Below are 126,626 nucleotides of genomic sequence, written 5' to 3'. Positions count from 1 at the left end.
ATCTCTATTTGGTACTTCCTTCAAGCATGGTGAAGCATGCTTCCCATCCATCAGGACTTGCTTCAACCATCAGTACACCCAGACCCAGTCATGGCCCACCACCAATCCATCCATATCAGGGCCTCTCAGTTCACTCCCAGAGAACACCATATTATTTCTTTGATGTTTTAAGACAATTATAATATAATATAATTTATTTCTAGGGTTTGGGTGATGAATTTTGAACAGATGGGGAGGCTTCTATTCTCGTTTAGTGTTTTGGGTTACAAGCAATCCCCCTTGATCCTTGCTGTTTTGCTCTCTTCTCCAAGTGTACATTTTGGAATAAAATAATAACATATTAAATATAAAATAATAGTAAAATATGGAAATAATAAATATGTATAGTTTAATGGGTAAGTTTCTATTCTCGATTCTCGAATGCTTATTAGCTCATTCAAGGGAAAAAAGTGGCTGCCAGTCTCCATTCCTCTCCTGAAGCTCAGCAATTGGCTCTATATGGACTGAAATGACTAAAATACCCACCACGAAATTTTGGTCTTTGTGCAAGTTTCTCGGCAGCTAATTTCTCGTATATATTAAATCATTCTGGTGCTTGAATCTTGATTCATTTGGTCTCCTGCCTAACAACCCATATTAAATATCAACACAAGGGCCCGTTTGGATGTCAAATGGAATGAACATCAAAATGGACAGAAGTGGGAGGAAAAAAAATGGCAAAAGCATGCATCTTCCTTCATTAATTTCTTTTTCAATAATACAAAGCAAATAATTAGGACCCCTTTTTTCAATGTACTATTTTGTCAAACATTCAATATACAAGATATGTGAAGCTTGCATATATCACAGATACATTTGCTTTAAAGAGTTGGGGCAAAATCAAATCCATATTGTTATTAATACTAATGAACAGATGAAGATAAGAAAATAAGCCAAGCAAACAGGTCGCAATCACCAAACTATTGCCACACCTAGCGGCTTAAAAAGCTCAGTTCAAGACCTGATGGCTCTAGTCTAGGCAAATTATTGGAAAATAGTATTAACTTAACTATGTTTTTTTGGATGAATTTGGTTCCAGTGTCAATGGAAAATGACGAAATAACAAACACTGAACCCTAATTTTTGTTGTTTCTTTTCATCAATGTATATATGAATATATAAAAACTGAGTTATATAACTATTTTAGTGGTGATAGAGTTATTATTCGCCATATAATTCAGCAATTCTATATTTAGGTCATACAATGGCAATTCAATGAATTGTTATTTGTTAAAGTGATAGTTAAATTGGGGGCCCAACTGGGTCCATGTAATCCATCACGTTCCCCTTCTTCATGCATTTAAAATGGTTTAGGGCCTTAACCCCTTAAGATGATTATGACGTCTTTATCTGTAGAGACTGTTGCTTTATTTCCTCCTAATTTAGTTTAGTGCTTAACCACTGTGGTCAGAAGGTTTTGAGAAAACTATTGTTGACAACTGCAGTCATCAGCATTTATTTAATATGATTTCATTGATTTTAAAACATTTATTGAGATTAATAAAGCTATTAGATATTAAGTCCTTGTCAACTAAATTTGTTTAATTAGTATTATTCAAGTAATACGCAAACAACTTTTGATTTTAAAAGTCATATCAAATACAAAAGACCTGGAGATACTAACAACATCTAATAAAAAAAAAAATTATGATGAAGATAAGGCCAGTCACCCTTGTTTAGTTCCCTCCACTCTTCAACTAACTTATCAATCAATGTCAGATAAAATTGTTGCCTAACCAACTACCCTCGAAAGATCATAAAGAAAAAAGCTCAGTTTAGGATCTGGGGTTCTTGATTCAGAGGAAAAGCTTCTTCAAGTTAGAACATTTATTTAGGGTTGTTTGGAAAGGCTTTTGGGAGCGAAGGGTCCATGTAGGAGTACTGGGACACATTCAGTTTATTTGATCTATCTCATTTTTAGGGATTTGAAAAGGTGGGTCCCATCCTCTCACACGTGCAACATCAATTAATTAAAGAGGGTTTTTTTTTTATATCTTCGAGGACAATAAACAGCTCTTAGGGTATCCTAAGCAAGGCTTACATATGTAGCTCGATATTTTGAAAAAAAGTTTTAGATGAAAGGATGTATCATCAAAGGGTAATTTTTGTCAATGCACAGCCATTTGATCTGGCTTTAAAGGCAAGGAGTTGTCGTGAATAGTGACTCTTTCCTAAACCAAAATTCAACCCGAAGGATCATCAGGAACCAGATCCATTTATTATTTACTCCCCAAGACAAAAAAATCACAGATGAGATTTACTGAGATAACCCTAGAAAGGACTACTCCCCATTCATTGTTAAATGAAGAGCAGTTCAGTCATTAAGTGCACAAAAGGTAGGTCTTGATTGAAGCTTACAAGTCTCCTACTCTTTGCTGCCAAGTGTGTCCGTTGCTGCTTTTTTATTTATTTACTTATTCTTTATGTCTTAACGGGTAAGGTAAGTTTATTTCCTCTCTCTCTCTCTCTAGTTTCAAGGGTTGGTATGTGGTTCTGGGAAGATCAAGTTCCTACCTACCACTGAGATTCTAGAGAAAATGTTATATATTTATGTATGGTACAGCTGGGCAGGTGGGTTGACGGGTCAGATTGGGTCAAGAATTTTCATTTCTAAGAATAGAGGCCAGACCTAAGAGATGGATTCCTCATTCCTATGTGTGTTGATGTATTTATATTCCTTAGCCTAGTAAGATAGAAAGATAAAAGCAAATCTGCCCAGATAAGATGTCTTCACTGGTGGTTAACTAATCTAAATTTAGATTTGATTTATTTAGGATCTGGGGTTCTATTAACTGATATAAAAAACTGGTGGTTAATCGAGTCGACCGGTGTATATATATATATATTTATATATATTTTTTATATATTTTATATTATCTATATATTATAAATGAATATATATGCATTATATATAAATATATATTTATAACATAATATTACATATATATATATTTATAGTTTTTTATTAAATATAAATATATATATATATGTATTTATTTATTTATAATATAGACAATAAAAGTAAAACACCAAAAAAATTGACAAACCAAACTAATCAACCGGTTAATCGATCTGCTTCAGCTTGGTTTTCGATTACTGATTTTTAAAAACTGGTACTACCAGTACAGTTTGGAAAATAGACCCACAGTTCAGTTAACCAACCATGAAAACCCCTAATGTGGACAGTTAGAGATGGTTCATACCCATCCCATTAAACCAACCACATCCACCTATTTAACAACTATTTTTTTAGTGGGTTGGAAACGGGTTGAAACACTTACCTGTTGGGTGATTTGGGTCAACCTAAATGAGTTGGGTTGAGTTGGGTTGTGAATACATGGATTAACCTCTAATAATACAAGTGTAAGTTGCCTACCTATTTTTTAACTAATTCCAATTGTCCCTTTTGTTTAAATTCAAATAACTCATTGAGTTAATTCATGATTATTGTAATAAATTCTCAATTCATAAAATTAATGCATTAATTTTTGTTAATTACTAGAAATAATTATTAACTGAAACCATTAATGCCTAGCATTAGTCCAACCTGTAATCAATTGCCGTAATAAATTCCAAGTGGAGTTTAACACAAACACAGATCAACCCATATTCGATCCGAATTAGCCTGAACCTGAACACAATCAAATGGTTCAGTGGTCCAATTCAGTTCAGTCCGGTTTCAAACAACCGTGTTATAAGTCTTTATAGAATCAACCGGTCTGGTCTAGTCATTTTTTGAACCTCTAACAAATCTGATTGTTTGGTTCAACAATTAACAGTTCTGGTTGGCTGGTTCAACCACGGGTTGAATTCCCATTGTCCTTCCACCTTAAATTCATTAGCTATTCCATTAACTTTATTTGGTTAAGGCAGCATTCTTTATTTTTTAAGGACTTATTTTCTTTTTGCAGCTAAAATGCCTATATGAACACTGAGTTTTTAATTGTAAAAAAAGAAAAAAGTATTTAAAATAAGAAATGCCAAATGCAGCCTAATTTTACTTAAATTCTCCAAGACATTTTTACTATTAAGCTATGTCCAACTAATTAAGTTGTTAAAACTTAGTCATTTTTATGAAACTGAAGTTGTTACAAGGTTAATGGGTTAAGGTGGAATCTGGTTGAATCCAACACATTCTACTTTAGTTAAATGGTTTTTTTTTTTTTCGCTCCAAGGGGCTACACAACCGGGGGGTAGCCCATCCCCCAACCCTGGGTTTTCTCAGTTTGGCCCAATTAGAAGGGGTAAAAGACAGAGTGACCTTAGACTTTCTACTCTACAATGAAGCTTGAAAGTTTAGAGGCATATATTTGATTTGTCATTTAAGCGCTCAAGTAAAGATTTATTAATACGGGAAGGTATGCGAGATCCTGTAAAGGGCCCCTTGTTAAGGGTGTTGTTTAGCCATTGAATTGGTGTCAGATTTTGCAGTCCCTATACAAGGTGGACATGGGTATGTAAAAAGCACATACATACATTCAATTCTGACGACAGAATAGAAATTTTAAAGGGAAACCCCATTGAGAGTAGGGCTGTTCATAATAAGACCCAACCCGATTAAACCGATCAATCCGGTCCAATCCAACTCGAATCAGCCGGGTTTTCTTCAGCCTCGTTTCGGGTTATAAAAAATAATAAATTGATGATTTAGTTCGATTTCGGTTTTCATGTGTGAAAATCGAAATTAACCCGACCCAAACCGACTTAGTAATTAGTTCCTAATTAGTAGTTACAACCTACTTAGTTTTTCACTACCAAGTTCATTAGGAGGTATGTTGTAAACATTAAAGATGACCCAAGGCCCATCACTCTATCAGTGAATAAATATTTGCCTTAAATTTCAGTATTTCACCACTACTTATCTACAGTAGCAGAGAACATCTTCTTAGTTTTTGTTGGATCCGATCGGCTTTGATAGTTTGATCCATTCATTATATAGTTTCCTACAGATTGAAATCTTATTCCAGCAAATAGTATTCTTAAACTCTGCTCCCTCCACAAATTCTGGATTCATAGATGGGCCACAAAACATTAAGGAAATGTCGGTTTCCTTTGGGAATGTAGAGACAGAAATGAACAGAAACTGAGTCACCACTACGTAGAGCTGAAACCGACCCAAACCGATCAGGTCAGTTTGGCTTAACACAAGGTCGGTTTTGGTTTCAATTTTAGGTAACCCGACCAAATCGGGTCAGTTGGAAAAATATTAATAAACCGACTCAACCTGACCCGTGAACAGCCCTAATTGAGAGGCCTTACACAGTTGATCAAGTAAACAACTGCATCTTTTTTGATTGATTGGTCCAACACAAATCAGGTGTTGGATTAGTTCCAGGGGTAGGGATATGCTTGCTACCAACGAAACGCTCGCAATACTGTCCCAACTCATCTACTAGTTGGGTAACTTGGTGAGCTTTTCTGGACGACCACAGAACCTTACACATGGCAAATTAGTTTGGAGCTTAAAAGTAGTCTCTTTGGTTCTGTATTCATAGGAAAAATTAATAAGAGAACACTTTGCTGTGTGTGCAAGACAAGCCTATATTAAATTGAATAGCTAATTTTAGTTGTGAGAATTACCAAAGCAAGGTGGAGTATATGTTTGATTTGGATGGGATTGAACATGTTCTTAATTTAATAGGTCCCCGTATTTGTTGGATGGTCTACATACTCCAAGATCCTCTTCTTCAAAGAAATTGGCCTGTTGGTGTGGGGAACAAGATCTGACCAGTCAAATCCATACATCTCCCATAACCTTTCCATTAAATACTAGTCTAGAACTAACCCTTAGTTTTATCCTAATCCTTGAACATTCCCTGTCAAAGGACCCTACCATTAACATTGCCAGAATGGAAGAAACACTGATGGCATAAAAGGTGAAGGTAAGTTGGGGTTTGTGCTGTCATGTCAGTCAAATGGAGTGAGGGAGGGGGGGTATTAGTGATCGTTCAAATAGAGCTGCAAAAGTGCAAATGTAATTAGTTTTCTGAATTCAATCTATTCATGATGTATCATATAAAATGCACTTATGCACATTTAATTCATTTTGCTAAAAACATAATAATTTGATCATTATAGTATGATTTATTAATGGCATTCAATATTCAAATGCAGTCCGAATTCGATTAGAATCCGATCAAAATCCAATGGATAATATCCAATTAAGATGCGAATTTTAACAAATCAAATCTGGATCAAGGTATATACAATTCAATCTGATTCATTTGCAGCCCTACTTTAAAAAAAAAAAAGTGTAAGGAGTGGTTTCAGTACTTGTTAGAAACCCTCAAGGGAGGTTTAATGATATTTCCCTTATTCATAAGCATTTTTTTGTAAGATATTCTTATTACATTCTGAATTTCTGATCAAAACTGCTCGTGTGTATCGGCCGATTGGCTGATAAGTATCAATACTTTAAACCTTGGTCCTTTTCAGATTAAGCTTTCAAACTAGAACACCGAATTATGTAAAAATATTGTGAAGCCAGAAAAGAACTTTTGTGAACTAATGATGTTAGCCACTTAGCCTTATGAAAAAAAAAGACTGAACTAAACATCTGGTTTCCCTACCATATCTTAAACGAAACATGGTTAATTCCCTAGGCTGCATTATCAGATCGGGACATCCATTCAACCTTATAAACTGATAAATGTGATGGGGTAAGGGAAGGAGTGAATAAATTATAAATATAAAGAATATATAGCAGCGTGAGACCTGGATGGGAGAAAAAAAAAGCACATTTAATTACTATATCAGCTTCCCTTTCCATGTCTTTGACAAAGGTTGACAAAAGTCATTCTGGTCATTTGCGTTGTCAAGTCAATCTTGTAAAGTTGGATCAGGACAACTCCTGCATTCATCCGATATTTCATGCAACAATACAAATTCTTTGAAACAAAAAATGAAAAATATACATTGTGGTCTAAATCAAGTCGTATACAACATTACATGGCCTCGATAGAAGCTTCAGTTGAGGAAAACTGGGTTCCACCAAACCAAGCACCTTCCCTTTCTCTGCTCTAATTTTCTTTTATCAAGCATGCCAATGCAGAAGGAACCAATTCCACCTAGAAAATTTTTGTTGAAGGCAAAGGGAGAACTTTAAATCAAGCATTACAAGCAAATTCTTCTGAATGGTGGGACTTTAGAATTAAAATGAGTGAAGAAAACCATCAATCTGTCAGCCACTTGCAACATCATCTTCACTGTCATCGCTTCCATCACTGCAATTCCACATTCAAGATAACAAAAGGAAATAAAAAAAGCTTTGAATATGTTATGTGATTTCCAGGTGGCAGAAAACATGTTTGGCTGTTGAAGCCCAAATATGATTGTCAGAATTTAGATCCAGAAAGAACTTCCGACTTCTGAAAACAGTTTTGAAGGGCCACAATGCACTTGTTTTTGTTTTATCTTTTAGGTTAGTATCATTCATTAAGCTAACTTTCTCTTTCAGGCTGGCATTTGTTTCAATGGGAAATTGAATTCCACCTTCATCCAAAGAAATAAAATCACACCCTCTGGAAAGAATGAATACCTTGCCAGCTTTCTTTGGTTATTTCTCAAAATACCATGCCAGAAAAATGTATTCACGCAATGGGATCAAAGATTCACAGAATTAACAAATCCGATTGCATCTGCAGTTTCAAACCTATCCTAATCCAAATACAACCTTAGAGAACTTAGGATGTTATCACAAATTCTTTGAATGTGTTTAATTAGAACAAAGTTTATTGTTTGGATCTGGACCACAAGACATTGCTTGCCACATTCAACCAGCAGCACATTGGGAATATCTCTTGATCTTTATATCACCAATATTCCCAAAGTGCGGCTGGATGAATGTGGCCAGCAATGTATTGTAGTCAGCAGATCCGTACTCCTAACTTTAGTCTTCCATTATAGTCTCTGTTTCAAACAACCTCAAATACAACTGTGCATATGCTGTTTTTATGCAAATTACTAATGACAGATGGTATACTGCTACATAGGTAAAAGGGAGTGGAAGTTGTCTTGGTGCCTGTACAAACACAGAAATGAGAAAAAAATTGATTAAGATGATTGAGTTCCTCGTATATGGTTGTGCACTAAAAATACAAAGGGACCATATTAAACGAGGAATGTTGACCAATAGGATTGGATTTAGGAGCATAAGATGCTGATTACTGCAGCAAGAGATGCTCAAGAAGAAGCAAAATTAACAACTGCATAGATGGAACTGTTCTCCATAACTAGAAAAAGACGACTAAGGTGATTACTGAATCACAATAAAAGTTGATTATTATCATTTAGAAGTCACAAGAATCCTAGAAATTACTGAAGAATCATAAAACTAAAGGATTCTTACAATTCACATCACAAGAACTCATTTTTTTCTGTTAGTGCCCATGCAAATTTGTCAAATTAAAGATAATAATTAGTCAATATAATACCTGTGCTCAGGAAGCTTTGATATACGACGAGCATCCAAACCGGTGATATACTTCTGTAAAGCTTGGACATTTTCTGTACCTATTAATTCCACAGAACTCAATTAGCATGTTTCTGTGCAACCACCAATTTCTCCCAGGTTCAGATAAGGAAAAGTCGGTTAAAAGCATAGGTCTTAAGATCCATCATCAATGAACGCCATAAAAAATTCTCAAAATGAAAAAAGCATCAGGCGAGATCAAATATAAGTACCTAAGGACAGTCGGTTAAAGGAGAAAAGATGCTATTGGGAAATGAAAATACCTTTTGTCAGTTGGAAGACATGCAAAACACATCTTTCAGCAGCTAGACGCACAGGTGTGTTTCCATCTTTCAAACATTCAGCCAGTGCAGGACCCAAATTTGTAAGACCGGGCTTAATAGCCAAAGGATTTGCCTGTTTCAGTAGGTATGGTCATTATTCTGGAAAATTAATATTTAACATGAAATAGTATAGAAGTCCATGGGTAATGAAAGGTAGGGTGTAAAAGAGTTTATCCGAGCTGAGCTTTGTACAACTTGGCTCCAGCTCATGAACTGATTGTTGAACTCAGGCATAACTGGGATAAGAAGCTGAAGCTATGGTTTTGATGTTAGTACAACTAATGTATTAAAAGAAAATAAAAACAAGAAACTATGGTTTTGCCTCATTTTCTACCCATATTACACTTACTTGTACAAAGTACTCACCACCTGTACACTAGAAGCATAAGTTGATACAACATGTATGGGAATATAACGACTCTTTAACCTATATAGGTAGGAAAATAAACTCACCAAGAGTTTAAATAGGATATTAAGCAACCCCATTAAAAACAAAACAGATAAAGAATGACAAAGTAGAGAACTAGAATCTTGTTGAATCGATTCAATTAGCATAAATAATGTTTGTGAGATTTATGATTTGAATCATGAATCTTATCATAAAGCCCTTAGTATTCATGACTCAAATCATGTATCATATCATAAATAAGAAGATTTTGACAAATATAAAAGGAATGCATAAAGGATCAATAATACACCTTTGCAATTGCTTTAAGACCAGATAATGCTCTTCTTCTGACTTCACTTGAGTCATCCTGTAAAGTCAATACCACATATGGAAGGAATTCCAACTGAGCAGTGGTATTAACAGAAACACTCTTGGTTTGGTGAAGTAGGAGCCTTCCCAATGCCTTGGTTGCCGTCTCACGCACAGGGAACTGCCAAGTGTGAGAGTTAAGAACCTATGAGGCCTAGTAGACGAATAGCAAAACCATGACATGAATATCTGAATTTCCATACCTTGTCATCTTTCAACATATCTTTAAGGTGCTCTGCAAATGAAAGAAAAGCAGGGGACAGGCAAATCATGGAAGGATTGTGCCTAATTGCCGAAGAGATTGTGAGGACGGAACCATGCCTTGCAGACCAGGTAGGATATGAAGCCAAAGTTGATAGCATGTCAAGAAGGTTAAGCAGCTCATCTTCTCCCATGTACTATGATTGGAGTGTAATGTCAGAGGACCAAAAGGAATTGTTAGTACAAATGAAATAATTGTTAATCCCAAAGAGATCAAATGCCTAGCAGTCTAAAATATTTACTAATTAAATACGGAGCCACTCAAATAACCAACACCTCACTTTTAAGTCCAAAAGGTTGTCCTAGTTACATTTTCACCTTGTGCAGTAACAAAGGTGGCATGCACAATTATAGGAAAAGACACAGTACCACAAACTACCTACACTTGTTTACACAACCTGCAGAACCTGCTTTTCCATGTGTTTGAATGCATGCCCTCAACCAGAGGAAAGCCAAATAACCACCTACACTACATCATTGGCAGATAAGAACATGTATAAAACCCAAATTTTCAATATTTTAGCCCCAATTAATCATTTTGGGAGTGAATCACACTATTTTCTTCTTTCCCATGATAGGAAGAAAAACTAGATTTCAGATGCTAGAAGATTGATTTTGAATTTATAATTATAACCAACTTATCAGAACATGTAAGAAAAGTAAAAATTAAGGTTCATTTTTTTTTATAATTAAAATTATGGTTCATTTTCCAATGGTATATTTATCAGACCTGTGATATGGTTCCCAATACTCTAGCGGAAGAACTACGAACTTGATCATCTTCTACTGATATCAAATCTTTAAGCAAAATGTATACACGGGCTCTAACAGCACTGCTCACACTCTTTCCAGCATGCTTTAGGACACCTTTGAGTGCAGTCAGAACAGCCTCCCGGACCCCACCATCTGATGCCTAAATCATAGTGATACTCTTTCAGCACCAATATATTAATACGGTTCAGAATTCATAGGACATTAAGGATGAGAAATAGCAAGCAACACCTGCAAAGTGGACAGCAGGTCGCTCACTAAAGGATCAACACGAGTACTTAGGGCACTAAGCTTTCCAAGTGCAAGGGCAGAGCTTGAACGCACCGTCCTGCACAGGCAATTTAATAAAAACAAAATTGAAGCTGACAAAATGAAGACTATGTAAATTGGACATCATTTACTAGATGAAGATCTGTACAATTATGAGAGAATATAGAGATTTACTAAAACAAGATGTACCAAAATAGATAAATAATATTTTCCAGATAGAAATGGCATGCCTATACACTGAAAAGAAAAGATAGATTAAACAATGTAAACCTTGCATTATCTTGTAGGCATTTGATAAATGTTGTCTGAAGCTGTGGAAGAAATGGCTTCAATGCAATTCCACCTTTGCTTATTATGATGCACAGGGTTGAGAGAATGGCACTCTTTACTTGCCAAGGGAACCGGTCACCTATAATCCGAATAAGAGGCCTGTACTCAAAACCATGAAATTAGTGGCAACCATTATCAGATAAAATAATGTGAATCTTGACATATCCAAGCATGCAAAATCCAAGTAAAAAGAAAATACATATTAATATCTAGGATGGGTTACTTTAGAGCAAATCTAAACATCAGACACTAAAAAGACCAACCACCTTGTTGTTGAATTGGTCATAAGGCACCAGTTAATTTGAGACAGTGAAGATCAAAATTATAGATAGGAATAGATATCTAAGCTCTCCACATTATACTAGTAGGGCCTGCCCTTGTGGGGACCAAAGCCACATTGAAATACCAAAAAAAGGCGCTAAAAACCTCCCGAGATAGTTATTTCATGTTCAACAATTATTGTAAAAACAGTTATAAGGGGGTGAAATCAACAAAATAATTATAACATTTAAAAATCAAAAACATATTGGTCATACATTTGACAATATTTATGCTGACATCTATCTTCAATTCTTCATAATATCATCCATCTTTGTTGTTGAAGTGAAAAATCCAAGCAAAGTAGTTTAAATTGGCAGGAACATATGTGCACCAATTAACATTTGACAGAATTTGCAATCTTATTTTTAATTCGCAGTCCCCTAACTCTTCAAATTCCTTAAAGAACCCAGTACTCCATGTTTTTCAGCATAAATGTCTTCAATGAATCTATTATACTTGGATTTTAGTTTTTCAAACCTCATGCATCTTTTTTCTGCCAGTGCCATATGACAAAGATTTGATTGATCCTAATTTTTCAGTTGTCCAGTTTAAATAGAAATCACAGGTCCTTGTAACTGATATCATATTACAGAAAAAACATGACAATTTAACATAGAAGATCTATACAGTGGGATCAACTTTTCTATATTACTAATTCAATATGTTGATCAAAGCCAAAATACAAAATCATAACAAAACAGATCTATTACTTAAAAAGACCCAAGAACAGACATGTTTAAACAGAATATAGCTTATAACAAAATAAAATCATTTTTCTTAAAAAGACTATTCTTAAACCTATACACATTGAGACTGACCAAAAAAAAACATGACCCCTAAGGGTAATAATTTTTTTATGGACTAAACCAAAATGCAAAATATGACCATTAAACTCAAATAAAACGTAAAACCACATTTTTAAATCATGATATTATTTATGTGCATACCCTGTTATTGGGACAACAAAATCCTTCAACGTTTTCTCACTGGTCACCTCAATCAAATCCCCCAAACCCAGTGCTGCTTGCTCTCTTAATTCTGCTGAGCCACTTATGAGACCCTGAAGGTTAAATAGAGATGTTAGATACAGAAATTCAAAGTTAGAATATTGAATTCATTAAAAAAATCTGCGACTATTATTCTAAATTATTCGCTTATATCTTTGGCTTATAGAAAACAATCCTAGTGCTGACCAATTCAAGCATCTGAATTTGACATGTATTACTTGATCAACAAAAAACAATATGAAATTGGATAATACCTCTGGAAAAAAATCTAAATTAATAAACAATTATTGGTTCCGTTAATCATGTTCCAAAAATAATTACAAATTTTAGCAATTCCCTGCATTTCTTTTAAATTCTTTTTCCAGTAAATTGCCTGCAACTCGATCACAATTGTATCACCATTAGCAGTGCAACATTGGAAAGCAAAAACATATTTGGCAGTATAGATATGCCAGAATGTGCCCCAAATAATATGAGCATAACATGGCATCTAAAATGGCCAAACATAAATTGTTGATATTGTTAGTTTATTACAAAGGTAACATGCACTTACTCCCAGCTCTACTCAAGAACAAACTGTTCTTGGTTCCAGATTTCCATAAGAACTGCCTATTTGAGATTCTTAATATTTTAAATATTATTAGGCATATCCAATACTACACCCTTAGAAATGAGGTCTAACTATTTTCTCTGCTTTTTCTTGGGATAAAAACAAAACTAAATACATAGATGTCAAGGTGAGTATTTCATAGGTGTATCAATATTAGGTATAGTACAACTAAACTATATCACATTAAAAGTCATTACATAATTGTCGAAGTTTTATGAATACTTTTCTGCAAAATTCTTATGATAACTGTTCAAATCATATACTTGGATCTGTGGATCTTATTATATTTACAATCCATGCAATTTAAATCTATTGAACTGAGACCTATTTCTGTACTTTATAAATCCTCTCACTCTTCTAATTTTTTCCTTGGGCTCTTGTTTTAAAACCCTTGTTAGAATATTATTTATATACATCATTTAAAACCTTATTGAATCTATTTTACATTATATATAGGTCAAAGAGAAATTATGTCTCGTTTAGCTAACTTTCAATTCAAACTTCATTATATCATTTTATGTATCTAGTGTACAAGTGGTAAACCCTATTGCATCAAGTTCATATATGTTATATATAGCATGGATGGATTAATATGGTGTAAATCAATTTTCTACATATTTAAGTTTTTAGCACATCTATTTTTAATTATTGATAAATTTACAAAAAATAAATAATCAAATGATTCATGATTCAACTGCATAAGATTCGAGTATTTCAACATTCCCTGCAGTTAATTATATGATTACAGTTTCCAGAACAAACTCCATTATAATAGACATCAACTGACAGCCCACATACATTTATTCTTCATAACAAGCTTCTATGCTTCTCCCGAATTCTATGAACAATACTGTAAGTAAACCCTATTCGGTTCTAGGATGAAGTAGAGAAGAAGAAGAAAGGAAAGAGAAAGAAGAAGAAGAAGAAGAAGAAGAGAAGGGTTCGACCAGACTAGAAAGGAAAAGTCACCTCTCCCTAGCCGACCCAATTGTATTTATTCCAAATAATAGAATTACAAGAAAGAGCATATTGTCCCTCATAAGAGATGGGACACGACTTAAACTTAGATAAAATAGACCTTTCACTCTCAAACAGACAAACCAAAATGACCAAAATACCCATGACTCGAGTATTCTAACACTTCCCCTCAAGCTGGAGAGTATATGTCATAAAGTCCCAGCTTGTTACAAATATAATCTACTCTACCCCGAGACAATCCCTTTGTAAAGAGATCTGCCCACTGATTTCCTGAGCTCACATGAGATGTGGTTATCACTCCACTTATCACTTTCTCTCTTACGAAGTGATAATCAACCTCAATATGCTTAGTTCTCTCATGGAAGACTGGGTTGGAAGAGATGTGAACAGTAGCTTGGTTATCACAGAATAGTTTCATGGGCTTATCAACTGAGAACCCCATCTCTTGTAGCAAGTTCTTCAACCATATTAGTTCACATGTGGTATGAGCCATATCCTTGTATTCAGCTTCTGCACTACTCCTTGCCACCACTGTCTGTTTCTTGGTCTTCCAAGTTACAACATTGCCACCAAGGAAGGAACAATACCTTGTAATTGATCTCCTGTCTGATATAGAACCAGCCCAATCAGCATCTGTGTACCCTACTATCTCAAGGGTCCCTCCACTTCGGTATAGCAAACCATGACCTAGAGCACCCTTCAGGTACCTAACAACCCTCAGAACAGCTTCCCAATGAGGAACCCGAGGATGTTGCATAAACTGACTCACCATACTCACAACAAATGATATATCTGGTCGGGTAATGGTCAGGTAGTTCAACTTTCCCACCAACCTCCTATATCTTCCAGGATCATCAAACTCTTCACCTGCATCAACACTCAACTTGGCATTGAGTTCCATAGGAGTCTCTGTTGGTTTAGCACCTAGCAGCCCATGTTTCTTCAAGTAGGTCAAGAACATATTTTCTCTGACATAAGTTAATTCCATGTTTTGACCTTGCAACTTCTATTCCCAAGAAATACTTCAGCTTACCCAAATCTTTCGTATTGAAGTGGTCCTGTAAGGATTTCTTCAACATGTCGATTTCGTTACTGTCACTCCCAGTTATGACAATATCATCCACATACACCACTAGCAAGATTTTCCCATCTTTTGAGTCATAGCTGAACACAGAATAGTCTACCTAACACAATTTCATCCCAAAGGCTTTCACCACTTCATTGAACCTGCCAAACCAAGCACGTGGAGATTGTTCCAGTCCATAAATTGCCTTTTTGAGTCTACAAACCTTACCATCCTCCCCCTGAGCAACAAACCCTGGTGGTTGCTCCATATACACCTCCTCAATGAGATCACCATGTAGGAAGGCATTTTTTATGTCAAGTTGTGCAAGAGGCCAATCATACATAGCAGCTAATGAAATCAACACCCGAACTAAACCAATCTTAGCCACAGGAGAAAATGTCTCCATATAGTCCACACATACAACTGAGAAAGGCCCTTAGCCACTAACTTGGCCTTCAGTCGCTCCACACAGCCATCAGGAAGATACTTCACTGTGTAGACCCACTTACACCCAACAACATGCTTACCAGGAGGAAGAGCAGTGAGTTCCCACGTGTGATTGTGTTGTAGAGCAGAGAGTTCCTCTTCCATGGCTTGCCGCCACCCTAAGGAGGTAAGGGCTTCCTGGACAGTATTGGGAATGGAAACAAATGAGAGTAATGATATAAAGTTGCGATGAGAAGCAAAAAGGTGAGCAGTTGAAACATAGTTGGAAATAGGATGAGAAGTACAAGTACATTTACCTTTCCGCAGAGCAATAGGAAGATCAAGATCTGAGGGAGAAGAAGCAGTAGCAGGATCTGTCAACGAGGGCCGAATTGGAGGAGGGTCCAATGCACTTCTGCGGGTATACACTTGTGTGATTGGCGGCCTCTCAGTAGTAACTGGCACGGGATGTGAATCTACACGAGGAATAGGAGCCACGGGAAGGAGATCCGCAACAGGGACGAGAAGAAGAACTACGGAGGAAGAACCCACAACATCTGAGAAAAACGGGACTGATTCAAAGAAGGTGACATCAGAGCACACAAATGACTTATGGAATTTAGGATTATAGAACTTATACCCTTTCTGAGTCCTCGAGTAGCCAAGGAAGATACACTTAGTGGCTCGTGCATCTAACTTGTCTAAACCAGGCCCCAAGTGTTGAACAAAACAAACACAACCAAAGACTCTTGGGGTGAGAGGAAATGGAGACAAGGTGGGAAACAACACCGAGAAGGGGGATTGACTTCCAAGGATGGACATGGGCATCCGATTGATCAGAAAATAGGATGTGAGGACAGCATCACTCCAAAAACCTTATCACATCAAGTTGTTCACGTTGTTGTTGTTGGATCTGAACATCCGATGTTAGAGGATGATACATATTGAGCTCATTTCGGATATTCCCCAGACTTGCATAGTATTCCTCCAAGCTTTGACTTCCTTGTTTCAGATTAAAATATACTTGATACAACTGATACACCCTAGTTGTATTGTCTTGTCCGGAGTATAGCTTCTTAGCATGATCCCAAATTTCTTTAGTTGTATCTAGGAACATAAAGTTCACACTAATTTTTGATTCCATGTTGTTCCATAGCCATGTCATTATTTGTGCATCTTCCTGTTCCCAGTCCTTGAACCCCGGAGAATCAGAGGAAGGTTTTTCCTCTCTCACATGTTTTACCTTCCTCTTGGCCTTTAAGAACACCTCCACAGATTTTGCCCATGGTACATAATTCTCACCATTCAGCTTGATGGATTTTATTTGAACACTTAGGTAGTTTGGAGAAAGCATGACACCTGTTTTATTGTCATTCCCATCTCCAATCACACTTTCACAAGACTTATCTTACAACACCACCAACTCCAACTTCTTCAAATGCACATTGCACAACAAATACTAAGGCTGAAATCATTCAGTCATCACATCAAACACTTGTACTGCACACCACAGAATCATTCACCCACCAAAATACAAAGGCCGAAGTCACTCAGTCGTTACATCAAACACTTGTTCTACACACTGCAGAACTGTTTACACACAAGGTCTTTCACTTTTAAATATTCAGAATCATAGATACACCAATCAACACAACACAACCACCACCACACCACTGCTGTCGTGAACTTCAGCAGTCGACAACTCTTCTTACAGCACACATGTGAGGTAAAACGAAGAAGAACACGACTGATATGCATATCAGTCACTCCAAACCTCCACAACAAACAAAATTTGAAGCAAAACACAGCATTCAGTCCCTTACTTGGGCAAAAGACAGCAGTGTTCATACCTGTCCACATACAGCCCTCTTCGTACACTGAATAGAGGGTGTTTAGTACACCACTTCAACGACCGGAGGCATTCTCACCTCCAGGACCACAAAACGACAGCTCCTTTCCAGCCCCTTGTCGAACTTCCACTCAGGTCAGCCGAAGATTGAAGATGGCTGTAATGGTTGGCGGCGAACCCAGAAAGAAAAGAGCAGCAAGAAAGAATGAGAAAAAAAAAAGAGGAAAACAAGACTTTACTGCTCTGATACCATGTAAGTAAACCCTATTCGGTTCTAGGTTGAAGTAGAGAATAAGAAGAAAGGAAAGAGAAAGAAGAAGAAGAGAAGGGTTCGGCCAGACTAGAAGAAAGGAAAAGTAACTCTCCCTAGCCGCCAACCATTAAACTTAGATAAAATAGACCTTTCACTCTCAAACAGACAAACCAAAATGACCAAAATACCCCTGATTCGAGTATTCTAACAAATACAAATCGTCAAAATGGCGGATCAGATGCTTTGCCCATTCATTTGTTCTTTGCTAACCAGAAAAGGAGACATCATTTTTTCACCTTCCCCCACAATTAGCATGCTTACAATCTCCAGTATTCCCACCACAGACAGCATAACAAGGTATGCAATTCATGATTTATAATATGCACAAATACATTCCCTATACCTCTTTCTTGCATTAATAGAATTGGCATCCATCCCAAGTTTTCTCCCCATAGGCTATGCAACGTTGCTCCCATTTCAATTTTAAAGCTTAATTCTTTAAGGTTAGATCACTCCTTAGGAAAAAAAAACTAAAATTATTATATAAAATATACCGCTTAGACAATGACTAGGCAGGCACCTACCCACAACCTAGCACTTTGACAACTTGGTTCAGTTCCTTATATGCTTCTACATCATGCCATATTGAAAAGTAAAAAATGGAACCTTATATACCAGGAGATTCCATTGCTGCAGGTTTAGAAACCACAGTGAAATTGGTTTTCTCAGTTTCAGAGATGCAACTTGGGCAGGATTAGATTGACAATTCTTAAAATTTAAAGGGGACTGGCTCGAGGGTAAGACCCAATAGTATTACAAATTCTTCAAATCAGGTATCCAACTTGCACACCTTGGAGAGATTAGTGTTGTTGAACATCAATAGGCAGGAATGCAGGTCATTTAACAGCAGCCTCCATGGATTTTGACTGGAGAGAAAACCATTGTTGCAACAAGCTATCGAGTATTGAGTCTATTGACTTACTAATTTGGGATGGAATGGGAAGGAAACACAAATTGTCATATACATCGCATTACATTCTGACAACAGAATCAGAATGAAATTTTTATATTGCAGTTATAGAAAATGTGTGAACCTAAATTCCAAAAACTGTAGCTTGCATAAATCACAATTCAATTACTGTGATTGCATGCAGAAGTACAAATCTAAGGTGCCCATGTTTAAAAGCCTTAAAATGTAAAAATTGAGGAATACCTGGAGAAAGATAGGAAGTAATGGCTGAAGAGCTTTTGGAAGGCAGAACCCAGGTATAAGGACTGGTCCACCCTGCAAGTCCATTAAACAACAGGAGATGCAGTGTCAGGCACATAATACATATATCAACAAACCAACTAAAATGCAAAATTTTCTCCAACATACCTTCCTTTTTCTACGTTCTTTATCTCTAGATGTAGATATAGCATCACGGACTAGTTTTATGTAGGATGGGAGTACTTCTTTAGGAACTGAACCAACAACCCTAGATAAAGCTTCCCAAGCAACCTGTTGCAAAGACAATGACTAAAATTAATAGAGTACAAAGAAGATAGAATAGGCCATAATAGATTCATATCATTTACCGCTACAGTAGCTGAATCTGTATCACTTAGCAAAATGATAAGCATGGAGATCATGTTTGGGGCTTCATCAACCAAATATAATTTGCTGTTTTTGAAGAAATATCCTACTAGATAGCAAGAATTTCTTCTAATTAAAGCCTGAAAAAGATCATGAAAAGGAGATAAATAAACATTTAGACAGATGTGGTTAAACAATTTGCCTCATACAATTGAAAAACCTACGGAAAACAGACCTGGTTATCACTGACACCTTTAAGAAGTTCTGACACCAAAGAATCTACACCCTCCTCATCAATGACCAACACCACTGTTTCTGCAGCCTTTGTTGCCAAATTTTGAACCTCCTAAATTTTTTTCAACAAACAACAAACACATCAATAGAGAATTCAAAACGTTTTTTTTTAGTAGTGAATAACAGAACATTATCTTGCTTCCTTTCCCAAAACAATTTGTTACCTTAACCAATCAACCTATTTATTTACCATTATAAACTTAAAATGTAACATCTTGGTCTTTTCCATGCACACATAATTCTTCAAATAATGTTCATAATAAGCAATGGGTGATTTTCTTTTGGAAGAAGTCAGTAAATAGTAGACTTCCTCCACTTCAACTAAAGACTGCTAAATTTCAACAAATGGCACTAAAGCCCAAATTGGTGTAAACTATGGGAAAAACCATACACATGAATTCAGAACAAATTCATCCAGAAAGATTAGAGCAGATTGGAAAAAATGGAGGGCAGCATCTAGACTTTTGTGTGATTGGGAAAAATGTAAGGCCAGCTATGTTGTATGAGGTAGAGTATTGGGCAGTCAAGAAACAACATGTTCAGAAATGAGTGTGGCAGAAATGTGAATGCTAAGATGGCAGAGTGAGAAAACTAAAAAAGGAGAGAATCGGGAATGAAGCCATCCATAGAAACCTAGGAGAAGTTCCAACAAGTGATAAAATGAGAGAGGTCAAGATGGTTTGGCCATGTGCATAGAAGACCACCAACAGTTCCAGATAGAAAAAGTGATTTGTCACAAGTAGAAGGGGCTAGAAGAGCTAGGGGTAGACCAAAAAGGAGATTGGTAGAAGTAGTAAGAAATTATTTAAGCACTAATAGTTTAACAGTGGATATAGTTTTAAATAGAATGGATTGGCGACGATTTTATCCAGAAAGACATTGTCTATACCCCAAAGCACTTTGGTGAAGCAACCCATCCAGAAAGACATTGTTAGGATAAGTAAAAAAAACCATAAATGAAGAATATAAAAGAGGGATTTACAGAAATTTTCCTGTGATCTGGGCATAGAGGTTCTATTGGGGCCAACCAACTCAATCCCCATCTCTAAGAGGTCAAGATTAGAGGACAACTACCTATAAAAATAGATAGAGCAGCTTCTTCGGAAGCTGAAGGTTTTTTTCTTTTTTGTTTTGACTATTATATAAAAAACTGATTACATGAATTATTCTTTCTCAACAAGGAACTATTATATAAAAAGAGATAGAGCAGCATCTGCACATCATCAAGGATGTTATTCTTTCTCAACATGAAACTACTATCTCATGAGTACAGTACCTGCAAAACTTTATGGTTGTTAAGGAAAATGTACTATACACTGGAGCCTAAGTGCATCCTATTGTCCTAAATCCAACAGATCAAAAAGCACACTGCAAAGGCTATATCACTATTACTTATTGGTAATTTATGAATTGTGCAGAATATAATCAAAGCATAAAACAAAAGAAAGTTGGGGAAGAGGTAAATTGATAAAAAAACTAAGGTGTTTTACCAAAAATAAGAAACCAGTCTCTTAAACATAATACTTATAAAAATATAAACTTAAATTTTAAAACAAACGTTTTAGAAAACCTATTATCTAAAATTAAAGTACATAAACATAACATGTAAAGCACATTCAAATGAAAATTTAAAAATAAAATAAAACATATAAAACATTTTCAAGCATGTAAAACCCACAATCTCTTTTTTCCCCGTCTCTAAAAACACATCCTATACCGATAATCCAGGGTCTCCCGGACTACTTGCATCAAAAGTGAGGTTAACAAAACCTCTGTTCAGTGGAGAGCAAATAGGATTAGTTATTATCCTACTCAGTGTTTTATAAGCACAAGGAACAAAAAAAGTGCAAACACCATTTTACGCCCAAGGTGCAAGTACAGGCACACACCTTTTTGAAGGAAGGCACAAAATTAAAAAAAAAAAAAGAGTAAAAACATAAACAAAAATCAAAATAAATTAAGAAAATATTAAAATTAGTATTAATTAAATTTTCAAACTTTAATTTTAAACTAAATGTTGTAAAAAATCCTATTAGCTTAAATTTAAATACATAAGCATAACATATAAAACATATTCAAAGTGAAAAATGCAAAAATAAAATAAGAAACAGCATACAAAACATATTCAAGCATGTCAAACTTTTAGTTTCTTTATTTCTTTCTCAATTGCATTAATGCAAATAGTTAATGTGATGTCACATCTTTCATGCCTAATTCTAACTAGGGCTGTCAATGGTACCCGAAAATCCGAGATCTGATCCAACATCCGATCCGATTATCTTGGATTCCAATGGTGTATATATGTAATCGGATCAGATTTGGATGTTACAATCTATATCCGATTGATAATCGGACGAGATTCAGATTTGACCCCATCCAATCCAATTAAAATCTGAATCCGAATATAACATAATATTTACTAATTTTAATATATAAGTTTTATATAATTATATTTAAAATTATAATAATATATTCTATATGTTATATATTATGTAAATTTATGTATATAATATATCTGTTTGGATACGGATTCGAATCCGAGTCCTTAAATCCAATCAGATTTCAGATCAGATTCGGATGTATGCTATCAGCAATCGGACCGGATGCAGCAGTCTGATCTGATTACAGCCCTAATTCTAACAGTTGTCTTTGCACCAAGCCCCTTGGGGCAAGCCCTTACAAGTCCAAGTTAGTGTCTTAATGCTCTTAATCCAAAAAGAAAAAAACGATTTTATAATTTTATATATCTTTTAAAAATATCTTTTATTATACGAACATAGGCTTGTTTGGCCATGCTCAAAAAACACCAAAAAATGCAAAACATGAGAGAAAAATGCCAGGAGTTCCAACTGCTGAGGACGAGTAAGCCACTGCACATTACTCCTTAATGATATGAATAACAGATTAAGACTACAATGTACCTGATGCAGAACAAGTAAACTGTATATATTAGGGCCATACACCCATATCTATAGGGCTCCCCTACAATTCATGTACCCCAAATTTTAGTGGATTTTCTTCTAGCATTCTGGCTACCCATGCACCACAATTTACCCCACAAGAAGAAGTCCAATATTGAAAATTCTGGAATAAAAAATTCTAAGATGTCTAAAAGATATTTTGTACTTTTTTATTTCATTTTATTCCAATTTATCACAATATTTAACTAGCAAGTAACGGTGATTGATACCATTTAGGGTTTCTTGCTTCTCAACAACTAGTAATGTACTCTATTTCATCTTGAAGTTAGCAAGCAAAATGAAATCTGAGTGAAGTTTATATCTAACCCAGGACATAAGTAGAAGCTTCCGCTCCTATTAAAACATACTGTAACAATCCAAATAACAAAGAAATCTGAAACATTTATCTATCGCATCATAATTGCATCAACCTAGGAAGTGTTAATATAGAGAAACAATGGCTTGCAAATAATAAATAGGATCTTACTGTGTCATCATCACCCATTGCAGTTAATAAAGCCGGAAGTATAGTCCCAAGGTGAAAATTAAGCCCAGGTCCAGCAACTTCTGCTAATGCTCCCAAAGCATGTGCATTAAAGGCTCTGGATGCACATAAAAGAAGCTTTTAGCAAGAATCCACTTTTTCAAGGATAGAATGCTAAATACAAGATTATGATGAACTTACGAGAGGGGAAGCTGGACCAGCTTGGGCAGGATATGGGGCATAACAGCTGCAGTCCTGACACTAGTATGGGAAAATGAAACAACTTTAATACCTACTACAACAAAAAAAAAAAAAAATGCATATTGACAAAGAAAGTGGCCAGCATTTATTAAATAGGGAACTGATTTCCTACCTCAAGATTTGCTTGAGACCATCAAGGGCAGTATCAGATGTTTCATCATCTTCCAGAGCATGTAAAAGTGTTGGGACAATCTCATCAATTGCTTGCAATCCCGCACTCTACATTTTTTAGATTATTTTAATTCATTTGCAACATCAGAGATCAAATTAAGTATCTCAAATAAACAGCAAAAATTAACAAAGCACACCTTGTATAAAGTACTGAACGCTAGGCCAGCAGACTGACGAACCTCGGGCATACTGTCAATAAAAATATGAGACTGATTTTGAGGTAATAGGGATAAGCATCAAATTGAGTATTCTGGAATAAGAACAAACCTATCACAAAGAGCTGTCCGAATAGTAGGAATGAGCTCATCCATGAAATTCAACAACTGACTTTTACCAGCACTAGCCATCACCTCACTCAGACCAATGCATACACCCTGCCAGTCAACCATGAATAATAATGAGGATAAATGATATCACAATTTCACTAATAAAGACAGTCTAATCCAATTTGTAAATTTTCTTCGAAATATAGAAAGATTGTATATTCATCTTCACATGAAGAGATCTAATATATGCATTCCTAATTTATCATTACCGGATATTCCTTTTGTTGGATTGTATGTCCACACTGTCACCGAATGAATATATTGGATAGGGATATGTTGAACTTTACAACAACAAACTTGAAATGGAAATTATTGCACATCACAAAGAAAATACAAACAGAAGCATCTTGAACACCATTTTCTCCTAATGTGGTGAAGTTCACAAAATACGGAGAAGTTAAAATATCATTTCTCCACTATGAGATGTGAATAAAAGGCAAAAACTCTTTTGTTTAGATCATTAATAGATATGAATAAAAGACGGAAGTTAACTTATAAAAACAAACTTCGTGTGACAGCTTCCAAATATTGTAAAGGAGATAAAGACAGAAGCATCTTGATCACCATGTTCTCTTCTGTGGTGAAGATGGCAAAGACTATGTTTTTTAGATTATTAAGAAATGGCAAACATTAAAGGGAAAGGTTTAGAGTGACTTGTATGGTGATGCATGCAAGTAAAGCAATTTGATTCTGGGGCACACTGAAAATGTTTGCCATATATACATTGATATGCTAGGAAATACATAAGATTACCACATGATGGGATCATATACGTTTTACTGTTTAAGAAATTAGAGATGAAAAATAGGAATTGTCAATAAAAAAACATACTTGTCCGTATTAGCAATTAGGCATTAGTAAACATTGTGAAAAATAAAATATATTCTTTTACTAACTAATAGCTTTTTAATGAATAACTCAACTTAACAAAATGTGGATAAAGAGAATCTGTAAGTACAATCAGCCAATGAGCCAAACAGCCCTATGCTCAGGTCAGCATAACTACCTAAACCCAACTAGTAGCATCTAATTCTACAATTGTCCCCAAAATATTTCTGTCCTATTAACCCCACTCTTGGCTAATGCATCCACTAGGCTATTGGCAATCATTGGCAACCTGGCAACACTAACTACCATGCCTCTTGCTAAACTTCTTAACCCCCTCATCATGTAACTTTTATATTTAACATTGTATTCACTAAATTGTTTACCTGATCTAAATGTGCAATATTAATATATACTCATTTCCTTTCAGATCACAGAAATATGTGAGTTCTATATATGAGACACATAAAGCTCAACATTAGGCTGATTAAATCTGTGAAACCATCTGATAATTATACATTCGGATTAAATAAATTAAATCCAAGTTTTCAGAATATATAACATCAGCAAATTGTCATTTTTCAGCTCTCAATGGTCAACATGTTTGAATGCCTTTACATTCATGATAAGCTTGAAGAGACTGTAAGTGAGAATAAAAGGAACCACAGCTTCAATAGTTTTGACATCCATGTTGTTTGGTGAAGCTAAAAGAATGAGAAAAGGTAGAAGAAAGTGAATTTTGAAAAGTAAACAAAGATTAGACAACACTGGCCCATAACGTTTAAGTTTGCAGGGTTCAGACAGATTCAGAAACAACGCAAGTAGCACTGTTCATTATGAGTACCTTGTAAAGAACCTACTGCAGAACAAATTCATCATAAAGGATCCAAACAAAATGTCGTATAATGAAACTAAGCAATTAGACAAATGTTCACAATCTTATACAAACTCAACTAGATAAAGGCAGCACTACTGCTGGAATATTAACTACAAACCAACAGAGAAGTGATTATTTAGATTATATGAAATCTAACAAAACCCAAGCAACCTCCATTGACAACTAAATGCACGGACAGTATAGTTTATCATTTCTCCTTGTGTACACCAACTTACTTGTCTTCTGCTAGTATTAGGGTCATTTAGACCTTGCGATAAGATTGGGATAATCAGAGGAAGGACCCTTTCACCAAGCTTTCTGACAAGCTCACCCAGCGATCGCCCAGCAACCTGAAAATTCATCAGCACTTAGGTAGAAGATTCAAAATTGGTGCCAATTAAGAAGACAATCTAAATTCCAGAACAAATAGGAAAACCTGACGCCTTTCAGATGACGAAGATGCAAGAGAAGTGATGAGGGTATTCATCAAAACTGGCATTATTTCCTTGAGAGTCTTTGGAGTGTTTGCTACTATAGTCTTCCATACATGCAAGGCAGCCTGATGGATGAATTAAACCACCAAGGAATTAATACTGTTAAGATTAATTTGGTATCTCATTGAAAGAATTGAAAGGAATGATACAAGAGAAGCATTCAAGTTGGGAATCCAATAAAAACCAATTATCTCACCTGCCGTACTGATAAGCTGACATCAGTTCGCACCATATATACAGCAGCAAGGACCTCATTACGCTTATCCCTTCCAAGTACCTCTATAATAGCACGGCCATGTGCTTCAGTACTTGAACCTTCATCATCACTACCACCCTCGAGAATCGCTTTTCCAGATGTACCAGCAACCTGGATGATGTTTAAATATTTTCATACAGAAAAAAGTCAGGAACTAGAAAGCCATATTGGGGAGAATCTTAATGTCCATTACCTTGAAAAGAAGGTCACCCAAAAGTTCAACAGAGCTTTGTCGAATACGCCAATTATCATTGAAAATACCATCTTCTACAGCTGGAAGTAGCAGCCGCAATGATCTGATTTTGCAAGAAGAGAAGATATGAGCAAATCACTGTTGCATTACAAATAAATTCACATAGAAGTTCAACAGTAAGTAGGAATTCTTGGTGTACAGACGTTGTTGCATAATGTTCGACCAGAACATGCCCAGCACTGAGTGCAGCATCACGAACAGATTCATTCTCATCAGCAAGGCCTGAGAATATAAGCTGACTTAGCATCTAAAGCATACTAGAATTAAGATACATATGACATCCAATCGCACGGGTATAAGAATGGCCACATACCATCTAAAATAGCAGGTAGCACCTGCTGCAAATAGTTCTGGAACATGACACCAAATGATCTTGGCAAATACTAACCCAAAAAGGGAGAACATTTAGAACTAAAGCAAAATAAAAAAAAAAAAGGAAAAGGAAAAGGAAAAGGAAAAGAAAAAATAACCATGATAAACACAAAAGCATAAAACAATCTTATAATTTAATATTCACCTTGAACACTGTTAAATACCCATCACGTACAGATGCTCTTTGATGAGAGCAGTTCCTAATAATATCAGGGAGTGTGTGCTCAAAGTAATCCCTCCCAAGAGCTGCTAAAACCTGAAACCATAGGTGCTCAAAAAAAAGTTAGCGAAGAAGAAAGGCATCAGCATAATTGCATGATGTAGCAGTATTGCCTCGTACTTCTGATTTAATAAATTATATTCATTCATCAAAAAAAAATTGTGATATAGCAGAATAAAGAAAATCAAGCACAAATTATTAAAAAAAAGTACACATGGTAATATACATTTCTATCATAGGATCAGCCAATTCTTAGCTACGGTATGTTACACATTCATTTCAACATGTTTATATGGATACAGTAAATGAACTTTAATACCAGAGAAAAGATGCAAAAGATTTTATGAATGAAAGTTAATAAGGAGCTCCACAATGACTACAACAAGACATGGAACGGTATCATCAGTTTTTACTTCAACCTGTGCACCCAATTTCCAGACTGTCATAGGAGAAACAAATTGTTAAGGACAGAAGTTGTTAAGACAATCCAAAAGATCTCTGGGGTAGAAACCCTAATGTCATGGTAACTCTTTAATTTTTATTTTTGCGTTCAGCTAAAATCTCAACCTCATTAGTAAGATGAAAAAGACCTTCCCACAGGATTGAATTGAAGATTTAAATGTAAGAACGCTATCATCAGTTTTTTAATGCAATGAAAAAATAAAATAAAGAGCATTTAGAGAGTGAGTAGAACAGAACATTAGATTGAGAGCTAAATCACATGAACTCTGTGATAAATTACATCAGTTGAATAGTGTTAGAATCGTAATACGAGAGTTCCAAAAATACGATCTTCTCCCACCAACAATCCTATGGTGCCAAACACAGGTATAAAAAAAGCAGCAGTTGTTATGTAAGCTAGTTAAAAAATGATTTGAAAGATATAGTTCTACTGATCAAACTCGCCCAACACGTGGTGGAAAAAAAAGAAGTTAAAGATGGTCGTTCTCGTGAAAATGTTAACAAATCAATAACAATTTTACTGATTGAGAGAGAGAGAGAGAACTTAAGTTGTTTTGAATTTGGATTAGCTGAACGTGTTTGCTGTTCAATGGGCTTTGGAACCAATGATGAGGTTCCACACCAGTAATAAATTCATTGGCCCCACTGTAAAAGACATGGGCCCCATGTATTCAAATACTGGTGTAGAACCTTATCACTGGTTCCACAGACTGCTGAACAGCTAAAGCATTCAGCTAAACCTTGCTTAGTTGTTTCAGTTAGCTCAGAACAGGAATATGAAAGCCCCAATATTACGAATAACCATCAGGTTCTTAAAATGGCCCCTATAGCAGATCCCCAATACAATTCTATCGCTAATGAACCAGCTGTTGAATTGGTTGACCTGGGTGTGCATCTGAACTATCTGTGAGTCTCTTTCCATAGTCAGCCTTTTCACATCCCAAAGCCTTTGCTAATCCAAACCCTTGAAACAATTGACCACGTACAGGGTCAGAACTAACCAACAGTATGCTCTTATAAAGAAAGAGCATACTGCCAACATTCAATTACATCATCAGTCCTTTCTTGCTTAAACCCAATGAGCCACTCCCAAATGTTATCTGCACAACCAAACAATGCATCTAATTCCAATGATCTATTCCTCAAATTTGTTGCTATGTCACTGCTACAGAAAGCTATACCAAAAACAATGAAGACACTTTGACCTGGGGTTCCCCTTCCATTACTTCTTTCACAACAAAGAAACAATGAAGCGAGAATTTAAAACTTTTCTCAGAAATCCATACCCCAGAGTAAGGATCACACCTAAAAATGTGAGAATGATCGCAATAAAGCAAAGATGGATTTCCAAGTAAGGCTGCTTTTCATGCCTATCTCTGTCCCTGCCATTGATTTTTCACACACTGTTTATCCTTGCAAAAAACAGGGAAACTAGAGTGTTTGATGCCTATGATGTCCAACAAAGGGTTATTTCATGGTGCCCTACTTTGAGAACAAACCTAAATGATTAGGATGTAGAGGAATTGGTCTCATTACTCAGTCTACTCAATAATTTGCCTCCAAAGCCAGATTTTCAGGAAGAGAAGTGTTGGAGGTGGGATAAGTCTGCAGTTTTCTCAATTAGGTCAATGTATAGGCAGTTGACCAGAAGCCAAGATCCGCATATCCCTCACAAGGAAGTTTGGTTGTCCCACATTACTTCTAAAGAAGCCTTCCTACTGCGAGCTGCAGTGTGGGAGAAATGTTTAACCAGGGACAGCGTAGTAAGAAGAACAATCAGCATACAGTCGGTGGTTTGTGCTCTTTGCGGGAGTGATAGAGAATCTCAAACCATCTATTTCTGCATTACAAAGGTGTGGCTCAGGTTTATGCGTACTTCTGTGGTTTGCTAAAGCTGAACATTTCTTGGAGCTCTTCAGCAAAGTTCTCAGATCGTCTTTTATCTTGGAGGCTGAAAGGTCAAAATACAATAGGTCATAAAGTGTGGAGCTGAACCCCAGCTGCAGTAATTCGACACAACTGGAAAGAAAGGAACCAGTGAATTTTCCAGAGTAGGAGCTGTTCCATGGAAACACTAACCAGAAAACTCGTTGGTTCAAAGTATTTCGGGTTGGCTGCTATGAACCAATTCATAGATTAGACCACCAAAGTTATTTTGACCGTCATGTTGTCTTTGTAAGGATGGCTGGGAGCATACAGATTGAATATATTTGTATATAATAGACAGTGGGTGCAGATAGGTCGTATTTTCTAACCGAATCTCCATAACTACATACACAACAAAGAAGAATTTCTTAGTCTATACATTATTATACCCAAATAACACTTCTTTTAACCTCTATACATTACTATACCCAAACCACAAGCATGTCCATTATGATTTTCTTTAACCTATTTGTGACAAGCACTGATGTCCTAAAATGTAAAGTAACTAAGATGGTTGGAGAACATAAATCTAATGATAATGGTTTCCCCAAAAGGGTAAATATAATTATTTACTTCAGGTCAAAGTAGAACATGGGCTACTGAGAAATTAAACAACAAAGAGTGCTAGCACAGTTCACCACACTGACATCACCCAAATTGACTCTGTTACCATACTGACATCACCCAAATTGACTCTTAACAGACCCAATTGATCTTCAGATAAGAGATTCTATTAAACAATTTACCAGGCATGAGAGAATTCTATCCATTTGGTCCCATAGATCTTCACAAAAAAATGATGTCATAGGAACAGTTAAAATGAGATACAACAACTCCATCACTACCTACTCTAAAGCTCTTAAAACCAACATTGCTATCCTATAAAATCCACACCACTGCTGCTCTTGTATATTTCCACATTAACCTTCCCCTTTTCTTTGGGCACCTAAGCACTAATGCATCGAACAACCTATTCAGTCTAATAGGACGAATCCATCTACACCCAGAAAGAGCAAGAAAACAATTCCAAATACAACAAGCTAAAGGACAGGACATTAAAAGGTGGTATGCAGTCTCACCATTTGATTTACACCTGATAGATTAACTAGGAGATAGAAGCCAGCTAGGTATTTTTTATTTTTTGTCGTAGGTCAAGAGTATTAATGCTTCCACGGAAAGCTTCCCAACAAAAGGCACTCCCCAAGCCAAAAATCCATCATCCCATCCATTCTTTATAGAGCCCATGAATGCTAACCACAAGGACAACTAAATTCTTCTTGCTAACATTACCTATTTCCAAACCCCCATCCGCTTTCCTTATGGTCAGTTGGTCACTATCTCCCATCTAATCAAACAATCCTTCCTCCCCTCCCCAGGACCTCAAAGGAAATCCCTCATAAATTTCTCTAATTTTTAACAGCCAATTGTGACATCTTGAAGAAAGAGAGGTCAAACACAGGAAGATTAGCCAAGGTGGACATGATCAATGTCTCTTTTTATATTTGTTTCATGGTTTGGAACAAGATAATAATTTAAAGAAGTGTACTTCTGGTTCTTTATCATTTCACAAAATATCATTAAAGGATACAGAGAAAGCTTCCCACAAAGAAGTGTGAGGTGCAGCCTCAGGTAAAACAAAGAATTACAGTTTAGCCCAATAAAGTTGATTCCTATGCACCCCTAGTTTAGCTAGAGAATATGCCAATCCATTTGCTGATCTCCTTTCCCAATGAAAGCAAACTGTCATATTTGCGGTCAGCCATTTGAATCTTCAAAAATCCCCCCTATAGGAACAAGCCACTCTTTCCAGTTCTTTCAACCACCGTAAGTTTCAAATCACCTTCAATTAACAACTTTTCGCAATTCAATTCCTTGGCAGATTCTTGATGGGATTTTCTTGGAACCCACAAAGACAGATAGTAGGATCTGGTCTTTGTTTCCCTCAGGATCCTTTACTTGTGCATCCTTCTTTAAAGCCCTGATACAACCAGAAATTCCTATTGGACTGCCATTCCCTGTCAAGGAAGTGTAGTGTAAACCTATACCCCCGAGGGTTGAGAGCTTTCGTTGGGAAGTTTTACTTGAAAGAATCAACACAGGTGACCTACTTCAAAGAAAAAAACCCAATAGATGCTTATCTCCATACTGGTGTGTTTTAGGCAAAGCTGCTGGTGAGTCTGGGTACCACTTACTAATAATATCTTGTGTTTTGGCAAAAAATATTTGGGATTGGTTTGCTTCTTTATTTGGGTGTAGGTGGACACCTCCAACTAGTCTGCAAAGCTTGTTTTTCTCTTCACCATTTGAATGCTCAACGAAAAGATCAAGAATTATGTGGAGATGCGAGAGAGCTGCTGTGTGTTGGACATTATGGGAGGAAAAGAAAGCAAGGATCTACTCGGAAAAGGAGAGAGGCTTGGAAAATATGGTAGAGTTGATTCATATAAGAGTAATACACTGGCTAAAGACTATGAAGGAGTTTACAGATTTTTCAACAAACGATTTGCTAAGAAAGTGGAAAGAAGTTGCTAGCTCAGTTACAAGGAATAAGACTTTGAATCTCACGTGGAGCCCTCCACCTCCTGGTTTTATCAAACTAAATTTTGATAGCAGTAGCAAAGGGAATCCAGGGCCTTCAGGTATTGGGGGAGTCCTAAGGGATGAGAGAGGTAATATAATAGCTTTGTTCTCTAGTCCAACTGGAGTGGGAGACTCCTTGAGGGCTGAGGTGTTAGCAGTGTTGGAAGGGGTGCAAAGGGCCAAAGAAGTTAAAGTTAAGAAACTGATTATAGAAGGAGATTCTGCGGTTGTGGTGGATTGGCTGAAAGAAGACACTTCCAAGATGTGGAGCTACAGCAATGAGAAAAGAAAATTCAAGTGGTTGATTAAGGATATGGAAGTCCTATGTACTTGGGTTAAAAGAAGTGCTAATTCCTTTGCTGATGGATTGGCTAGGCAAGGAGTTTTCAGAAATTCTGGGTTTTGGGCTCAATTGTAGGGTTCTGAGTGTTTAAATCAGATGTATCTCTATTCTGGGGAGTTAAGAATTTTTAGCTCCTCTTCCCTGTAACTTGATTCCATTATTTAATGAATTCTGTGATTATTGATCAAAAAAAAATTCTTTGGCACATTCTGCTCCTTGTAGCATTGCTTGGTTTTCTGTATTAACTGTCATATTCCGCTCCTTGTAGCACACCTCATAATGTTACAGATGTAGTCTAGTCACCTCAGTGGAAGGATGCTATGAACCAAGAGATAGAGGCTCTCTTAAAAAACCACACCTGGGAGCTTGTTCCTCTTCCTTAAGGCAAAGTCCCAGTGGGCTGCAGGTGGGTAAATACCATTAAACATCAGGCTGATAGATCAATTGAAAGATACAAAGCTAGGTTGGTGGTAAAAGAATAAACCCAAACATATGGGATTGACTATCAAGAGACATTTGCTCCTGTGGCCAAAATGAACTCTATCCGAGTCATTATGTCTCTTGATGCTCATTATTCATGCCCTCTATATCAGATAGATGTGAAGAATACCTTCCTAAATGGAGATCTTTAGGAAGAGGTATATATGGATTTACCACCAGGGATAATCTTACCTAAGAGTGAGGAGAAGGTTTTGTCGTCTAAGAAAACCTTCTGAATTTGAAATCAAAGATCTTGGGAATCTCGAATACTTTCTTAGAATTGAAGTGGCATGTTCAAATGGAGGGATATTCATTTCACAGAGGAAACTCCTATTGACCCCAATCATAAACTAAGTGTTGATGATGGAGATATTCTTCCAAACAATGATGTCTATCGGAGGTTTGTTGGTTGCACTCTTAACCCGTGCCTGACTCAACCTATTATATCCTATGTTCTTAGCATGGTTTAAAATGTCCCTAATTTTCCTAATGCTTCCACAACATATTTCCATTTCCATGGGTAGTGACACGAAATTTTACCAGAATCGACATTTCCCCATTGAATACTACTAGCACTATGTGGAGTACAAGAGATAATTTCCACGACATATTTTCATTTCCACTTCCCTGGATAGCAACATGAAATTTTACTAGCATCGACATATTCCCCAGTGATTGGTGATGATATTGTAGATATGTAAAGCAACAATGTTATTTTCTACCACTTCGAGCTAACTCAATATTCATTTCAAACATGAAGTATTGGTTTTTTGTTTGTGTAATAGACCACTTGGTTGATCTATTACAACCATTTAAATTTTCTCTGAGTTAAAATTTTGCTTTAACTCATTCTAATGAAGCTTTGAACCTTAAGGTTTATAGGGCAACTTTAAAATGTATTCTTTTATCTATAACCTTAGTTTCTTAGCTTTGTTTAATGATTTAGAACAAGACAATAATATAAAAAGGTGTGCCTATGCTTCTTTTATCATGTGATAAAATACCATTCTATATTTGGCATATTTTACAATGTTTCCACCATGCCTATAATTTTTACAATATTTCCATACGATATTTCTGACATGTTTCTTATATTTGGATGACTAACATTTCCACTAACATCAACATTTCAAACCTTGGTCGTTAGCATGGTGAGCCAGTACATGCACAGCCCTAGAACTTCACATATGCAGGCTGTCAACAAGATCCTTGCCTACCTAAAGGGGTGTCCAGGTAAAGGAATGTTATAAACTAACCAGAAACATGTCAAGCTCGAGTTTTATAGATGATAGAAGATCCACCCCGAGTTACTACACCTTGGTAGGAGGCAATGTTGTGTCTTGGAAAAGCAAGAAAACAATCCATTATTGACCGGCCTAGTGCTGAAGCCGAATATAGAGCTATGGCTCATGGTGTATCAAAGTTGCTATAGTTGAAGTCTTTGTTATTAGAGATTGGGTTGCAAGTCGAAACCCAAATGATTCTACACTGTGATAATCAAGCTACCATAAACATTGCTCATAAACATATTCAACATGATCGCACAAGGCAAAATGAAGTTGACAAACACTTCATTAGAGAAAAATAGCCAATGGAGAAATATGCATGCCTTTTGTTAGGTCAAAGAATCAACTTCTTCATTGCCTCACCAAGGGTCTCGAGAAGCCAAAACTTGAAAGAAACTTGAGCAAGCTAGGCATGATAGATATCTATGCACAGCTTGAGGGGAAGTGTTGAGAATGTGCATTTGGCTTAGGGGTATTGTTGCCTTTTTCTATTATTTGTATTTAGGGCGCCCATATAGGGACATAGTCACATAACTATAAATTTTGTCTTAGTATACAATGAAATGCTTTGGGTGTGAATAGTAACACACCCTATTCTCTCACACAACCTTTCTTCTTCTTCCTCGTCTTCTTCTTTCTTCTTTTTCTTCCTCGTATTCTTCTTCCTCTTCCTACACTCGACAACTTAAACAAACCATGAGGAGTAGGAGTCCAATTTCTTTCATCAACTTGAGGAGGGTCCACATACACCCCATCAAGGATGCCCATCAGAGACAGTACTATTTCATTTATAATCCCTAATAGCCCTTCTCAAACCCAAAACCTAAGTTGGAAGGAACCAATAGAGCTTTGTCAACAAGTTCCTAGTTACTCCATAAATCATCAAAGGAGAAAAATGAAAAGAGGTCCAAAGTCTTAGCCCAGTTGATGGCTCTATACTTGTATAGTCCGAAACACTAACCTCATCCCTCTCCTTATCACAAAAAATTCCTGTATATCTTTCCTCCCAAACAGTCCAAACCAAAGCAGCCCTAGCACACTTCCACAATACTCTACCTTTTCTCTTTGGCCATGGCATGCTTCCTATATTTCAGTGGCTTATGTTTCCACTGATGCTAACATTTAAAGCCCTGTCTAGATGTAGTTCTCCATCTACAATTGACCATACTAAAATAACAAAACCAAGAAGAAATAAAAAAAATGTCTATGCATGCCTATATCTTTTTCAAAAATTCAAGTCAAATTACAATTTTCCTTCCAAGAAATCCGGATTAATAGTCACAAGAGTGAATGGCTAAAAGGAAAACATGCTAAACCATATAGTACTTTCATCCAAATAATCTATTAGATACACATGGTAAATTTCATGAAGGTGAACAGATAGAATAATAAATTAAATTTGCAATCCAAGATTTGAAGAAAATCAAACAATTATTGCGCTAATTAATCTACTTCCATTTAAAATTGTAACCCATTTTATATTCCATTTGAAAATAATAGAAATTAATTAACTATAATAAAAATAATTTAGTAACTTGCTTAAATAAAATAAAAATAATTACTAAATATTGTTAATTAAACTTCATAAGGCATTTAAATTTAATAAAAAACTAATATACTTAAATAAATTCAATTTTTACTAATTTAAAAAATTAATAAAAATATTAATTTTAAAAATAGTTTAATTATTTTAAATCAACTTAAATTACATTTAAAAATAAGGAAAATTATAAAAAACCTCCCTAGATTTTCTAACAATCGTATGAAACTCCCAGTGTTTTGACCTTAACAAAAACCCCTCCTATTGTTTTGAAAAAAAAAGGTGCAAATAGCTTCCTTTTTGCCTTGCTTTGTCCAAGAAGAGTAAGGAGAATTATTCTTTCAAAGTTACCTGACAAAATAAATTAGTGAAGGGTAAAGTTCAAACTTTAAATTATGTATGATAATGCATTAACAATGAGAAGGGTGTTTTGGTAACTTCAATGTCTTTTCTAATGAAAAGCCGTGGGAAAGGAGGCATTTGCACTTTTTTTACAAAACTATAGGAGAGGCCTTTGTTAGGATCAAAACATAAAGGTGGTTTATAGAATTGTTATAAGAGAATTTTTTTATAATTTCACCTAAAAATAATACAAAAATAATAATAAAGCAATAAATTTTTTTGAAAACTGTAAAGTGATTACATTGAAAATCAACTAATAGAAACCCCTATACAAAGAAAAAAAAATAGAGGATACACAAAGAAACCAAAACAGCCCCATACGGCTCCCCTAATCCAAAAAAAACTACTCCCTCCTTACAAACAAAAAATTAATCTCAAAAGAAGCACTTGGATGTCTGTCTTTAAACAACGGGTGCACAGTCAGCCAAGAGGGGATCATAGCTTAGCACCAAATAAATCCACCACTCTTAACCATATCCAGTGAGCAAAATTGCAGTGTAACAGCAGATGACTAGATGATTCCACATTCCCAATACATAAGGGACATGCCATGACTACCACTTCTAACCCTATTTTGACTAAATTGTCCTTGCTTAAAATCTTATCCAGCACTGCTGACCAAACAAAGATGGCTATCTTTGAAGGCACAGTTCTAACCCATATTCTTTGACTTGGGAAAGATATTGCTTCCTCCTTTGAAAAGCAATAAAAATTAACAAAAAAACTTTTTTAGAAAAATAATAAAAAGTAGCATTAAGATACAAAAAAATAATACAAATTTATCTAGAGAATATGAAATTGGCCACTCTCACTAAAGCACAACTTAGATTGTTATTGGATAAACTACACATAACCCCAAAAAGAAATACTTGAATTAAACTTAGATGGACACCGTTTAACTGGAGATGTCATAGAGATACATCTTCAATTTTGCTTTTAAATAAAGCCAGTGCATAGCACGGGTCGTGGCTAGTAAAGAATTATTTCAGGACCCGTAATTGAACAATGGGCATTAAGAATATAAATAAAATCATCTAGAAGGGCTAGGAGCAGGCCTTAAAGCACATACATTTTAGTGGAGAACATGATTTAAGAGCCTGTAATTCAACAATGGAAATGGTAACTGAATATGGTAGAATAATGGAACAGGTTTCATGGAGATAAGATATAATTGGGAAAAAAACTTAGTTTAATTGACCTGAGCAGTGCAAACTGTTAAACAAAAGTATAAAAAGAGAACCTTACTAATGGAAATAAAAGACAACCATGAACTGAAAGTGAAGAAAGAGAAGTTCAATAAAGAATGAAAACAATGAAAAATTCTAACCTCACTCAAACCTTGGGCAGCTCCAGAGCGTTCCACATTGCTATTATCAGATTTAAGCGTATCTAACAACCATGGGACAAGATCTGGGAAATTTTCTTCCCCCATTCCTTTAATAAGAGAACCAAGAGCCCTGGCTGCAACAGATCGAACTTCTGGAATAGGATCCACAAGAACCTGTTCATTCCCAACATCAGCAAAATATTTAAAACACAAAAGAGAAGTAAAGCACAGCACCTACAATTAATAAATATACCTTTTTGACTTCAGGAAGGAGTAAACCTATGTAAGGAATCATATCCTTTGGTTCTGTTACTAATGAGCACATATTTCCAACTATCTGTGCTGCTTTCTTTTTTGTGTCAGCACTTCGCTCCCTTAAGCCTCTATGAACTATAGGTACCAATAAAGCCAGTGAAGGGGCATCAATTGAGTTAACAAAAGTTGTCTGCATCCAACAAACAAACATTATGAGAGTATCTGAGGAAGATAATCACTCCAGGATGATTGACAGCATTCACAAAAGCATGCTGATGAGCCTTACTTGAAGAAGAATATCGAGAGAGTGCTTTGTATAATCATTGGGATCAGTAAGACCCATCAAGAGGGTAGGGACAAGAGAAGATATTTCAGGGTTCTTTATTACACTCCCGACCTAGTAAAAGAAGGAAAAAGTAAATAATAAAATAAATCAGCACTAAGCATAAGGATACAACACAATACTGGTTGTAATTCGATACACAAACAATACCTGCTGAAGGGCCATCTGCCCTGCTGACTGGACTTTAGGATGAGTATCTGTCAGAACCTGTAACAATGGATGGCAATTACCAAATTGATGTAAAACAGCTTTCAATAAGTAGCCACTCATTCAGGCCCAATGAAAACCAAAGTTTAAACTGGGAATGTACCTCTGTAAGTTTAGGCACAATCTTAGGGAGACATTGAGAGAGTTGTTGAGGAGCACAGTAAGCCATAGCACCAAGTAGTTGTACACTACTTTGCTTTGTTCGCCAAGCTTTATCTTCTAGAGCCTGAGCAAGAGTACATAATTTGACCATTTTAGAATATATAGCTGCAAGAAGTGAAACATTCAATGAAACAACAGTAAAGGAAAACTGCAGGTACCCTTAGTTTGTAATTCCTGGATGAGAAAAAAAATCTTCAAGATACCAGTTGATCGAGATATAGGTTATAGAAAGCAAAGTTCCAGTCCTCTTCAGTGCCATCCATATTAAGGGTTTCATATAGACAGCACTGAAAAGTAAGGCACCACAGGCATCAGTGCAGATAAGGTTTTCAAAATATTGACATCAACTTGCAGAAATCTTGTAAAAGACAACATGGGCAGTCAATTACCCAGAACATGGAAAGTTTACTTTCAGTAGCACGAAACTTGTGCCTTAAAGTATTGATGATAAAAAATATGAAAAGACAACTCTAAAAAGCATCAGTCCAACCTCATTTCAAATTAAAAAAAAAATATATATATATATATATAAAACAAAGCACCTTCAAAAGTGAAGGGAGAACAAGTTTCACTCCCTGACCACTAAGTTGAGACATCATAGCACGAGCAGCACATTCAGCAGCTTCACGGACAGCAACAACCTGGTCGGAGAAAGATACCAAAAGCAAGGGCAACATTTGAATTACATACCTGGGACAACAAAAGATAGATTCAGATATATGAAAATATATGCACTCAGTAGAATCACTTTTCATTACACAAAAAGATCTCTACATACGGCTCAAATAATCTACCAAGCTTCTCACATAGGCACTCAAATGCCAGTAGAGCACCTTCACGAGATTTTGCAGAATTCCTGTAATTTAAAAAAAGAATAAAAAATCAAAACTTATAACAAGATCATATACGGATTTTATCAGTGAATTGTAAGATTTATTAATTCATAGCCAAGGAGAGTACATTTTAGGGAGAGGCACAAGATGCTACCTCCCCTTTAAGGAGGGGAGATGGAGGATACCATCAACACTTTACTTAATAAACAGAACAAAGGACAAAGAAAATTACAGAGAAGCCAAATACAAAGAGACCCGAGTAGCTCCTTGTTTAGCAAGACAATCAGCCAAAGCATTAGCCGATCTACCCCACCCACTGAAATCTAACTGCCATATCCCTCGAAATTCATTTAACCTTTTTTTAAAATATCCTTAAAACAGTACCTGGGTCAGCCAACCATCCTCCTACCACCTTGGAATCTCCTTCAATTATTAAATTCTGCACTCCAAGTTTATAAGCAATCTGTATCCCCTGTGCCGCAGCTATGAGTTCAGCCCTCACAGAGTCACCTATTCTCATTGGTCCCGGAAAAAGGTCAAGAATATTGTTCTCATTCTCAGTACACCACCAATATCAGAAAGTCCTGGATTACCCTGACAACTCCCATCAGAGTTCAGCTTAACAAAACCCTCCATAGGCAAAGTCCAAGTTACTTGAATTCTAGGCTTCTTAGAAGAGAGGGCAACTGCAGACCTCATTATATCATCGAAGGAGTAATTTTCAAAGAGCTTTAAGGATTTAAACCACAAAATAGTCATTGTCAAAATACACTCCTTGACCAGCTGAGTAGGGATATTGAGGTGAAGTACAGCTGAGTGAAGAGAAGTGCTAATTCCATGGCTGATGGGTAAGCCAAGCAAGGGGTGCTTAAGGATTCTTTGTTTTGGGCCACTTTTTAGCTTTCTTTCTTGTTCTCTGTTGTGGGGGAGTTAAGATATTTTACCTCCCCTCTCTTGTACTTAAAGTTTCACAATTTTTGAAATCTAATAAAGCATTGTGTTATTGATCAAAAAAAAAAAAACACTCCTTGACCTCAAGAAAGGTTCTTTCCTTCACCTGAAAAATTCTGGAATTTCTCTCTTCCCAAATAGTCCATAGGAGAGATGCTCTTATACACTTTAAGCATAACTGCACTTTATTGACCAATGGTGTAACTTGGGGAGTCACAAACCAAGCCCATCACAACCCAATCTGACGTTTTACATTGACTGGTTTTGGATTTTCAGTCCTTGGGCTTGGCCAGGAATCAGGTCTTGGACCCAATCCAGCATCAACCCACCCAACTTCATATACACATCAGAACACATCAGAACATCAGCCCACTAGGTCTTGTGCCTTGTGCTTTCTGAATAGTGTCTTCTATGATAATGACGAAACTACATATGATACAGACCATCAGTTCCAAGTTCCAACAGGATCAAGCACAACCCAAGCTTGTTAAAGTTTAACTCAAGCTAGGCATGGGTTGACCAGTTCAAGCTTTTCACTGAGTTGACTCTAAACCCAGACAAACAAGGCAAAGTTTGCACACCCTAGTTCCGAGCTACATCATATGAAACCTATATAAATACCAAACATTAGGAAAATTGGCCCCTAAAATGTAAACACTTTGCAATATACATGCTGTAGACAGCATTACTTTCGTTTTTTATGTAAAGAATTAAAATGACAGAGAGTAAAGCAAGGTGCCCTGTTCTAGTTGTGGCATTTTCATTTTCTGTATTTTGCAACCTTTGCACCAGCCCTGAAAGTATAACATGACCTTTCTAGGTAATAAAGAAAAGCTAAAGGCACGATTTCGGGTTTCCATGCCACCTCATGATCTTTTCAAAAATCAACACAAAGAGCCAAGATAGCAAGACTAATTATCTTATCAATAATGTTTTGGTACAAATAAAAAGATCAACAAGGTTTTTGAACATGGCATCAGATAGATGCAAAGACAAAAAATAAAATAAAACAAAACATGTAGACAATATTGGTTCTTGTAGAAGTTTGAATATGTGCATAAATTTCCAAACAAAAATCATTAACTCAATGATACAGTGACCAAGGTCACCAAACAATGGAACATACTGGAAAAGAAAGTGCAAAATAAGTCAGTTATCAACTGGAAAGGAGACAAACCTGTCTTCCAGGCCTCCTCTTAATACAGCAACAATTCCGTACTTTTTCAGCGAAGAAATTCCAAATCCTTTAACAACACCAGCAAGTCCAAATGCAGCTCCACGGCGTTCCCCATATTTATCACTAGTCATCAAATGATCCAACAGCCTAGAAACAAGTGCCTGAGCATCCTCCTGCCCATCCACAAGTCAACAAAGAAAAATAGAATAACAGTGTTCAATTATTAATATACTACAAAAAGGAATTTACAACCGACAACATTAAAAAAGACAAAATCACAATCTCAGATGTAATCATTCCTTTTGGTGCCATGATACAGAACAAAGTCAATAGAATGCCACACTCCAATCATATCTAATTTTCAACCATTTGATCAACATATAGTTATTCCTCCAATCTCTTGTACAACCACAATAATTATCGAATTTAAGCTTAATTCAGAAGGAAATATTAGCATGGAGATCACAATAAATATCAAACCAGTCAAGCCATGGTAAATTTGTTGATCATATCTATACTTTCTTCTCTTTTTTCTTTAATAATTTGTTTCCTATCATTCTTTTCTGATGGCATAGAATTAATTGATGAAACTACAAAAGGATTAAATGCAAAATTAGGTTTATGTAAAACTGCATTAGAAACAAGAGGCTTCAAAATAACAAGAAGTAAAACAGATTATAAGCAATGTAAAATTAATAATAACAGGAGTGCAATTTAGGGTGCACTTAGGTTTGGAGAGCATGATATAACTTTATTTTACCTCCTTTGTTACCTTGGTTCAATTATACATAACAATGGAGAGATTTGTGGAGGATGTTGTAAATAGAATTAGACCAGAATGGCCAAACTTGAGAGGTGCATCTGGTGTCTTGTATGATAGGTGAACACCACCATTCCTAAAAGGAAAATTCATAAATAGTTACAAGGCCAGCTATGAAGTAAGGAGGAGAGTTTTGGGTAGTTATGAAACAGCATGTCCACAGGCAGAAAGGCCATGGTTAAAAATGAAGTCATACAAAGGAACCTTGAATAGCTCCAATAGGTGATAAAATGAAAGAGTAGATTGAGATGGTTTGGTCATGTGCATAGAAGACCACTTACACCACCTACTAGGAAAAATCATCTATTACAAATTGAAGGGGATAGAAGAGCAAGGAGAAGAAGAAAAAGAAAGTGGGCGGATTTTTTTTTTTGATAAATGAAGTGGGTAGAAGCATGGTTCAAAGTATCAATACGATACGCCCCGTATCAGGCGTATTGTATTGTATCTTTCGAAAATGATACGGTCTGAAACGCCTGTTTCCAGGTGTTTCAGACCCCCAATTTTTTTTAATAATAAAAAACAGGTTATAAGCTTTTCAAAAAAACAAACTTTGAAAAAAAAACTAAAAAAATAAAGTTTCGGCCGTTTCTAAGTGCCGATACAATACGGCCAAAACTCGTATCGTATCGATACTTTGAACCTTGGGTGGAAGTATTAAGCACCCATAATTTAACGATGGATACATAATGAACAGAATGGAATGCCAAAACAAGATTCATGAAGAAAAACCCAAGTTGGGACAAGGCTTAGATGATGATGATCAATTTGTTGTCAATTACTGATACAATAATTATTGCTTCTCCTTTATTTTGGGCATTCTTCAACGTTATTTTTGTTAAAAATAACTTTCAATCCCATTCACATAATCAGAATTTCAAATGCATAGAATTTGAGAGAATAGTTATGGAAAGGGTGGATTGGCCAAGGATTGATGAAGGAGTGGCAAGGTGGCTAGAAAGGGATTTCGAGGAAGAAGGGATTAAGAAAGTTGTCTTTCTAATGGATAGATCCAAGACTCCGGGTCCAAATGGCTTTACAATGGGTTTTTATCAAGACTGTTGGGAGGTGTTGAAAGAGGATCTAGCTAAAGTCTTAAAGGAATTTGCAGACAATCACACTATAAGCCCTGGAATTAATGCCACCATTTTGGCCTTGATACCTAAGAAGAATGATGCCAAGCACCCAAAAGATTATAGGCCTATTAGTCTGGTGACAAGCATCTATAAAATTCTTGCTAAAGTGCTCTCACTGAGAATCAAAACAGTCCTCCCTACCATCATTAGTGAAACTCAGGGGGCTTTCATTAAAGGGCGACAAATAACAGATCAGATCTTAATTGCGAATGAGTGTGTGGAGGAAATGAAAAAGTCTAGTAAGAAAGGATTCATTTGTAAATTGGGTCTTGAAAAGGCCTTTGATTTGGTGGACTGGAGTTTCTATTAGAGGTTATGCGGAATGGTGGTTTTGGGGACAAGTGGTGTAGTTGGATCTTTGGGTGTATCGTACTTGTCACTACTCTATTCTGGTAAATGGTACGGTGAGGGATTTTTTTCCAACTTGCAAGGGTGTCAGGCAAGGGGATTCACTTTCACCATTCCTTTTTACCTTAGTAGCTGATGTGATTAGTAGGATCATTACTAAGGCTGACAGTGAAGATGCCATCAGGGGTTGGAGAATAAGGAGACGGCCTAATGATTTTTTGTGAAGAAGGTCTTAGTGAAAAGGTAGCAAACCTAAATGAGCTAAGAAAAGGATTTAAAAGTGTCTCTAATTTGAGAATAAATCTGGAAAAGAGTTGTGTAGCAGGTATAAATTTGGAGGTAGGGGAGGTCGAGGCTATTGCAGAGTGTCTCGAGTGTTCCACCTCTGCTTGGCCTATGTCATATTTAAGGCTTCCTTTAGGGGCAAATCCTAGGGAGAGTAGATTTTGGACCCCAGTGTTAGAAAAATTTGAGAAGAGATTAGTCTCTTGGAAGAGGAACTATCTCTCTTTAGGAGGAAGAATTACCCTAATAAGAGCTACCTTGGCTAACTTACCTACCTATTATTTGTCTATCTTTGGGATACCAATTAGGGAAGCTAGGAAGCTGGAGAAGTTGATGAGAGACTTTTTATGGGAGTCGGGACAAGAAAAAAAGGATCACTTGGTTAATTGGGAAATTGTGTGCAAAAGTAAAGAAGAGGGGGGTTTGGGAATTGGGAGGGTAAATAGAAAGAATCAAACTCTGTTAGGGAAATGGTTGTGGAGATGGCCTTTGGAAAGAGAGAGATTGTGGCATGAGGTGGTGGGAAGCATTCATGGGAGGTCAAAGAATGGATAGGATGTTGGTGTATCAAGGCAAGCTAACCTAGCAGCACCTTGGAAGCTATTCACAACACCCTTCCTCAATTCCTCAATTTTATCAGGTATGAAGTTTGTTCTGGCAACTCTATCCTTTTTTGGGAGGATATTTGGGTAGGAGACTCACCGTTAAAGGATTTGTTCCCCTCGCTTTTTTCTATTTCTTTGTACAAAAAAGAGGTGGTCTCAAAATTTGTCTCACCCTTTGGAACACCCTTAGATCCTACTTGGGATTTTGGTTTTCGTAGAGGACTTAGGGTTGCTGAAATTGAGTCTCTTTCTTTTTTGCTTGGGTGTCTTAATCAGGTTTGCTTCGATCCTTCCAAGCCAGATAAGAGGGTTTGGACTCCTAGACCCAATGGAACCTTCACTTGTGCTTCTTTTTTCAAGTCCATCTCTCAACTTTCTACTCACCAACCCTTTCCGTCAAAAGAAATTTGGTGTAGGCCAGTCCCCCCAAAAATTATGGCGTTTTGTTGGGAAGTTTTCCATGGGAAAGTAAACACTTTAGACAACCTACAAAAGGGAAGAACTTTTCTTTGTATTTCTCCTAATTGGTGTATCCTCTGTAGAGCTCACGGTGAGGATTGTTACCATCTATTAGTATCTTGTACCTTTTCTGCAGACCTTTGGGCTTGCAACTTTCGTTGTTTGGGGGTAGTTGGATTCTACCAGCAGAAGTTCACATGCTCTTCAACCATTCTACCTTTTATTGGCCTACAAAAATAGGAAGAATTATGTGGAGATGTGCTCGTGCTACCTTGACTTGGACTCTTTGGGAAGAAAGGAATCTCAGAATTTTTCAAAATAAGGAAAGGAATAGCCAAGATTTGAAAGACTGTGTGTTAAACAAGGCAATACATTGGCTGAAGACCTTGGAAATCTTTCGTCAATTCTCCTTTAATGACATTTGAAGAAATTGGTTAGCAGTAGAAAGGTGCTCATCTTTAAAGGCCAAATTAATTACAAGCTAGTCTCCTCCACCCGAAGGCTCAATTAAGTTGAACTTTGATGGAAGCAGCATGAGTAATCCAGGATTATTCGGAATGGGGGGTGCTTTGAGAAATAAGAAGGGAGAGATTTTGTTGCTCTACTCAGGTCCTTTGGGAATTGGGAATTCCATCAAGACAGAACTTTTAGATATTGTACAAGGGGTCCAATTTGCAAATCAGCTGGGGGTACAACAACTAATAATCGAGGGGGATTCCAAAGTGGTGGTGGGTTGGTTGAAAATTTTTGAAGAGGCTATGTGGCAATACAAGAATGAAATGAAGAAATTTATTTGGTTGACAAGGAATATGTTGGTCATTGTACAGTGGGTGGGGAGATCAGCAAATACCTTGTCAGATGTGTTAGCTAAGCAAGGGGTAAATAGGGAAGAATTATTTTGGGCTCAGTTGTGATTCTTGTTTTTCTTTCCTAGTTTACTTGTAAGTTTCAAGGAGGGGCTGCAGCTCGCGCCTCTCACTGGGATGATGTATAAACTCACACTAATTTGCTTCTGAATCAATAAACTTACCATTATTCATCAAAAAAGATTGAACCTCAGGGCATGAGTTCAATGCCATTCTCATAGGCAAATTACCTGTTTGAGTTGCCCATATCTGGCCCATTTTACACCTAGACAGGAAATATTGAAAAAAACTAGCACATCAAAGATATGTATGTTGAATAACTGACACATACTTGCTTAGACTGCATCAGTGGAGATAGGCAGGTAGAGACAGCACGTTGTACAGCTTCTGATGGAGTGTTTAATACATCCAACAATTTCTCAACAACAGTATGAACTTTAGGATCATCCTGTTCCACGAAATATTAAATAGGACTTGTCATAAAAGTAACACATTTCAATCTCGAAAGCACAGAATAAAAAATTTCTCACCTTGGCCAAATGTTTTGCCAGAGCTCCGGTAAAAATAACAACTCCTTCACGTACTAAATCATATTTTTCTTCATCCACTGCCTGCACAATAATATATCTCAATGAAACCATCCAGCTGATTAATATTTAATATTCTCAGTGATAACAACTGCAACAATTAGGTCAGATAAGACACTAAAGGAAGTGCACAGATAATCGTTCTTTACCCAAGGACATGTAACACTTCAGTCATAGCTTAAGAATGACAAACCTTTTTATTTAGATAGTTTTCAAAAATAGGAAAAAGCAAAGACACATTATCTCTTCCATGCCTATCAATTATGACAATCCCAGCATTAATCATTCTTTCACGAACATCTGTGTTTGGGTCAGCCTGCATAAAACCATATTATCCAGTAATCATTTCTGAGATAAGTGCCTTCATAAGAATAAGCAATACAGATGAAACCAAGTTGCACATAGACAGAACTTAACAAGTATAACAACAAGCTTGCTGAACAATTCACTTTACAACTCAAGTCACAACGAAAGTGGAAACATCAAATCAATCATGCCAACAAAGAGAGCAACTGGACCAGGCATTGGCCTGATTTTATGTTTTCCTTTCGTCATTTGATCAGGATTGCTCTTGTCTTCTTCACTTGATGATATTTCAATTATTCATCAAAAACAAATGAATAAATAAAAGGTTACCAATTGCCCCTACGAAATAATCAGCCAAAAAGAATGGCAAAAGGTTAATAGTTCACAGCTAGCCAAACTATAGAAAGATAATTGAGACCACCCACCAAACACATACCCAAAGCAGTTATGTAATATTAAAAAATTCAAAAAAGACAGTTGTATTTTTCTTATTTTGAGAGAGAGAGACGGTACATTATGATTACATTAATATGAAAAATTAACATGTACAACAAGATGATATATACAGGGACCATATAAAATCTGCCATGGCAGCACAATAGCCCCCACCATGCTTTACAAAAAGATTTCCATGTACAAGAAAGGAATCGAAACCTATCTTCTTGAACTACTATGTTTAACATCCCTCAAACCTCTCCTAAAACCAAAGTCCCAGCTTAACGAAGAGGGTGAAGTAATAGAAGGAAGAAAATGAGAAACAGTTTTTTCCTTGTAAAGGGAAAGAGAATAGAGAGCCGGGAATCTGTCCTTAAGGGCAACAATACCCACCCAAGTATCTTCCCAAAATAAAATAGTCACCAAAGTTAACATCATACCTGACCAAGTTGACAAACTGAAGGAGGACACTCTAAATTGCTTTCCAAGGAGATGCCAACGTAGCTTGACGTCATATACCCACATCCCAACCATTTTCTGGTCTGCCATGTATACTATCCATCACTTCATGCCACAATCTCTCCCTTTCTCTAGGCCATCTCCACAACCACTTCCCTAAGAGAGCTTTATTCCTTAGAGCTAACCTTCCTACTAACAGTCCACCCTCCTCTTTACTCCTACAAACTATTTCCCAATTGATTAGATGATCTTTCTTTTCCTGCCCAGGCTCCCACAAAAAAGATCTCATTATCCTCTCCAACTTCTTAGCTTCCCAAATAGGAATCTTAAAGATATAGAGAAAATAGACCGGTAAATTTGCTAGGGTAGCTCTCAATAAAGTCCCTAGTAGAAATCCTTAATTTAATTTTCATTACTGAAATATTTTTATTGGGTAACACACCATGAATCTGCATACAAGGGGTGAGAGCAAGTGCATTTGTGAGTTTTTCACGCATATACTAGATAAAGGTCATGTCATCAGAATGACATAAGGCTAGATACATACAGAAACAAAGACTGAATGTTATGCCAGGACAAGGTTCAGAATTTTGTCAAGAATCGGGCCATATCGTGACTCATCAATACACCAAATACCTTTCATTTGGGAGTTTGACCTATTTCAGGGGGTAGGCAGAGCTAAGACCTACCACCCCATGGTCCGACATTTTTTTGAAAAAAAAAAAAGTTAAAAACAAGGTGTGTGGTGGAAAGTAATGATACACCCCAACAAGAGTATCACGGTGTATCAATACTCTGAACCTTGTACCAGGATACCAATGGAAAGATCCTCTGAACACACGTTTACATTGGAAAAACTAGGAAGAAACGCATAAAGAACATTAAATAACTTTCTCCTAAATATACTAAACCAAAAAGTCTCATAAGGATATAAAATATCACCAAAATTTCAACAGTAAGGCTCCCCAATTTGTCTTCAAAACAAAGGGAGTGAAGCACAACAATTAAAAATCACTTAAAATCTTTCAGCATTACAACAAACCAATGGTTACCAGAGCTCGTGAAATGAGAAAAGTCATGACAACAGGAAGGTCCTTCGTACTAAGGACATCAGCAGCAGAATGTAATGCCAGAGCTATTCCTTGCCTCCCAAGCCAACAAGCATCCATGTTGTCCCCTCCAGAACCAATGTCATGGATATATAAAGAAAATAATGTTGAAAGAGTTTCCTACAAAAAGAAGGTACAACATGAGAAATCACAAGGATTGAATACAATCAAATCAAAAGATAGAAAAACAAAATATAACCTGGATAGTCTCTGGACTTTCATCCAAGGCTGCAGCAATTGCCTCACCAGCTGCTAAACGGACATTATAGTTGCATTGAGAAAGTGCAGCAAAAAGTCCCGAATAATCGGTACCAAAATCATTCTCATAATGATCCCATATCTCCTCAGCTGCTTCTGCAACTGACTGAAAAGACAACAACACAGAGACTAACTGGTCAAGGATAACAAATTTAGGAATTCAGAGCAATCAAAGGAACACATAACAAAACCAACTATGGAAATGGTAATGCTCAATCAAAACTAAAATCAACTAGTGGACATAAACCTGAAAAAAAAAAAAACCAAAAACATAATCCTGCATATTATAGACATAACAAGAGATAAAAGCCCATATTCTACACTGCAAAATCAAACAGTGTAATTAAATCTGATATGAACCTTTTCATCCTGTTATTTAAAATAATATAATAGGGAAAAGAAGAGTACATAAGAGTTATAATCTAGAGTTTGAAACAACCTTGTTCAACATTTCAGAGTAAACAAAAGGTAAATAGTAGAGCAGCAACTTGGGCAGGCTCGGGTCGAACAATTGCCAAAATTTGAATGGGAAATTATTCAAGTTGGATAGCCGACTTGTACCCCAAGTAAAAAGATGATAAATATCAAATGATTTTAGCTTAACTACTAAAACAACTAGATTGACATTACTGTGCATGAATATTGTATGCAATTAGGAACATAATAAGTGCCCTAATACCATATAGTGCAGTAAAAGCATCCTCAAAGTACTAGCATTTATTGGACATCAGATGTTACTAACCATTAACCATGGAACCCAGTGAGTCCCACAAAAACACATACATAGTTTATTTAGAAGCCCAATTCTCTTTCAAGACCTAAGTTCAGGACAGACCAGTTCAAGACCAGTGGGAAGACCAATAACATTGTAAACATACAAGAAAACAGGAAGGAGAGAGAAGAGAGAGAAGAGGAGAGGAGAGGAGAAGAAGAAGAGAAAGAATGTGGGAGTCGAAATCTTGGAGCTAGCGGCTACAGCTCCTCTTTTATTTAAAATGTTGTAACTTATAACAAATATAAGAATTTGCAATTAGGCCCTTGGGGCTCACCCTAATACAAAGAAAAGAACATGCTGACAGAAGTCTAAGCTGACAGCATTGTAACAACATAAATAAAGAAAGAACTTTTTAAATCTAACAACACTCCCCCTCAAGTTGGGTTGAATATATCTATCATATCCAACTTGTCACACAGCTCATTATGCCGCAAGTGTGGAAGTCCTTTTGTGAAAACATCAGCAAGTTGCTCCTTGGATTTGACATAAGGGGTGCAAATTTCCCCCTTTTCCAACTTTTCTCTTATTAAATGCTTGTCTACCTCAATGTGTTTGGTCCTATCATGTAGGACTGGATTACTAGCAATGTTAACGGCTGCCTTATTGTCAGTGTAGAGGGACATAGAGTTGTGGACAGTAACCCCAAGTTCTCCTAAAATGTTCTTCAATCAAAGAACTTCAGCCACCCCATGGCTCTATAATCTGCTTCAGCACTTGATCTTGCCACTACACTTTGCTTCTTACTTCTCCATGTCACTGGATTTCTTCCTACAAAGGTGCAGTACCCACGTGGATTTTCTATCATCCATAGTGCCTGCCCAATCAGCATCCATGTAGACTTCCACCTTCAAATAATTATGTTTGCCGAATAGTAACATTGTTCCTGGATACTTCTTAAAGTACCTAAGAATCCTCTTTACTGCCTCCATGTGTTGTCTTTTAGGGGAATGCATGAATTGGCTTAGGACCTCAACTAGTAAGCAACTTCAATTCCAAGAAAGTACTTCCTCTGAGAGACGAAGATACCCCTTTTTGAACGGGCAACTTCAATTCCAAGAAAATACTTTAGGGGGCCTAGATCTTTCACTTCAAATTGAGAGGCAAGGAATTCCTTCAACTTTTTTATTTTTGTACTCCATTTTCCTGTAATGATGATATCATCTACGTACACTATCAACACAGCCACTTGTTCTTAATATCTCTTCACAAAGAGAGTGTGATCGAACTAACATTGCTTGAACCCCACTTGTTGAACTGCCATATGAAATTTATTGAACCACGCTCGAGGAGATTGTTTTAGACCATAGAGAGACTTTCTTAGTTTGCACACCTTACTTTTACTTCCTTTGGCACAAAAACCAAGAGGTTGAACCATGTACACCTCCTCCTCCAGATCACCGTTTAAAACGGCATTCTTAATATCCAGTTGATGCAATTTCCAATCAAGGTTTGCAACCAATGAAAGAAGAACCCGTATTGAATTCATCTTGACTACTGGGGCAAATGTCTCATCAAAATCAACACCATAAACTTGGGTGTACCCTTTAGCTAGCCTTGCTTTGTACCTTTCAACTGTCCCATCTGCCTTGTGTTTCACTGTAAACACCCACTTACACCCCACTAGGTCTTTCGCTGTTGGAAGATCCACCAACTCCCGTGTTTGGATCTTGTGAAGGATATTAATCTCCTCCTTCATAGCATCTGTCCATTCAGGGTGTTTTAAAGCTTCTGCCACATTTTTGGGTACAGAAATACTATCAACTGCAGATAGGAAGGCCCGGTGAGAGGGGGAAATGTGGTCATAGGACACATACTAGGTAATGGAATGTTTGGTAGTGCATTACCTGACCCCTTTTCTATGAGCAATGGGAATGTCAAGGTCATCCACAACTGAAATAGGGGCTATGGGATCAACAGGTGATGGACTTGCCTCCTGTGAATCAAACAATGTTGGTTGCTCAGTGTTTGGTAGCTCCACCTCTGTCACATTGCTGATCTCTATAGCGTTGACATTGGAAGACATGAAAAGGAGCGAGATACAGAATGGATGGTAGGGAGACTTGACAAACCTGAGCCAGCTTCTCTTCCACATTACCCTCTCCCTGACGAGAGGCAGGGAAAAGCAGTTCAAAACATATTCCAGGAAGAAGAATAATATTGTTGTAGTTCACACTTCATACACCAATTCTAGCACACCCCTGTACAGAACTTGTACGAAAGTGCAAAAAAAAAACATGACCAGGTCTTCGACAGCATCAACCAAATGTCAAAAAAAAGGATGCTTATGCCTTCACAACATTAGTCGAAGGAGCTAGGCCTTCACAACCTTAGTCGAAAGTCAAAAAAAAAAAAAAATAAGTTTAGGTCTTCACAACATCAGCCGATGGAGCCAAGCCTTCATAGCCTCAACCAAAGGTCAAAAAAAAGAAGTTTAGGTCTTCACAGCATCAGTCAATGGAGCCAAGCCTTCACAGACTCAGCCGAAGGTAAAAAAAATGAAGTTTAGGTCTTCACAACATCAGTCGATGGACCCAAGGAAGCTTCACAGCATCAGCCTCTACCAAATAGGGATACCATGGTGCTACAACAAAGGAAGAACCCAGAAGAAGTGCCAAGAGATATTTCTAATCAGTCCGGCTGAGTATTTTTGTCTTCATAGTCCAAGAAAACAGGCACCTGGGTTGAGTGAAAACTTCTCAACGATAAAACCACAATTCCTATTGCCTAGAGTGTCGCTCTGATACCATGTAAACATACAAGAAAACAAGGAGAGAGAAGAGAGAAGAGGAGAGAAGAAGAAGAAGAGAAAGAATGTGGGAGTCAAAATCTTGGAGCTAGCGGCTACAGCTCCTCTTTTATTTAAAATGTTATAACAAATATAAGAAATTGCAATTAGGCCCCTGGCTAACCCTAATACAAAGAAAAGAACATGCTAACAGCAGTCTAGGCTGACAGCATTGTAACAACATAAATAAAGAAAAAAGTTTTTAAATCTAACAACAAACATTACAGGGTGGCAAAGGAAATACAGGCCAAACCAGTACAGGACCAGAATCTGAACCACATATTGTAGGATTCATAATAGATTCAGTCTTATAAAAGCACAAGGCGCAAAAGAAACGCAAGGGCCTTTTCATGCCCAAGGCACAAGACACAAGGGCAGGTGCACACCATTTTCAAGCAATGTGTGAAGTTTTAACAAATGCAAAAAATGCAAAAAAAAAAAGCAACAGAAATCAAAAAAATATATTAAAATAATAGTAAGAAAACAGCAAACCCTAAATTTTAAACTAAATGTCTTAAAAAGCAAAAATAGACTACACAAACATAAGTATTCAGTTAATGCAGAAATTCAAGCAGTGCTACAAGGAGATGAATTTCCAAAAGAACTGAATTGTGAACAGCTTTTAATCAAAGGTGATAGCAAGCAAGTGATCCAGATGTTAAAAGAACCAGAAACAGTAGCCTGGTCCTATAAAGGGGCTTTACGAAGATTCAACTGGCTAACTACAAAAATGTCAGTCCATTCCCAATGGGAAAGAAGATCAACAAATAGATTAGTAGACTCACAAGCTGTGCGTAGGAATCAGATGTTTTGGGCTAAACTGTAATTCTTTGTTTTGATCTGAGGCTGCATCTTGTGCCTCTTTTTGGGAACTTTCTCTGTGTATCTCTTATGCTTCTAATTTTTTAATAAAATCACTCATTGTTCATCAAAAAAATAAAATAAAATCAAACTTGGCATATAAAACTTATTCATAAATGTGAAGCTTTCAATATCTTTATTTCATTTCCAATCACATTATTTAAAATAGCTACTGTGATGTTAAAGATCTTGCATTTCTAATTCTACAAGCTGCCTTTGTACCAAGTCCTCTGAGACAATCCCAAACAAGAGCATGCTAAGGTCCTAAATTCTTAACCAGAGCACAAAGATTGATTTAATAATTTTAATTATAGCTCTTTATCTCTTGAAAAACATATTGTATTAACGGATGACTGAGCAATATTATTATTAGCAAATAAGGTTGTTCTTGGCTAATTATAGTTCTTTATCTCTTGAACCCCTATTTTTGTTATAGGTTAAGAAGAAATGAAAAGGTGAAAGAAGAAAACGTGTTGATTAGACAACTATTAAGTTCATCAAAACATCATTTAGCAACATCTGTATTGATTAAACCCTATCAAATAAGAAAATAATAAAAATAAACTATTATATAAACACACAAAATGAATATTTAAGTTTAATAATGACTGTTTTAAAATTATAATCTCAAAAAAATTAAGAATATACAAGTATTTAATAACACCATATATAAATCTGCTTGGCGATTTGGCAAAGCGACCCTCCAAGGGCTCTTGTCACCTTCACAACTATAAGGGTAAAGACAAAAGGAGAAAGTGGGTCCTCTTCTAAATTCCCCTAATAGCTAGCACTAAGGAGTGACAAATATACAGACATCCACAAATCCACTTACACCATTTCTCCCAAAACCTACACTTTCTCAAGACTCAAGTATAAAGACTAACCCACAAATCATAGGCCTTTTAGTAACCAGTTTACACACCAAATGTTTCCCCCTAAATCTCATCTTTTCCTCTATATATTCATTAGCAACCAAGATTTGATCCAAATTTTGCCTACCCTGAATAAAAACTCCTTGAAACTGAGTGGTCCAACCACTAGTAGACTCCCTCCATAGACAAAGGCCAACACACAAACTCTGCAGTAAAAAGCCATATGTGGACTTTCACAAAAACTATCACTTAGAACATTAAATTAATGATTCAAAAGCTAGTATGATGGAATTAATGACTTGCACTGTAGCATACCACAAGCATTTTGTTGCAATAGTTGTCCAAATTCAAAAAATACAGCAATGGTACTTAAATGTGTTCAGCGCGCCGTTGTTGTCGAAAAACATTTTTGAAATAACAAGCAAGCTTCAAACTACGAAGCAAAATTAAACTAAAAAATAGATACAAGAAGAAACACTAAAAATCCTCCCCTTCTGACACTTCATTAGTCTTTTAATTCAAAAAAAAAAAAAAAACTCTTCCTGACCAACTCCTTCCTCATTGCATACCTCTCCCCCTACCCCTGCTAAGTTACTCTTTAATTTTTCTTCCATCCTGCCCTTTTTCAAAAACTCCAAATGCTCTTCTTGCAAAGTCCTTTCCACACCAAAAAAAAACAGGTCTAAACACTTTCCCACCTTTAGGTTCCTCTCAGGAAAACTCTCAATCTCCACTCCTTTAATCTTCACCTTCTAACTAAAATCTCCTCACCATCTCCCTTCTCACCGTTGCAGCCTCCTTTCTTATTCTTCTCTAGCCCCGAAAATAGTAAAGAACTTTTTTCCTGAGAAACCAACATCTGGGACTCCACGCCGACTGAATCCTGAACCCCAAATCCTCTCCCCCAGCAGTCTTCTTATTCAAAGCTTTAACCTTTGATCCTCTTTTACGGTAGATGCTCTTAAACTTCTTCATGGGGCATGTCCCAACTAAACCTTCTTTTTCAGTCTTGGAAATGGCGTATGACACGAACTATGAGAGACTTACTACAGACCAGAGCATTTTTCAAAACCTCCATCTCACCAGCAACTCCATGATTGATCGAAGATTTCATTTTCCACCCTAGATCAACTCCGAGTCTTCCAATCGGAACATCAAAGTTCAGTAACTCGTCACACTCCTCTGGCTGGTCACACACACACTCTTCACCCACCTCCTCGGTACTACATAAGTCTTCATGTAACTTATTCTCAGCTATTATAGAAACCTCCCCTCCTCTCCTCAATTTCTCAATGCTCCCTTCCCCCTCACCTATCTCCTCCACTTTATCATCCACATGCACCATTTCCCCCCCCCCCCTTGAACTAAACAATCACTATCTCGGTCAATCAGAGAAGAAATACCCCCCTTATCTGTTCCATTTTGAAACTCAACCAAAAAAGAACCAAAGTAAAACACTTTACCTACCTGACGCTTTGAGTCCAACCAACATTCCCATCAATCAGCTCACCAGGAATGCGCACCTGCTCACGTTGAACCGAGCTTTGAGGATTCTCTGATCCTTCCCACTTGTCTGCAGCCCTCAAAACCATACCCCCTTGTTGTTCCCATCTCTCAGCATCTTCGAAACTTTCTTCACATTCTTAGATGAAGTCGCCACCCAAACCCAAACCTCTTCTGGGTTCCTAGCAAGCTACAAAATATCAATACACCCGAATACGCTGGATGGACTGCATCAATACTTTGAACCTTGTGGTCCCTATTTTTTTAGTTTTTCTTTTCAAAATTCCATAAGTGCTAGTCTAAGCAAGGCCTACACACTGGTTACATCAAACTTTAATACAACATGGTATAAAATGTCCATAAATTTCCAAATATGTTCACAACATATTTCAATTTCAATGGGTAGCGACACGAAATATTAATGGAATCAGCATATTCCGTAGTGAACACTATCAACACCATGTGGAGTACAACACATAGTATTATGACATAAAGTTGGTGACAACATTGTAGATAAGTGTAGTAGTTATGCTATTGCTCCTTTGTCTGCCTAATGTACAAGATTACCATTTTTAGCCAACTAATATCCATTTCAAAAATAAAGCTAAATATGAGTTTTTGTTTGTGTAATAGATTACTTGGTTGATCAATTAGAATCATTTCCATTTTCCATGAGTTCAAATTTTGCTTGAACTCGCTCTATTATGTAGTTTTGAATCTCAAGGTTTACAGGACAACTTAACAGCGTATTATTTTGTCTATAACCTAGTTTCTTAGCTTTGTTTAAAGATTTGGAACAATATAAATTACAAAGCTTGTGCCTATGCTTTTAACATTTCATCAAACATCATTCGATAGTTTTGCAAAACTTTAGAATGTTTCCACCATGTCTATAATCTTTAGAATTTTTCCATACGATAATTTAGACATTTTGACTTGTTTCCTGCAAATCCACCAACACCAACATTTTAAACCATGATTTAAAAAAGCCTAGCATTTCACGTATCGGAGCCACAACAACACAATATGCCCCTATACATGACAAAATTTTGAGCCTTGATAATGAGCTTTAGGATTCATTAAAGGAGGAATTTCTTGATTTCTCAATAAAAAGTTTCCTGAATCACCTTAGTGATCTTCAAAATACCATTGGGATATACAATGAGATATACAAGGTTCCCTGAATCACCTTAGTGATCTTCATTACAACTGATATATTGTGCATCATCAACAAATGCTTTTTCTATCCTTTATTTCTTACTTTAAGGATTAAGAGGCACCAATGCTATTAAACTTCTTTTTAGTCAATAGATTCTATGTTTAATTTTCTAATTAAAAAACAGTATCACCCAAACTTATAAACCACCAAGCCTTTCATGTGCATCTCTAAGCCCCATCATCCTTCTGCATGTGACATTATCCAGACGGCCATTGCTAGTGACCCTCCTCCACAACTATGTGCCTCTCTTTTTCTCCCGTACTCAACAAAGGAGATGACAATCCACACTCAAAAATGAAACTCTTGGCACAGAGCTCCCTCAATTCTATACCATATTCACCCACATTATCAATTTCTATTTCATTTCTTTCTTCTTTGATTTTTTTATTGGTCTTTCTATACCATATTCACCAACATTTATATCAATCTCCTGAGCAAATCACGGAATTGACAAATTGACATATTATTGTCAGTAGCTAGTTTGGTTCATTAATAATTAATAAGATGGGCTACCAATGTAATCATTTCTAAGAACTCAAATGAAAAATTACGAAGGAACTTTGAGATTCCTAAAGTACAAACTATTACAGTGAACTCTCATTGAAAATTAAAAACCAGGCTGGAATTTAAATGACCTCTGAAATTTAAACATTTAATAATCTTTCAGAATTATTTAGCTTCAGTCTTTAGTCCCAATGACACAGGATGTGAGTGGAAGAAAAAAAGAGCATACTCTTGCACAAGAGAAAAGCAGAAAAGGCCTTATCAATAGTGTGGAAATTTAAACACATAAACCTTACACATGCAAATAAATAATAGGAATCATAACACCAAAATGATTAAAAAGACTACCACGAGAGTAAGAAAAGGTTCTGATACAAAACAAAACAAAGCACTAATCAATTATAAAGAAAACAAAGCAATAATTAATTACAAATTCGTATGCAGTCTTACTGAATGCATATTCTTAACTATCAAGTTCACCTCTTCCCCATTCTTTTAGGGTTTATCACTTAAGATGACTAACCTTTTCTGGATCATGCAGGGCAATCCAAATGCTTGTTGCAACATCAACATCCTGGCAAATAGAACGCCTAGCAACAGATGGAATGCATTTTATAGCATTTAGGCAGGCAAGCCGCACATGGACATCTTTGGCATATACTCCACAAAGGGCCTGTTCAAATTGTATAAAAGAAATCAAATAACAGTATCACAATATACAAGAGCAACTAATTCAAGTAAATTCAAAAAGAATCACACTCACAGGTGCTAGTTCTTCTGGTTGTAGACCCAGACATAACTCATTTAACATTGGTCCAACTAATGCTTGATATGCTGGAACAACACCAAGAACATGGTAGAGAACCTGCATAATGGATGACAAGGAACATAGAATACAAGATATGCTTAATAAAAAAATAAGAATAAAGCACAATACACAGGCAAGAGCTGAAGAAGATAACTGATAGCATTCGAATCCTAGGGAGAGGTAATATGGGATCCAAATGTAAGGAAAGTATCCGCAGAACATCATCATGAAGTCTTGTCTTCTTAGAAGACAACAATATCTGCTCCATAATCTGACAACAAAAATTTAAATTGACATGGACATTAGCAATATGGTATATAGACATTGTCAGCAAACATCAAATACGATAATGACAACAAGGCAACATTACCGGGAATACAAAAGTAAAGGAATCCACAGGAAGAGGTCCATTTTTGCAGGATGTCAATAAACCCTGAACTATTCTCTCAAAGAGTCCCATTGATGGGCTTTCTTGTGATTCCCCTTCACCAATTGAAGGAAATAGCCCCCAGATGACATGCCTTTCCACAGTTGAAATTATGCGCAAAGCAGCAGCAATATCAAGAGCCCAGTTACACAGAGGTGACGCCACACATTTTGAGAGCTTTATCATGGATTCAAACGCGGTGTCACTTACTACTGGTGACCGCAGTAAAGGGTCAACAAACTTAACCTGATATGAAGAAAACAAAGTATGGGTCAACAGAACAGAAAATAGGATGTCTGTCCAAACAAGGGGTGAACAGGGAACCACTAATGAATCTTCTTAATTTATATTCAAAAAAAAAAAAAAAGAAAGAAATGAACCTCAATAGATTTACTGCCAGAGATAGAACCACTAATGAAGTTCTGCTATGGTATAACAATGGCAGGGGAATGATTGTAAACTATAAAGCTAAGGGAATATCACATCAGGAAACTAGAATGCAGTGATAAAATAACAAAAAAGGAAAAGACAATAGGTTAGAAGCACACCAGGTAGGGCAACTGGCTGTGTGTAAATACAGGATTAGCAACAGCAATTTCTCCAAGAGCGCTCAGCATCAAAGAGAGGTTTCTCTGTATACCCCTAACCTTCTCACGAATAGATGCCTCCTCCCTAAGTAATAACTCCCTTGCCTCTTCCTTCGCAGATTTTCCCTTCTCTATATAAATCAAAAGAAAATATATATGAAAAAGTCATGATTGATTTTGCAAAAGAAAGGATATGAAAACAATTGGAATGATATCATGCCAGTTTTCTTTGTTGTCTTCCCAGAGTCCTTTTTTCCAACCGCAGTAGTTTCTCTCTTAGCAGGCTCACGCTGCACTGAATGATTAGATTTGACATTATCCTGTACAGGGGACCAAAATTTACCATTTGTTTGCCAGTCATTTGGACTCATGATGTTAACTTTCTTTACAATATTTATATCCACTCATCTTGAAAACCATTCAACCTTATAAACAAATACTTCAAAACAGGTAAAAAAACAAAGGCATACTTAAACAGAGATAAAACAATCATTAAATCTACAATCAAGATTTGCTTTATTAATTTAATTTGTTTAATGAAGCTCACTTTCACATAAATCGCAAAGAAGCACAACTTACCATGTCATCTTGGTCATCATAAACACGAAAACGACCTTTTGCAAGCTTCGTGTTTTTAGTAGCAACAGTCTCTGCAATGTAAACACCCTTCTCACTGGAGAGCATTCCTTCAGGAGTGTGGAAAATCTGTGTGGATATGAGAAGAACAAGATAAATCAGCTTGAGAAAATTAAGGACTATCTATGATCAAAACCCAAAAAAGGGATATCAATGCACTGAGGAGAATGATGGGAACACTGGCTTTGCCTAAAGCCAGCATTTTTAAGTAAACCCAAAAGATAGCCAAGTAGAGAAACAACCCCAAACCTTCTTGAGGGTTGGGAGAACAAAAGATGATACTAAGAAAATAAATCTTATAAATTCCCCAAGAGAATTTTATGTAACGGCATTATCTTCTGCAAAATACTTTGCACCTTAAGAAACCACCATTTCCCAAAAAGATTTCTCTTCAGGAAATGACTAAAAACCCGAAATAAAAAAGAGAAAAGAAAGTTGTCTTCGTACAATTTGATGTTATCTTAGAATTTTCTCCGGTGTTGGGAATGACAGATTTCCAGGACTGTTTGCTTTCTCTCAACAAAGATTCACTTATTTCAGTGTGTGTCCTTGTCTCACCTTGGCTTGGATTGGAGGGGAAGGGGTCATTAACCCAACCAAATCAGATTCTAGAGTTTAGAACCTTAATTCTCCAGGTCACTTCTCATGAATGATATTGAGCATTAGACACTGATTTCTAAACTGAAACATTTCTCCATAATTTGGGGGATCAATCAAATTGAAGTGTAAAGTTAAAGGTCAATACAAACATTATAGCACGGACAGAAAGACAGAAACTGGAGCCAACACATTCCCAAGAATCTAGCATGCGACAAGAAAACACAGACTCATGGAGACATCTATGAAAAAAGAGGGTCTAAAATGTAGCCTTTAAAACTATTTAACATTGTATAAGAAAAGTTGTACTCGTGTTCTAGATTATCTGTTCATTTATGTCAGGTCAGCTGGGAGAAGAAAAGGGTGTGCTAAGCAGAAGTGCGCATGAAGAATCCATGCAATGTTAGAATCCACCCCGCCCCTGACAGATACATTTTCCATTTAGTAGAGTCCATCTGCTCCCATGATATAGGACCATTACAGAGGATTTTGTTCAGGTACACCATCCATATAAAGAAACATATTTTAAAGGAAAAGTACAACAAATGACAAATAGGGTCATTACCCATATATGTGTATATGCTTATAATTGAAATATAATTTCATAATCTCATGACTGAGAAAAAATGAAATATTTAACCAAAAATAAAGCATTGCTTACTGATTCTGAATCCTCCAGTAGTCCCTACTTTAATACCCAATGCAACTAATACTGAAAGCAAAAAAAATAATAACAGAAAAAACAATAAAGAATATAATAAATAAACAAATAACAATGTTGTTGAGGTTCATTTTAATTATTACCTTTCATAGCCATAAGAAAATTTTTTTCCTTCCAGCAATCAAAAAATACACAAGAGAATTACATTATATATCATTTAAAAAACAAGCAATATTGCCAAAGAAAAGGCAATGCCTGAGCCCTCTTTGCTAGCATTTTCCAATTTGTTTTCCCAAGGACTGGTATACCAATTGCCAAAAATGACAAGAACTTATTTATTGCAATCATCCAATTCTTAACAAACTTATGAAAAAATAATTAAGCACGCTGTAAAAAGCATAATTTTTATATCAGAAATTAGTCCAACACATAAAATCAAGGAGATGAAAAGGCAAACCTGAATTTCACTCTCTGAAAGTGAATCATGTAAAGACAGATCAGGAAGATGGTTCAAGTGCTGTAAAAGAACAATAAGTCACAATCAGCTTCAAGCAACCATGAATCACTATGCCCATTTGATTAAAAAAATACCCGAGATAAGCAATAACTGAGAATCAAACCTTCTCAAATTCTAAGTATGTTTCCTTAGGTGTAATAGACATCAAGGATGATAAAGAACTTATTGCTGCCTGTCTTTCAAGAGGATTAGAACTCATTAATCCCATAGGTCCTAACAGATCCTGTAAAGAAAAACAAATGTTAGTCATATAAGTGTTGAAGATTAATTAGTTTTATGATGTTTTTCTGAGTAGATGTTTTATGTTAGTCGTTAGATAGGAGGTGGGGACCACAGTAGTTATGTGAGTCCAAATTTCATTATGTTTTTTGAGTGTTATACATGCTGTTTTATGTTCTGTCGCCCTATAAGGGCATAGTTGTCCTTGTACTGTTCTATTATTTTAGTATATATAATAAGTGAAGGGGGCGGCTAGATTATTGCTCTCTTTTCTTTCAACTTCTCTTCTTCTCTTTCTTCTTCTCTTCTTCTCCTTCTCTCTTCCTTCTCTCTTCAAGAAACTACTTTCTTTCACATTTTTTAATTCGGCAGATTTCTACTTGGTATCAGAGCATCAGCTAGGGTTTCTTGAAGCATTCTCATGCAGCCCTAGATCAGCCGACTGCATGAAGTAGTAAAGGGCTGATCGAACTGCTAGATTGCACAGTTCTTGGAGTTTTTTGTGGGATCTAGACATCAGGAAGGTGATCTACTGTTCGGCATCGAAATCAGGAAGAACTGGAGTACGGGGAAGAGCTCAAGGGGGTGTAGCCCCTGTGTTTATTCCAATCTTGCTTAAAGTATGCAACACAAGATATTAGAAATAGAAATTCAGACTTAAAAGAAGAGCTCAAGGGGGTGTAGCCCCTGTGTTTGGCCAAAAAAAGAAAAAGAACTTAAGAAGAAAATAGGGAGGCAGAGTCCCTGTTGTAGACCAGAAAAAGAAAAAGAACAAGGGGCTCCACCACTGTTTTAGACCAACAAAAACTGAAGAAACACAAAAATAAAAGAAGAAAATGAAAAGAAGGGGCAGAGGCCCTGTTTCAGGCCACCAAAAGAACTGGCCCAGGACAGCCCCTGAGAATTGCAGGCCTGAAGTAGACCCAGGCTCAGGCAGGGCCTGACCACAAAACTAAGACCCACGCCGAGCCTAATCACAAAACTAAGGCCCAATCCCAAAATTTCCAAGCCAGGATTTCCAGATGGGGCAGAAAATGATCATGTAAAGAGTCAAAACACCTCAAATGCATTCATTCAATGAGATGCATTAATTCAAAGCGGTCAAGAAATTTTCTCCTCCTTTTGAATTTTTTATTTTTTTATGATATGTCATTTTCAAGACAACCAATGAGATGCATTTTCCCAATAACTTAAATAATCACTTCTCCTAAAATTTCTCCTAAACTACCTCCCCCACTATCCCCTACTTTCTCCAAATTTATCTCTAATTCCTATTTATCCTCTCCCCTAGTTTTTATCTATATCTATCTAAAGAAAGATTAGATTACAAACATTTAAAAATTATTTAAATATTCTAACAAAATTATATAATAACTAAAATATTTATTAAAAACACAAAAAAAATTATATTTTTACAAAATATATCACAAAATCATGTACTAACAATTTAAATTACGTTTTTTCCGGACTATCAATTTAAATAACTTTTAAATATTTAATAATATGTAATAGCTTTAAATAATTAAAATTCAAATAACAAAACATTTGAAATATTTTATAGATTATTTGAATAACTAAATATTTATCTTAACTATATTTTAAATACTTAGAATAACGAAATTATGTAATAAAATTAAAAGTTTTCTTTAAAGTAGATAAATATTTATAACATAATATTTAAATTAATAATAATTTAATAGATAACAAAATTAATAATGAAATTATGTAATAATAGGATAAATTATGATTTTCTGGATATAAAATTCAAATAACGAAAGATTTTAGATATTTTATAGATTATTTAAATATTTAAATAACTAAATATTTATCATAACTAGATTTTAAATAGTTAAAATAACTAAATTACGTAATCAATTTAAAAATTTTCTTCAAAGTAGGAAAATATTTATAACATAATATTGAAAATAATAATAATTTAATATATTACAAAATTAATAATGAAATTATGTAATAATAGTATAAATTAAGACTTTATGGATTTCAATAAATAATTCATATTTTAAAATTTAAATATTTTACATATTATTTAAGTATTTAAATAAATAAATATTTTAAATAACAAAATATTTAACATAACTAGATTTTAAATAGTTAAAATAAATTATGTAATAAGTTTTAAAAAAATCCTGAAAATTAGAAAAAATAACTATAACATAATATTGAAATTAATAATAATTTAATATTTTTACATACTATTGTGAATAAATGATTTCAAATATATCAAGTAATAATTCGAGAAAATAACTTCCAAAAAATAATATTTATTTATAATAATTTTAAACTCTTAATCTGTATTTATTATATAATTATATATACTAAAATTAATATTTATTGTATTTCATTAATTATTTATTGTATTTTGTGATAAATGCATTTTCAATGATTATGTATAAATTTATTTTGTTTTGCTACTTAATAGAAAACTTTTAATAATTGTTGGAGATTAAACTACTATTATTGATAATTTTAAATTTAATTTATTGTACTTAATGTATTTATTATATTTTTATTATAACTTATTGATTAATTTTTATTAGAAATTAAACTATTATTTGAGACTATACTATTCATTGACTAAGTTAATATATTTTTTGTACTTATTGTATTCTTGTAATTATTGTATTTTTTTCATTACCAACATATTTTCAATAATTGTGTATTTTTCCATAAATTTTCAATAATTATTGGAGATTAAACTATTCTTATTTATCAAAGATGAGACTATTTATTTAGCTAAAATTATGAGTGTTCGTGAGTTGGTTCGGTTCGGTCGTAGGCTATTTGGCCAACCAAATTGACTTGGTTAGGTTGGGGAGTTGGACGGCTGAAACCGATTTACCTTTTGTGAAATACAACCCACTCAAGTTGTATCGGTTTGGGTCGCCTTTTTGGTTTGGTCAATCGGTTCAAAAGATTTAAACTTAAAATTAAATTTATTTTTAAAAAATACAATCCAATTATTAAAAAACAATTTAAATTTTATATTTATGATATAAAACATTTTAGACTAAGAAATTTGGGAAATTTCCCACTTTTCCATATCAACTCATGTCAAGTTGGTCGGGTTGGTTGGTTTCATCAGTTTGATGAATAAACCTAACTGAAATTAATTATTGTTAATTTATTATAAAAAATTTATCAAAAGTAGTATATAAAATATGAATAATTATTAATTATTTAAAAAAGTTGAAAATATAAAACAATTGTATGCTCTTATGTGTTTCTATTAAGGTCATTTACTAGAACACACCTTTAGGGATGGCAAAGCCGACCTAAAATACTAGAAAACCAAGCAACCCAAGTCGGTTTCATCAGTTTGATGAATAAACCTAACTGAAATTAATTATTGTTATTTTTGTATTATAAAAAATTTATTAAAACTAGTGTATAAAATATGAATAATTATTAATTATTTAAAAAGTTGAAAATACAAAACAATTGTATACTCTATGTGTTTATATTAGGGTCATTTACTAGAACAGACCTTTAGGGATGGCAATTTTCCCCATCCCCGACGGAGACCCGACTTCCCCGACCCGATGGGGTTGGGGATTGTTTTGGCGGGACGAGGATTAATTGGAATCCCCAGTCGGGGTCGGGGATGGAGATTGAGGTCCCCGCCCCGACCTCGATTTATATATATATATATATATATATTAAATGTTATTTATATTAAATATACTATTATATTATTTGAATTATATATATATATATCAAAACATATTTAAAACATATCTATAATTTAAAATTTTTATTTATTTAAAAAAATACTATTACCTGAGAACATTTTGGGGATTCAGATCCCCACGGGGAACCCATCCCCGTCGGGGATCGGGGATGGGAGTTAATTTCAGAATTGGGGTCGGAGACAGGGAATATGATCCCCACCCCGTTGCCATTCCTCAACACCTTATAGCTTTACATATTTACTTAAACCTACCTTATAGTTTTCATTTTAATAAAATATCCCATATATTTTACAACTTATTTACTTAATCAACCTTTCATTCAGGAGTGCTTGTTTTGCCATTAGACCCATGATTTTTTATGCCAACAATACCCCTAACATGTTTTTCGTATAGAAAACAAAATTGACCAAATATAGCCAATAGAGTGGTTGCCCTTGTCTTATTAAGGGCAAAAATGGTATTTTCATTTTTATTTTCTTTTGATTAAACTTGTTTAAATGAACATTAGGGTCAACACTATCATCTAATGGAAGATTGATTAAATCCATTACAAATTATAAGTGGTGTTTTAGTAAAATGCTAACTATAGGGTAGATTTTAGTAAATCCATGAAACTATAAGAGGTATTTTAGTAAATGACCCTTTCTATTATTTAACTTCCGCTTAATAAATCCCGTGCATCGCATGGGTCCCCGCTAGTTAATTATATAAGACAAAGCTTCAAAAGTGCAACCCTTCAAGAACAGATACAACTCAAAAAAGGAACATCCCTGCACAAGAATGCTCAAACTAGCCAATATACAAATGGAACAAATTCCCCCTTGTATCAAATGACCAACTGGTCTATATAATTCATCCTATCACTGGCCATTTCAACCATAGTCCATGAAAAATTGAAGACAAAAATCAAAACACAAACACCTTACATATAGCATATTCAAAATGCACTGCAATCTTCAAATCTAAGTTAGTAGTAAATTAAAAGGAAAACAATGAATATATAAGTTATGCTGCCATGCGGCCGAGCCAAAGAAACAGACCCACAGTGACAATAAGTGGCAGCTGAAGTTAGCCACATATCACCACCAACCTATATGAAATGACCTGTACAAAACCTTCCACCACACTCAGTCCAATGACTATATATATATATATATATATATATAAATATATATAAAAACATCACTCCCCAAAACAAACCGCAGCTGTGTCCCAGTGCTAAACGAACGAAGAATCCAAACAACCACCAAAGCACCAAACCTCTACCAGACCCAAAAAACACCAAGAGAAACAAACACCATCCATCAAATTCTTACCCATGGAACATCTTCTGCTCCACAAATGAAACAACTTCCACTTCAGAGCCTTCACTTCCTTCTTTACTCCTTTACTTCTGGCCTTACCATACCAAAATCCTAGGAAATCAAAATCCATAGCGGATGCGCTACCTAAATCAGAGGTTTGGAGGGACTTGTCAGCTGTTCAGTTAGTCATTATGTTGTTTCAACATCCTTTCATGTAGATCCCTTTTAATTTAACATATCATATAATATCAGTCTACAATTTTTTTAGAGCACAATATGCTCCTCCAGATAAGAACAACCAACAATTTTTACAGGTATTAACAACCAAAATGTTCCTCCAGATTTGTTTTATTGTTTTTTTATCAGTAAAGGAGGATAAATTTTATTAAATTGAAAAATAGATTACAGCCAGCAGGAGAACACAGACACAACAATCAAAAGAATTACAAAACTGCCCAGAATAGATTTTGTCTGTACACCCCTTGTTTTGCTAGCGAGTCAGCAATCCCATTTGCAGTCCTTTTGATCCAAGTGAAAGTGGCATTGAGCTCCCTTGCTAAACTTTCAATCTCTCGCAAGGAATGTCTATAAATCCAGGGAGTGTTCCTCTGAAATTAGACCAAGAAATCACCAGTTTGAATCTCCTTCAACCTCCAAGTTTTTAAAATCAGATCTGCTTGATTGGATAGTTTTAGCCCCTGCAAAAGAGCATGAAGCTCAGCCTTTATGGAGTCTCCTACCCCTATAGGCCATGAATACGTAGAACTTTGTTTTCTGAATCTCTGAACACACCCCCTATACCTGCCAATCCCAGATTCCCTATGGAACTGCCATCAAAATTCAACTTTAACTTATTTGTAGCTCGGGGTTTCCATTCCATCACCATCTTTTCTTTCTTCTTAGTTGAACATGCCACTTCTTTCCAAGCCCGCAAGATATCAGCAACAGAGAAGCTTTTTTTTTATCAATAACAGTAGAACTTTATTAATGATGTGAAAATTTAAGAATATTTAGATACAACAGCGGAGGTAAAAAGACTTAACTCCCCTACAACAGAATACAATGACAGAAGTTCACAAATTAGCCCAGAAAATAGCCTCCCTATTCACCCCCTGCTTGGCCAGCCCATCTTCAAGTGAGTTAGCAGACCTCTTCACCCAGCTATAGTGTATCTCAATGTCTCTGCCCACCCAACAGAATTTTTTCTTTTCATTGTTAATCTCCACAAGCCACTGTCCTCTTCCTTTAGACAGCTAATCACCGCCTTCGAGTCACCTTCCTAGACCAAGCGTCTGATATTTAGTTCCCTTGCTCTTTGAATTCCTTCCAGAGCTGCAAGGATCTCAGCCCTGAGAGAGCCTCCTTCTCCAATAAGGCCTGAGAACAAAGCAAATAATAACCCCCTCCTCATTCCTGAACACTCCCCCAATCCCAGAAGGTCCCGGATTCCCCAAACTACTGCCATCGAAATTCAGTTTTAAACATCCAGAGGGAGGAGGGGACCACATAACTTCCTACCCTCCAGCCTTTAAACAGATTATTCTGATCTGCATTCAAAATCATCCTACTAAGGACATCTGCAATTAATGTGAAAAGGAAAGGAGAAAGGGGATCCCCTTGCCTCAATCCCCTTTTTGCTGAAAAATAGTCTCTTGCCACACCATTAATCAGAATCAAATACTGTACAGACCTTAAACAACCCTTCATCCACTTCCTCCAGATAATGGAAAACCAACTCTTCTTTTTTTTTCCATAATCAAAGTATAATGATAAAAAAAAAAAAAAAACATAACTACAAAATGAAAAGCATAAACTTTACAAGTATTTGAAGTGACAGTGGAATAGACACATAAATAACTACCTCTCCAGAAGATCAGCTAACCATGTTGTGCACATTAGTGAGAAAAAAGAGAGAGATTGAGAGTTATATTTACCTTGCACACATTTGCAACATCTTCACTGATAATGTAAACAATGTCAAGTCCATCCCTTTTTAGACTCCTTCGGAGCCTCTGCAAATGAAACAAAAGCAAATAGCCCCAAATGAACATTCCTCCATAAAGCTACATAATCGAAGTTCATGGAAAACAGGAAAATGTGCACGTGCAACCTAGAACACACGAAGCAACATGGTATCATTTACAGAAATAATTCTGTAAATAGCAATCGTTTTGTTTCAGAAATAAAAACATTTCAACAAAAATTTCCATAATTCTTTTACAACTCAATTGGGTTATTAAAAGACCATTCTGAGAAGAAAGGGAAAAGGAAAAAACAGTTTTCAACTTCTTTTTCATGGTTTAGTTGCAATTGGGAATCAGGGAAAGCCTATTACTTAAGAGGTTCTTAAGAAAATTGCTTAGGAATCCTGCCATATTAACCATAAACCAGTTAAAGAATAACAGAACAAAACCCTCAAACGTTCCAGCTACATTTGTTTCATAAAATTGAATAAATTGAAATGGTAGACTCCACTAGAATCCCAAGTAAAACATTGAATACAAAGTTTCTGCAGATTTCCTTCCCAATATGCAGAAATCTCCAACTGATTTACTCTGAAACAGTAATTTAGATTCAGCAGATATCAACTCAGATTTGTGTACCTCTAACAATAAGTTGAATGAATCTGCATTGAGATAGCAAGGAATAAGACAAATTCAGATTGCTCTTGTAATGTCTAAGGGAGGCTGCATCTCATGCCTCTCCAAGGGATTCTTGTAAAATCATATTTCTCTTGATTAATGAAATCATTTTCAATTATCAAAAAAAAAGATAAATTTAGATTCTAACTAAATCAACAAGAAAAGACCATATGAAACCACCAATTCCACTTGGAACACAATATGATCTGTGGAGAAAAAAGAAGAAAAAATATATGTAAAAGACTCCCTAAAGGATATGAATTCATTTTCTTCTGGTCAGCAGGAGGTTTCTGGTAGAGGTGGCTTTTGAGATCAAGTGGCTGTTTGGCAAGTCTTTCTGGTGGATCTTTCAACAGTCCAGCAGATCATGAGACGCACAGAACTTTTCAGCTCATGCCTTTAAAGAAAAAAGGCCTTTGGTACGTATTTTGGTCTACCTGGTTGTTAAAACATATTAGAATGCTATTTGAAGCATGGGAAACAAAATATAAGCTCCATTTGAATCTTCCTGATTTTTGGCCATTTCAGTCTTTCTGGCACTCATCTTCGGGTCTTTTCATCATTCTATTACCAAAAAGATACAGACCAAATTTAAACTTTTAGTTTATCAAAAGACTGGAACACTGTGCTTCTTTGAAACTTCCCAGTTTTCAGCCATTTCGGTCTTTCTAAGCAATCTTTGGGTTTCTTCATAATTCTATTACCAAACAGAAGATCATGCAAACAAGTAAAAACCCTATAATTTGTTCCTAATACCAATTTTCCTCGTTGGGATTAGGTTGTTTTGATGCAATACCCATCCAGAAAATTAAGAAACCGCATTTCAATACTTCTTTAGAATCATAAAACTGTTTATCGAAAAAAATAAAAACCAATTCTCAAGAGTATCTTCTTTCCACAAACCATTTTCTCAGGAACCAAACAGGCCCATGGGAAATAATATAGTTAACATTTGTAGATGACACACTTGTATTCTGTGAGGCATCCCATGAACAACACTGTTCTGTTATGGAAATCCTTAGGTGCTCTGAAGTTGCATCCAGAATGAATGTAAGCATGCATAAGTGAGCTGGTTGTTGTGGGGGAAGTTCAGGAGCAAGAAAGTTGGCCAGAGGAGTGGGGGTGTAGAATGGGAAAACAGCCACTAAAATATCTGGGATAGCCACTGGGTGCTAGATGTAATTCTAAATAAATATTGTAGCCTATTGTTGAATGAATTGAGAACAGATTGGCCTATTGGAAAACCATGTATTTCTCTTACAGAGACAAGATTACTTTGTTGAAGAGGGTGTTGTCTTCTCTCCCTATGTATTTGCTCACCTTGTATCCAATCCCAGCTGAAATGGCAAATATTATAGAAAAGAACAAGAGAGGCTTCCTAAGAGAGTGTGGGGGGAAGAGAAAAGGAAAGGTCAAGAATGTCAATATTACTCTTTGTGAAAAGGGTTCAGAGATTTGGAGAGAACCAAGGAAGGTTGTGGAGAAGGGTGGGTGATGACAGCTAAATATGGATATAGAAACATGGGATAGGACCTGGGGGTGCCAAACCAATCCTATGGGAGCTCTGTTTGGACAGGTATTGGAAAACCCTATGATCTTACCTCAAAGAGAGTAGTTCACAGTTGGAGATAGATTTCAGGTACATGGTTAAAAACAGGCCATTCATTGAAGTTTACCCTGATCACTTTGAGCTGGCTGCAGAAAAAGAATCTTGCGTGACAGATTGTATACAGATGCAGAACGGAAGTGGTATGGATTACTCAATTTAGAAGAAATCTAAATGATAGGAACTACATTCAATGGTGGAAATGCTGCACAAACTGTATAGCACTGGAGTTGACATAAGCAGAAAAGATGAGAGAACTTCAGAATGGGAAAAATCTGGAAATTTCTCAGTTAAGTCCTTTCACATCTTTACTTCCAGATCGGAGAAACATATAGCCCCAGCTAAAATTGTTTGGTGAGAGAATATTCCCACAAAAGTAGACTTTTTTTTGTTGGACTTCCTATTTGAACACAATGTTAACTAGGGATTGTTGAAATGCTGTTATTTTGTATGTTTAGTACTGCAGGGGTACTTTAGTACTTTCAGCCTGTTTTATTTTAAGTTGTGTAACCCTAGTATAAATAACAAACACCTGGCGCCGCCAGCAGCTTTCTGAGACTCCAAACTTTTGACTCTCTTCTCTCTTCTCTCTCTCTTCCTTCTCCTCTGGATAACATGGTATCAGAACGGGACTGTTGGATCCAAAAGAAGAGATCGAGCACACCTTCCCTGTCTTCTCCATTCGCCAGATCCAGATCCAGATTCATTGAAGATCCAGATCTAGATTCAGATCAGACTGAAGTAATCTCTCTCCCTTCTTTTTTAATTTTTTTTCTGGTTGTGTGCCAGAAGAGAACTTGTAATAGGTTCAGACTGTTAACGTGAAGCGAGCAGTTCCTCTTCCTTCCTTTTTTGTGGTACCGGCTGATCCCTGTAACAGACTGTACGTCAGTAATGACCTTTACATGCTGAGACAGCAGCCTTCTGGTGAATTTGTAGGTCAGGGGATGACCTGTATATGCTGCAACAGCAGCCACAATTGATTTGTAGGTCAAGAGAGGACCTGTATATGCTGCTACAGAAGCCATACCTGATTTATGGTAGGCCAGTGATGACTTGTGAGTTCGGTAACAGCAGCTATTTTTAGTTGAAGAACTTCGGTAACAACAGCTATTTTTAGTTGAAGAACTGAGATTTAAAAGAAGGGAAAGGAGGGGAGTGGTTGTCTCTAATTCCCTAGTGCAAATTTTTTTTTGGGGTGTTCGGCTGCTTCTTTTTGGCCTTCCTTGTGTTCAGTTGGAGTGTATCCTGAAGTTGTGATTATGAGTGGTTAAGACTTTGCCACATCTGGAGTCTCCTTAATGCAGAACGGAACAAGTGGGGGAATAGATTTATCCTTCCCTATGGCTGTTATACCCCTGGATGGTCTGAATTACTTAGAATGGTCGAGGGGGATCAAGTTATACATTACTGCAAGGGGGAAAAAGAGGTATATAAATGGGAGAATTAAAGAACCGAATTCCGGGAGTGGTGACTGACAGATGGAACCAGGAAAACAGCATGGTTATGCCCTGGCTTTTGGTGTCTATGCAACCTCAAGTGAGAAGGAACTTTATGTGAGCTGAAACGGCTTATGATATTTGGGAGCAGGCAAAATCGACCTATTCTGAACTGTCACTATGCAAAAATCTATCAGTTACAGGCAGAATCATCCACTTGTAAACAAGGGGAGAGGAAACTTTCTGTGTACTATTCAGATTTGACCTCCGTCTGGAATGAGTTAGATCACTATCAGAGTGTAGATTGGAAGTGTGATGAAGATGCAAAAGCATACAATAAGCTTGTTTCCCAACAGAGAGTGTTTGCATTCCTCCATGGTTTGAATCTAGTATATGAATCCATCAGAGTGTTTGCATTCCCTTTGTCCAGGAGGTTTATGCATTAGTATGGTCAGAAGAGAGTAGAAGAAATTTAATGAACAGCTCCGGAAGGGATGTAGTTGTGTTGGCAGCAAAGGAGAATGTTACTACAGGTGAGGGAAATTTTTTTAAGGGGGACCCTCAAAAAAGGGTGGAAGCCAAAGACAAACTATGGTGCACCCACTGCCAAAAACCCCGACATACCCAGGAAACATGTTGGGATCTTCATGGGAAGCCCAAATGGGCCTAGGATTTAAGCAAGAAACAAGGTTCAAACCTGAATAAGAAGTCAGGACAGCAAGGTCCAAGAAAGTTCACCACAGCAAATGTGGCTTCTTAGGAGAATCAGCCCCTATTACTGCTATGACTTAGACATACACTTTTGGTTCTAACCCGAGGGAGGATATTATCAAATCCTTCCGCGACCATTTAGAACAATTCGTTAGATGGATTATTCTCCTCCTTCAACTTCATTTGCGTCTACATCAAGTAACCCTACCACAGCTTTCCATGTATCGTCTCATCCCCCTAACTCTCCTTGGATAATTGATTCTGGAGCATCAAAACATATGACTGGTAAGTCCACTTATTTTCATACCTACCACCTCCTCTTTGGAAGAGACAAGGTGAAACTAGCTGATGATTCACATTCCACCATAGCTGGTCAAGGAACCATCTCTCTTCCCTTTGGCCTTACCCTGACTAATGTCTTACATGTTCCAAAATTCCCCATTAATTAGTTCTCTGTTAGTAGTATCACTCATTCTTTAAACTGCTCAGTAACCTTTTTCCCTTATTGTGTACTCCAGGATTTCGCCTCGGGGAAGACGATTGGTAGAGGACGTATGGTGGATGAACTCTACATGCTGGAGAATAAGGCTAGTCTTACAATCACAGTCTAAGAGTCAGTCTAGTACAAGTTAGGTCTATTTATGGCATAGTCGCCTCGGTCATTTGTCCATTCAGTCTTTAAAAGTAGTGTTTCCGGAGTTGTTTAAGTCGGTGTCAGTGTCACAGTTTACATGTCAAACTTGTCAATTGAGTAAGCATTGTAAAACTCATTTTTCTTCAAAGAATAATAAATCTGAATTTCCTTTCCATATTATTCATTCTGATGTTTAGGGCCCTGTTACTTTACCGTCCGAGAGTGGCTACAAATATTTTATTACCTTTATTGATGATTACTCCAGATACACGTGGATATATACTATGCGAACCAAGGATGAAGCACCCAAAATTATCCAAGATTTCCACCGAATGATCTTCACCCAATTTCAAACTGAGATCCAAATTTTCCAATCCGATAACACAAAAGAATATTTTCATAATGATCTCACGGAATTCTTTGCTTCGCATGGATCACTTCACCGTAGCTCTTGTGCCCGAACACCACAACAAAATAGTGTTGTTGAAAGAAAGACCCGACACCTTCTTGAAGTGGCTAGGGGTTTACTCATCCATATGAATGTCCCAAAACGTTTTTGGCTTGAGGCGGTCCTTTGTGCTACCAATCTCATTAACCGCATGCCCTCCCACTGGTTAGAGTGCAAAGCCCCACATCAGCTTCTTTTTCCCAAGGCTCCTCTTCTTTCTATTCCTCCTTGTGTGTTTGGTTGTCATTGCTTTGTTCAAAATCTGGCACCCACCTGTGAAAAATCGGATCCCTATGCTATTCCTTGCATCTTCTTAGGGTACTCCCTCACTCAAAAGGGGTACCGATGCTTTGATCCCGTCTCCCGGAGATATTATGTTTCTATGGATGTCTCTTTCTTTGAGAGAGAGCCTTCCTTCCCTGTTTCTCCTCAGGGGAGTGTAGAAATGAGGAGAAACTAGTTCAACTACGCCCTATTCCTAATCCTCCTCGCTTCCGTGTTTTCTTTCGATGTCACAAAGGCCAGCCAAGTTCAAGAGTTGTGGAGCATCTAGAAGTTGTACCACCAATACCATCAAACTCTCCGATTATGGATCCTTCCCTACCAAGTACCTTGGTTCCCATTGATGTTCCTAACCCTACTGCCATTGATACCTCTATAGTTGATGACCTTAACCTTCCTATTGCTCATCGGAAAGGTGTTAGGTCCTGCACCACTAAACACCCCATGTCCCACTTTGTTTCCTATGAGAACATTTCACCTTCCTTTCGGGCCTTTCTCTCTTCCATTGACAGTGTTCCTATTCCTAAGAATGTAGTTGAAGCTCTTTTGATACCTTAATGGACATATGCTATGAAGGAAGAGATTAATGCTTTACATAAGAATGGTACATGGGAACTTGTAGATCTTCCTGAGGGAAAGGAACCAATTGGGTGTAAATGGGTTTTCACAGTAAAACATAGGGCCGATGGTATAGTGGAGCGGTATAAATCTTGTCTAGTAGCAAAGGGTTTACACAAGTGTATGAAGTGGACTATGCAACAACTTTTGCACCCGTTGCTAAGATGGACTCCATTAGAGTTCTTTTCTCCTTAGCTGCTAATCTTGACTAGGAACTTCATCAACTTGATATCAAGAATGTATTCTTAAATGGTGACCTTGAAGAGGAAGTATACATGGTGCAACCCCCTGGTTTCCGAGCTCAAGGTAAGGAACAGAAAGTGTGCAAGTTAAAAAAATCATTATATGGCCTGAAACAATCAACGAGAGCCTGGTTCAATAGATTCCATGTAGCAGTTCAACAAGGAGGATACAAGCGGTGTCAATTTGACCACACATTGTTTGTGAAAAGAGGGGAAGGAAGGATTGCAGCACTGATGGTATGTGTTGATGGTATAGTTATCACTGGTGATTGGAATGATGAAATTCAAAAGTTGAAGAGTTTCCTTGCTAGCCAGTTTGAAGTGAAGGATCTAGATTCTCTAAGGTAATTCCTTGAGATTGAAGTGGCCCACTCAAAAAAGGGTATCTTCATTTCCCAAAAAAAAGTATGTCCTAGATCTACTCCAGGATATAGGAAAATTGGGAGTGAAGCCTGTTGATTCCCCTATTAATCCTAACCACAAGTTAGGAGACTGTCAAGGTGAACCCGTCGAGGATGTGAAACAGTTTCAAAGACTTGTAGGAAAACTACTATATCTTTCTATGACTCAACCAGACATTGTTTATGCAGTGGGAGTTCTTAGCCAGTTCATGCATGCCCCTAAGACTACCCACCTGGAAGCAGCAAAAAGAGTTCTCAGATATCTTAAGAAGTTCCCAGGTGCAAACTTGTTTCAAAAGCACGGGCATTTGAAAGTTGAAGTGTATACCGATGCTGATTGGGCAGGATCCTTGAATGATCGAAAGTCAACAAATGGCTATTGTACCTTTATAGGAGGGAACCTAGTTACCTGGAGAAGCAAAAAGCAGAATGTGGTAGCTAGGTCTAGTGTTGAAGCTAAGTATCCGGCAATGTCTCATGGAGTGGCAAAAATTATGTGATTAAAGAATTTGTTAAATGAGTTCAGCTTTCTAGTTGGACCTATGACTCTTTACTGTGATAACAAAGGAGCCATAAACATCGTTGCTAATCCTGTGCTACATGATAGAACTAAGCATATCGAAGTTGACAAACATTTCATCAGTGAAAAGGTTGTCACAGGGGAAGTGTGTACTCCCTATGTCAGTTACGAAGACCAACTTGTAGACATATTCACAAAGAGGTTACATCACTTGCGACATTACGATTTATGTGATAAGTTGGGCATGATTAATATCTATGTCCCAACTTGAGGGGTTGTGTTGAGATGCTGTTATTTTTATTGTTTAGTACTGCAAGGGTACTTTAGTACTTTCAACCTGTTTTTTTTTAAGTTGTGTCGCCCTAGTATAAATAACAAAAAGTTGGCGCCGCCAGCAGCTATCTAAGACTCCAAACTTTTGTCCCTCTTCTCTCTTCTCTCACTCTCTCTACCTTCTCTGGATAGCAGAGATAATTTGCTAAGGGCATGTTACTAGATTCCACCAACTGTGTTCCCTGCGAGGAGAAAACAGAAAACAGAATCAGACAATCATTTGCTGCTAGATTTCAGATTTTCTCTTGAGGTTTGGACAAAATTTTGGAACACTCTTGAGGTAAAAAGCTGTTGCCCAAAATTGGTGGTGGATTTTATAAAGGGTTTGAGAGTTGGAGGTCTAAATAAGAGGGGGAAATTGGCATGGAGCGTGGTTTTTTGGTGCATATGGCAAGAGAGAAATGCAAGGATATTGAAGAACAAAAGTAGTTCTACAGACACAGTGTAGCAGTAAATCTTAGAAAAAATGTTTCCTTACCTTGTTGTAACCAAACTGTTTAAAGATAGAAATTGCAGCATTATTTTGTATATGATAACCTTTTTGTAAAGCAGAGGGCTTGGGCATATAGGGTTGCATGGGAAGTGATAATAAAAACCCTTTGTACAGGAAATTGTTTACATGCTTTTTGGATAATGTTAATGGCACTATACTCTATCTGCTCTCACAACGAAATGCACTAAAAAAGAACGAATCAGGGTGATAAGACACTCAATGTTATGACTGTCCCACATTCCCTTCTCTAGATTCAACAGTTATACTTATTCAGATCGAGAACCAAATCCAATGAGCCCTCCATATCCAGCCCGTTCATACCCTATCTTAACAGTCTGCCATAAAATCCAACACCAACATCCAAACAAATTTACTTTCAAATCAATTGAACCCAATTCAATGGAATATAATTCCCAAAATAATAATTCCGAGCCCATTACCTCAAACACAATTCTAAAACCACAAAAAAAAAAAAAGAAATTAAAAGGCAACACAAGCATAGTGGGTTAGCAAAACAAGGGACAAACAAAAGCCAAATGCATTGTTGTATCAGGGCAGTCTAATTCCAGTAGGGAGGAAATCGTTGACCTTATAAAAATTATGCTTAAGGCAGCAAGCCAAATCTAGCTACCTTTGTTAGGTGCTTGGTGTTTAGTTCTACAAATTCCAAATACATTCTTCAATAAATAAATTTGTTATTACCAATTAAAAAGTCAGAAAGAGGTTCACAAAATTCAAGCTATACTCAATAACAAGGGGCACAAAAATCATAGTTCAAACATGAAATGCAAACCAAATTGGAAAGAACCTTACACCTTATTGCCTTAAACTGGATTTTGCCTAAATTTATAGAATGAGTATTTTTTCTCAGGTGAAAATGTTATTGAACAAAAATAACTCATTCACCTAGAAGGAATTGATACAATTTTCAGATTTTCTCCTTCACAGCAACGACGCTGTAGTGTTGACTACCAAAACATCATCACAAATCCCATAACATATTATCCTGTTCATGAAAAATTTGTTTTGCCCTCTGCATAAAAATTTTCAGAATGCAATGCCTGGGGAGGAGGTTTTAATAATTCCAATAAAGTATGCAATCATATCTTGTCTGCACTCATTCCTTTCCAAACATCCCAAAGAGTAGAGCCAGAGAAGTCCAGTAAAAAGTTGGGCATTAACCAAATAAAGAATATCTTATAGGAAGATATAAAACATTACCCTCCATAAAGAATCTTTGTTTGCACTGCTAACAATGCATGGATGATGTGAGCAGAATATAAGCCTTGAACTTGCACTTGATGCAGCAGCTAGAGCAGGTGATGAAATCACAAGCAAAGCCCTCACTAAAATATCAATAGTTGGAAGGAAGGGCACTTGAGCATCAACCACACTTTCTGTGTCACTACAGAAAAATAACATACTTAAAATAGCTTGCCTTAGCATGTCAGAAAAAAAAACAATTCTTCAGAAATAGAAAGGCATGGAGCTTGTTAGAGATCAGAAAAAAGGGGGAAAGAGAAATTCCAGCAGTCAAAGCAATTAACAAAAAAAAATGCATGAGAAAACCAATGGCAATCATCAAACAACTCGTTTCTGATCCAGCAATTAAGCATCTATATTCTTTTAGGTACTCAGTGGAATCTCAAAAGGATTTGGATTCAACGTTTTCTTTTCGAATTAGAAGACATGATACACATCAGTACCACAGGATTGAAGGTTTGATGAAAATTCATAGGCCTATGATATATCGCCATAGATATTGAACATCAAAAAAGCTTTTTTTAAGAGTAAAAGGAAATTTTTATTAAAAGGAAAAAGAGTTACAGCAGGAAGATGATAAGATATCATCCGGAAAAAAAAAAGAACTAAATGACCAAACAAACAAAACAACAAGACCCCTTAAACAACACCTAAAGAACAAACACACCACTTACATACCAAAGACTCGTACTAAACTGGACTGAAGCTAATAAAACTTTTAAAACCTGGTAGAGATGCTCAATCTTCATCCACAATCTCATCCTCCTGATCTGAAACTTCCTCCTCCCATGCTTCGTCTCCTTTCAACAGAGCTTTCTTCTTTAACTTCTCTTTCCTTTTTGTCCTTTCAAATTCCTCAAAGGCCCTCCTAGCGAACTCTTCACCACCCCAAAAAAAGAGACCCAAACTTTTTCCGATCGTCACCTCTCTATCTACCAACTTTTGAAGAGTCACACTGCCCGAAGCATTACCCTTAAACTCATCACTTTGCACCTCCATACTTGTACCTAAAACAGAACCCTCACTGCCGTCCTTAATAGCTTGAACATCCTTCCCCAAAAGAGAATCCAGTGGCTGCTCCTCCATCGTTGTTCCTTTAGACTCAGCTCCAAGAGACAAATTGCCTCTCTTCCTTCTTTTTGTATACCCATTTGTAGTTTTTTGTGGGTCCTGCCCCTGCCAGACCAAGCTTCAACCTTGAGAAGATTTTTGTCACACACACTACATTAGAGTTTTTTAGGCTGTGCGGTTTCTTATCATCACTTCGTTGAACCTCTCATTTTTCTCTTCACTCTTGCTTCTTCGACCCAAGTCAACACCCAACCTTCCAACCTTCACCTCCTTAAAACAAATGGCATCTCCAACGTGATTCTCATCCTGAACACCAATGTTGTCTCCATCTTCGCTTGGCCCTCTTCCTCCTACCGCTTCCCCGATCTCAGAACCCGCATAGATTTCCCCAACTTCCTCGGTCCCCTCTTCCAACCCCCAACTCTTGTCAGGGATAATCTTCTCAGATGTCAGTTGGCCGAAACCAAATCGTTCCTTGTTTCTTGGAGAGTCAACTCATCAACCTCAATTTCCAATGTGATCCAGGCCACCACAGTATTTCTTCCAACCTGAGCGCATAGGCCCTCTCCTCCAACCACAGAAGAGGCCTGATTTCCAACATGATCCTCCTTTGTTCGTCCATCTGGCTTCTTAATTCCATTTTTGTCAAATTTGGTAACCACCAAAATTTGCTTAGCCTTACCCCTAATAACGCAATAGAAATTCAAGGTTTGGGCCCCACCTGTTTCTTCAAAGGGTCTATTCTACTCATTCGGGTTTTCAGTTTCCACCATTGTTGCTTCGTTCTTAAAGTTGTCCACGTGTCCCACCTCCCCAGTCTTCTCACCAACTCCACTATCTTCTGCAATAACCAAATCCTTCTATCCCTTTCAACCGACTTTACCTGGGCCCCACCAACTTTTCCATTTCTCAAGTTCTGCCAGCAACCTCCATCATTAAAGCCCCTCGACATCTACCTCTGTCTTTCCTTATCTCTTTGACTTCTCACCTGATTCAATAGAACGAAAAGCTTGTTTGCAACAGGAATCCTTCCAGTCTTGTATTCCCCTCCCATCAAGAAATATTGATATAGGCAGCAAAAATCTTTTGGGCTTCTGCCATCTTCTTGTGCATGCATAAGGAGACAGTCACCAAAGCCTCCAATCCAATTACTACTCTACTCTAAGAATCAGTATACTCCTGATTTCTTACCTTCTTTTGTTTAACCTTCCCTTCTCTATTTACTTTATTCATAAGAATCATTTAACTGCAAAAGGAAGTACCTTCCTCCCAAAACTGCAAAACGAAATACACTCCTTTGTTTTCTTGAGGTGTTTTCCAACCAGGGATGAGGGAAAGAACACAGGAAAGAAAAGAAACGTCCACATGTATCAACTCCCATGTCAAAAAGATGCCACTTTGAGAGAAGACTTCTCAAAATGGACTGATTGAAGCAGGGTTTTAAGGTCAAGGCGAGGAGGGGCAAGAAAGATGGGAGTGGATGGTTACAAGATTCATTCCAGGAAAAGAGAGCAGGGTGGAGGGTAAGAAAAATGGTGCTGGTGATCTCAAGCCCACCTCAGATTTTCAGCTCGTGACTGAACTTTCTTGTGATAAATTGCTGCCCCCAATTTCAAACTCGATTGTGCCTGGGCAGCAGCCAAAGGAAGATGGAAGCGAAGGAAGAAAGTAAAAGGTAGACATCATTGAGGACGGAGGGTTGATTCTGGTTGAAGATGCTGAGAGTTTCTATCCATCAGTTCAAGATCTTCAAAAGATTGAAGGCAAGAAGCCAGCGGATTTGGACTTTTCTTCATTTTCAAAGGCTGAAGATAAAGGAATGGAGATTTCAAGAGAAGATTATTTGCAGAAGATGCCTTAGATGGACAACCAAAGGCAGGAGACTCTTGGTAGGGCAGAAGTGAATCCTAGAAAAAACAGACCTTATCTTGTCAGATGGGGATTTAGTGGTTAATGAGAGTCAAAAGGTGGATGGTGCAGTTTCAGAAGAGGGCTTGTTTGGTCACAGCAAGTTGAATGATTTGGTTGTGGAGAAAGATATATCTTATTTGGATGGGGATGACCGTGACATGGTAAAAGAAAATGATAGGTCAACCAAATTCTAGAATCCTCAAGGAAAGAGTCGAAAGAAATTTAGAGGGGTGGACTTCCCAGTAAAAGAAATTTGGAGTAAGCCTATCCCACTCAAAATTCAAACTTTCTACTGGGAAATTTTTCTTGGTATGGTAAATGCTTATGACTTGCTGCACAAAATAAGGCCTTTTGTTTGTCTCTCTCCTATGTGCTTCCTTTGTAAGGGTAACGGGGAGACTATCTCATTTACTTCTCTCCTGTCCTTTGTTCTGAGAATTTGGGAGTTTTTTTGTTCTCTTTCTGGCTGCAGGTGGGTCCCACCTCAAGATGTGGAAGGTCTCTTCAACCCAAACTTCTTGAGGCAACCAAAGAAAAGGGGGAAAATTCTTTGGAAAGCAACTAAGGCAGCAATCTGCTGGGTGGAATGGGAGGAGAGAAATTAGCAGAATCTTCTTGGAAAAGAGCCAAGTTTCGCAGAGGTGAGGTGATAGACAGTATAAAAATAAGGTAGTGTCCTGGGTGAAGACTTTGGATATTTTCAAAACCTTCTAAGTAAATGATTTCTTCCGAGTCTGGAACGAAATAGCACAGTCACCAAGAACAAAGGACAGAAAAAGGATAAACCCCTGGAAGACAACAAAGTAAAATTAAATTTTGATGGAAGCTCTCTTGGAAACCCAGGTGTGGCTCAAATAGGGGGGTTGTCAGAAATTCAGAGAGGAGGATATTGGCTATTTTCTCAAGACCAATTGGCTTCGTAAATTCTTTGAAGGTGAGTTGTTGGCTTTATTACAATGCCTCAGATTAGCTAAGCAGTTGGGATTTAGAATGATTTGACGAGTAGTCATCTCCTAGGCCAAATCCAATAGGAATATTCCTTGGTCCCTAAAGTATATTCTAAGGAATGTGGAAACAATTACAGAAGAAATAGTGGCTGAATTTAAATAAATCGGTTAGGAGTGCAAATGATTTAGCTGACACCTTAGCTAAGCAAGGGCCTATGAGGCAAGGACTGTTTTGGGCATCCTTGTAATTTGGAATAGCAAAGTGGGCTAAAAAGCTGTACTTATCTTTTCTTCTTTCAAAATTTTATTAAAATCTTTTTTCTGCTGATCAAAAAATAAAGAGAAAATGATAGGTCATTTTAAAATGTTTGTGGAAACTTTAGAGAAGGATATGAGAGACATAAAGAGATTGGGAATGGAGCAAAGGTGATTACAAAGAAACCACAAGAAGCAAATAACGTTCATTTAGTGCACATGATCAAAGTTTTCTCATGACAAAGGATAGAATTGTTGGGCCAGGACCTACCCGCAAATGCAAGAGAATTTTCAGAAGGGAAATAGAGCCAAAGTAAGAAAACAAAAGGATCCTGGGAATCAAGAGCGTCCAGATCAGGACTTGTTAGTGGGGAAGGACATTTTGCTGCAAAACATTGGTCTACAAGGATAGGTTGAGAATACCAATTCTGAAAGATCGGAGAAACAGGAAGAAGAGGGTGAGGTCATTCTGGATCAAGCTAGACCAGTGGAGAAGAGTTCTGAGCCGGAAAAATATAGTTGAACGTGAAGTGCAAGATAGGAGTCTGGATGGGCTACAGACAAAATTATTCACACAGGGCTAGGAAACCTATCAAGAGTGAACACGCCAGCGTTCTGTACACATAGGGCCCACATGGAACCCACACCCTTGCAAGTTAGCAAGACAATTGGTTTTTTTTTTTTGGGTGGGGAGGAATTTGAAAGGAAAACTTTCAAAGAGATGAGGAAAGAAATATGGTGGGCAAGGTTCGAGAGAATTTGGGGAGATAGAAAAGTTATTTGAACGGATGCAGTTGGAAAAAGCTGAGTGAAGGTTGATATACATGAGTTTATTGAGAGTTTTTGGTTCACTATTGACTGTGGTTAGGAGTGGAAAAAAAGAATTTTCAGGGAGTTCTGCTTTGCTTGTTGGTCAGCAATGAGAGAGGGCTGTAGGATCAGGGTTCCTTTTTTTTTTTTTTTTTGGAGGGGGGTGATGTCAGTGTGGACAACTGCTTTACTAATAGTGAGTGACAATAAATTCTCAGTCATTTTTCTTTATATTCTCCTTCCTTTTTGTCTTTACTGCATCAGGATTAAACTGCCCCCAAGCTGATGTTCTACATCCCTCCTGTGAGTGTGAGGGGGTGATATCTCAGAACATCCACACACAGCCCATGTTGAGACATGCTCCCCTTGTGATTGCAGCAGCATCTTGCACTGTTGCACATTACAGTAAGTAGTAGCATTTTCCTATAATGCAGTTCTAGTTATTGGTCTATGCAAAAAATTCAAGATGACCTCATGAATGGGTTACTATTTTCATCCTATCCATGAATCAGAACCATGGTTCAAAGTTTCGACACAATACACTCTGTATCGAGCATATTATTTCAAAACGGCACACTGTCGATACACCTTTTTTAAGGCTAATTCCAGAAGCACTGGTTTTCATAGTTAAACAATGTTTAAACCTACCCTTCCCTGTTTTTAGAAAAAAAACTAAAAAAATTGGAATGAGTGTGGTACAAAGTAACGATACACCCCTTCCACTGTATCAGCATGTATCGATAATTCGAATCTTGATCAGAACCTACTATAATAACCTCAGAAAAATACAGTACTTAAATTGCATTATAATTTTTCCTAATCAACATGGCATTTATTAAACAGAAGTAACGTCTAGAACATGTCAGCATTGAACCAACCTGCTCCCTGCCAACTTACACATCTGGATCAGGTCTCAAAACATTAAATATAATATAATCAGACAAATGAACCTAATACAAATACAAAGCTCCATTATTAACTATATATACCTTGTTTTCAGAAAATGCATTTTATCTCCAACTACAGAGAGAAGTTTTGCAAACTCAAGCAAAAGATCTTCAGACAACTTTGGGGCAGCAGTGATGATCTTCTTTGTAGCATCATAGGCCACCCGACGAACATCCCAGCTTGGATGGCATATGAGAAAGATTATTAACTGTACATGACAAATCATCTGTCAGTAGTGTTTCTTAGCCCAAAAAAAAAATAAAAATAGTAGATTGCACCTTGGTTTACCTGTAATAGTGATCTGACAGAAAAAGTATTCAACACTCTGCAGTAAAAAGGACCAAGAATTGAGTCTAAACAAAATACACTTCCAGTTTTAAGTTGGAAGGAATTTAAAGAAATGAACAATTAATTTCTAAACAATGAACAATGAAGCAATAAAAAGCAACATAAGTGGAAAAACCTTTGCAGATGTTCCACCAGAAGCACCTCAAGAAGATCAATGCATGCCATTAAATCCTCACTCAGTAGTTTTGAAGCCTGCAAGAAAAGCAATGGCACAATAACACTGTTATCCGGAAGACAGCCATTGCAAAGAAGGCTTATAAAGAGACAAAAGGCTCTCGACATTGCCATCACTACATGGATTTTCAGATACTTTATACATAAAATGGTAATGCTTAGTGAACTCAGCTAAAAGCCTAAAACATACATTCAAGGATTTAGATCATCATCCTTTATCGCATTTGAGAGGCTGATAATCAAAGGAAAATTGTCTGATTGTATTAGATAGATCAGCAATGGAAATAAGGGTCCACAATGGCTTGGACTATCAAACAGGGAAACAAAGCCAGGGAAACAAAGCCTTTTCAGTTCCAAATTGAACATGCGTGCCATTTGAAGGAAAAAAAAAATGTTGATACTCATCCTAATGATGAGGGAAAAGGAGCAATCTGCAAAGAGATACTTCATCGCCTGGTTAGGGACTTCTTTTATTTAGTATAAGGAGCCGTTCATGGAGCTACACTGGGTCAATTAATGTTTTCAACTGATAGCAGAAAATGAAACCTGTTATTTATATATCATTGGCATAAATTGCTGCCTAAAGAATATCATTTTCCAGTATGTAAATAAACAAAAGGTAAATTTTAATTAATGCACTTTGCTATGAATAACAAGGATTTCATTAAAAAGAGAATAGTATGCACAAACATTAAACTCTAACTTACAAATATCAGACCCTCATAGACTCATGTACTACAACAAAGTCCAGAACATTTGTTCTCTCATAACCCTTGCTTAGCTAGATGTCAGCCATGTAGTTGACTGAACTTGGAACTCATTATTAATGCACTTTCTGTTTCTTAACTTTACTTATGTGAATTTGTTAATGCCCCCTTTAGAAAAATTTGCAAATGCGGTGCTATCCCACATCCTATGCTTTCGCCTATTCCTCTCTGTTGAGCACTGACTCCAATGCCTCTGTGCATCAAACCTGGTTAAGTATGAGTCCTTCGTGAAGTCAGTGATGGAAAATATCACCAACGTCCCCAAGCCCTTGACAGGCTATCTTGCCCATTAAGGATTTATTCCATGAGTCCTGCACCACCTCCATCTGTGAATAAGAATGAGTCTTGCCAAATCCTTCAACAATCACCTCCTCCTTTGCTCTATTGATGGAGACCATCTCCCCCTCCACCCCTCCCCCCTATGATGTCTCCATGTTCCTCTTGAAACCAGAACGCTCAAAGAAAAAAGTTATTTACCTCTTGAGAATCATTTCTACTGCCGAACAACCTCTCTCCAGAAGCAAACACCGCAAGAAGAACCTTTCTATAGAACTAAACATTCATCCGAACTAACGAGAAGAAAACACATGAGAGTAGATTCCTTCAGGCAGTCCAGGGTTTAGAGATTCAAAGCTGTTATTCAAAGGGCTCCCAGATTAACAGGGGAAGTTTTCCAAAAGGTTTCACTTTTGACACTGTTTCACTCCAGGTGTGTTTAATCTCAGGTCTCTCTCCGCTCATTAATTCACCATTTGTTCCATGATTCCATCCATACATTTGTTTGTGTTAAGAATGCCTGTGTTTAGGGTAATATTATCATTTTACATCTTTTTGTATTTGGGCGCCCACATAAGGTCATTCTTTCTCCTCTCCTCCTCTCTTCTTCTCCATCTCTACTCATTCTCTTCCTACCTTCTATTCTTCCAATTGCTTCAGCATATTTTTTATAATAAAATAAAATTCATTGATAAAAAAGATATTACAGGGTGAAGCTCACCCAACAGGGAAAAAGAAAACCCCAACATCAAAAAAAAAAACATCAAAATTACTGCTCCTCAACGAAATCATCTTCACACCTCCCTCAACCCATGCATCCCCTCCTTCACTTAAAAAGGTCTTTCGGCGCTTCTCCTCCTTACTCCTTTTCTGAAATTCTTTGAAAGCACTTCTAGAGAATGCTTCTCCACCCAAGAAAAATAACCCCAACACTTTACCACCTTAACATATGGGCCACCTTCAAAATCTTCCCCCGAAATAACACTTAGCTTTTCATCTCCCCTTGGTACTTCGCAATCTTCCTCCTTTGCTTATCCTTTTTCGTAAATTCTCCCAAACTCTCAATCTCCCCTTTGAGTACACACACCACAGAAGCAATGATCAAAGTATCGATATCGCATATTGCATCGGACAGATCAGATATGGATACGGACACGCCTTGGAAACGCATGGATACAGACGAAAAATACAAAAGCGCTTGGATATGCTTGGGAAATGAACATAGATTCCATAACCAGAAATAATGTATATTAATAAAAGTAAATTTAATGTCAAAATAACCAGAAATAATGTATAAATACATAGAAAATTTATATTTTAATAATATATATGAAGAAATGCATTACAATTAATATAGTGGGATGCATAAATATCATGCAACTTTATTGATAATACATTAATCAAGAGTCAAGACACATTATATAGATTTTTACAAATTAATACATGCACAAAACCATTATTTTATTTTCTATTAAAGTCTAAAGCAAAAAAGCATATACAATTATTGTATTTGAATTATAATATCAATTATTTTATCTTTTACTATTTATAATTTCAAGCATTAACAAAAAGGTCAACTAAAAACTTAATTCTTAATTTTTTTAAAAATAATATTTATTTTTGTAAACAATAAATATGTTGTTGCAAATTAAAAGATCAATTAATATATTACAAAAATATATAATCTTAACATAACATATATCAAATCTATTAAAGCTTCGAAGATACATATCATATGTGAATTCATAATTTTTAATTACTAAAATAATTATTCCATTATTAATATATTTATTTCTTTAAATTTTGTAAAACATAAGATCCATTTCTAAAATAAATGAGGATTAGTGGATTTGATAGATTCAACTTGTATTATATTCTCGAATATTTTGTAAACAATATTTCACTTTTGTAAATAATAAATACATTGTTATTTAATACAAAATAAAATATAAATTACTAAAATTTTTAAGATACATATCATGTGCAAATTTATAAATTTTAAGTACTCAAATAATTATTCTATTATTAATTTTGTATTTGTATAAATTTCTTGAAATTAAAATTTTATTAATTAACAATAATAATAATAAAATTCCAGCCCTTTCCCTTGCTAAAGATGCAATTTAGAGAGAATAAGTAATTTAGAACCGTCCCATTCAACTATTCAAATTTGTCATAGTTTTTTTACAGGTAACTACAGTAAAGATTTAGAAATAAAGATCAAGTTTATATACTTCTACATTTTGTATTTGGTTCTCCCAACACTAAAAAATGTATAATACCATTGAAACTACAAATGTTTTCTATAGGAAAATTGAAACTACAAATGTCCATTCTTTATCGCAAGAGAAAACCGTAATTTACAAGGCATTTTGATACTTACAAATGAAATAGACACCACTGAAGAATCATTTTGAGATATCAACGACCAGATCTTTTCTTTTGACACAATATCCTCTGAAATAGAAAAGAAATGCTTTAACCTTAACTGTATGCATGCATAAATAAGCAAATTACCCATCAGAGGCCAATAGTCGGCCCTCCAAATTCAGGATAAAAATTGCAAGACACCTGCTTTAATATCAACAGCTACGATTTGGGCAACCAAAAGAAATGCATAAATTCCATCCAACCGCTGTGCTGCTTTTGGAAAACCAGTTTTCACCAGTTGGACAAGAGGCCCAAACAAAGATGATAACTGCAGAGGATACCATTGAAGCTCTAATTAGTTACTAGAGAAGGGGGAAGCAATTTCAAGAAAGTATAAGTTCAGAAAAAATACAAGTATGGAAGAAATAAAAATTTGGCTTCCTCACCCTCACAAAGACATCAGGATTCTTGCATATAATTCGGAGGCAACGAAGATGCCCCCGTCTTAGAGTTTCTTTCTCCAAGAGGCCAGAAACAAAAAAAGAAACAATATCTGGTTGAACTGCTTCAGCAGACCGCACTGCCCAAGAAGCCATTGCAGATAAGGTTGCAAGTTTGACCTCTTCATTTCCTGTGAATTAAGTTGAAACACAAATTCATGAATCTATTAACCAGATAAAAGTTGTTGAAAGACTTGGAATCATTAAAGGTGTAAAGACAGAAGTTGGGAGAAAGAAGAAAGGATTCAAATAAAATGCTTACCATCCCCCTTGTAACAGGACAAAAGAAATGTACAGATGCAAGATGCCAAGCTGTTGAATGATTTTCCATCAGGAGCATTTGACAATTCTTGCAGTACATTGATCATTCCAATCCTCTGGTAAGGAAATGCTAGTCTCCCTTCTGAACCTATTTAAATTCAAAAAATTTTCAAAAGCATCTACCTGATGGAGAGTAAGTTAAAAGATACTTGAAATACCTCACAAGAAATGGGAGAGAAAACCCAAACCTCCAATTACTGCCTTCACAGCATTAAACATTGCAAGAAGAACATCCGGATCACTAGATTTTTGGCTCAAACACTTAACAATTGACAGAGCCCCATGCCTTCGCTCTTCATCACTATGGCGGGCTTGTGGCAATACCACTGAAAGAATTTCTACAGAATATTTGCTTAAATCAAGGTTGATTGACTTCAAGAGAACACCAACTGACTCCAATACAATTTCTGGGTTCCTTTTTAGCATTTTAACAGATGATGGAACCACAATATTTTTAAAGTCTTCATGCAACATTTTCATGAAAAGAGGATGAAATGCTTCACTGAGACCCTTTGTGGGCTTCTCCTTGGAGTTAAGAACAGCTTTGACATACATTTCAAGAAATACACCCTGTACAAAATAATTAAAGAATACTCAGAATGAACCTGACATGGACTGACAAATTTTCAATAAATACAAAGAAGAACATGGACTGACAAGTTTTTCAGGCACCAAGTAAATATAAATCTAAATTGATAATAGAATGGAGAATACTCTTACCTTGCATTGCTCAAACAGAGAAGGGTCTGTACACGAGAAATCTAGCAATAACCATATTAATTTGGCACTATCTTTAAAAGGAATTCTTGAACCATTTAGCTCCTCTACATACACTTTGAAAATGTTCGAAGACTGAAAAGACAAAGATCGGGAACAATAAGTTAATTGGAGTTTTAATAGAGAGTAAAGATAGCTCCAATAACACAAAAAAAAAAATGCATGAAATACCTGAGAGAATAGATGAACAAATATTTTCTTGCAAGCCTTTTGCATGTGGAAGGAGCCCTGCAAAGCAATCTGAAGCAAGGATGCCTGCAATGCAGCTACTTTCCACAATGCATTCTTTGATACAGTTGTAAACTGGCTCTTACTTAAGAGAAGGCAAGACCATTTGAGAAGTTTGAAGCAGACTCTATGCAACTGGAACTTTAACTGCTTTTCTATGGCCTGAACTAGTGCAGCAGCAAAACCCTTCATAAAAGCAAGCTCACCCAAGGCTTTTACAATCACATCATCTACGGCTGTTCTTGACACTCGATCATCATAAATAAACAATGTCTGGAAAACTATATCTACCAATAGTGATGCATGATCAACTGACATTTCTGCAATTTCAATATGGAAGGTAAAATAAATAATTCCAGTGTAAAATAAAGGATGATACTGCATCTAATCAGATTTCAGAAAGCTCCAAGGAAAATAAAAGCAATCCACACAATTTAATCTCGTCAAATTGAAGATATTCAACTCTATTAGAGCAGAGCTACTCTTGCTTCTTTAGGGACCCAGGTTCTGTTTCTCCCTCAGCTATGATAAAGCGGAAGTTGCAGGTGACTCACAGGTAGTGATTGGATAGATGCAGGATGGTGGTGAAGTCCATGGCTGTATCATCATTCACTTAGGGAAGCAAAATCTCTAGCCCATATGATGAAAACCTCATTCAAATGGGTTAGAGGATCTGCAAATCAGTTGACAGATTCATTGACAAGGACAGGGCAAACCAGGTTGTTTGTACTACACTACACTCACTGGTAGTTTTTAGAATGTGAAAACCGAGGGGTGCCTTTGCTAGCATAGCTCAGCTTATACTCCATCAATGAAGTGTTGTACCCCTAATTAATTTACATAATTATTTAATAAAGCTAGTTGATTTGATAACTATAGAGAACGGACTATCTCATTTTCTGTTAGAAAATCAGGGAGCTGGCCTCTTACTTACAATGCAGCTTCAGATGGATTCCTAGAGAATTAAACCATGTGGCTGATAATCCAGCTAAATCTGGGCTGGGAAGGGATTTTTTGTATAGTGATCATACTTTGCCATTGTAGTGGGCTTTGTCTTTTTGTTTTGTTGACAAGGCTTTGCACATCTCCTCATGTGCATCCCTCCCCTTTTTTGATCTAATGAAATCCGATATGTAATCCTATAGTTGCAACTGAGTAACCCAGATTGGAATATATATTATTTTATCGCTACCACTTTTAAATATACAGTAACATTGGGAGCCCAAAGTAAGAGATAGAAGTGCACATAGAGATGCTAAGTCATACTTGTCTAAAGTACCATTATTCCATTACACACATACAGCTTAACTGCTTCACATGACAAGCATCTGTCCAAATAAGAGAAAGAATCAGCAACTCCCCCCTTGTTTTTTCTTGGGTTAGATGGCATGAATGGCAATAGTCAAGGAAAAAATTATATTGCACAAAAAGTAACGTCCACTCTCATGTTTAAAAATGAAATAAAGCATAACTAATCTCATGCAAATCCCCCTCCCAAAAATGTTCTGATTAGGACAAACATGAAGGAAACTGAAAGGTCTAGTTCCTCCATTTGTGGTCATTTAGCATGAGAAGAAAAACAAAGAGGAAAAGAAAAGCCAGTTATCTTCATCAAACTTCTACCATCTTATTTGTCATCATCTCCTCCAACACTGGTATCAAGCTAGAACAAATTCTTTATTGGACGGCAGCAGAGGAAAACTTCTTTCTTTGACTGGTAAGGAAAACACAATTTGCTATCAATCAAACTTAAATATAGAAAACAGAATCTATTGCCCCTTATCCGAAAGCCAAAGAAAAAATATACCTGCAAATACTCAAATTGCAGATGAGACATACTTCTGCAAATTCCCAGACAAATCATTCTATAGGAAACTAACTGAAAGGAGAGCCAAGGGATTCCCCTTTAAAGAGATATGGGGTAATGTCGCCCCTTCAAAGGTAAAGTTTTTTACTTGACTGGTGGTTCTGGACAAAAGTCAATCTAAGGAATATATCACAAGAAGGGGCACGGTCCTGGACAACACTGCATGTGTTCTACGTGAAGAGTATCTGGAAGCTTATAGTCATTTGTTCTTTCACTGTAAATTCACCAGCAGGTTGTGGGCCAATTTCCAGAATGCAATTCGATGGCAATGGTGTCATCCTAATTCTGTTCTGAACTTTTAGTCAGGTGGCATGTTCAGAATATGAGAAAGAGAGGCAGATCAACCTGGGCCATGATCCCCTTGGCGATTATTTGGACCACATGGCATGAAAGAAATGCCCATCATTCTTTTTTGTCTACGGAATTTTTTGGCTCTCTGCTACCAACATTCTTTTTTGTCTACCCTCATCATCTTCCTTTGAACTCTCTTCCTCAAACGATTTGACCTACATTCCATGCTTAAACAAGGATGGCCTATGACAATCCTCCAAATTTATCATGATGCCCACTTCATTAGGAAGCTTTATTGAAGTCCTAACAAGTTATTCAGATGGATCCAGCACCTGCCAACCCAATTGCTTATGGCCTCCCTAGGGGAGAGATTAGGACTTGGGAGGAATAAATTGCTTCATTGATCCTTTATGAATATTCTAGAGTACTTCCATTTAATGCCATAAAATCCTTGAGACTAGTACACTCCTCAAGTTCAGATCATGAAGTATTCTAAACCAAGGGATCCAACTGAACAAGATGTTCATAGTAGCTTCTAAATCCTCTCTCTGGTTGTTTCAAAAAAACCAAGAACCTTCTGCATTAGAATTGAGCCACCAAATTTCCATTTGACTCATGCTCTATAAGCACCCTGTTGGGCATTGGGGCGGGGGGAGGTAGTGAGCTACAGCATACTGTCACTAGATTTGAACTATTTTTTATTGTTAGCAGAGTAACTTATTAATTGTCATAAAAAAAATGTATATACAAAAAAGTTGTTTTTCTTCTGTTAGGCTAGTTTTCATTACCTAAAACCTTCCTGTTACAACTAATTTAATAACTTTCACATAGAACCCCCACTTGTCACCCCCCCCCCCGAATAGAAGCTCCTTATTAACACCCAATGTTTTAAATAGCGTTGAGGCATACACCCGGAGACACACTCAAAACGCCTTGAGGCATATGCTGGAGGCATGGATGCATCTGAGGAGTACACCTCAAACGTCTTTTGCATGAGGCGTGTGCCTCTGGTATGCCAAATGCGCCTCATGACACAAAGGAAAAGAACAACTTGTTCCTCAACTGTTTAGGTTTGTTTTCCGAGTTAAACAACACCGGGAAAAATAGGAATATAATTCGGTTCCCTACTGAATATTGTTTTCCATGGAAATCATTTGTTTTCTGTCATTCTAGGTGCACCCAAATGCAGAATATATGTCAACATTAATAAATCGATATGTAACAACGAATAAACAATGTGCATGTGCATTTATAATAAACAAATTACTACCACTGAAGTGCAAAATCCAAGTCAATTAACTACAGATTAGGAGAAGTAAGCATGCTACTAGTAATATCAGTATCAGTAGTAGAGAAATGAAGTTCCATTTCATGTCATCATTGACCAGATGACAAACTCAATTTACATCATTCAATTCTTCATAACAGAACATCTAAATGCATCCTCAATTCATTTAAACGCTTGTGCGTATTCAAAATGTGCGCAAAAATGGACCTGAATTGTTCAGAACCGACGGTATATCGTTGCGGAAGATCTGAACTCGTTGCTTGGTAGATGGGGTCGAAACTGACGCGGCTGCAGCGCTCAAAACTTCTAGTGATTTGTCCATTTTTAATCAGATTATAGATCTAAGTTGAATTCAAGCTGAAAAACAGAATCAAGTGACAAAATTGAGGTTCTGGTGAACAGGTTCCGACGAAGAGTATCGCCTACTGGAATCGATATACCAGTCTCAGAATCCGACCCTCCTTACTGAACTAGACTTGTTAGGGTTTTGAGATGACCTTCACGTCATTGGATGGCTTTTAAGTCCATTGCAGGACCAGGGTTTCTTTTGCCTTGTATTCTTTTTCCTATTCTTTACCGGGTGAGAGAAATTAGGGTTTTAAAGGATCTGGGAGAGAGATGTTAAAACCACTGATGCCTACTGGATTAAGTCCTGGGCCTGGGCATGGACAACCCCAGTCCCACCAATCTGAAGGTAAGATTACTTGAAATCAATATGAAGCCTAGATCAAACCATGTTGAGAATAATCAACCCATTAACCTAAACGGGCTGAGGAATTCAAATTGGTTAAAATGATCCAGGCATACAACCAATCCAAGCCAAACCTTAATGCCATCCTCCTATCCGGGTCCCGGCTCAACCGGAAGCAAAACTGGGATTTGTCAGTGTCAAAGCTGAAGCTGAGCCAACTGATGCGGCAAACCATGATGAGAATAATCAACCCATTAACCTAAATGGGCTGAGGAATTCAAATTGGTTGAAATGATCCAGGCATACAACCAATCCAAGCCAAACCTTAACGCCATCCTCCTATCCGGGTCCCGGCTCAACCGGAAGCAAAACTGGGATTTGTCAGTCCAAGCTGAAGCTGAGCCAATGTATGCGGCAATGGTAGCATGATGTATGCGGCATAGAAGGACTAGTAAATAACTAGTTTATGCAACTCTTTGTGATCCCATCTTAGACATATAACACGATATGCTTCCAATATGGATGGATATAATATAAACATTAAGGCACACGAATACAATTAGAAAAACTCAAATATATTAACAAAAAATAATAACATTAATATAAATTTTATATGACTACGAATAAATTATATACACATAAGAAATACATTACTTAATAGTTTATGTTAAATATGAACTACGAGAATATTTGGTTGATTTTGAAAAATGACAACAGAATTAAAATGTACATGTATACGAGAATATATATTTTTTTTTTAATGTACATGTACATGTATACTAATTAAAATGAGAAAATGAATAAAATTTTAACTATAACAAGTAATTATAGTATATGGCTTCAAAAAAAAGCAAGTAATTAGAGTATGGTGCAAAAGTAGATTTATTATCTTAAAAAAAAAAACAGTGGGGTATAATTAGGGGAATCCAATGGCACTTAAGAAAATCCAATTGACTGATTTGAATTTAAATAGTGGTCTTAAATATAGAATAATAGCGGGGACCTGTGCGATGCATAGGATTTATAAAGCAAAGGCTAAACAGAAGAAACACATAAGAGTATATAATTGTTTTATACTTTTAACTTTTAAATGATTAATAATTGTTTATATTTTAGGTTTGACTACGATGTGGGAAATATATGATATCTGAATTTTTTTTGACCAATCAACCGATATCATGAATGTGGTAGTCAATCAGGTGTTATTTATCAAAATTCATTGGTAGATTTTGATTGATCAAAACTCTTTTGATACCATATCTTTCCCGCATCATAGATTTTCCCCTATATTTTATATAATTTTTTTACTATACAAAAATAATAATAACAATTAATTTCAGCTAGGGTTGTTCATCAAACCAATACTTGGGCAGAGGAGTTAATGAGTATGCCAATACCCTTTCTCTAATATATGCACTAGACTAGACACAATACAAATCAATGTCATGGGAGTATTAGTATATGGGTGGAATATCATGATAGTATTAGCTGTATATATGGGTGCAATAAAAATGAGTTTTGGTCACTGGACCAATGCTACACATTCGTATCATTAGAAAATACTTAAAAACTTTGTTCAAGAGTTGCATAAATTCATTAGCTAGTAATTTATGATTTTTTTGTAAAAAGCAAACCTAATCCATGAAAAAAAAATACTAGCGAAATGGGCTTTCATCTTAGGCCTCATTTGTTTATTAATAGTTATTTACTTGAGTAAGTGCACTAACCCATGTTGTTTTTTTGTAAAATTTATTCAAGTAAATGAAGCCTCCCAACTTTCCCATATTCTTGGTTGAGACCCTTTAAAAAAAAATCCATGTTCTTTTGCATCACTCACTTTCCTGGATAAGTACTTAATTTTCCATATTTTGCCAATTTTGCCCTTGGTAGCAATTCCATGTTTTTTGGATTATATTGCTTTGATGGGTATTTTTGACAAATTGTATTTTGAGCATTTACTCTCCACTTAGGAAGGATAACTTTTCCAAGTAGGAGAAGGGTAACACTTTCCCACGTAGGTGATACCTAAGAAAAACATATTTATTGTGGGTCCCACCTAAATTCTCAAAAAGAACATGGGAGAGTTGTTCAATGGGAATCACAACCCCATTGAGGGACTCCCCCCCCCCCCCGCCCAATAGAATATGGGAACGAACAAGGCCTTAATACCACTAGCTTAAGGTGCATACCATCATATGTCATTACCGAAGATTATAACACAAGTGGCTGAATGAATTGAGACTGTTCAAAAGGATTTCTTATGGGAGGGTGTGCATGGGGAAGGAGTTAAGAGGGGGAAAGAAATTTCATTTGGTGAATTGGTATAGGGTTAGGGTTTAGAAGAGTGGAAGTTTTTAAGGCCTTGGTTGGGAAGTGGTTATGGAGATTTGGTTTAGGGAGGGAGGAAAGTTCATTATGGATGAGGATTGTGGTGGGGAAGTATAGGATGGTAAGGGTTGGTTGGGAATCTAGAGAGGTGAGATCTTGATATGGGGTGGGGTGAGTTTGTAGAAAGGGATTATGAAATTCGATTAGGAGTTTGGTAATTTAACAAGTTTTTTAGTAGGAGATGGTTCAAGAATCAGGTTTTGAGAGGATAATTAGTGTGGGATAGTGAAACTAAGTGAATTGTGTCCAAGGTTGTATAGGTTGGGTGAGGTTGAAGTTCCTATTAGCCATTGTTATTTGGCTCTCAATAGGAACAGTTAATTCTCAAGCCAATTTGAGGATGGGTGGTGAAATCCAATTCCCCCCAGGGCGGAAGCTTTTGTGTGGTAGGTGGCCATGGAGTATCTTGACTATGGACCACTTGAAATCAAGGGACTTGATCAGTATGGTTAAAAGGCCTTTAGAGCAGGAGGAGAATGTCAGCCAATTGTTTTTCTTTGCAATATTGCAGGTTTCATGTAGAGATTTGTTCAGTGTTCATTGCTGTATTCAGGGTCTCAGATTTTAATTCATGTTCAACTGCATAAATCTTCTCTTGATGGCCAAAGTTGAGAGGAAGTAAGAAAGCGAAAGTGATTTGGAACTGCATTCCGCTCACAATATGTTTGAATATATGGAAAAAGAGGAATAGAAGAATTTTTTATAAGACAAAACTTGCAGCTTGTACAAAATTGTGGCTAATTGGATTATGCTTTTATGGTGCTACCAAATTGAGGACGGAAAAGTTAGGGCAAGTTCTGAAATTCCTAATTTGTAAATTGGAAAACGTATTTTTATTTGTAGTACTTTTTCTTTGATGTTACAAGTGAGTGATGCCTTGCTACCTACTAGATTGTATTTTTATTTTATTTAATGAAATCTTATTTTACCCATGAAAAAAAAGGTGCATGTCATGGTACATGTTGCAAGTTAAAAGAAAAAAAAATACAAATATGAAAATAAATTCATATTTTAAAAGATATTCTTATTGTCATTCTTTAAATGCCTTAACCCATTCATTATTGTCAATTATACCTTGTCATTGGTCCTTATTCTTAGATTTTAGTGGTGTCTAAATTTTTTGGGCTTTCCTTTATTTTGGTAATTAAGAGGATCTGATATTAGACAAATCAAAGTCAAATACATCGATAATGAGGCAATTTTTAACCCAACCCACCCATTTATTATAGGTTGGGTCGTAACTTTTAATATTGGGTTTTTAGTGGGTGGGCCAATCCAATAACAAAATTTTAAATGGGTTGGGAGGGTTGGGTGATGGGTGTCCAACAGATCTCCATCAATTAAGGATTTTAGTTTTTCATTATTTATTTATATCTTGGAGAAAATCTCGACAAATTTCTCTTCCTTTATAAGCGGCAAGTCTTCTCCTCTACAACTCTGAAATCTGAGGACAACAAGTCTCCTCCTCCTTTACAACTTTCAGATATGAGGGTAATAAGTCTCCTCTTACATGTTTGAGATCTGAGGATGACAAGTCTCCTCCTCTAATAATCTTTCACTCTCTCTCTCTCTCTCTCTCTAGACCATAACCCTAATTTAATGGTAGTTAGAGATGTAAAATGGGCTGGCACGGCCCGCACAAAGTGCAGGCCATGCTGCCCCCTAGGGATGGCAATTTTCCCCATCCCCGACGGGAACCTAACTTCCCCGACCCCATCGGGTCAGGGATGGGGATGGGGATGGGGATTGAGGTCCTTGCCCCGCCCCACCCTGAACCTGATTATATATATATATATATATATATATATATATATATATATATATATATATATATATATATATATATATATATCAAATCATATTTAAAATTTTTATTTTTTTTAAGTGTACTTTTCAAATAAATATTGTTATCTAAAAAAATTTGGGTCCATGCGAGGAATCCATCCCTGTCGGAGATCGGGGATGGAGGACAAATTTTATCCTTGGTGGGGATCGGGGACAGGGATGGGGGTTAATTTCATAATCAGGGTCTGGAACGGGGAATATGACCCCCGCCCCACTGCCATTCCTACCGCCCCCCAGGGATAACTTGGGGGGTCGGTCCGACACGGCCCATGGCCTAGACCTGTGTCGTGTCGTGCATCAAGCCAAAGCTATTTATTTAAAAAATGACAAAAAAACTACAAACTTTAATTTCATATGAATTTTGATGTATAAAATTGCTTATATATACAATAATTAAATAAATAAGAATAGTAAAATAAAATAAAATATTTATTTTATTAATATATTATATACTATACATTATTATGTAATTATAATTTACATAATATTATATAAATATATATGAGTCATGTCGCAGGCCATTCTATCACGTGGGGACATGGGTGGTATGCCCTGCTCGGTCATGTCGTGCTGACCCGACCTGTGGACCTAAAACCCTAGGCCTAGCACGACCTGCATAATCGTGTCGGACCTGGTCCAAATTTGCGCCAGACTGCGGCCAGCATCACCCATTTTACACCTATAACAGCAGTAGTATCAGTTCGAAAGAAGATCGATTGTTGGAGGAAGAGAAACCATCATTTGAGTTAGGGTTTTTTTCTTTTTCTTGGATTGCCTCCATTCAAATGTTTTTTTGATGGAAGAGGTTCATTGGAATCTAGAATCAATAGTATTAAGTGTGTGTGTGTGTGTGTGTGTGCAATGGGGCTACTGTTATTGTTTGCTAGATATCTAAATGACAAGTATCCTTATATACGATAAGAGGCATTTTACCCAACGATGATTTTTCTACAATTTTTTTGTAATTTTTCTAGTAGCTATTTATTTTGTCTATAACTTCTATTATATTTCTTCACTCTCTATGTTTTTCTATGATTTTTATATCATTCTCGGATTTTTGTTAATTTTTTTCTGCAATTTTTAGTTTTTCTTTTTTTTTTTTGTAATTTCTGTTATTTTTCTTCATTTTCAATGTTTTTCTATAATTTTTTTATATAATTATGCAATTTCAGTTTTTTTATGTAAATTCCTATTTTTTAAAATTTTATGTAATTTCTATTAATTTATGCATTTATGCATTTTTGTGTTTTTGTTTAATTTCTATTTTATTTCTTGCAATTTCTATTATTTTTGTGTAATTTTCATTATTTTATCTAAATGGGTTGGGTTGGATTCAGGTGGATTTGGGTTGAACCCAACCCATTTAATTCTATCTAATTGGGTCATTAATGAGTTGGCGGGTTAAATTGATAGGATTGAAACTCAACGCAAACCGAACCGAACCTAACCCAACCCACCCAATTGCCACCTCTACATGGCACCCAGATCCTGGGTCCTTTTAAAACTCTATTGGTGAAAACATCTGATAGGAAATTACACTCCTGAGGGGTGTAAACAAACTTGGAAACAATTCACAAAAGAGCTTGGCATAGAGATGATATTGTGCTAGATTGCACCTAAAGGACGCTAGGCATTAGATTCTGCATGGTCATCAATGTAAATCCCTAAGACTGTGTTTGGTTTGAAGGAAAAAGGTTGGGAGAGGTAGGGAAATTCATACAAGGTCTGCTTGTGGAATTTGGTAGGGAAGCCTTACCTTCTCCTTCAAGCCAAGTACAGCCTGCCTAAGAATAAAGGTCTGCTTGGAAATTGGTGGTATATTTATTTGCATGTTATTCAAACATTTCATAAACTTTTTGCTACTAATTATATTCCTCATACATACATAGTGCCCGTTTGGGAGGGCTGAAGTGTAGCATTTTTTGTTTTTTTGAAAGCGCAATCACTTTTGGCTTTTCGAAGTACTTTACAGGGACATTCGATAAACTATGTTTGGTGAAAAATCCAAAGAGCCCGAAGCTACTGCCAACCATTCACTTGAAGGGATGTTCCCCTTCAGCCCTTTCAATAGTTTATCTTAAATTAATGCTGCAAAGGAGCTCAACCAGCTTAGGTTAACAGAATTTGTCCTCCCAAAGCGCTTCAAAGCGAGTTTGATCTGCTTACCACACTCATCCAGCTACACATCTAGAACATTGGTTGTATTTTACCTCACCTATATTCTTGAAGTATGGCTGGATGAGCGTGGTCAACAAATCCAGACTCCTTCAAAGCAATTGAGTATTCTCCTCATACACACATTTATTCCCCATTAATAATACAAACTATCCTTGTATAGAATTAAGTTCCCTTACATACATCATGCGAGTGGGAGTAGGACAACAAATGAATCATATTTAAGTATGATTGGAATTTAAATATGTTTTCTTAGAGTTCGGCTTCTGTTAGGGCAAAAATCGGTGCTCGTGCCGTTCAAGCAGCCCTTTTGCAGCCTTGCATAGGAATATCTCCCATGAAATAAATCACATAAATACAGAGATATTCTCAATGCATGGCTGTAAAAGACTGTAGGAACGAACTTTACCCTGGACCTAAGCCGGATTCATTTTCTTATTATAAATTTTGGATATCATCTAGTAATATTTGGACTTGAAAATTGATCCATTTATTAATAGGTTGAATTGGGAAATTAGTTGGTCTGTCTGATCTGCTAAGATCCCCAGCTATATATATAATATTAAAAGTATTTAGAATTAATTTGGATTTGGGATTTAAAACTTATAATATAGATTTATTGATATTTTAATGGATTCGGATTCAAACTGGATGCCTATATATGTGATCGAATTGAATTTAAATTTATGTTTTCCATATCACATAAATCCTTTTCAGATCGGATTTTGGTGTACCTGTTTAAATTTGATCTAATCCATTTGTAGCCGTAATTAGGAGTCCTAAGTTCTTATAATAGTGGAAATCCTTTAACACGCCAACACTTCATCAATTGACTTTTAATCCAAAAAAACACCAACTTGTACATCTCATGTTACTCTATGCTCAAATACCTCATATAGAGAACAATTTTGTCGGTAAAATACACAAAATCCGTCAATATGATTCTTTTGACAGAACAAAATAATAATAATAATAATAATAATAGTGGTGGTCTATTGGTCTAAAGATATAGGTACCTTTGCTATGAGACCGTATCTGCTCCTCACACCCGGTGCCACACACACATCCTACCATGCATATAGGAACATTGCCCGTATTTATTAGTTATTATTCACAAAAGATGTTCCCAATGCAAGGTGGATGTGCCTATGAGGCACCCATTTGTGAGGAACAAATCCTGGCTCCTTTGCTATAGGGTTTTAACAATGAATTTAGTCTCCATCGGTACATACATGCGACTCGTGACCATAACTGAATAGGTAGATGCTAGAAGCAAATTTCTTTTACCGGAACCCATGTAACTGAGAGAAGGCTTAGCTGATAATACGCATATACACACATGAAATTATCCACATGCACATAATAAGGCATGCGTGGCACTATAAAAACCATTTAGGCCTTGTTTGGCATCACTCTGGATAATTGCTTCTAGACATTCTTGACTCTGGAGTAGAATTGCGTTTGGGTTGACTTACTCCCAAAGATCTATATTTTTTGGATGGAAATGGAATTTCGCATCATGACTCGTTTCTATGAAGTAGTATTTTTCTTCGCTTCTAATGATGAAAAATTCTCATCCGCCTAATTCTTGCAAATTAACGAACACGTGCGAGGTTTGCACATGAAATGGAGTGCATTTTGGTAATTTACCATAAAGACACTCCACACTCAAGAAAAAACCCTCAACCATAATATGAAAAATTACAGCCAAATTCTCATCAAATCGAGAAACCCTTCTGCAATTACGTTAATTAGGCCCTATAGACATGAAATTACATCAATGAGATGCGTAACTTGGCCTTCGATGCGAACATACATAGGATGCTCTGCACTGAGATTTAGTGCGAGTCTGAATATTCTCATCCCAAAAAAGGTGAGTTTTTTTTATCTCTCACTGAATTGGGTTCATCGAATAATAAGTTTATGTTCTTCTATACATATTTTTGAGTTTTGCATAATTTTTTGTGAATAAAGCCTACTGTTAAATTCAAATCGTTTATGGTGGATGATCGGCCAACAGAGCAGTGGATTAGATTGAGAGGTAAATGTGAAGACAAGGAAAAGATTAAGATTGAGGATACGATGTTTAATGAGTCTATTTCTATTCGTAAATCTGGTTATGATGCCAAAGGGGAGGATTTGCAACCTCACATCAGCGTGATTATTGATATTAATTTCCAAGGGGGAGGGTTGTGATGTAATGGAGATTGTCTGCATGCCATGGTCAAATTATTTGGAGATCCAGAGAGTTTTCATGCTTCAATGTGATTGAATGCCTGCAAGATGTTACATGGGATGAAATTTTAAGAAATTGAGTGAGCTTCTTCAAGATGCACTCTAGAAATTCTTGGAGGCAAAGGGGTTAAATGACGAATTTGTTGTTTTCTTGCATGAATATATGATTAACAAAGATAAAACTGAACTTATCCAATGGATGGGAAGATCTTTTGTTGACAATCAGCCAGAAAATTTTAGGAGAGATTTCTTGGGTAAACAATTTAGAAGATATCTATATTAGTGTTTAATATAAACCAATGTTTTGTGACAGTATACGTGATCATGGGCCTATACATGGCCCATGCAGGAGTTCTAAACAGATAGACTCCAAGCTCAATTCCCACAAGAACCCAAATCTAGTGGACTCTCCTAGATAGCATCCTTATTCAGGATAGTCTCTCACCCCTTCTAAGATAAATTCTTTCCAAGATCTAACCGGATAATGTAAAGCTCTTATCCCTTACAATTGTAATCTAGTGTAAATCAAACTTTTTATCTATAAATAAGAGCGGCTCTTGGCACCACCACTCAAGGTGAACCGATTTATTTTATCGCTTTCTTCTTGTTGTTCTATCTTTCATTGTTACAATTCTATTTTTCATGTTGTTCAACTTGGTATCAGAGCCAATATCAACCGAAGCTGGAACACATGACAACAACACAATTCTTTCCAACAATGGTCATTCATCAACAACCAGCTCACCCCCGACAATCCAGAACGTCACTCACTATTTGCTTATCAAACTTGGTAGTGACAACTACTTGTTATGGCACACACAGTTCCTTCCTATTCTACGACATCACCATCTCATAGACTTTTTCGAAGGGAAGAAGAAGCCACCACTTGAAGTTATTCCAATTTCCAAATCCAAATGGCATAGGGCCAATCATCAACTCAGAATTCGAAAAGTGGACAGACATAGACCAACTCATCTTGAGTTGGCTGATATCTTCTCTTACATAAGGTGTTATGGTTCAAGTGGTAGGCTTATCCATAACAGTCGAGGTATGGACTCCACTTGCTTGTAGTTATTCTACTCACTCTCGATCTAGAACAGCTGTGATGACAACTACAAAGCCTAAAAAAGGGGTCACTTTTTACTTATGCTTATATTCGTACTGACTAGGGAGTGAGTACGAATCTGTAGTTACTACACTCACCAATAGGATTGACATAGTTGACATCGACATTATGGACATTATGGGAGCTCTTCTTAATCATGAGAGTTGGCTTGAAGAACAGTCCCACGTCTCAAATCCTCAAAACACCAATCTTGCCGGTGTTACCCACAAGATCGAAGGTAACCCTCAAAAATCTCCACAACAATTTTCTACAGCATTCAATAATAATAGAGGCAAAGGATGAGGTCATGGATCTCCCTAGTATAATCATCAATCTTTTTAAAATCAGTCCCAACAATCTTCTGGAGGTCGTGGAGGTAAGAGCAATGTAATTTGCCAAATTTGTAGCAAAGCTAGACATAGTGCTCTTTAATGTCGTCGAGCAAAATATGTTTTTGGTGTTAGTAATGATAACACATATAATGAGTCATCTGCATATCATGGAGGTGTAAGCACCCCTCAATATCAGAACTCTTATAGTGAAAACAATTTCGACCCCAACTGGTATCCAGATTCAAGAGCAACACATCATATGACCCCGGACTTGGATAATATGCAAAATTGGACTGAGTATACAGGATCAGATCAAGTCAAGGTTGGAAACAGTCAAGGTTTGCACATTCGATATACTAGATTATTGTTATGTGAGGGATTATACAGGGAAGATATCTGTCATGTTCCCTCTATATGCAAAAATGTATTCTTTGTTAGCAAATTTACAAAAGATAATGATCTATTTTTTGAGTTTCACTATGATTATTGTTATGTGAGGGATTATACAGGGAGAATCCTGCTTCAAGGGTCAGTAAAGATGACTTATATAGCTTTCCTTCTTCAGTCACCATTACATCGGAATGTCACGAACCTAGACTCCTCTAGTGTTTCGTGTTGCACTTGGGCAGCAATCATCCGCTCCACAAGTTGTCATTCCATACTTAAAGCACTCTCCTGATTCTTGAGACCAAGTAGCTTACCAACTTGTCCCTCACACTAAGGTACATACTTAGGCAACAAAGACACAAAACACACAAGGAAAGAGAGATGGAGAACTCAAATGAACTCTTTGTATTGCTCTAAAGAGGGATACAACACTTGATTGCTTGGTTGCTTGATGCAAATGAGGGAGGGGATCCCCTTTTTATAGGCACTTCCACCTCCTTAAAGGATTTCTCTAGAACTATGTACGCTTGGCATCATCAAGAAGCACATCTATAACATTCTACCTTCTACACTCTTCTAGGGGATGCTTTATTCATCAGATACAAGAACACTCTAGAGAAAGTATAGATTATTCCCAACCCTCTAGGTTGTTCCACACAAACCTAGATTGTTCCACAAGGTTCTGGAGAGTTCCACCAACATCTAGACACTTCTACACACATGGAAAACACTCTATAACACCCCAGAAGCATGCAGAATTGGCTAGAACCCTCAAGAAACATCTAGAAAACCTCTAGCCCAGTAACCCATTATGTCACTCCGTGACAACAAGTTGATGTTGGGAAACAGACATCTATCCATGGATGGCACCTTTGGTTTGGTTATGCAGCTCTACACATCGTACAACAAGTTATTTCAAATTTTGGTCTTCCTTTTAATAGGTCTACAATTAGTCAGTCAATTTGTGAGTCTTGCCAAATGGGTAAGATTCATAGGTTGTCTTTGCATTCTTCCAGTTCTAAGTCCAACTCCCGTTAAATCAAATGATGGATATTCATATTATGTTAGTTTTATGGATGATTTTTCAAAATTTTCTTGGATATATTATATGGCTCGAAAATTATACGTATTTGATTTATTTCTTATGTTTAAAAGGCATGTTGAAGTACTCTTTGGTACTAAGATCAAAGCCTTCCAATCTAATTGGGGTGGTGAATATCGTCACCTGTCCAAGTATCTCCACTAACAAGGAATCACTCATCGGCTGGCATGCCCCCACACTCATGATCAGAATGGATCTGTTGAACGGAAGCATCGTCACATTATTGAATCAACTTGGTCTCTATTGGCCACCTCAAAACTCCCCTTCTCCTTCTGGGTTGATGCAGCTAAAACTGTGGCTTTTCTGATCAATTGGCTACCTACTGTAATTTTCAATGGTATGTCTCCTTATGAGAAGCTCTTTCATACTAGTCCTAACTATTCCATGCTTCATTGTTTTGAATGTGTCTGCTATCCCTTCTTGCGGCAGTACAACTGGAACAAGTTCATTTTTCGATCTCTACAATGCACCTTTATTGGTTATAGTAGCTCTCATAAAGGATACAGGTGTCTCCATGTTCCCACAAGGCAGACGTACATTGCTCGACATGTAATGTTTGATGAGAGTATTTTTCCAGGAGTTGATAATCCCACTTCCAGCCCTACCACTACTTCTTCTAGTGTGTACATCTCTACACCACCCATTCAGCATCCAGAGTCGGCGTCAATACTTCTAGAATAGACCTCCTCATCTTCTTCTGTTGGGTCTATTCCCGATACCTATCCAACTTTTGATCCACCACCACGGTATCGAAGCATCCAGGAGTTGTTGGACCACACTAAACCTATGCTGCCTCCTATACGCACTCATTCTATGCGTACTAAATCTATGGACGATACTCTTCCACGATCTCATTCAGCCACAAGATACCCCATACCCTCTGCTCTTCTCACTCTTCTCTCTAATGAAGAACGGGAACCAAAATCCTTTTCCCAGGCAGCTATATCTAAACAAAGGTGTGCGGTAATGTAAAAATAATATCAACCATTAATAAATAATAACACTTGGCAATTGGTTCCGTACAATTCATCCATGAACATTGTTAGAACTAAGTGGATATACAAGATTAAAAAGAATGCTAGTGGTTCCATTGACTGTTACAAAGCCTAGCTCGTTGGTTCCGTACAATTCATCCATGAACATTGTTAGAACTAAGTGGATATACAAGATTAAAAAGAATGCTAGTGGTTCCATTGACTGTTACAAAGCCTAGCTCGTTGCCCAAGTGTTTCATCAAGTTCTAGGTCTTGACTACTTTGATACTTTTAGCCCGATTGTCAAACCGGTCATTGTTCTCTCTCTCGCAATCTCTCAAAACTAGTTGGTGCATCAGTTAGACATTAATAATGCATTTCTACATGGTTTACTTGATGAGGATATTTATGTTCATCAACCCAAAGGCTTTGTTGATCCACCCCATCCCACTCATGTCTGCAAATTGCGTAAGGCACTCTATGGGCTTAAACTAGCACCTCAAGCTTGGTATTCTGGTTTGAGTTCAGCCCTCAAACAAATGGGTTTTCAATACTCCACAACTAATCCTTCTCTTTTTGTCTTCAACTCTAGTAACACCATGATGATGCTACTTGTTTATGTTGATGATATCATCCTTACTGGATATCCCTCCGCTGCCATCACTGGATTTCTCCAATCCTTATCTACAGTGTTTTCTCTGAAGGATATAGGCCCTATGCACTATTTTCTGGGCATTGAAGTAAACTGCTCTCATAGCAGCCTCCTTCTCTCTCAATAGTGATACATCTTGGAGTTGTTGTATCGCTCCAACTTGGAAGGAGCCAAACCAACTTCCTCCCCCATGGCCACTTTTAGCCGACTTTCTAAGGATTCTAGAACTCCATTACCTAATCCAACCGAGTATAGAAGTATAGTCAGTGCTCTCCATTATGTCACCATCACTCAACCTGCCCTTTCTTTTGCTGTTAATAAAGTGTGCCAATTCCTCCACTCTCTAACTAATGAACACTGGATGGCAGTGAAGAGGATCCTTAGATACCTCAAAGCAACTCTCTCTCATGGGCTCCTTTTTCAGTCTTCTTCATCTCGCCAACTAGTCACTTACATTGATACTGATTGGACTAGTTGCCCGGATGACTGATGATCGACTGGTGGCTATGCTATTTTCCTTGGCTCAAATCTCATTGCTTGGAGTTATAAGAAACAACAAACAATAGCCCATTCTAGCACCGAATTCGAGTTTCGAGCTCTTGTCAATGTCGTCACATAACTCTTATGGATTCAGTCTCTACTCAAGGATGTCGGCTACTTACTCCCCCTCTAGTCCCCTGGTGTGACAATATGTGAGCTACACATCTAGCAGCAAATCCTATTTTTCATGCCCGCACCAAACATGTTGAAGTTGACTTCCATTTTCTTCGTGATCTCATCACCTAGAAGAAACTTCATATCTGGTACATACCCAGTACGGATCAAATAGCTAATGTCTTCACCAAGCCACTCTCGTCTTCAAGATTTGCTCTTCTCAAGTCCAAGCTTCATGTCACCCTGTTCAATTTGTGGGGGGGGGGTGATAGCATACGTGATCTTTGGCCCATGCATGAGTTCTAAACAGACTGACTCCAAGCCCAATTCCCTCAAGAACCCAAATCTGGTGGACTCTCCTAGAAAACATCCTTATACAGGATAGTCTCTCACCCCTTCTAGGATAAACTCTCTCCTAGATCTAATCAGATAATGTAAAGCTCTTATTGATATCAACACCACCACTCAAGGTGAGTTGCTTTATTTTATTGATTTCTTCTCGTTGTTCTCTCTTTCACTGTTATTATTCTATTTTTCTTGTTGTTCCAACTTGTTGTGACTTGCGATTTCTTCATTGTTATCAGTGTTTAATTCGAATTCATTGTATTCTGTTTTCGTTCTTAATGAAATATGTGGTTGTTGATAAAAAAAAGGATCTCTCTCTAACTGGGTCATGTAAAACATCATTTTTTATTCTTAGAAGCAACAATCAAGGTTTTATACCAAACACTAAAACCAATTCTCATAATTAAAAAAAAAAAGAACCCATAATCCATTCATTTCTTGATGGATTGTGAAGACAAGAAATTCTAGAATTGATGCCAAATAGTGCCTTGGTGAGTTTCCTTTGAATAATCCAACTGCAGCATTGATAAATGGATGCTACTCGAAAGATTCTAAAATTTGGCTATACCAAAGAGTAATATTGATATATGAAAAAAAAAATTATAGATAAGAGCAATATAATCCAAAAGCATGTTCAATCATTGCAATCAAGTATGTTGAGCTCCTAAAATATTAATTGACACACTTTTATATTTAGAGCATTTAGCATTCCACTTCCCACTCCTATTTTAGTAAAAATAAAATGTCAAGTTCATCTTTTGATTGAAAGAAGTCCCTTTGTTCATCCATACATTTCCTTGTTGATTAATGAAAAAGAATGCCCAAAATTCAACAAGCACTCAAAGTAATGATTTGTTTATATTTATGATAAAGGGTCATAAGTTTTCCCACCATTAATTGATTTAGTGAAAGCTATGATAGATGGGAAACATAAAATTTTCCAACACATTGGCCCATATTAGCTAACTAGTAAGTGGGCATGTACTTTGCACGTGACAATTCTAGATGATGATAATGATAGTAATAGTGTATTGAAAAATTCTCTATAAAACTCATGTATTTTTTTAGTTTTTTTTTTATATTTTTTCACTATTAATTGGATGCAAATTGCAAAATCTACGGGTACTCGGGCTCCCTGACCCCATCGAGTCGGGGATGGGGTACCTTGGTGGGGTCGGGTCGGGGTCGGGGCTACCCTTGAATCCCCGATCGGGGACGGGGATGGGGAATGCAATCCCCGCCCTGACCCGTCCCCAATTAATATTATATTATATTATATAATATATAATATATATATACTATTATATATATTATATTATATTATATTATATATTATATATAAATATTATATATTATATAAGCATAATAATTATTATTCATTTTTTCGAAAATTGAAACTAAAAAAATAGTAAAATACTAAAACCCTCAATAGTAAAACACAAAACACTTCAACAGAGATAAGAGAGAACTCTGTCTTTGAACCTTCGTCGGCGACTATCTCTGAACCTTCATCGGCAACTATGTATTTGAACCTTCGTCTTCGTCGCCGGTCGCCGATTTGCTAACCGTCGTCTCGTCGCTATCACCACTCGCCTGCCGGGCATCGGATAGAGGATATACTCGACTGACAGAGAAGAGCTACTCAAAGAAGAGTTGTTGTCGCCACTCGCCGACCGTTGTTGCTTCAGCCTTCGTCTACCGTCGTTGACCGCCATCGCCGTCACCCATCGGACTCTTTCTAATCGCCGACCTCAACTCTCGCAATGGTTTTCTCTCTCTCTCTCGCTCGCTATCTCTCAATCTCAATCTTTCAGTCTTAGACTCTCAGTGTGCATACATATCTCGTCGGGATTCATGTCTCCGATGGGGAATTCATCCCTGTCGGGGTCGGGGATGGAGGGGGGACTCCTTTCCCTGTCAAGGATCGGGGACGGGTTTGGGGGTCAGGGTTGGGGATGGGGAATGTAATCCCTGCCCCGAACAAACCACGTTGCCATTCCTAGTAAGCACCTCATATTGAGCTTCAAAGTTTTGGGTATCATTGACAGGCCTACTTACTTGGCTAGACTATTCTTTTTGTAATGCTTTTATTTTCTTATTATATTAATATTAATATATATATACATTTGTTCATTTATAAAAAAAAAGTAAAATTTACAGAGAGATAATTCAATTATGTGAAAATTGTAGTTCAATCTACATTTTAAACCTCACAACTAAATAGGATTAAATTCAAAAAATGAGTATTTTAGTCAAAAGAAAGTTCCATAATGTAATTCATATTTTTAATAGCAGTGTGAATATGGAGTTATATATGTGTTCATTTTTTTCTATAAATTTTTATTTATATGTGTGTAAAAATAATATTGTTATGTACACTTAATTTTTGTTTAATATGATAAATATATGATATTATATATGTGCCAAAATGTTGTTTATGTAAAACTTATGTATTCTTTTATTTTTGTGTTTTTATATTTTATTAAATTTTATTATTTAATTATGACATTAAAGGTTGTTAGATTTGGCCCAAAAGTTGAACTATTGATCTCTGCTAAATTGGAAAATAAAGTACTTTTTTGTCAGTTTTATATTATGTATTTCATTTTTATCATCAATAAAAAATAATTATTGTTTATTACACTTATTTTTTTATTTGATTAATAAAAAATATCATAAATGTGCTATATTTCTTTTAAAAATTTTTATAATTTTTTATATTTATTTCTATTTAAAATTTTTATTATCTAACTATAACTTCATGGATTAGCTAATTTAATTTGGATAGTTGAATTGCTTAGTCATCACTTGGATAAAGAAAGGTTTTGTTTTTTATTAAGTTTTAAAATATATGGGCTTATATTGCTAAAATCATTGCGCATAAATTTAATCAATAGCATTTATTAGTGAAAAATAACTTAAATATAGGATTTCGTAAGAGAGAATGGGAGTTCATACCTTAAACAAAAGAGTTAATGAGAGAGAATTAAATGAGGTGGAAAGCATTAACTGAAATTATGTGTTATATACATATCCATATATATATATATATATATATATATATATATGAAAATATATTAAATTAGTATTAATTTCAATATTATGTTATAATTATTTTTTACTTTTTAGATTTTTTTAATTTATTACATATATTTTAAAAAAGTATTGAACATATATATAATAAGTAGCATTTATTAGTAGAAAATTAACTTGAGTATGGGATTTAATAAGAGAGAATGGGAGTTAATAACTTAAATAGAAGAGTTAATGAAGGGGATTAAATGAGGTGAAAGCATTAATTGAAATTACATTTTCAACCTTTATAATTAGAGATGGACTAAATAGCAAGTGTGGGCATTTTAGTCAAGAAAAATTCCACATTCTCATTCGTACTTTTACTAATAATACTAGTAAGTGGGCATGTGCTTTGCACGTGGTAATTCGAGATGATAATATTGATAGTAATACTGTACCCACAATTTTCTGTAAATTTTATGTATTCTTTTGTTTTTTATTATTGATCAAATGTGAATTGAAGATCCAAATATAATTGTACAAACACCTCATTTAAATATGAAATCCAAATATAATTGTATAAACACCTCATTTAAATATGTGATAATCCGATCAAGTTGTGAAGTTTCAAGTATCATTAATAGGCCTACTTTTTTTTTTGGCTAGATTCTTCCTTTTAGTAATATTTAATCCTTTATCTTTTTTATTCATTTATAAAAAAAAAATGTAAGATTTAAAAAGAGGGAATTGAATGGGGTGAAAAGTAGTAGTTCAATTTACAAAATCCCATAATTAAATAGGGACTAAATTCTAATATGAACATTTTAGTCAAAAGAAATTCCCACAATCTTATTCATAATTTTAATAGTAGTGTAAATATAGAATTATAGATGTTTTCAAAATTTTCTCTAACTTTTTTGTATTTTTGTGTGTAAAAATAATACTAATATGTCACATTTACTTTTTGTTTAATATGACAATTATATGATATTATACATGTGTCTAAATGTATTTTCTTTAAAAATTTATGAATTTTTATATTTTATTAACTTTTATTATTTATTTAAGACATTGAAGATTAACATGTTTGACCCAAATTTTGAACTATTGATCTTTGCCAAGTAGTAAAATAATTTCATTTTTGGTTAGTTCTAAATTATGTATTTTATTCTCATTACCAATAAAAATAATTATTGTTTATTAAACTTATTTTTTAATTTGATTAATAAAAATATCATAGATGTGTCTAATTTTTTCTATATTTTTTTGAAAGTTTCTATATTTATTTTCATTTTAAAAAAAATTATTACCTAACTATGACTTTGTAGGTTGATCAATTTGATTCGGATAGTTGAAATGTTTATCCACCACTTGGATTAAAAATGGTTTTGTTTTTGAGTCAGTTTTAAAATATATGGGCTTATATTGTTAAAAATATTAATACATATTTAATTTAATAAGAGAAAATGAGAGAATAATTTAAGTATAAGACTTAATGAGAGGGTAAAGTGAGGTGGGAGGTAATAATTGAAGTTACATTTTCAACATTACCATTAAAGAAGGACGAAATACAAAAGTATGGCATTTTAGAAGCTATTAAAGTTGGCATTAAATATGTAATAAAACGGCTTTTATACCCTTTATCGAACAAAAAAGTAGAGGGTAATTTTAGTTCAAAAAAGTTTCACATTGCATTCACACTTATATATATATATATATATATATATATATATATATATATATATATATTGTATGTATCATATTGGTATGTTACCTATATGTAATAGTTTGATCCTATGGTCACGTTTGTTTGAGGTGTAAATGAGAACCGGGTTAAGCTTTACACTTCGATTCAATTTTGTAGGCGTTTGGTAGAAGTATTAATAAACCTTGTAAATTGGTGTAAAGTCCATTCATGTCAGTATTTCCCTCGAAAATTAGTGGAAAGTATACATCCATTTTCCCTTCTTCTCTCTCCAATAGTCTCCTCTTATCTTATTATCTTCTTTGTCTTGCAACAGTTTCTTCTTTTTCATGATCCAATTATTGGCAGTCCACCTCGTTGTCTACCTTCCCTTACCTCAAGATGCTGAAAGTGGGGGTTTTATTGAGTCTACACCTATTTCCGACAGCGACGAGATGGTGGTGGCTATGAGTGAAGCTGATAGAATGTCTGGTTCATTTTCACTACTTGGATATTGTAATCATATGAAGAACAGGAATAATAGAGAGAGAGAGAGAGAGAGAGAGAGAGAGAGAGAGAAGAAGAAGAAGAAGAAGAAGAAGAAGAAGAAGAAGAAGAAGATATGATGGGTCAAAAGAAATTGGAGCTGGTAGCACCCAGCTTCCCTTTTATTTAAAAGTTTTGTAACAATTCTAAGAAATTGCAAATAGCCCCCTGAAACCCTAGCAACACACCCTAAACAAAAGAAAAGAACATGCTGCCAATAATCTAAGCTAATAGCATTGTAACAACATGAATAAGGAAGAACAATTTAAAAATAACAACACTCCCCCTTAAGTTGGGTTGAGTATATCTATCATATCCAACTTGTCACACAACTCATTTTGTTGTAGGTGTGGAAGTCATTTTGTGAGAACATCACCAAGTTGCTCCTTAGATTTGACATAAGGGGTCCAAATTTCTCCATTTTCCAACTTTTCTCATATGAAATGCTTGTTCACCTCAATGTGCTTGGTCCTATCCCGTAGGACTGGATTACTGGCAATGTTAATGGCTGCCTTATTATCACTGTAGAGGGACATAGGATTGTGGACAGTAACCCCAAGTTCTCCTATAAGGTTTTTGATGAGGGCAGATTTGTCCCTCCAATGAAATTGTGACACGTGGCACCTCATGACAACTAGGCAACAACTTACCAAGTTGGTGTCCCACCCGGGCACCGGCCTAGTGCAGCCTGGCGCGACCTGCACAATGCCTGGCACGGCTTGCACGCGGCCTGGCGCCGCCTGGGCGACCTGGCTAACCTACATCAGCTTGGCACATGATCCGACCTGGCTGACCTAGCCGACCTGGATCAGCTTTGCACACGACCCGATCTGGTCGACCTGGCAACCCATAAGACACCCACCGATAAACTCGGCATGCATACCCCACGAGCTCGGTAGCTCACCAAGGAGCTCGCCAAGGAGCTCGCCAAGGAGCTCGATAGCTCACCAAAGAGCTCACCAAGGAGCTGGGCAGCTCTCCAAGGAGCTCGCCAGCAAGGAGCCAGGCAGCTCGGCAGAGCTCGCCACAAGCAGCTCGACATAGCCCAAGGAGCTCGGCATAGCTCCCCCGGGCAGCTCGCCACTTGTAGGGTAGCTCAGTACAGAAGAGCAGTTTGGCATATCACAGGAAGATCTCCTACCTGACAACCATACCTGACAGATCTGGAGACCTGTGCCCACATCTCTCGTCAGGCGGTGCCTTGCTTGGCAGAGCCGTACTCTGCAATAGTCGCCTGCACCCGCCGCCTCAGTTCTGACAGCGACAATTGCAGCAGAGAGACAGAGGTGGTTATGCCTGACTTGACAAAGGCGGTCACGCTTGATTTGACAGGACACCGCTATATAAGGACTCCAACCCCCAAAGGCAAGGGGAGAGAAGAAAAAAATGGAGGTAATCCCTTCTCTCTAGCTCTCTCATTCCTCTAATATCATCTTCAAGCTCTAGAGAATCAGAGTGCTAACTTAGGCATCGGAGAGCCCCGCCGAGTAAATACCCCCGGGCCCCCGGGTTCAATTCTCGCAGGTTCCTCAGCTCCCGCCGCCTACAAAGAGGAGGAAAAGATGGAGTTCTCATAGGTCCCTCAGCTCCCGCTGCCTACAAAAGAGAGGAGATCACCTCATGCATAGGGCATTTGGGTTGCGCTACACCAGGGAGCTCCACCATCCTCTGAGTTTTAGGCCGCCTAGGAGTAGGTCAAATGACGAGCCCACCAAGGTAGTTCACCACAGGGAGCTCAGCATAGCTCTCCCCCGGGCAGTTCGCCATCAGGGAGCTCGGCGTAGATCTCCCCAACTCGACATAGCTTTCCCCAGCTCGGCATAGCTCGGGCAGCTTGGCATAGCTCTCCCCTAGGCAGTTAGCCATCATGGAGCTCGTCACCAGGCAGCTCATCACTAGGGAACTCAACATAGCTCTCCCCTGGGCAGTTCGCCATCAGGGAGCTCGGCATAGATCTGGAAGCTCGGCATAGCTCTCCCCCAAGCAGTTAGCCATCAGGGAGCCCGTCACCAGGAAGCTCACCACCAGGGAGCTCGTCACTAGGTAACCCACCACCAGGGAGCTCGTCACCAGGTAGCTCACCACGAGGGAGTTCGTCACCAAGTAGCTCTCCACCAGGCAGTTCACCACCAGGGAGCTCCACCATCCTCTCCTGGGAGCAGGTCAAATGACGAGGCACTTAGAAAAAAAAATTGATACATCACAAAAAAATGATACGTGACCATAAATGGTTACATTAGTTTTTTAGCTAAAGAGCTTCCGCCACCCATGTGCCATACCTCTATACTCTGCTTCATCACTTGACATTGCCACTACACTTTGCTTCTTATTTTTCCACGTCACTAGATTTCCTCCTACAAAGGTACAATATCCACTTGTGGATTTTCTATCATCCACAACTCCTGCCCAGTCAGCATTTGTGTAGACTTCCACTTTCAGATGATTATGTTTGTTGAATAGTAACCCTGTTCCTGGATACTTTTTCAAGTACCTAAGAATCATTTCTATTGCCTCTATGTGTTGCCTTTTAGGGGAATGCATGAATTAGCTTAGGACCCCACTAGTCTTTGAAACTGTTTCACATCTTTTAGTGGCTCACCATCACAATTTCCTAGCTTATGGTCAACATCCATAGGGGTATTGATTGGTTTTGAACCTAACTTGCCTATATCTTGTAATAGATCTAGGATATACTTCCTTTGAGAGATGAAGATGCCCCATTTTGAGTGAGCAACTTCAATTCCAAGAAAGTACTTTAGGGGGCCCAGATCTTTCACTTCAAATTGAGAGGCTAGGAATTCCTTCAACTTTTGTATTTCTGTACTCCAGTTTCCTATAATGATGACATCATCTACGTACACTATTAACACAACCACATGTTCTTGATATCTTTCCACAAAGAGAGTGTGATCAGAGTGACATTGCTTGAACACCACTTGTTGAACTGCCATATGAAATTTATTGAACCACGCTCGAGGAGATTGTTTTAGACCATAGAGAGACTTTCTTAGTTTGCACACCTTACGTTTACTTCCTTTGGCACAAAAACCAAGAGGTTGAACCATGTACACCTCATCTTCCAAATCACTACTTAAAACGACATTCTTAATATCCAATTGATGCAATTTCTTATCAAGGTTTGCAGCTAATGATAGAAGAACCCGAATTGAATTCCTCTTGGATACTGGGGCAAATGTCTCATCATATTCAACACCATAAACTTGGGTGTACCCTTTATCTAGCCTTTATTTGAACCTTTCAACTGTCCCGTCTGCCTTGTGTTTCACTATAAAAATCCACTTACACTCCACTAGGTCTTTCCTTGTTGGAAGATCCACCAACTCTCATGTTTGATTCTCGTGGAGGGCATTGATCTCCTCCTTCATAGCATCTGTCCATTTAGGGTATTTTAAAGCTTCTACCACGTTTTTGGGTATGGGAATATTATCAACTGCAGATAGGAAGGCATAGTGAGAAGGGAAAATGTGGTCATAGGACACATACTAGGTAATGGAGTGTTTAGTGGTGCATGACCTGACCCCTTTTCTATGAGCAATAGGAATGTCAAGGTCACCCACAACTAAAACGGGGGCTCTGGGATCAACAGGTGTTGGACTTACCTCCTAGGAATCAGATAGTGTTGGTTGCTCAATGTTTGGTGGCTCCGCACCTTTGTCACATTGCTGATCTCTACGACATTGCCGTTGGAAGACACCAAAAGGAACAAGATATGGAATTAAAGAAATTGAGACTTGATGAACATGGGTTTGTTTTCCTCTTCCACATTACTCTCCCCCTGAGGAGAAGCAGGGAAAAATGGTTCAAACTCAAAAAAGGAGACATCCATGGAGACAAAGAACTTATGATCAATGAGATCAAAGCATCAGTAACCCTTTTGCGAAGAGGGAAACCCTAGAAAGACACATGGAATAGACCGAGGGTACAACTTACCACAGGATGGGACAAGTCATTGACAAAGGCATAACAACCAAACACCATCATGGGAATTGAAAAAATATGAGACCGAGGAAACAATAACTGATAAGGGGCCTTGTAGTTTAACATTCTGGAGGGCATGCGGTATATGACATAAGCAACAACAAGTACAACATCCACCCAAAATCGCTTGGGAACATTCATATGTAACATCATCCCTCGGGCTACCTTAAGAAGGTGTCTATTCTTTCTTTTTGTAATACTGTTTTGTTGTGGTATTCTTGCACATGAGCTTTTTTGAATTAATACATGGGAAGCAAAGAATTCATTTAGTTCACCATGGAAATACTCTTTCGCAATATCGAACTGAAAAATTTGAACTTCCACATAAAATTGTGTAAACACCTTTCTTTGGAAATCTCTTATGATCTTTGGGACTTCGTCTTTATTATGCATGGGAAAAATCCATGTATAACGGGAGAAATCATCAATCAATGTGATAAAGTACTTATACCCGTCCTCCAAAATTATTGTAGTAGGCCCCACACATCAGAATACACAATATGGAAAGGGACACTTGATATTTTATTACTTGAAGAAAATATTGTTCTATATTGTTTGCTCAATTGATATGTTTGACAATGGAAACCTAACACTGAACATGACTTAAATAAAAATGGAAACAAATACTTTATTATTTCAAAAGACACATGTCCTAACTAACTATGCCACAAAACAATTTGACCCTTATTTGACCGACTTTGAGACTTTGAAGATGACACCGAGAAACCAACCTTTCTATCAAGACTGTAGAGACCATCCATTAAACTTCCTCTACCAATTGTCCTCCCAGAAGTTAGATCCTGAAAAATACATGAATTAGGAAAAATGGTTACACTACAGTTTAATGAATTTTTGATACTACTAATAGAAATAAGGTTGATAGGTAGCAGAGGTACATGCAAAACATTACTCAGGTTAAGTCATTGAGGAAGGGATATTGATCCCTAACCTGCAATGGAATAAAAATAGCCATCTTTAAGTCTCACTTTATCCCTTCCTGACAAAAGTTTATAAGAATTGAATAGGTTTGGCTTATCGGTCATGTGATTAGAAGCCCCTGAGTCAATGATCTAGGGGGAATTTGTGGTTGTGGAGACGTGGAAGGCAGAAGCTGCATTACTTGATGTAGACGCAAATGAAGTAGAAGGGTTACCAGCGGCTGATCTACCCATTTGGTGTAAGGCTTTATCATATGATTCCAAATGACTACATAAGGAGTTCATAGTGTCTTCCTTGGGGTCAGAATCAATGAAGTGTTCTTGAGTAGTATCATTTGGCACCACAACAGACTAAGTTTCTTGGGTTACCACATTTGTTGCGTTGTGTGTTGTATTAGGCTTTTTTAACTCTATACCTTACCCTGTTCTTTGTTCTTTACAGCCCACTTTGGTCTCCCATGGAGCTCCCAACATGTGTCATGTTTATGTCTTGAATGGTGGCAGTGAGTGTAGAACAACTTATCCTTATCATCGGCTTTTGCTGGAATCATTTTTCTTTCCCAAATTATTTCCACCCATTGCAGCTAATGACACTTGTTTCTCCCCCTCAGTTGTAACCATCACACTCTGCCTACTTTCCTCAAACTGAATAGGGGCATATACCTTTTGGACTGAGGGCAACTCTTTACTTCCTAAAATCTGAACTCTAAGGGGTTCATATATGGGGTTTAGTTCCAACAAGAAGGCAAAAACCCGTTGCTGAGAGACCAGCTTCTTATAGGCTCTAGCATCATCCTCATGTTTCCATTCTATAGCTTGATAGTGATCCAATTCCTTCCACATTGAGGTAAGAACTGAATAATAGGCTGATAAGCTGCGGTTTCCCTTTTTACAAATTGAGGATTTAGCTTGTAATTGGTAGATCTTAGTAAAGTGTGTTTGTTTTGAATATGTGGTCTTGGCCTATTCCCATCTTTCATTTGTAGTATCTGTCCATATAAAATTCTTTTTCACATCAGATTCCAAAGTTGCAAGGAGCCAGGACATTACCATACTGTTTTCTTGGTTTCACTGATCATGTTCAGTAGTCCCACTCTTGGGTTCTTTCACCCTTCCATTTATGTAACCAACTTTTCCCCTTGTTGTTACATAAAGTTTTACACCTTTGGCTCACTCCAGGTAGTTTAGATCATTTAAAGGAGTTATCGACATAGGAAACATCATGATTTTAGTCCCCATACTTGTTGTACCACGAGTTGATGTATCCCAAGATGATGCAGAATCATCATTGACCATTTTCAAAGGTAGGTTTACAAGCCAAAACATGAAAATTGCAGGTGCACAAGACCAGTCCTCACACCAGTACTATTTCTAACTGTCACAATTAAGGCACAAATCACCACACCCTATTTCTTAAAACATGTACACATTGTCGAAGCACATAAACCGTCCAAGAAGAAGAAGATTATTGTTGTACCAAGTATACTGTTGTATATTCCACAGGTCACAGACTAATTCTAGCATATACCTGGACAAAGGGGATCACACGCCCTTGTACAATATTTGTACAAAGGTGCAAGGAACATAGCCGACCTTCATAGCATCAGCCGAAGGTCAAAAAAGAAAGTTTATAGGTCTTCACAGTATCCGTCAAAGGAACTAGGCCTTCATAGCATCAGCTAAAGGTCAAAAAAGAAAGTTTGTAGGTCTTCACAACACCAGTCGAAGGTCAAAAGGACATTTTTTTAATCTTCACAACATCAGTCAAAGGAGGCAAGGAAGCTTTACAGCATCAACTTCCACCAATTAAGGTTATCTTGGTGCTACAACTAAGGAAGAACCCAGGAGAAGAGACGAAAGTTATTTTTGATAAGTTCGATTTGAAAATTTTGTCTTCATAGTCCAAGAAAAGAGACTGACGCTTGGGTTGAGGGAATACTTCTCATTGAAAGAAAACTCCTATTGCCCAACGTATTGCTCCGATACCATGTAATCATACAAAGAAGAGGAATAACAGAGGAGAGAGAGAGAGAGAGAGAGAGAGAGAGAGAGAGATGAAGGGTCGAAAAAAATTAGAGCTGGTGGCACCCAGCTTCCCTTTTATTTAAAAGTTTTGTAGCAATTCTAAGAAATTGCAAATAGGCCCGTGGCACCCTGGCAACACACCCTAAACAAAAGAAAAGAACATGTTGCCAGCAATCTAAGCTGACAGCATTGCAACAACTTGAATAAGGAAAAACAATTTAAAACTAACAACAAATACAATTTTTCAAATACACAAATGAAAGAAAATAAACCCATGATGTAAAAAGAACTCAAACAAAAGAAAAAGGGAAACAAGAATTACTCAAAACAAGAATAAGTTCTGTTAGTTCATTTACACCTACATGGGTACCTATTTATTTTTCTTTTCTCCTCTTCTTCTATAAGCTATTGCCATTTGGGGCAGCCCAGCTTGGGAATTGCGATTTGTGACCATAATTTGAACCCACCATTGGTTATCAAAAGTCTTTCATCTAGGTACTTTGGAATTCAACTAGGTTCGACGACAAGGAAAATTTCAAAGCAGAGGAGTGGGAAGCCTTTCGCTTTTACACCGTGACAACCAAACAACATGAGCATAAAATTCAAAAACACCTCAGTTCCATTTCCCATTGATCACAAAACCAAAGACGGTGTAAAAGTGAATGCACACCTAAAACAAACACAACCTATGGGATTTTCCCATTTTTTAAAAAAACAAACTAAAATAAACAAAATAAAGTATATGGGGTTGAAGCACCCGCTATGCCCCATCCCATTTATTGGGGTGTATCGATATTTTGATACTTACTAGGTATACGGCTGCGGCCTACATAGCTGTATAGGGAAATTCCAACTTAGGTCAAGTACTTGGAGCAATTGTTTAACTAAATTAATTATAGGGTCATTTACTGAAACACCCCCATAGTTTCATTGATTTACTAAGACCTATCTTATGATTTTCGGTTTACTAAAACACCTCTATATGAAAGTGAAAAGTTATTGTTTTAACCCTAATGTCTATTTGAATAAATTTAATTAAAAGAAAATAAAAAATACAATTTTTTGCACCTAGTAAGACACGAGCAATCAATTTTAGTTCTATTTGATCAATCTTGTGCAAGGGATACTTTTGGAATATGCAATCATGGGACCATGCCCTTGAACATTTGTCATTCAGTTTAGGTGATCATGTTAGTATTTTCAAATGGCAAAACAAACTGTTCTTAATAAAAGGTTGATTAAGTAAATGGGTTGCAAATTATAAGGGTTGTTTTAATAAAATAAAAACTAGTGGGTAGGTTAAAGTAGATCTATGAAACTATTGGGGTGTTCTAGTAAATGATACTTAATTATATGAGACTCTCACAAAATGATTGAATCAAGCAAACAGAAATAAGGCATTGAACATGATTAGCTGCCTGTTACAACAGAACATGAATGAAATAGTTGAGATGAAATAGCTGCATATGGTAATGTTTGACATGTGGGTGACTGGTTGAGTTTTGTTCATACATGGTTTTGAAAATTAAAACTAGTTTTGTTTTTTTTTTATTATTATTTTTTTGGATTTGGGTAGGATTGTGGATTTCTTAGGGTTTTTACCACAATAGGATGGTTTAAAATTGGAGACGATCCCATATTAAATTCTACAAAATGTAGTATTATATAGGGTAAATTGCTGAAACCTCTACTGAAGTTTTGTAATTGCAATCACCTCTCTTGAACTTTGTGACATAGTTGCAAGTAGAATCTCTTTGTTAGAATCCTCTAACAAAAGGCACAAAAATGTCCAAAATACACATGCAATTACCTTTGAGGTTGTTTTTCTTAATAAAACCTCATGAACAATAAAATATTTTAAAGTTGTAGCTTTACCTTTGAGTGATTGATATGAAGGGTAGATTTGAAAAATAAATCAATTTTAGAAAAGAGATTGGAAGGGTATGGGGTAGTGATTGGTATGAAGAGAAAATTTGGAAAATAAACATCTTGATCAAAAGTAATTGCATGGGTATTTTGGACATTTTAAGACCCCTTGTTAGAGGATTCCAAAAGAGAGGAACTACTTGCAACTGTGTTCGAAAGTTCAGGGGAGGTGATTGCAATTAACAAACTTCTGGAAAGTTTTAGCAACATCAAAAACTTCAGGGAGGTTTTAGAAATTCACCCTCTTATAAAAGTTCTTACACTTATATAATATGGCATTGCTATCCCTACACAATCAATTTCTGCCAAGTGCTTTGAGAAGTTAATGCTGTGTTTGGTTTGAAAGAAAAGGTAGGAAACCTATACAATGTTTGTATATTTGTATCGGTTTCCCTTCCTTTCCCTACCTTTTCCTTTAAACCAAACATAGCCTTAAAACACTTATAAAATGTATTTTCTGGTTTCATGAATCAGATACAAGGACCAAAATTTGAATGCTAAGGAATCAAATTTAGATCTATTTGCAGCCCTACTCCAAATAATAATTTTCTTGATGTTTCCATCAATGCTCAATGCAAGTAACCAGGTGCAAAATGTTTAAAATGAGGTGTGCCCATATCAAATTAAATTGCTCAAATGTTATGTAACCAAATCATTTATTTAACTTTTGCATGGAGTCCTAACATCACAACAGGAAGAATAATAACCGGTTGCAACTTATGTTAAACACTCTTATTGCTAGTAGTTGTTATGTGCATTGTAAAACACTCTCAGTTATGGTTAGTGGTTATTCAATGTTCAAACAGCTGTTAGAGGACTAGTTAGGGGAATAACAACCTGTCACACTATTGAACATTGGTCATACCATGAATATTAAACCTGCTGCAACTTCATAGAGGACCAGTTAGGGGCTGAAAAACCATTTTTTTCCTGTGAAAACAAGGAGCAAAGTTATAAGTATCGATACATAGATACATGTCGGGGACGTTTTACAACATGAATGTTTTTGTTTTCATTTACTTGAAATTGCGACATCAGCAAAAAATGAGAACATGTTCTTGAACTGTGTTTTTGTTTTCAAAGGAAAAAACAAATTGGTTTTGTTTTGAAAAATAATATATGTTTTTGAAACCAACAAAATATTGGTTGTTAAAGTAAAAACAAGTTTTTTAGTATAGAAATTATATTATTTATGGAACAAAATGTTGAATAACCAAATGGAAACATGTTTTTGGTTTCAGTTTTGAAAACAAAAACATATACACAATCAAAAACATCTTTCTTGTATTTTTTTTTTCAGAAATGTCTGTTTTAAAACAAGTTGGTTTTGATTTATTTTTTCAAACCAGTAACAAGAAAAACAATTCACGTTATAGAACGTCCCACCAACAGTCGAACCAAGAGGGGACAATGTTATCATCTTCTGGCTAGGCTCCATTTATATATAGGTTTCTTTCTCTAAAAGACAGTCTAATTTCTTGCAAGCATGCATACATGTTTTGGAAGCTTAGGCCAATCTGCTAATGCTAGATATCGATGCTTCTCCACTTTGAGAATTATGTACTTGCCTAAGTTTCTATGATGATATTGGCAGAAGTGTTAAGGGCAGAATTCTGATCTTTTTTCTTTTTTGCTAGAAGGCAGAATTCTGATCACAGGACAACAATTGAATTGTCAATCATGCTTTTTTTTTTTTCTTTATAAAACATGGTGGAAAGGTTTTTCACAATAATGAGAATGTTTGGAACTTTGAACTTTAGCGCAGTATATTAAATTGTGCTTTTAGGTAAAGCTTTGTTGCAGTAAAGGGAGGCACAAATATGGATAAAGAATGGGATTTTGGACGCAGAGCATGTCAGAATGGTAGCAGAGTTGAATGAATTATTCAATAACAGTGAGAGCCTTGAACGCTTTGACTGGCAGCTATTGCCTCTTCATAAAAACATATTTTAGAGCTGTAACTTTGAAAAGTAGTTTTATAGGTAGTAAATCAATAAATATAGGTATACAAAGTAACCAGGCAGCTCATGTGGTATAGCTTCAAGAGATAGATACCCATTCACAGCACAGCAGCACCAATGAAAAGATGAAGACCCACCAAGAATTTAGGAATGACCCTACCTTTTGTTGATTTGAGTTTGAATCAGCACTCCAGTTTGCTTCTCCCTTGCATGTTTTTATCAACTTTTATTTTCCTACTGTTGGGTTTGGATATTACCAAATAGGAATATCTAGCCAAAATAAATGAAGAGACAAAGTTAGGGTTGGGGTTTCAAGTTTCAACAAATGACAAGTCAGATTGGATGACAGTTGACCTCAACCCAATCTCTTCTCTCCATTTTTTTCGTCAAGCCTCAACCCAGCCAGAGTTGCCAAGACACCAATATGCACCTGTAATGTCGTATGGGTAGGCATGTGGGAACGACTCGTGGGCAGCAATGGTTTTGTTTAAAAGAAACATAAAGGCATGCAGTGCATACTGACTAACAGCTAGATCCGTTGATGCACCACTGGGCTCGGGTTGAACTTTTACCAATATTTGAATGGGCCTGCGCGAAGCTCAAGCCCACAGCATGTAAAATGTTCATGGGAATCCCGGCCCATAAACAGGCCTATCAACACATACTTTCTCTAACCAAACTAAACTTGCCACAGCAGAACACACAAGAAATACTATATTGTAGGTTATTTCTTTATTATTCATTCAAATCCGAACTGGTATTTTCAAAGATCAAGATATTAAATTGAACTTGAATCATCTCCAAGTCTGATTCAAATTCAAATATGAAATCTAGAAGAAGATCAAAGAATATGTGGAATTGTTCTACATGATATTCTGAAATTAGAGAATTCAGTCATTCAGTGGTACCATTTGGACTCATCAGAGAAAAACAACAGTAGGGGGGGGAACTGAAAAGAGCCAAAGCTTCCACAAGAAATGATAAAAAAACATCCTACATTCTACTTATACAAAAGATAAGACATCTGTTCATTCCAATTCCAAATTACAAAATTGTCCCCCCCTCCCCCTTCAACAACATTCACCACCACCAAGAGGAGAGGACAGGGTCTACATCCAATTATCTAAACAAAGAGGGCATATATGGCCATATGCCACCACCACATGAGTGAGTACATGATGAGGCTTCCAATAAGTTCTAAAAAAACCCCATATAATAATTACAAAAACCAAAAAGCCTTAATCCAACAAACAACCCCCAAAACAAAACCATGCATTTCTCTTCTCTATCTTTTTTTTTTTTTTCCTACAATAAACTATCAGCTTTAGAAGGCAGCCTTCTGAAGAAGCTCAGAGCCGGAGAGGGCAGCTTGCTCCTGAACCTGGGTGGCCTCAAGGCATACAACCCCCACAAGGCCACCACCACGCGAAATGGCACGGCGTAGAAACCGACGGCAGCAATCAAACAAAGCACCACGAACAGGAAAGTGGCCCGTGGATCTCTCCAACTAAGCAATGCTTGGAAGCGTTCGCCTTGAGTTGCCAAATCACCCACAACTGTCTGTATCCTCCCAGCCACACTCCTCAGCCGGTCATACCTCATTCGTACGAGCTCAGCGCTCCGGGTTGTTGGAAATGTGTCGAACTCCTCATCCAGTTCATCGGCAAACGCTGTCTCTGCGTACGAGAGTCTAGTGTCCATGTGGGGAGGGTGACGCGGCCGTGAGCGATACCGCCAAAGACCCGTGAAAGAAAGACAGAGCAGTATGGTTGGGAGGATCAGCTCGGGAAAGGAGACAAGCACAAGAAAGAACGCCAGGAAGAGGACCGAGTAT

At 36.7% G+C, this 126,626-nt stretch overlaps 2 protein-coding genes across 3 annotated transcripts in view; both read right to left on the bottom strand.

The window, feature by feature from the left end:
- Positions 1-6,760: 6,760 nt before the first annotated feature.
- On the bottom strand, positions 6,761-94,385 carry ILA (putative protein kinase regulator ILITHYIA). Of its 2 annotated transcripts, XM_088957154.1 has the most exons (60): positions 94,021-94,385; positions 90,311-90,687; positions 90,083-90,214; positions 89,551-89,932; positions 89,304-89,450; positions 88,988-89,172; positions 88,743-88,869; positions 88,555-88,628; positions 85,070-85,146; positions 84,895-84,931; positions 84,648-84,814; positions 78,623-78,806; positions 68,967-69,044; positions 61,903-62,022; positions 61,740-61,799; positions 59,968-60,093; positions 59,609-59,708; positions 59,350-59,519; positions 58,745-59,047; positions 58,529-58,645; positions 58,330-58,431; positions 58,090-58,239; positions 48,989-49,153; positions 48,733-48,909; positions 46,674-46,796; positions 46,424-46,504; positions 46,225-46,341; positions 41,375-41,547; positions 39,192-39,269; positions 38,956-39,103; positions 38,355-38,477; positions 38,195-38,251; positions 37,988-38,098; positions 37,700-37,891; positions 37,447-37,620; positions 27,026-27,136; positions 26,822-26,891; positions 26,652-26,730; positions 26,449-26,551; positions 26,196-26,366; positions 25,942-26,064; positions 25,742-25,855; positions 23,745-23,851; positions 23,615-23,666; positions 23,419-23,525; positions 23,247-23,306; positions 23,049-23,163; positions 19,543-19,653; positions 19,310-19,447; positions 19,110-19,232; positions 18,945-19,016; positions 12,490-12,602; positions 11,162-11,320; positions 10,853-10,949; positions 10,581-10,763; positions 9,793-9,987; positions 9,531-9,710; positions 8,773-8,905; positions 8,472-8,550; positions 6,761-7,262 (listed from the first exon to the last, which is right to left on the bottom strand). In XM_088957154.1, the coding sequence occupies exons 1-60, from the start codon at positions 94,133-94,135 to the stop codon at positions 7,220-7,222; spliced, it is 7,887 nt and encodes a 2,628-aa protein (XP_088813280.1). In that variant the 5' UTR covers positions 94,136-94,385; the 3' UTR covers positions 6,761-7,219. The 2 variants fall into 2 exon arrangements, with proteins under 2 accessions (XP_088813280.1, XP_088813285.1); XM_088957159.1 differs by lacking the exons at positions 90,083-90,214; positions 90,311-90,687; positions 94,021-94,385 and having other exon boundaries at positions 89,521-89,636.
- Positions 94,386-125,776: 31,391 nt separating this feature from the next.
- Positions 125,777-126,626, bottom strand: part of LOC148878606 (C2 calcium/lipid-binding plant phosphoribosyltransferase family protein) — a 3,785-nt gene continuing 2,935 nt past the window's right edge. The window contains exon 1 of the mRNA XM_088957138.1: positions 125,777-126,626. This exon is cut by the window's right edge and continues 2,935 nt beyond it. Within this exon, the coding sequence (XP_088813264.1) occupies positions 126,098-126,626 (529 nt within the window). The 3' untranslated portion in view covers positions 125,777-126,097.

The sequence above is a fragment of the Nelumbo lutea genome, chromosome 1 (genome assembly GCF_056320005.1).
Source record: "Nelumbo lutea isolate HS-2025 chromosome 1, American lotus-T2T, whole genome shotgun sequence".
Classification (NCBI taxonomy): Eukaryota; Viridiplantae; Streptophyta; class Magnoliopsida; order Proteales; family Nelumbonaceae; genus Nelumbo; species Nelumbo lutea.
This window is presented reverse-complemented; position numbering and strand designations above follow the sequence as displayed.

Excerpts from the sequence above, each read along its gene's own strand:
- ILA (XM_088957154.1), bottom strand. The coding sequence starts at position 94,135 with ATGGACAAATCACTAGAAGTTTTGAGCGCTGCAGCCGCGTCAGTTTCG. Across the intron at positions 59,520-59,608 it reads GAAGACAACAAAGAAAACTG|AGAAGGGAAAATCTGCGAAG; the intron begins GCATGATATCAT and ends TGATTTATATAG. Across the intron at positions 41,548-46,224 it reads CACTGATGCAGTCTAAGCAA|GAGGATGCTCAGGCACTTGT; the intron begins GTATGTGTCAGT and ends GTGGATGGGCAG.